Source organism: Anguilla anguilla, chromosome 9, assembly GCF_013347855.1.
Source record: "Anguilla anguilla isolate fAngAng1 chromosome 9, fAngAng1.pri, whole genome shotgun sequence".
Lineage (NCBI taxonomy): Eukaryota > Metazoa > Chordata > Actinopteri > Anguilliformes > Anguillidae > Anguilla > Anguilla anguilla.
Window position 1 is genome coordinate 17,664,300 of NC_049209.1, and position 144,179 is coordinate 17,808,478.

Genomic DNA, 144,179 nt, shown 5'->3' on the forward strand with positions numbered 1-144,179 from the left:
CTGTTTTACTAGTGCCACAAGAGCCTCATTGCCCCTTAGGTGTATCCCAACCCTCTAATGCGACTTCATGTGCTTTTCAACTGAGAAGCGCTGCTTGTAGCATGACGTGAATGAAACTGGACAATAGCTAAGAATGAGCATTAAGCATTATTATGCCATTACTGGTGTTGTGCAAACACCACCAGTTCATCTTAGGTATAATTTGCTAACAGCTGTGGAGAGTTTGTGGCAAAACAGTCAGGGCTCTGCAGATTAATTACAGTTGCAGACAGTACTTCTTGGGACTATGCCAGTGTATGAAGAGGATATTGCCTCCATTTGTAAGGTCTTCACTGTGATTTGAACCAGTTGCCATTCTAAGTAACTAAACAATTCACACAACTTGCAGCTTTCCTTTAATTATGCCAAAAGGATAATTTATGTCCCTTGCTGATACTTTAACCTCTGTGGAGAACTTAGGTTTTTATATATGTTACTATAAATTTGCAATATTTAATTTCTTTGCGACTCTACATAAAAATATTCAATTTCTTCCTGTACAAATGGTGCATAAAAGAAGAGAGTCTGGGGACAATTGCTTGTAAGTGCTGAAACTGTTTCACAAAGGACAGTCATCTGCCCAGAATAGCGAGAGGGCTCCTTTGCACTGTCAGAGTGATATATGGCTGCACATTCATAGCGCCATCTCTGCCATCCTCGGTCTCAAACAGGAGTCATGTTAAGCAGCCGCTATTAAACCAGGCAGGCTGGCGGATTCCATATGGCTGCAGTCATGGAACCGGGTAAAAAAAAAATCCCCATAAATCCCCCTCTTATTTAATATTACCGTCTGAAATCATCTCAGCTGCGAAGCTGGCATTCTGGGCATTATAATCCCTTAAATCAATACCCCCTCTGTTTTATCCCTCACCCTCCCAACCCCAGACTCCACTGCCACCGGTTTTCCCCTCAGGCTCAAAGCAAATAAATTTAAAACAAGCTCATCCAACTCACCTCACTCGCCAAGCTCACTCACCCGCTTAGACTGCTGGCCTCCCTGAAGGACACTAACTTAATCTTCTCATTTAACATGACAGGAGAAACACCACACTCTTTTAATGTCAGGAGTGTTGGGCTAGCCTCTGAAAATCATTAACCCCACCAGAGAATCAGAATCACTGTCTATTTACAACAGTCACAGTATCACTGTATGGATACCCGAAAATGTTTGACTGACCATCACTGTGTGGTTACACAGCCTGTCTATAACACTGACCAGTAGTCACAGTCCAATTTATGGTGAGTAAATGGCAGAGTGAGGAAAGCTTTTTGCCTTAGAATTCCTGTATTTAAAATGAAAATGACTGACCACAAATTAAATCAGAAAAAAATGATTAAATCAGTTATTGTTATCATTATTTTTTATCTTTAAGTTCCTCATGTCACGTACACATGTAGAAATATCATGTGAACTCACATACAAGCACACATACCACTCATAAACTGTAGAACTGACATGCACTGAAACAAACACATAGCGCATACATACGCACATGCACACACACACACACACAAACATGGTTAATGCACCGTACCCTAATTCTTGACTATCTGCAATACCACCATTACACTTTCCTTATAAGTTATAATCCATAGCCATGAGTAAGCTCTCTCTTCACAAAACAATCCTGCATTTACTGCAGTCATTTGACTGTTAGTCAATAAGCATACAAACTGTGAACTGGGGTCAGTTATTTTGTTGGTGCAGTGCCTTGTGTCCCTTGATGCCCACACAAAGAAATAGCAGAGAGCAAGTGCTGAGCTCAGAAGTGAAGGGTCGAGGCCTGACCGGGTGGATTTACATCACCTTGAATCCCTCCTTGAAACATTTACTGAGTTACCAAATCTGATTTTAAATTGATATATACATGTGAAATGTTCCAATTCACCACTGCTCTGATGCTTTCCCCATAGATTCCATTACTCCTCTTACAGCTATTTATTAGGACAAGTGATACTTGGAACAAATTCATATCTAAATGCTGACTGGTGTGATTGTTGCCACAATACTACATGTGACTTTCATGACTGCTTGCAGATAATGTGGATGTGTGGATGGATGTGTTGTTAAGTGTATCAAACCCCCCCCCCTTCAAAAAAAAAACAAAAAAACAGTACAGACCCTCCCTTTTCAGTTCTAGTTGAGTTATGGGTGTAGACATCCCAATAGTATTCACACAGGACTGATTTACAGGGAAGATAATGGGTTTAATTTAACTTTTCATCCTCTGGCAGAATGACAAAGCTGGACTCACAGCGAAAGCTTGCAGAGAGGAGCCAGAGGTTAGAATATGCTCCTATCCAGGACTGTGGCCCTGAGCCATAAGACATAAACTTAACACAATTAGCCCCTCTACCCCGGAGAGCGCAACAGTGCAGTTCTCTGAACCCTGCCTGCCACAGCCACAGAGACAGACTAAATGAACGCCGAGAATAACAGCCATGACTGTAATACCAACCGCCTGTTCCACTTTAAGCTTAACAAAATGGATTCCCTTCCCAGCAGAGGAAGATGTTCTTTCAGCAAGCAGTGTTCATATGACATAATCACAGTTTACAGACAAAGTGAGAGATTAAGGGATAACACCAGTAATTCTCATGTTTTCAATAACGTCAACATATCTCAGACCTTTCAATGGGCCTCATTCACAAAATGTTTCTTAAATTTTTCTTACTTTTGTTCTTTATAATTTTTTTTTTTTTAAATTACCCTCATCAGATTTTTTGTGGTAAATTGTAAAAATGAACTGCTAGCACAGTGCCTGGCTCGGTTAAACAGGACAAGTACATGGGCAGGTGACGTTTATTAGTTGCAAAATCATTCCTCATTGATGTAATCAGTGTTGAATCATAGAAATAAACCTACAAGAAAAAATTGTTGGTGTAATAAAAAGTGAAATAAAATAAAAGCACATCCGTTATGTCCTTCCCCATACTACAAGATTTTATCCTGTTGGCTAACAGAAATCAGGCTAGTGGCCATGTCCAAAGCTATTTATCCTAATTGATTCACAATAAGTGAGCAACTTTTTCTGTTTAGAATTACTAAAATTATGTATCCATGTAAATAACTGGCTTACAAACACCCAATATGCTGGAATTACTTTTTCAGACAGGTATTATGGAGGGCGCAAATGAGATGCGTGGGCTTTTTGCTGTTGTATCAGAGTTTAAAAATTAAAAAAAAAAAGAAAAGTCACATGTTGTTATTTGTATTTTGAAATAAGACTGGCAAGGCTGTACTGTACTAGTGTCCTTCTATCTGTCATCATACAATTTTCAAAGAACTTTCACTAACTAATAAATTATAAAATGCGGTGGGCTACTATGAATGGGGATGCTTCTAATGCCATTATTGCTGCAAGAACAATATACATGCTGTTTATTTGTAGAGATTCACATCATTCATCACAACATCATTCATTCATCATTATGTTCTAGTTCAGTGTCAGGAATGAGACTGATATTAGTATGGACAGTTTGTCACAAAGTGGTAAGAATTTTAATTTCAAAAGTAGAATATGCTGGGCAAAATTCATAAATAACCGATAAGCCAAACTTTTAACTAATGCTAGAATAATAACCCTGATTCTAGTGTAATGGGTCCTATCCTAATATTGGCGTGAATCGCACTAATTGAAAATAAAATTGTTCCATATGATCAGTTGATTGATTGATACCCTACGCAATTGGCTCAGCATACAGCACATTTTGTTTATCGTACAAACAATGGTGTCTATATTTGGGCTGTCACTTTTTTTAGTTCTATAATTGAACTTGTTCTAATCCCTTGGACATTTTAAAATTCTGAACATTAAGTGTTTTAACTTCTCATCCCGTTGCCTAGGCAGTATAAGGAACACAGTTGCTGCACTCTGTGCTGCACTCATGGTGGCGCTCAACATCAAAGAGACCGATAAACAACAAACCATGTTATTTATTTGACTTGAGAGGGTATACGGTTAGGTAGCCTAAAAATTAAGTTCATGTGTGGGTCGTGCTATTCGCGTAGCCTGTAGGTTATAGCCTACATTCCAAATGGAGGAGCCAAGAATAATTGTAGCTCCACTGTACCACAGGAGTGCCGTTCATACATACTCTAGGTTCAATAAGTGGTCATGTTAGTGCTTTTTATTCAGGAAAAAAGCAAAAATGCAGGAAAAATTCACTGGGAAAAAAATGGGGGAGAGTCACCATAAATGTATCAGTTTTTTGGATTTGTCTCAACTTTGACATGTCAGTAGTCACTATCCGTTTCAATTATATTCATAACTTAATCGACTCAAATACAATTAAACCCAATATCTGAACTGGCATAACACATCCTGTTACATCCCTCCCCTAGTCATTCTGCAAAATTTGTCAGTTCCGAGTAAAATCTAACCTGAGAACAATGCTTCTCAGAACAAATTCCATCACTTTTTATCTCAGTACAGTGCAGGTGCACCAAGCATATCCCCAGAAACCACCCCCCCCCCCCCATGCTCACTGCCCAGCTGACCTACCCTGGCAGCTGGCCTCTCTGTGTCACGGTGCCCACCACCCGTGCTCAATTAATTTACAGCGCGATGGCAGGTTACTGTTTAAAACACTTCTCAGAAAGTGCTCGTGACCCCATCAGTAAACGGTCGCTCCCGATATACGGCCTTGCGGCGTGTCACCACGCTAAAGGCAGGGACAAAAACAGCCCGCACAACAGGGGTCGGTAATTGTGTTAATCTGCTGTTCTGCGTGCCAGACAAGCTGCGGCAACACTGAAAGGTGACAGCCGCTCCCCACCCCCGACCAAAACCGCCACCTCTCTCTCCCTACCTCCCTCCCCATAAGGACAAAAACCAGGGAGCTCCCTCAGGAACAGCTGCAGAGGCTCCCTCTTCAGACAGATTGGTTCCACTGGGCTATTCTGCACTCAAACTGTTTCAGTAGCAGGGACGCACTGTTGGCTGAACCATCAAAAGAGCTGCATTCCCTGTAAGAACCAGAGACTGCAGCACTGCCGCCACTTCCCCATGTGTTAAGCGTGGCATAGAATGATCCTGAGTGTTTTCCAGGATGTAGAATTAAAATGAACACTACAGCAGGATCCCTGTAGTGGGCTCTGACGCTAGCAGGGAGGCTATCTTTGATTCCAGGACAGGTGGAGGGACAGGTGATCACAGAACCGATTAAAAAATTAGTGCATCAACTAATTTAGAAATTCTGAGGGTATATTTGAAAATTCGTTGGTCAGTCCATCTCCCGTTTCAGTGCTTTGTTCCAATTCAAGGGCACACCGACAAAACAAATGAGGAATTCACTGATACAACAGAACATACTGCTGTAAGCCTTTGGTGTATTCTTTCAGTAATAAACTAAAAGCACACACACCAAAAACAAATCTATTCAGAGAGGACATACTCAAATAATTTTTTTAAATCAATGCAATAACATGCACTGATAGGAAATACATGCATTCACAAGCACACAGAAATACACACACATCTTAGCTCTCTAAAACGAGTGCCATTCCCTGGCAGCCAATAAAGGGCTGATAGACCGCACTGACCAGAGCCAGGAACCCGTCATCCCCTCTCCAGCCCTGACACGGCCTTTCTGGGATCACACAGTCTGCTCCATGACGGATCCCATTTCCCAGGGGCAATTAGGCTACAAGGTTGCAGGAAACCTGATTCTCCCATAGGATGGAAAACATTATTGTGCTATATTCAGATTTCACATTTCTTCCGAAACGTCCTGTCATCACTCATTTGTTCTTGAACTTGATGTGTTGGGAGGGGACCTGAAAGGGCATGGTCCCGTCAGGATGAGCAGTATTGAAGTCCCACTGGACCCGTCAGGTTGTTAAGTCACTACTCAGTTTGGCCGAACAGGAACACACACTGTAATGATATCATCCAATGTGTTTAACACCCTGATAAATAACAATGATTGGTGTAGGGATTAGTGTGGCTGAAGAGGAAAGTTTGACTCAAATTCAAAAACAGAAGAAGTGTTACGTAATGAAACAGAATAGTTACATATGTAATAACAATAGAACTGTTGACAAAACAAGCTTGTTATAAGATTAGATGAGAAATAAGATACAGTATTTGTTTTACATTGTGGGCAACCACTGTCACTGTCTGAATCTGAAATTTAATTGGACTGCTGTGATGGCTTCATATGCATTCTTTCCAATGAAGGTGACAAAACCTGTTACCAAAGTTCCAAAGGACAACCTTTTAAGAATGCAACCACAAGTGAATGAAATAATAAGCATTCATTTTCATTGAATGCACCATAAAATATTGTTTATTTCATAATACTATAGGTCTAATCATCACAAAAACATCAATTAGACCAATGTGGAAAAACTGGACTACAGTGAATGTGACTCTGGGAGTTCCCCAAGCGGCAGCTGTCAGCTAAAGCGCCGACTACCAACGTCTGTTTGGCTGGCTAATTCAACTTGATGTAACACTGAGTCATGGGAACTACAGTTAAATTATTTAATCGGTCCAGTAAATCCTATTGGAAAAATAAGGGCCTGTAGCCTTCACTCTGCAACTCAGGCTAAGTAGCCCTTGCCCAGTGATCTCAGCTGTCTCTGTGCTAACCCCTTTCACTGTCTGTGCTTATGCTCATAATGGATCTGATAGAAGGGCTACTTAGCACATTATCACACATATAATGGGCCTCGTCTAGGCAGGTGGTATTGTTGAGGTTGACATCAACCCCAAGGCCGAGCTGCCGAACTGGAGTGGCATTCTCATGAGGGGGAGCAAATACTTTGGTACAAAGAGGCAGTCTTTTGTTCTGCAGTTTTCCTAAAACAACCCAACTTGTCATGTTATCCTCTGGCCTTCCGGGATGTTGCCTTAAAAGGCTTTAATGCAAAAATATGTGCAAAATAATATACAGCTCTACTATGTGGAGAGTTGCACACCTAATATGTTTACTAATTCCCACTGAAGAACCATAACAGTTATAAAACTCTGGATCAAATTTTCGGCTCATCCAACAGCGCATGGAGTTAAAAGACTGTGTAGCCCTTGACCATGAGTAATGTAGCAAAGATATTTGAATGTAGTCCTGTACTGCCCTCTACTGGCTAACTGAAACTATTCATCAAACACAAAATGTTGAAATGTACACAAAGCCTTTACAAATGCATCTCAGGGGCATGGCTTCCATTCACATCTTCTTACCTCATCAATCTGAGAGGTACATTTTGCATGTGTGTGTGTGTGCTTTCCGTGTGTGTGCATGTGTGTGCGTGCGTGCATGTGTGTGTGTAGCTTTGGAGAAGGGCCATTATTTAATGTAACAGACCATCCATAATTTTTTTGTAGCAGAACTATCTCTTGATACTTTACATTTTATCTGTTTACATTAATTAAATTTTTATATATAAGTAAATAAACCGAGCATCAACATTAGATCACTGTTCAGTGAGAAGAATATAACGAAGGATAGGGTCTCCAAAAATATTGCTCTTCTGGGAGGGTCAGAGTGGTGGGAGATGCATTTTTGGTAACACTGGAAGTGAATGTATTGCTCATTTATTTAAAAAAAAAAAATCTATACTGATTTTGCAAGATTTTTAAAAACGGACCACTGATGTAGACATTTGAGCTAGTATTTAAAAAACACAATTGGAATATACCTCATGTACATAGTCCCTTTCTTGAATTAAATATTAAATGTAACAATTTAAAGAAAATTTGTTTTTAAAAAATATGTCTGCAATTAATAAATAAATCCTGCATAGTTGGCCTAATGTCTTTAAGCAACCCGCTGCACATTGGAAGAGCCAATTACAATTCACTATTTGCCAATACAGCATGAACTTTACACACTCCCCTCTCTCGTCACCGAGGTCAGTGGACTACATAGTGTGCACGCTGCACTGCTGTAGGCACTGTGGTGGCAGAACGGAGAACAGAGCTACATTATCAGACATGGTGGGCCGGAGACGCAACGGGGGTCGCGGGAATAGCGGTGGACGGGCGCAGTCCCGGAGAATTGCGCCGCGGAAGGTAAATCACTCCACTTTGAACGCGTCATTCAGAGGAAACCGTCATGACCTAATAAAGTGCATTTACTTTTCCATAGTGTTCAACATTTTTCATATATTAGGGTTAGTTGCAATAAGTGCAGCTGAATACTGAATGGAATGTGCAGAACAGATAACAATTTGAACTTAAAGGATTGCATTGTGTTGTGGGGGCTCAGGGAAGTATGTGCGAGTTCACCTTTCTGTTTCCTTTTTATCATAAAAAACATCCATTCAGTATTATTTAAGATTATTTTGTGGCTGCAGACAGATGAATATATTTTATATAAATGCTCAGATAGGCCAGAAATCACATTTCTGTATGGAGTCTGCTTGAAGGAAATGTGTCTGAGCAAAAGTTTATTCAAGTTATACAGACAATAGGTTAAACTCATTATTACAAAACCTAGGTGATTGTCATATTTTATGTAAATAATCTGAGCATTCCAAATTCAGATTACTATATCAATGAAATCGTTTGGGGATAATTCAAGGTCTGAACCCCTGAACATGTTGTCACAATTTGTAAAAAATGTAGTATTCTATTTGGAATGTTGATAACATATTAACACTATCAACTCCTATTAGTACAATGAGTGAGTACTCTGTACATTAGCAGTGCTATTATGTAACCCAACCTCCATCCATCATCTGATAAAGATGTGATACCAGGCACTCACAGCTGATTCCTGCTGTGTTCAGGGTTCATGCACCTGTCAGTGCTGTAATGCTTACATGTACAGTAAGTGATAATTTTATGTAATCCAGGTAATAAATGGCAACAGATGTGTGAGAACAAATACACACAGTTAGATTAATTGGAATATGGATTTGTATTCTGTTGGGATACCATGCTATCACAAGCAGGATTTGCTATCCTTCTGGCAGAAGCACTGTACCCACAGTTGACTCACAGTTGACAAGGTTATATGTAGATAAAATGCCATAAGCTGAGGTGTGGAATCAGGCATGGTTTGTATTTAGTTCTACAACTTGTATTTCAGTGTCAACTTTTCTAATTCTATTTTCCTGTGGAAGTTATATATTCACATGGCTTAATGTACTGGTATTGCAAAGAACTGGTATTGCAAAGAAAACTTAGCCAGTGACCCCATTCAAGACAGTGCAGTTTGGAATCAAAGTTATTATCTTGCTCTTCAAGTGGGAAAAAAGGAAGGCTGGAGCTGTTGCCTCATGCTCCTTGAGTCTATGAAACTGACAAGGGCACTCCTACACCCTGACAGTTGCTTAATTTTCCTCAGAAGCCAGTTTATAGTCCTCCAATCATGGACCAGATTTCAAACAGCCAAGGGTTCAAAGGATACTGACAACATCACTGAGTGACTCCTGATCCCCTGCTAGACACATAGATAAGATAGTGTACACTCTGCCCCCCGTATGCAGTCTGGACAGAACACCAATCTTATCACACACCATTTTCTGGTCAAGACAGCTGTGTATGCTAAAATCATACCCTTTCACTAATCTGTGTTTACCTTTGTCCTTTTGACTTTGTGGAGAATTTTTCTATTTTCATAAAAACAAGTTTTTATGACCATTCCAGGTAGACAATCTACTTAATTCATAAGACTCATGTCTGTGATATTTAACCCTCCTGTTATGTTGCGGGTCAAATTGACCCTTTTTAAAGTTTGAAAATCTAGGAAAAATACTTAAAATTATTTTTTCAGTATGAAACTTCTTCTACTGGCCTTAATTAGTGTAATCAACATTCTAAATGAAAATGGTTCATTTCATGTATTTGCAAACCCCCCCTGTATGTTTATATCACCCGGGAACATTTTGCTGTACCTAAAAAATGAACAGAACAGGAGGGTTAAAAGTAACAGGCTCTCACACACATAAAGGATTTCATTTTGCAGGCATCTTTACTGAAGTTTTAGTGAGACTGTTGGTCACAGTCATTTGCTTGTTTGTTTTGTTCTACTGTGGTTACCCTTAGATTTTTTACTTCCTCTCAGCCAGCTAGTAAGTGATGTTGAACTGAAAAGCACAACACATGCTTTTGAAGCAAGGTATTCAGTTTTCACAGATACTTAAGATAGACTTCTCCCCCTCTTCAACATAACTGGAGGCTGTCTAATATTGCAAAATGTATGTAAGGTTATTATTGAGTGATATGAAAGAACAAGTAAAAAAGCCATTCCTTATCTGAGTACAGTGATACTCAAACAGCCTCAGACATCCCCAAGCTTGGTGGTGCTATGCAGGTCTCAGCCAATCAGCACGTCTTATGCAAAGCACATTTAGAGCTCCCTAGCTGATTGGATATCAACTTGCCAGCATTTTTTTCCCTTTTGTTTCATAGTTGTTATGGTGACTGTTTTTCATTGGTGTCAGTAGATTTTTGCTCATGTTGTGAGTTTACTCTGCTCTCATTCTCAAGGGGAGAGAGAGTGTGTGTGTCTGTGCGTGCGTGTGTTGGCTGAGGGGGGGGGGGGAGGGGGTCTTGTGAAGAGAGGCGAGAAGAGCTGAAGGGAGAAGGGGGGCAAGATGAGAAGAGGAGGGTGGGGGCACGGCCGGGCTGTCTGCAGAAACTCTTGGTCCAGATGAGGAAAGCAGGTCCATGCTGATGCTGAGTCACAGACAGGTGAACAATGAGTGCCCTGCGGGAACCATGGAGGAATTAGAGCACACCTGCCCCCAGCTCCGGACGGTGAGGGGCTATTTCCTGTGCTTTTCCAGAGGAAAGAGAGAGAGAGATAGCGGAAATGAAAAGCAAGCTGGACGTTATTACACAGCAGTTTTATGAGTGATGCTGGTGCCTGCCTAAGCATTTATTTCCCTTCTTCTATATACTGTACGAAGGGGGAAAACAGAGAGAGGGAGAGAAAAGGAAGACTGTTTGTTGTAACACGATTGTGCTCTTGTGTCTGCTCTCGCTGTTTGTCTCTGTGGGTGATGCTAATTCCTGCATTAAAAGGATTGAGGCAGGCAGCTGACAAGAGTACTAAGAGAGAGAGAGAGAGAGAGAGAGAGAGAGGGAGTGTGTGTGTATGTGTATGTGTGTGAGAGACAGAGAGAGAGATTATTAGTTCATTTAACTTTGTCTCCCTTGCTACAGAGTCACACAAAACAACCGAGCAAACACACATATTGTGGTTCTTTGTGTGACTCCTACAGTAATACTTCTGCAGCATATGTGATGTCAATGCATGTGATATCTCAAGTGAACTCCAAACAGGGCGCGCTTGTTTTGACTAGGCAGCTGACCCCACCCTGCCCCGCCCAAATCCGATGGTGCAGACGTTTGTAATCTCCACTGCCCTTCACATGCTACTGCTCCTCTGCGCTCTCCTGTTTTATCCTGGTGAAGGTCTTCACTGCATCATATAGCTACTGTAGTTATCCTGGCAGCTTCCTAAAGTTCTTTCAGAGGGAAGTGCTCAGTTATATGTGGGAAAGGACATCAGGATCCTAAATATGCCGTTTTGTGGGAATTACCAGTGATGGGAGAGTGAGGCTTTGTGAACCCTGGAATGAGCAGAGCCACCATGTGCTGTCATTCTCTGACTCATTTATACGAATCAGTATACCATACCAAGAAAAATACTATGATTGTTTGAAATCAGAGAGCCAATGACAGAATATGATAACTCCATCTACTTTGGACTTCAGGAAGCCAAATTTTTCTATCCCTAGTGATGGGCATACAAAAAAACCAACTGCTGCCTCCACCCTCTCATGTTTTGAATCTGAGATCTGCACATTTGAACAGCAAATCAATACTTTCTCAAGGAAAGTCAGCCAGACTTGCTCTTCTGCAATCAATACTTCTGATAGGTAATAGATATGAGGTTATAAGGAAGTGTAAGGAACAATAATTAGGTTGTAGGCTACAGTGACACCTAATGTCTGACCCACAGAAGAGAAAGCCAAAAAAAAAAACAAATTCAGTTTAGATTTGAACAGAAATCCAAGAAAGTGAATTACATAGAAGAGCTGCACAATCCTGTCTTTCATCCTAATCCCAGCTATTATTTTTACAGTTTTATACATATTTGTATTTTATCTCACATAGGTACTGAGGAACTGAGGAGCACACTCGTGGAGTACAAACCAGCTCGTAATCGAACGTGTTTCTTATACTCTGACCGTGTGTACTGTTCCCAGACTCTGAACGAGCCGGCCATCTTTGCAGATGAGACGAGCTGTGAATGTCGTGCCCCCCATGAGAAACTGACCATAGCGCAGGCCCGCCGTGGCACACCCGGTGAGCCTCTCATCTCGCTCCTCCTCCCTGAAGATATTGCAGTGAGCTGCTTAGGTTCACAGATAAAGAAATCCTGTTTGACTTTGAGTGTTTTTTTTTTCTTTCAGTGGACCGGCCGGTCCGAGTCTATGCTGATGGGATCTTTGACCTCTTCCACTCGGGTCATGCTCGTGCACTAATGCAGGCCAAGAATCTGTTCCCAAATTCGTACCTCATTGTGGGAGGTAGGGTCACAACAGACCAAAAAACACCCACCTGCAAACTCGCACGCACTGCCTTAATCCTTCACCCATGCTCTCACACACCTCCATTATACTCCCATGCACATAGTTAGTGATTATCCTTCAGACTTTCCCAGTGTGGCCAGTGTCAATTTCAGTTGGACTGAGGGAAGTCAGACCCTGTGATTCACAACTCATTGCGCCTCATTCACGTGTACGATAACATTTGATTGTAAACTGATCCAAGAACATTTCGGTATTCATCATTTTTTTCTGATCTGTGTTTGTTCATGGCTGTTTCCTTATGTTAATCACGTGAACAGGACTGCGCATAAAATTTACAGTCAGCATTCATCATCTCATACACATGAGATATGGACAAAAACAAAGGGATGTGGCATGAATCCCATATTGGTTTTTTGTAAGAACATTTTAAAGAACAAAAGTAAGAACAATTTAAGAAAAGTTTTGTGAATTAGGCCAATTGTGTTCTTTAGGAACTCATATTGGAGGACCGGAGGACTAACTCTAAAACTCTGTGTGATTGTGTGTCTGTGTGTATTTGTTTGTCAGTCTGCAGTGATGAGCTCACTCACAGGTACAAGGGCTTCACTGTAATGACAGAGGATGAGCGCTATGAGGCGCTACTGCACTGTCGCTATGTGGATGAGGTGGTGAAAGATGCGCCCTGGAGACTCAGCCCAGAATTTCTGAAGAAACACAAGGTTAGCACTGATCAAGATCAAGATGTAAAGGAACTGGGTCATATTGGGGTCACTGAGAGAGGCAACATATATTACATTATTCTAAATAGTGTGACTGTAGGTCCAGGGTTGTGGTTTCAAAAATGTTGTATAAGACAGGGAGCTTTATTACTGGATGTTAGATTAATGGAAAGCGCAGCTTAGTCATTTAATGTGAAATGAAAATTCATATGCTGCTCAGGTCCCGCTCAAACACCGGCTACTCAGCGTTTCTGCCAATCGATTCATTTAAGTGGATGAGACATAAAAACTGGGACTAAAGCCCCACTCTCCAGTTCTCCACTGAAAAACTCCACTCTGTAAATAAGATTAATTAGCTCATCAATAAAGGAGATGAGCCTCAGTGCCCTGCCAAGCTTAGCCCAAGCATCCAAACAGCCCTTTTACTGTACGCTGAGGCACATCACCTCGTCACAGCCACCTAATCACCACCACCAATGATTTCAATCCAGAATCATTAGTAATACTCTGTTATTCACAAACTTGTGTTCAACCCTCAGATCGACTTTGTTGCACATGACGACATCCCATATTCTTCTGCTGGCTCAGAGGATATTTATAAACACATCAAGGAAGCAGGTGAGAAGACTAACTGTGTGTTTCTCCAAAAATTCTAATCCATCAGGTCATTATGATGGTTTGTATGCTGAGAGACCTGAAATGCATTTACTACAAGTAGTTATTACAAGCTTATCACACACAAATGTGTTTTTCTTTTGTCCAATATGTGCTCTTAGATTTGTGTGTGGTGCATTCCAGGAATGTTTGTTCCCACTCAGCGGACAGAGGGAATCTCCACTTCTGACATCATCACCCGAATCGTGCGGGACTATGACGTCTATGCCCGACGGAACCTGCAGAGGGGCTACACTGCCAGGGAGCTCAATGTCAGCTTCATCAATGTAGGGAAAAGTAATCAGCATCAAGAACAGATCATATTACATTGACTCATACTGTATGGCACTCAGCTAGGACGAAGGTTAAAACATCAAGTGTGGAGATGTATGTGGATCTATATACACATTTCAATGAAGACCTGAGAAACGGAGAAAGAGTGTGGGGAAAGATGGATGTGACCTACACACCTTTTATGCACTGAGATATTTCTGACAGAATATAGGTCATATATTCTAGGTCATATATATTCCCATATATAAAAACGTAGCTTATCTATAATGTAAAAGCCCTACATATTCTATTCTCAGTGGATAGCAAAGAGACAATGTGTCTGTGCCAAAAATGTCTAACCGAAAGGCTTATGATTGATCAAAGAGAATGTGATAATGCCGGTTTTTCTCTGTCACATTTTATCTTCATCTGAAAATTGTCACTTATTAAGTAACCTATCAGCAGACATATTTTCCTTGTTGGTAATCAGTGTCCTGAAGTGTTCAAAGTCCAGTGTGCTCTGCCAGTTCGGTGTTCTCTTAGAAACCAAATCTGGAATTCCAATACTTTATGTTGTTGCTTTTGCTGAATGACTATCCCTTTTAAAATATCAATTGAATTGAATCAGTTGAAACAAGAACAAAGCTAAACAAAAACAACTTTTATAACAAGGACTGATTCCTTATGAATTAACTCCCATTTACCATAAACTTATTTTAAAAACATGTTCAGTCGAAGTTGTTGTTGACACTGTTGTCGAAGTTAGAATCTTTATTATTAATCTTCAAGGGCAATACAGTTATTTTTGGCAGTTTGGCTCTGTTCCAAAAGCCCTCCCACCCATCCGTACAAGCATGCATGGATAAGGCAGGAAGGGCAGCAGTGAAATCCCTGAACCTGTCCTGCGTGTGGAGGGGGAACACGCAGAACTGATTCAGCACAAAACGAGGATAGACTTATGAACACATGAGGGATGGAGCTGGGGTGGAGGAGGGGATTTTAAACATGCAGCAAGCATGCAGGAGGAATCAACCTTCCTTCAAATGAGTAGGGAGGGGCCGTTTAAATAGATTACACTGGTATGTGAATGGACTGTGACAGGTGAGCCATCAACTTATTCGGTTCAAAGTCCTGACCCTTGCCTACACTGCAGCCAACAGGACAGTCCCCATCTACTTGCAGGACATGATTCGATCCTATGTGCCTGCTCGACCACTCCGCTCTGCGGCAGCAGGGCGCCTTGTAACCCCTCCCACCCGACCAAAGGGATCACAGAGCTTCTCCACCCTAGCTCCCCAGTGGTGGAACGAACTCCACGTCCCTCTCCGAACCTCCCCCTCACTACCCATCTTCCGCCGTGGCCTGAAGACTCATCTCTTCAGACTATACCTAGACTAACCACCACCACGCTGTATATTTCACTCTAAATCCCCCCCCTCCTTTTGTCATGACACTTGTTACATGCTGCCCCATCCCAGCACTTCTTGGTAATTTGTATTTGTCCTAATACTGTAGCTTATTCTTCTGCCTAGTTGGCTTTGCAGAGGTTAGGTCTGAATAGTGTTCACTGTGTGAACTAAACAGTGTTCTTGGCTAGAAATAGCTGTACAAAATAAGTATTGTATCTTACTGAACCTGTGTTTAGTAGTTGTCTATGACCATGAAATGCACTTTTTGTACGTCACTTTGGATAAAAGTGTCTGCCAAATAAATGTAATGTAATGTAATGATTCAGTCGAAGCTGGGCTTGACTCTCAGGGCCTGCCTGAACTAATGCAATGCTCGATTTATATTAAATTTATATTTATTCCTTCACTCCTGATAAAAATGGGATTTTAAAAACTTACATATTTTTAAAATTTTACGTATTGAAAGAAATGCTGTATTGTACCCATTAAATAATACAATAGTACAAATTGTACAATATGAAGATAATGAAAAGTTTGCTAAATCTCATCTGAAAATGTGCAATCTACAGTTATTATAAATATTATCTTTCAGCAGGATTTTCACGTGAACAGCAACATTTAATTTCAATATCTTATCTACATATCTGTGTGGGGTACCGAGAGAGTGGGCAAATGACTAGTGTATCACACCTTTCATCATTTATTTGAAACTAATCACAGGTTTTAATGTCTCCAGCCAATGTCTGACCTCTGTTTGGTTTCCCTCAGGCTGTAATGACTCTTGCTAAATGCCTCTCTTTTTTTTGGTGGGGTAGGAGAAGAAGTACAGGCTGCAGAATCAGGTTGACCGGATGAAGGAGAAGGTGAAGACAGTGGAGGAAAAATCCAAGCACTTTGTCTACAAAGTAGAGGAGAAAAGCCATGATCTCATTGTGAAGTGGGAGGAGAAATCACGCGAGTTCATTGGAAACTTCCTGGAGTTATTTGGACCGGACGGGGCCTGGGTATGTGTTTCTCAAGGAGGGAGGCAGGGAGGGAGGGAGGGAGAAAGAGAGAGTGTGTGAGAGAGAAAAATACTTCAGCTTCAGTCTGCAATGCATCAAGAAATATTTACATACAATGGCCTGTCCTCCAATTAGATAAATTACATTAAGTTCCTTTTGGAGTTTTAGGGGGATCTTCAATCTTTCTGATATGCCACTTTATTGTTAATGGATAATTTTTTTTCGGTATTCAAATACATGTTGAAGTCATCTTTGACCATGAAGTAAATAAATAAGAGTAAGGATATAAATAATGAAATTCTTGCTTTAATTTGTTACTTAGAAGGAAAAAAATAGTATAATTAAGTTGAAAAACTTTTGTAAGCTGATAATAACAAAATCTATAAACAGTCAAACTGTTTAAGTCCTGTTCGATCAGCAGTAGTGTTGGTGTACTCAATTGTTCTACAATTTACATCTACAATGTTATTAGAAGGTCCATGTGAAGGTCAGACCATGCTCTAGCAGGAATTTTAGATTTGGAAATAACTCCTTTTTAGAATAGCTGCCATGGAACCAGTACCAATGACAGAAAGCTAGCTCAGCATGAGAAACAAAATAGTGTTGACTGTCATCCCATAAAGAGGAAGCTCAGATGTGGATTATCCTATATGGCACCCTAATTTTGCCTTTTCATGTGAAAGTTGTTTCTCTTGATTTCACACATCATAACCTTTCCCTCTCTGCTTTTCTCCCGGACTTTCTCCCAGAAGCAGATGTTTCAGGAGCGGAGCGGGCGGATGCTCCAGGCCCTCTCGCCCTATCAGTCACCGCAGCAGTCACCCCGCGGGTCTCCGAGCAGCAGCCCCACGCGGGAGCGCTCCCCATCCCTGTCCCCCTCATCCACCCGCCGCTGGCCCTTCAGCAAGCCCTCACCTCCCCCCTCCCCCAAGGGCGCCTCGGCCTCCATAAGCAGTATGAGCGAGTGTGATGAGGACGAGAAGTAGAGATACAGCACACACATGCATTATATGAACAGACACACAAACACACACACACACACACACCTGCCTGGTCTCTCTCCTCCTCCACTTGTACTTGTATACAATCTCACATATTTCATAATGGCAGAAATACACACAAACACACACAAAGATGTACAAACAGCGACACACTCCCTCTCAAACTGGCTGACTCTTAAAACACATAGGAAGCAGATTGGCAAACATACATAATCATGCCCCATACTGACACCAACACTTTGACTATGCCTACTTTGATCACTTACTTTGATCTAGGTGCCCTTCAGAAATCCAGTGTCCCACAGGGAATTATGGGTAGAAGGGAACGTAGAGGATTCATGGGAACTGCTGCAGGATGTTGGAGTGCCTCTCCGCACAACTTGCTAGAGTAGTGATTAGTAAGAAGAAAACTAGAAAGCAATAACATGTATTTTAATGGTTAATGGTGTTATGTGATAACATAAGGACACCTTTCAAGTTTGGGCTATAAATGTTGGCTACATAGTATACAATCCAATCCAATGTTAAATTCCTTGTTATTACCAAAAAAGTTTGTAAAGTATTTTTAATTTTATTTTCACTATTTACACCACGTAGCATCAGCTGTGAATAAGGTTATTAGGTAGCAGTAATAAGATAATGCATACATTAGATTATGCAGCAGAGGTTTGTCCAACTAAAGTTGGATATGACCCGACTTCACCTTTAATGGCTGTGATTAGCTGAATGACAACCTACTGTAAGCTTAAAGACTCTTCCTTTAGTTGGGGCCATAAGGCTATGATTCTAGCCCTCAAAATGAGGGCTGGCAAAAAACATCCCTAGGGCTAGTGGGACTGTGATGTCATTCTCTCAATTGTTCAGGATTGATATATTTAATCACTAAAAAGACTGTTCCTGCAATGAATGTTTCCATACTTTTATTTGTAGTCATTCATGTTTAACTAAATCCCAGTTATAAATATAATATACATGGAAGAGCAGTTTAATTTTACAACAAATGCTAATTCGGTACTTTGTGTTTCTGTAAAAACGTAAACTGAATGTAATTGTACTGTACAGCCAAGCTTGTGGAGGGACCTTTGAGGACAGTCACTCAGAGGAGGGAATACAGGCCCTGATAGGCCACTTGAACTCAATGATTTTATATGTGTGCGTATCTGAGTGTGACCAAGTGAATGAAAACAAACCTAACTTCAATACACATGCTATTGATCCGTCTGCTTTCCACTCAGGAGGAATGAAAGCTCATTCACTGGCGAAGGGCCACAGTACACACCCGGGAACAGAGCCATGCTATGCCTATGCTCTGTTCAACGGTATTGGTTTACTTTTTCCTATGCGACTGAATGAGGGTACTTTGTTTACATGTCCATTCCCACTGTATTCCAGAACAAACCCTGTACTCAGCACTTCCAAAAGTCATGTTCTTATTGAAAGAAACTCTTTTGATCGGTTTTATTTAATTACAATAGACAGTGAAAATAAATGACTGGATATGTAAATAAAAGATACAAAATACTCACTGCAGTGATATTTTTATTGTATTTTACAAGCTCCAGCAGTATATGTTGGACTTTGAGTAAGGGACATAACCTCACCAGACTGCAAAGGAAACAAATATCACCAGGATCTTTTTTGTTTTAATTCCCGTTTTTTCTTATCCTCAATTTGGAACGGCCAATTGCGCCATACAAGATATTGCTGTGAAAAGCACTAGCACTGTATTAATTCTCTTACAACAGACCACACAGTACTATAGTTTGTGCTGTTTGGAAAAGAGTTGTATATCTCATAGCTGACAACAAGCAACACAAAGGTAGCTAGGGCATCACTTTGGGGAACCTACACCACAGTAACCGGAGAAACACAAGCCAACTTATTCTCACCCTACCCACGGCAGACCGAAGACAGTCATGTCCCTTTACTGGACTTCTAGTGACAAATGATAGCCCAGACTTGAACCTAGGGCTATAAAGGCCAAGCATACATGCACTGTGAATGCCTTGACTGGATGAGCCACCGCAGAGTCTAAGACTAAATAAGTACCTTTATTGCTACTCTAGGGGAAAATGAAGTGCTTCTTAAAGAGGGGACGTAGACAGAAAACTTCAGGAACACACAACACACTGTATAAATTGTGCAGAAAGATGTCTTTATTGTCTTGGATACACAGGAAACGAGTACAGGAATTATGAGTACACATCTCACGTCTGTTTAGCAGGAAAGTACTATTGTTCCTTTATAGCCGAGTAAGCTGCATAAATAGATAGTGCTGCGATACAGACAAACAGCATGTGGTATGAAAGCAAAATGAATGTGACCCTAAACTGGTAAAAACCACCCCTCACTCTTCCCTGAGCAACCAATACCAAGAGAAAGTTGAGGAAGAAGCATTTTGACCAGCGGTTATAGAAAGTGGTTTTAGTGTCCTTTCCAACCACAAAACAAAATAAAGACATTTATAGACTGTATATAGTATAGAATACAGTAGTCCCTTAGGTAAACATATTTAAAGTATTTTTTTGGAGGGGTAATAACATGCAGCGGCTAATGTGGTAGACGGCTACACAGGTAAAAATAAAGTTCCAATTTTTGAAGTCTGTTGTGTTCAATGACTGCATGCATAGCACTGAATGCATTATAGAACATATCTGTACAGTGCAATGCCTATATGCACAAATCATACAATAGATTATGGCATAGGAAAACAATTACTACTTAACTCTCCCGCATAAGCGATCAACCAGATTATATGACACTCTTTTAAATGTCAATTTGAAGTGGATACTGACATCAGTCAGTGTCAACACTTACGTGGTTGCAGGACATTAACGTTATGTCCTTGCACCCTTGATTCAACCTAGGACTACTGGATCTGCCTGGCATTTGATTGCCTGTCTATGTTCACCATAATACGAAAACAGGAAAAAATAAATGGGTTCATTTTGTTGGACAAAAGATGCTATAGGAGAAGCATGGCAGTATAATCATGAATCGATGCTACAGTGAAAATGTCAGGGCAAAAAGACATGGGCAATTACCCAATCAAGAGCTACACAGCAACCACAGTAGATGCCAGCTGAACCTCTACAGCATGAAGTCAGCTCAATAAAGATACCAAAAGATACCAAAACACACTTTATATATATTTGCACAAACACCAGGAGAAAGCATAGGTCACAAGGTCTGAGATGTGGGTGATGAGACCACAAGGCCCCAATCGACTGGTCGCACATTTTTTCAATGCCTGTTCTTACAGGTCTTCTGCACATGGCACTTGAATTCTAGTCAGCCATCTAATGATAAATCACTTTGGTTCACAATCTGCTTTTACGTTGCTAGGTGTTTTCTAACTAAGGTGCATGGTATAGTTTTGTCTTTGAATTCCCAGCATGCCCATTCACCTCCCAGGAAGAAGGGTACAACCTAAATAACTTTAGCTTAGCGGTTTCACAAATTACCCCCAGAAATCACACGGAGTGCACATAACTCAAAAATGAACCACATATTCTATTTTTGGTTAGAAAAAAAGAAAGGAAAAGAAAAATACAATAAATTAGAAAAATGATCATATTTTAACCAATAGAGTACAGAACTTGTGCAGAGGGTGCATGGATTAGAAATGTGTTGAAGAGTCACCTAAAGAGTCATTTAAAATATCTTACTTAAACCCAATCTTTGAGAACAGGCACATTGGCGGTTTCTCTCAGACCTCAGTTTACAGAAGGGCTCCTCCACCACCTTCATATTCAATCATGACAAAATATGTATGTGCTGAATGTAGTTATATCTCAAAAAAATGCATATGCATCACCATAAAGTGCAGACAGGAGACATTCATATGAGGAATGGATAGTATAAAATATAATTTTGTCCCTGATTACCAAAATCAAAGGAGGGCTGTGCTCAGCCAAAATGTGCGAAATAATCTGAGAAAATTCACAACTTCCACCCAACCACCAAACATGAGAATGTGAAACTGAGCTTCATTGACAGTAGAAAAACATAAATATGACTTAAAGGAAGACTTAATGATGAAAAGATATCTGTCTACATCAACTGCACTTTACCATTCAGAATGTTATATTGTATTTTTATGAATACATTAATTTTAATAAATATAAATTAAAAATATATTAAATATCTATCTGTCTCATTAAGAGAAATAATAATGCTTGAGTTGCAAAAAAAAATGCAACCAACTGCAGTTTTTCCAAACTCAAACTAAATAATATTGATGATCCAAGGCCCTTTATCAAAAATATACATTTTTATTTATCAATCAAATACATCATTCCTAATCAATTAAAAAATGATTTTGGAATTCCTTATAATTTTTTGGGGGGGGGAGGAATTATTTATTTCAGGTGATTTCTTAGATTGCCAAGGTAAACAGTTTTAACCTTTTGGATGTGAATGTCCCAATTACACACATCTATCCTCCAATTATAACTCAAACATCTTTTTTTGCATCATGCACTCACACATATATTTAGTGGAGCTATTGACAAAAATAGCTTTCTCTAGGGTACAACAACAATGTCCAACACAGAATTTTAATTTGCAAGCTTCAGGTCACATGTTCATATTCCCTCATCACAACTACACACTGCTCAGCTAAGCATTTCATGCTCAGCATTTCCTGTCGACTTCATTTACTGTACAGTCTACCAGAAATCTGGTCACCCTGGCTGAATGAATGGATCACAACAGAGTTAACTAAGAACTCACACAATGAGCACAAGCTAGCCATCTTTTAAAGGAGGAGGCCAGATTGGAAAGCCATCATCTAATGTTGTCAGATCCCCCTGATTCAAATGACTTGATTGGACAGGTACAAACTTTCCCACAGTGGACAAAAAAGGGGGGGAAACCATATTAGATAGGCCTGACATTCCAATCAAGTTTGTGGCCTTTTGGAATGTGAACACAGAGTGCAAAGAATATAAACATTTTATGTTCTTGTATAATTCAAAATATATATGTTCAAACATTCCATTCATTTGAAAATAGTATACCAGCTATGTAGGGCAGTGGACCTATATCGGCTAATGGGACAAGTAACAAGTGAAAAGACAGCTTGCTCAAGGGCACAACATCAATGTTCAACACAGAATTGAACTTTGCAAGCTTCAAGTTGCACGTTCATATTCCCTCATCACAATTCAGCACTGCTCAGCAAAACATTTCATGCTTAGCATTTAATGTCGACTTAATTTACTGTACAGTCTTCCAGAAGTTTGGTCACCCTGTCTGAAAGAATGGATCACAAAGGAGTTAACTAAGAACTCACACAATGATCACAATCTAGCCATCCTTTAAAGGAGGAGGCCAGATTGGAAAGCCATCATCTAATGATGTCAAATCCCCCTGATTCAAATGACTTGATTGGACAGGTACAAACTTTCCCACAGTGGACAAAAAAGGGGGGGAAACCATATTAGATAGGCCTGACATTCCAATCAAGTTTGTGGTCAAATTTCAAAAGTATTTCCACAAGATGTAAATTATTGAGGCTGGCTGGAATGCGAACACAGAGTGCAAAAAATCTAAACATTTTATGTTCTTGTACAATTCAAAATATTTATGTTCAAGCATTCCATTTATTTTAAAAGAGTATACCAGCTACGTAGGGCAGTGGACCTGTATGGGCAAATGGGACAAGTGAAAAGACACTACTCCTAAAGCATGTATCCCCATTGCCAAGCATTCCTGAGCTCTGAATCCCCGTATTCTCTTGATTGAATATAAATACCTATTGGTGTGGAAAGTCTCTGCTAAGCACAACTGATATGGTTTATTGTGACCTCATTTCGGTCACTTCTAAAACCTTCCCTCATGTGAGATTCCCAAAACCATTTCATTTAAAAATCAGTTTGACTAACACTGATGTCATCGGGCCTTCAACCACACATCATAATTGTAAATGAACATATAGCTATATTAATATATGCTTCTATATTTTTGTATATATCCACCATTGTTCAAAACGTCTTTTCTATATCTGTACAGACCTTACATTGCACAAGAGAAAACTCTATGTTTTCATTCCATGTGGCGTGAACCCGACAAGTAAACAACCTAATTATACACATACCTAGGGAAAAGTCCTATTTTTTACGCTTGGGAAACAATAATATTTTTTCATCATTTATCAGTGGCTATAATAATACCACAGACTGGATCTCCCTTCCCCTCCCCTCCCCTCAGGAGGTCACATTGTATGATGCTAATTGTTGATGTGTGAGGGCAGGAGACTGTCACAAATGATGCAACCAACATGCAGGCTCCTGTTAGTTACAGAGGAGTCACTGCCAGCTGCAGTGTTTACAGGAAATTAGAAAATGGGTGAAGCTGGGGGGGAAGGTAAGTTATCGGTTGGCCTTGTACTTGGAAGCATCTCGTGGTTCACTGCTGGGGATGCTCCAGTCGTCTGCCTCAGGACCTGTCTGGTAGTGTCGCCAGGCAGACTTGTTGAAGACAGGGAGGCGCTCAAAAGACTCACTGGAAAGAGCCTGAAGGCAGAGACCAATAAGAATCAAGCATATGCTCAAACTAGTCCCACACACACACACACTAAAGGCAACCCCAAACTAATAATTCTCTATTCATTATTGGTTAAAAGTGATGTCACACCCCAGATGTGCCACTGTGCGCGGTCTCAATGTGAGGCCCCTGGAAATAAACTATCCATATGTGTAATTTAATATTTAATATAACTCACCAGCTAGCTCATCCATTTTTCTGCTTACTAGCGATACTTTTAGCAATAAATACACCAAATGGAATCTCAAGCTCAAATAGCCAACAAAACGTGGATTAGTCAGAGGCAGGCTTAAGCTGCTCAGTCCAAACTAACCAAACACATTCCTAAATTACATGATAAGCCGATCAAACACAGGCCTCAACTATGAATGAATCAGATACAGGCAAGAGCAACTATAAGGAGGTCACACCCACCTTCAAGTAAATGACAGCATCTGTCCCCACCCCCTCCATAGAATACAGGTTCAGGTCTCCCTGGAAGTACCGGGCATAGAGTCTAGAAATAGGCAGGCCATATCCAAAACCGGCCTAGAGATAAGAGACCACAAGTAAGAACCTACTGCAAACCTCCACACACAAACACACAAACATACATGCGCTCATGCTCCATGCACACACATCATATGTGCAGACCCACCCACCCACCCACCCACCCACACGCACACTCATACACACACAGCCAATAATTAAAAGTATTCAACTGGTACATCACCCTCCATGGACCCATGAATATAAAGGCTAGAGGGGGGAGTTACCAGTGGAGCAGCGTGGGAGGGCTCAAGGCTGGGAGTGGGTGCAGTGGAGTACATGTAGTTAAACAGACGGTCTATTTTCCTCAGTGGGACCCCTCCACCCTTGTCACTGATCTGTGGAACAAAGTCAGTTAAGTGAGGTTCCCTCTGACCCCCAGTGTCACCACAAGGCATTCTGCAGCAGTCATAGGGACACACAGAAAATAGCACCACCTGCAGGTGAATTACTGGAATGTATGACGCAATGCATTAGACTGTACTGCTTGGGCTACAGCTGCAGAACCCTAGTCCTGGTAGAAGCTGATAGAAACTGTTAAGAGTCTGTCTTGCCATTTAAAGGAGACAGTATTTACAGAACTCAGAAACAAAGTGTCCTTACACTGTAAAGGCCAACACTTATTACAACAGTGTCTTTGTACTTGTCTGTATGTACAGAACACTTCCTAACAAACACAGAAAATCTATTTATGTATATCTCTGAGCATGAGGCAACAGTGCACACTCCACAAGGGTTAAAGGCAAGTATTCAGTGATAAATTACCTGGTGTGGCTAAAATATGAAAAATATGCAGCACAACCAACTACTGACTAAATTTGATTTAATTTTACCTGGCCACATCAATGTAAAACATTAGCCTTCTTCGAACTGAAAAATGCCTTGCAGTCAATTTTGTGTAGCAATGATATCTTGAGCCAAATAAATATTACAGCTGACAGAGTACTGTAGCTCACTAAGACTCATCCTGCCTAATCCAGTGATGGTGCCATTTCTTTACTGCTCGAACGAAAAAACCTTTTTCTTCTATCTAGCAACAAAATAATTATTATTTATTCACTACTGCAGGCAGTGATTACACAGTTCAAACATAGACAAAGGCCAATTCCTAATGGGACACAATGACCACTGATCAGTGCGAGTTTAAGTGTGATTAGAGTGCGGCGCACAGAACAGAGCCACATCCTAAAGTATAACACTGTCTGGCAACTGACCTTTATAGAGAGATCTTCCTTCCCTAGGGTCACCAATGCAGTTACTGGAGGAACATCCCCTGGCTTGCCCTCATGTAGCTCTACAGTGGCCCGCATTGAGTTCTACAAACACACGCACACACACAAATTAAAAAATTTGATCAGCAAACATAGTTAACATACAATACTGTGCAGTCAAATTCCACCAAGAACACAGTGAAGACAGCACTTAATGTCTTAGGTTTGACAATTGCTCACTTGGCCCAAGACATTCATGAATCACACATTTGCGGCCCTATTTTCCAGAACCAATGGCATACAGCGCATTAACACAGTGAATGTCGCAGCACATGGGCCCAGTGGACGTGGATACAGAATTTTGGTATTTTCGTGACATGGAGGAAGAGCGCACAACACACTATTAATGTTTTCAGATCTTCAGACAAATACTTTTTCACAGCACTGTATATTGTCAGTGAGTGTGTTGCAGCAGGATTCAATCATAGCCAATCAAATGTCCTCTTTTCATTCCCTTTAAGAGCTGTGCGATTTGCATCCTTGCATACTACCAATTTCCATGGTCTTCCACTGCAAACTGACATTCTTGAGCAGTAGGTAAGAGTAGGGCTGTCACACATTTTCCAAAAATTGAGTTCAAGCGAATCTCATAAATAAGAGAAATTTGTTCGAATTTGTTCAAATTTCCTACTGTCAAAATTGCAATAAAATGTTGCTTAAATGTATAATTATTATGGCCCAGTTTTAATTTCCCATTAAACCTGTGACTAGATGGCTTAAATGTGCTACACTATAACTAAGAAATAATGACAACAATGCCAATGATACTGTTCACAGCAGGAAAATGACTTGGTAGATCAACCGTTGCTCAAATTAAAAAAAATATTTATAATGCAGGAGTCCATCATTAATTCACAAAAATGGCATGGCTTCACTGAAATAAACTGGACTGCAATCTCCTTTGGAGGGGAAAGTGTCAGCCTTTGGAGGGCTGGTAGGGCAATTTCCACCTGTATACCTTACAGGCCACTTTACCCTTAGTTATTATTTCGTCTCCAATGGCATAGAACCTGTAACATTTCCAAACTGCACTCCTGAGGTGTGGGGGAGTTACAATTTTTCTTGGCTCCTCCATTTGGAATGTATAGCCTACATGCTATGCCGATAACATGACCCAGACATGATTTTTTGTCGATACAATGGTGCACCCTCCAGACAAAACAATAACATGGCATGTTGTTTATTGGTCTCTTTGATGTTGAGCGCTACTATGAGGAACAAAGATGAGTGCAGAGCGCGTCCTCATTTCACCTGAGCAACAGCATTACAAGTTTGAACCCTTAATTACATATGTACATTTTCCAGAGATTCAAAATGTATTTTTATTATCGAACAAAAGAGTGACAGCCATAGTGCAGTCGCCGTGGAAAAATCAATGGCACCTCAAGTCACCACCAAGAGCAGCGGGTATTAATTTAGCTTGGGAGGAGATAACAAACGCAGTTAATGCATGCAGCTTGCATGTAGCCACTATTTTAACTACAGTCACATGATTAAAATGAAAAAAATGTAAAGTATGCATTTCTCCTGCTTGAGAGATTTATATCAAGTCGAATTGAACAGCGTATGATCCACAATAATGGTTGACTGGACCTTGAATAGGTTATAAACATTACTAGGGAATAGCGCCCATTGCTAGGGAAAGCCCTGAAATTAGCCATAAACTTCAAATATGCTGGGAAGTGACTTGCCCCATACACCTGGTCTGAGCAGGCAGGCATCGCAGGCGCGAATCACTGATTTCTCTGACACCAAATTTGCCATGCATTGCTCAAAAATTGCAGTGCGCTGTTTGATCTTCACAGACACACCTGCAACAGTGCCTCTTTTACCACTTCAGTGCATGGGGAGTCACCAAATTATCAAACGTGCTCAGGCGCTTCACAATCCATGATATATATGCCACTTCCCAAGTGCAACTGCTCACCACACGCCATGCACCAGCCGCGAAACAGAGCCCTCAGACTTCAATAAAACTGGATTTTGTGCCTCTATATCAAGAAAGAGTTCAAATTCATGTGGAACAAGGCTCACCTTAAAGAGCTCAAACAGCATGTGAAACAGGTGGGAAGGCACATACACTGCCTGGATAGGCTTCTTAGGTGCTTTCCCTAGAAAACAGGGGGAAAAAAATACTGAAGACTGAAAACTATCATTAACCCTCTAGCACAACTGCGTTAAAGTTTCTGTGATGCGCATAACATGGCTCATCTTCACATTACGCTTTAATAAAACAAATAATCTCTCACTTTTTACGTTGGTATCTCTGTATTTACAATGTCTTTTTAATTATTTCACTTGGATGTTAACATGACATTTACTTTGGATAATTTAATGTGGTCCCCTAGTTCTGTTCATAGAACAAAATTAATATTAATAATAAGTATAATTGTGTAACTTTAAATACTTCAGTCAAATTCTCCCTCAGCCACTTGAAAATAAAGTATGTACTCTTCGTGTGTCTGTGTGTTGTAGCTCAGACATTTAAAAAAAAATTACAGATTATAAATAAATAAATAACTGTAACCAAATGCTTTAGAGGGAATAGTAAGCACCACATGGTTAGCTTCTGTCTGACCCCTGAGGCATGGACAGGACATTCCCAGGACAGTCATCACTGAGTGGAATCTCTGACACAACATCTCCCTTAAGAGACTGAAACATGAGGAGACTATTTCCAATCGGAGCAAACAAATACATGCAATGGACCCTCCTGCCTGGGACAGTCCTTGGACGTCTCTCTGCTCTAAAAAGAGCCCAGGCAGACACAGCATGCACAGATGCAATGAACCCAAGAAAGCCAGAATGAACCTTGTTCCTATCGGCAAATGGACAGGACACTAAATAAAGCCCATTTCTGAGTTGTTATTCAGCTGATTACTACAAAGAACCCTCACCCTGCAGAAGGTAGGTGCTCCTGGCCTGATCTGCATCAAAAAAGTTCACTTACCATTGAACTCCTGGACCTTCAGCTCTGGTGCAATCAAGTAATACTGTTCACAGAGCATCTTTGCTGTCTCATAGGCATCTGTGGGAGGAAACAGTCACATTACATGAAAAACAGTTCAATGCTATTCAGTATGGAGAACAACAGGAAGTGGCTCAACAGATTTCAGACACTGGACTATCTCAAGAACATAAAGACCTACACAAGTACCACTCAATAAGGGACCAACACTATACTCAATGAATGTGTCATTACAGAAAAAATTATGATCAGTCATCCAAATTGCTGTGTGTCATCTGAAGCATAAAACTGAAAAAATGCAAATAAAAGTGAAGGTATGTCCTACCGCAATGATTTTTTTGATTTTTCAGTTCCATATATTGACATAATTGAACTAATAATACACTGAAGAAGAGAAGTACATGATTTGCTAAATATGCAAATATAAACATTTCACAAAACTGCTTTTATTGTGTTATTTTACTGTTCAGTTTAAATGTTTTGGTAATGGAAATGACATACATATTTTTGACTGGGACTCAGTTTTACAGCCTTTTGAGTCCTGGGTTTCACAGACCTAAATTTTCAGATGAATCACTTTCATATGCAAGCATCTTTGGCTGAACGCTGCAGGACATGAGGTCGTAAGGACTCTTTCAAAATTCTGAAGATACTATAGCACAGACCAGACCAGAAAATGACCACCAGCTCATTCCAGCAAGGACAGAAGGTTGCTGCAAGGTTGCTGTTTTTTTGAAGGTTTACTGCTCTGTGGGTTATGACTGAGGAACAATATCTTGAGAAACCCAGTCCAATATTTATTATTTACTAGGCACATGAAAAGATATATCTGTGTTTACTGTACCTTTTAAACAGTTTTCATACAGTAGTCAAATATTTCCATGTAGTGTAATGAACACATCTGTAGTGGTTTCACTTCTTTCAAATTTAGCAAAACATTTAAATGCATTTGTTCCCTAATGTATCCTGTCAGACTAACTTGAGGTCCCACACCATACAAACCACTGCTAAAAGGAGAGGAACATCAACCATACTCACCAGTCACCACCTCTACCACATTGCAGTTGGGGTCAATGCTGCCAATGTGTTTGGGATGTGCAGGGTTTGTGTCATTACCAAACAGGAGGGCTGCAATACAAAGTGTCTCATTAGAGAACCCCTTTACAGGAAGACTGAGCTCTCATCAGATTATTCCAGACAGGTATGCAGAAATAAGTGATTGCAGGTTAAAAACAGAAGCTGGATGAATTAATTAACTTTTCAAGACATGACTTCAGAAAACTTATGAAAGTATTAATGACATCCACAATACATAATGCTTGTGCAGGCTAATTTGAGTGACAATGATGAAAAATGGAAGGCAAAGGAAAAAAAAGAAAAGAAAAGAAGATTTAGTTTGAAGTCAAACGGTCTCATTTCAAAAAACCCACAAAATTCAAATCCGTTTTATTTGTATTGTGGTATTGTCCTTTTTACAGAGAACTGTCACAAATATGCTTTACAGAGAAACAGAAGGAAATTAGATTTTATTTTTTAGTGTTTACCTTCACTCAAAGACAGACACATTTAAAATGTAACTATTGCAAAAGCCTTATAATATTTTCACTAAAAATATTTTTTATAACTTAGCTGTCATTTTCTCTTTAACCTTAAGTTCAAATAAACAAAGAATTAGGTGTTTCTTGAAAATACTTTTCAAGTACCCAGACCCAGGTGAGCTACTACAGTTACCATCAATGAGTACTGAGAAATTACTTCTTGTATGGAAATGTTATAAACAGATACATTTGGAAATTGAAATAATAAGCTAGCTACTTTCACAACTGGAAAAGGTGGACATCACCTTATGTAGGAGCAAACCCAGCCTCTGAGGTCATGTTCCAGGTCATATAATGTTTTGAGGAAGATTATAAGACATATATAAACATAAAAAATGTTACGTGTCACTCTTCATTTACAATGACATCTATATTACTGCTGGTACTGGCCGTGACATCACTGTTGATGACCTACTGTGCTGGTTGATGAGCATCCTAAAAGAAATCCGGCTTGTGTAGAACCGGTCCAGAAAGTACTGGATGTTGCTGCTGATGAATGGGTCAAAGCCAAATTTCTCCTTGTACTCGAGCAGGCCCTGGGCTATGGTTGGAACCACATCATTGTGCCGGTTACGAATCTTGATCAAAATATCCAGGAAACTGAAACAAAAAAAGGTGCTGAAAAATTGGGCTTTCACTTATTGCAATATTCAAAACAGAACCACAACCAGCACGAGGCAGAAGGTGAGCCAATCTATTATTGGTTATTAATTAATCCATTAATACTTAAAATTTTCATTGTCCCTGATAGGTAATTCATTGTTGTTATCAAACACAACAAAAAACTATAAAAAACACAGTGCCATTAATAACATTGTAACACCAAAGAGTGCCAAGAGATTACTTCTCTCACTCTGGGAATTCCTAATAAAAAATATGTATTGTAGATTGACCTAAATCAATAATTATATAAGGAAAGTACTTATAAACTCAGTACTCCTTGGATCCTCTCTGATCATTAATTAAATATGCACAAGCCAGGTCCATCCCCCACCCCCACCTCTCTTTCACTAGATAAAATGCAGCTTTCTTTTTCTAGCAGTCAGTTTTTGAGCAACTTGGCAAGAAGTCCGTTTGTAACAGTTTGTTGGAAGTGGGCATTTGAGTCTTGCATCTAGGCCTGGTATTCTACAGTCAGGTCCATAAATATTTGGACATTGACAAAGTTATTGTTATTTTAGGTGCCTACCACAGATATTGGAGTTGAAATTAAATAATGAATATGAGCTCAAGTGCAGACCTTCAGCTTTAATTTGAAGGTGTTTATATCCAAATCGGGTGAACAGCGTAAGAATTACAACACTTTTTATATGTGGTCCCCCCCTTTTTAAGGGACCAAAGGTAATTGGACAATTGGCTGCTCAGCTGTTCCATGGCCAGGTGTGTGTTATTCCCTCATTATTTCATTTACAAGTAAGCAGATAAAAGGTCTAAAATTGATTTCAAGTGTGGCATTTGCATTTGGAATCTGTTGCGGTTAACTCTCAATATGAAGTCCAAAGAGCTGTCACTGTCGGTGAAGCAAGCCATCATTAGGCTGAAAAAAAAAACAAAAAACCCATCAGAGAGATAGCAAAAAGGTGTGGCCAAATCAACTTTTTGGTACATTCTTAAAAATAAAGAATGCACTGGTGAGCTCAGGAACACCAAAAGGCCTGGAAGACCACGGAAAACAACTGTGGTGGATGACAGAAGAATACTTTCCCTGGTGATGAAAAACCCCTTCACAACAGTTAGCCAGATCAAGAACACCCTCCATGAGGTAGGCATATCTGTGTCAAAGTCAACAATCAAGAGAAGACACCATACAGAGGGTTTACCACAAGATGTAAACCATTGGTAAGCCTCAAAAACAGGAAGACCAGATTAGAGTTTAGAGTTTTCCAAAAAACATCTAAAAAAGCCTGTACAGTTCTGGAACAACATCCTATGGGCAGATGAGACAAAGATCAACTTATTCCAGAAGGATGGGAAGAATACAGTATGGAGAAGGGAAGGAACTGCTTATTATCCAAAGCATACCACCTCATCTGTGAAGCATGGTGGGGGTAGTGTTATGGTGTGGGCATGTATGGCTGCCACTGGAACTGGTTCTCTTGTATTTATTGATGATGTGACTGCTGACAAAAGCAGGAGGATGAATTCTGAAGCGTATAGGGCTATATTATCTGCTCAGATTCAGCCAAATGCTTCAAAACTCATTAGACGGCGCTTCACAGTGCAGATGGACAATGACCCGAAGTATACTGCGAATGCAACCCAAGACTTTTTTAAGGCAAAGAAGTGGAATTTTCTGCAATGGCCAAGTCAATCACTCGATCTGAATCCAATTGAGCAAGTATTTCACTTGCTGAAGGCAAAACTGAAGGCAAAACGCCCCAAGAACAAGCAGGAACGGAAGACAGCTGCAGTAGAGGCCTGGCAGAGCATCACCAGAGAAGAAACCCAGCATCTGGTGATGAGTATTGGTTCAAGACTTCAGGCAGTCATTGACTGCAAAAGATTTACAACCAAGTATTAAAAATGACTATTTAATTTATGATTATGTTAGTTTGTCCAATTACTTTTGAGCCCCTAAAATGGGGGGGGGGGGGGGGGGGGGGGGGGGGCTATGTATAAAAATGGTTCTAATTCCTACATTGTTCATACAATACTTTTGACAAAACCCTTAAATTAAAGCTGAAAGTTGACACTTAAATCACATCTTGATTGTTTCATTTCAAATCCATTGTGGTGGCGTACAGAGCCAAAATGATGAAAATTGTGTCACTGTCCAAATACTTATGGACCTGACTGTACATTTAACAAATATAATTGATAATAATTACCAAATTCAATCAAATAAATATATTTTACATGGATAAGTAACTGTTTTAACTGTTGATTGATGCACCTGTGTTTGGTATTCAGAGTGCCAAACATCAAATGAGGGTGTTAACTGTTAAAAGCTGGGTTTGTAAAATTAAACATATTTTACTTAGTCCTCCCTTCACTGACACTCTGTCACACAAACAGATATACAATCTGGACAAACAGTTAAATGAACATGCAATAACAAATCTGTAAAAAAAGATCTTTTGTTACCACAAGAACATGTGAAAAGCAAACATGAAAGGACATGAACAGCACACCCACTTACTCATTCAGGGTACGGGGATCCTCTGGACGTCTGTTCTCATATTCCAGCAGTTCCACAAAGCTCTGCATGTACCTGAAGCACAAAACACAGTACACAGCCTAATGTACACATATCCAGCTGCTTGTTCAAAGCCCGTTCAACGTAACAACATAACGTCAAGGACAGACCATTCAGCCCAACAATGCTTTCATTTGTCCTACCACTAAAGGGTGCACACCATTCACCTACAAACTAGTCCATATCAAGCACGGTCTTTAAAACCCCCAGAGTTTCTGCCTCTACTACATGACCTGGCAAGTTATTCATCACAACATGCCTTACTGACAGAACTCAACCTGAAGAATCTCTTGTAGTTCACTTTGTTAATCCCTCAATCAAATTGTGCCTGTCTTCTTTTACTAAGTTTGAAGAGATTAAGCATTTTCAGTCTTTCCTCATAACATATCTTTCATACCAGGAACCAATTTACTTGCTCTTCTTCAAACCTTTTCCAGAGCCTCTATATCTTTCTTGTAGTACAGTCCCCACAACTGCACAAAAGTGTGGTCTGACAAAGTTATTGTACAAGTACAACTTCCTTGGATTTATACTTAGTACATTTGCCTATATATCCTAGCATCCTGCTAGCCTTTTTCACTGCTACAGCACAATTCCTAGAACCTGAAAGGCTTTGATCAACTATTACTCCCTTGTGTAAAACTGCCTTCTATATACAACCCTTCTGTATGTACATGGAAGGTAAAACATGTATAAGAAAAAGGCAAGGTATGCACACATATATAAAGCATTTTTATAATGACACATAATTGTAGTTTTGTGAGGCAAAAATAAAAAGACAAGGAGATGCAATATACGTACACAACTGCTGCTCCCAAAGGTGAATTTGTGGGACAAAAAAAGAACAGCTTTTCTACTCATCTGTTCTTTGTTTTCACTGTATTTCATCTATTTGCTTTCACAATAAATCATGTTAGGAAATAATAACAGTGTGTAGACACCACTTCTCATTAACAGGTGAAACATCCTTTGCAGCCAAACTGCTAATATACCATTGCCTTTTTATTACGAATAGAGGAAACAACCAGTTAAATCTACAACTACCACTTCCATCCCTTTATCTCACTCTTAAGCCACTTCAAACTCCATCGCCTCCCTGCATGCCCTCACCATGTCTGTACCAGTTTGACAGATGGCTGGCTGAGCAGGTTATCAGGAAGTAGATTGACCTCGCGCATGGTGTTGGCCAATCTCACGGCAAGTTCCTTTCGCAGGAACATGTAGGAAGTCTTTTCACATGCATTTTCTTGACCTGGGGAACAAGGAGTGAAGGGGAAGAGAGAATAAGTCAGAGAAAGCAAGGAGACAGGAAGAGAGGGGGGAAACAAAATGGAGAGAAAAAATAGAGAAGACAGGGATTAGAGGGGCTAGGGCCTCTCTACACATGGAAAAGATTTTCTGCCTGTGATGTGCTGCGGAGATACCAGTCCATCACAGATCACACCCCCTTTGGAATTACTATGTTTAGCACCAGAAAGAAAGGTTGACTATTTATTTGTGTCAGACATTAAAGTAATAATCTCGAAGATTTGCATTAAAATAAATGTCTGTTAAGTCACTATCTATCGCTGAATTAGGTAACACAATGGTGATTGAGCCTTTTATTATATGAATTTATATTATTATTATTACAATAATTTATGATTTAAGAACTGGGTGTCTGTGGCGACATTCCTTGGAAAAAATCAAAAGTGGCGCATAGTTAGTAACGCGTTTTCCATCACCCATCAGTGGTTGGTACGCCAGAGAGGATAGGCGGAGCTAACGCAACAGGCTCGCTCTTCAACTCACTTGTGTGTGAGCAGCGTACTGCTAGCGTTACAATAACAGAGAAGGGGGCGGGGGGGGGGGGTTATGGAGCCCTAAAAAGTTTTTGTGTAACATAAGAGGTCATATTATTTGTTGATGTAGATTTCGTATTACATTTGATGACAATGTAACGTTACTAAATTATATAGCTATTTGCACAGCTAACACTAGTTACCCATGTCAAGAAAAGCAACATTAGTTTAGACAATGTTGCACACAGTATCCATCTCTCATAGCAGGTAACATTGCGTTAGCTAGCTAGCTAATGTAATTAACACAATCTAATGTCAGCTAACAATTTGAAAAAACGCTAGCTAACGCTACTGACCGGTACCGACCTCGCAAACAGTCTTTCGAATGCAATGCTACCTTGTTGCAACATTGTAATGTAGCTAACTAAATGCCAGTTCAGATCAATGATTCGCAACGAGATTGGATGCAACTTGCAAAATTCCAAGATGTCTGATTGTAAACGTTCTAAAACTGCACATGGCGATTTGACAAGGTGGGTCTTTTGAGACCCCAGGCAACGGCTTCAGACGCTCTGCAACTAACCAGTTCACACCGCTGCAATTTTCTCGGCAACATTCTAAAACAGTTTAGTCTCGTTGTGAATCATTGATCTGAACTGGCCTTAACATTACCGTTATTTACATAAAATACCCTTTAATAATAGGTGAGAATCTGCATTTTAACCACATGTGAATTGTTGATTACAAATCTAGAGTTGTGGAGTGCAGAGCCAAATCAAGAAAAAAAAGTCTTTGTACCAAACATTATGGAGCTCACGTTATATTCTTGTATATGTCTATTTACATGAGACAATATACAAAATAGCATTACCAAGAAACAAGCATTTAATTTTAAAGTCCAGTAACTGCACCAAATGCAACACTGTGTCCTACCCACCAAGTTGGGAGTCTATTGTTGAGTGTGGGAAAACTACAAAAACTGAAGTCACTAAATCGGCTCTAGCAAGAATGTTTCTGCTCTTGACCTTGTCTTCAATGAGGAAAATCTGTCGACAGCATGTACAGAAAATTAAACAAGTGCAGCTAATCACATAACTGTGCAGTGAAACAGCATGTGATAGAAATCTGAAGCCCACTGTCTGGATCCCAACATAAGGTGACCGACCACATCTGAACTTAAAGCTCAGTTACAGAGACCGGCATTTCCTAGAAGACACAACCTTATCATCAGGTCACGGTCTTCAAGCTCATTGGCTGAAAGGATGGAAAACAGCTTGACAGTTTGCCTACGCGAATGCTTCCATTTTGCAATCGTGATTGGTTGTGGAAGGTCACACCCACACCCATAAATTTTCTCGTGTAAACTTATGAAACACTTTTCAGAATTCACAACAGGTCGTCTGCAGATTAAGTTACAACACCCAGCAGTGGCAGTGCCAGAAAATTTTCAGTGGTATGGACAGGATGGCAGCAGTCGTCACTTGGGGTGGCACAGAAATATGAACATAGAAATGTTTCTAAAATGTAAAAAAAAAAAAAAAAAAAAAAAGGCTGTTTTAGGCACCTACAACACATAACTACAGTATTTCACACATTAAGGACCAGGCAGTACCACCCATCCATTCAAACATATATAAACACATCCTTATAAATCCAGTTCATCAATTCAGTCCCCATTAAATAGAAGGTCAACCTTCTATCAATAAGTACAGTCAGGCTGTGAGTCAGAAAAAAAACATTGGAATGTGAATCACAATAGCAAAAGCCCTTAAAAACATTTACTACAAATAACAGACCACTGTGCACATATTAAATATAGATAGTATTTTTTATTTATTTATATATTTTATTTTTGAAAAATTAACACCACTACAATGAGCTCACAACAAAATAACAATTGCCCTTAAAAAGATGTACTGTACCACAACGGACAGACTTGTTGTTTGTATATTGCATTCATTTGGATTTGGTTCATTTAGGATTTAGATTTTACATATAAAATTCATTTGGATTTGGATTAATTTTGAATGAATGAATTTGAATGGTCCAAGCAATGGTTCTATCCTGCCTGGACTACTGCAACTCTCTTCTGGCTGGACTACCGGCATCTGCCACCAGACCCCTGCAACTCATTCAGAATGCTGCAGCTCATCTGATCTTCAACCTCCCCAGACACTCCCACGTCACTCCCCTGCTCACTACCCTCCACTGGCTGCCTGTTATAGCTCGCATCAAATTTAAAACATTGGTCCTAGCATACCAGGCAGTCAAGGGATCAGCCCCAGCATACCTCCACAAGATATTCAAACCCTACATGCCAGCCAGATCCCTCCGTTCTGCTACCTCAGGACGCCTGGCACCTCCCCCTCTTCGCACCTGCACTTCCAGAACACGTCTCCTGTCTGTTCTGGCCCCACGATGGTGGAATGACCTCCCCGTGGAGGTCAGAACAGCTGAGACACTGACCCATTTCAAGCGACGACTGAAGACTCACCTCTTCAGGCTGCACCTCTCCCCATCCCTCCCTACCCCCCTGTAAATGACTGTAAGCTTAGGGTTGTAACTAAGCAGCTGTTTCGTAGGTGACTTAGGTGCATTAACTGTCTTAACTACTGCTTGTATTTTTTCCATAGACTGCGTTGTTGCCGTTCTCGTTGTGTTAGTGTTAATCAGTTTAACCTTCAGGGTCCAAGTTGAACTATGCAGTTGTTCCCTGCACTTGGACCGGTACTTCTCTCTAGGGTTTTCGTCATACTTGTTCCTGGTTATGGTTATACACTTTGTTGTACGTCGCTCTGGATAAGAGTGTCTGCCAAATGCCTGTAATGTAATGTAATGAATGAATCAATGCTGTCAAATGAATCTAATGAGGTAGTTTCTAGTTGTGTTTAAACATGTTTTAAACAGGCCACAAATGGCTGCCAGTCCGTCGTGAGGTTAAGTAATCAAAACATGTACATACTACCTATTCCTGCTAAGTGACTTAGTATGTAGTAAATAGTACGCAGTATTAATAAACGTAGTATGTAAATATGCGATTTCGAATACAGAAAAAGTGTACGGCAAGAGGGGATCATACTCATATACAGCATTCATTAATTTTCGCGCAACAGCCCCAACCCCCTCCCCACCGATTCTACGCCACATTCAAATCAGACATTTTTACAGATCCACAATTACCCCAGTACTTCTTCGATCGTGGACAAAACGGAATACTGTTAACGAATTCGTAATGAGGTGTAAGAACAGAAAGCAATAGGCTACTGTATGCCTATGTTGAACCTTGACGGCCAGTTTCAAGATCGGTTGCATTCAGAATTATTCTCGCAGCGTATTCTTTCAAGAACAAATGACAGCTGACTGAAAATGCTGACATTGCGGAACCAAGAACTACTTCGATAACAGCACATAAGCAAATGCGTCATCCACTTCCATGGACAAGACATAATTGGCTCCGTAGGCTACAGTAGTGTACACGATGTCCACAACTTGAAAGATGTGTTGTCGGCGAAAGCGTGATAACTTCCGTTTTCTTTGATACAACCACCGCTCGCCGCACGTTAGTTTGGCACGTACGCTACCCTCTAGTATGATGGAAACTTTTGTGCAGTTTTGACCAATACAAAATTACAGACTAAATAAAGTCTGTAATTGTCAACATAATCGTAGTAGCATATGCTAACTAAAAGGAATGCCTGTCGTTTAAATGGACAGATAAGACAACAACATATTTCAATAAAAAACAAAAATATAACTGGATCGTTGAAATATGAGCAGATCACAACTTTCACAGAGTACATGTCTATATTAATATTCTGAATATTCATGCAAGTTAAACCATTAATCTTCATAATCAAAGTGCGTTGGAAAAACAGCAACCACCATATCCAGCTGTAGCACTTCAACTGTAATGTGACTTACCGAAATCCAAAAATTGCTTGATAGACAGCGGCGATGGAGAAAATCGAGAATAATACTCTATCTTCGGAGTAGCATTTGTAAGTAGAAACCTAAATAACCGCATAATGGAAATTAAATAGTAACGAGTCTCACGTACACAAGTCGCAAGCGATTAATTATCCTGCGGAGTAAAGTAGCCTAGCTATAATTTTACTTGGCTATATAGATTCATGGCTCCGTTCCAGGAAACATCCTCCCGTGGCGACCATAGTAAATAATTCGAAGATATTTAGAATATATATTGTATTGCTTGTTGAGAGGAATAAGAATATTACGCTTGCCATAAGCCAGCTCAAGTCAACCGCACTGAAACTGATACCGCTGTGGAGCGCTGTACGCTATTGGTCTCTTGAAACCCGGAAGAAGGCCAACCATTTTTCGTTGGATATTTAACCTGTCTTTTTGAGAATCCCTGTGCGTAGACCGTAGGTGTCCACCAATCGGTTTTCGATTCTTAGGCTGAATTCAGTTCAACAAAAGCAGAAAGGCTTCGCTGGAGCTATAGATGGGTTAGACGTAAGGTTAGATAATAAGTACGCAGAGATGACACTTAACGTCAGAGACCATTTTGTTGGGAAATAACGTTGCTTAAGACTTTATGAAAAAGTTGTCATAACACTGTTGGTTTGGAAGACCATCGGCTGGGGACATCTTTCACTAGCTTACGCCAAATTCTGGGGAAGCTGCTGTTATATGTTTGTGTTTTGGATACAGTTGGTCATGAAATAAATAGCCTACTTTACAGCAATACTTGACTTTCTGTGTTTAAACAGTGTATGTTTTCGATTGGCCCAAATATATTTTATGTGAGATTTAATTATTTATTATATTATATTATTTAATTCATTTTAATCATTGTAAAGGGGGTCGTAGTCTAAGGAAAGTAAGCTTGATGTAACTCAACTTGTTTACCCTAGTGAAGTTATCCAGACGTTACACGTAGCCTAGTCTTTGTGGCCATATTACCCGATAATAAAATAAAAAAATAAAAAAAATAACGGTTATGAACTATTTCTTAATACCGCACGATATAAAACTGATATTTATATTAATAGTCGTGAATTAACGAATGTAGGCTATCTGGTCCTTGGTACAACCCCTGAGAAAATCACAGGTCAAAACTCCACATTGGAAGGCGCTGTAAAACCGCGCTTGAGTTAATAGCCTACTCAAGCGGTTAGTCAGAATTTTAGGCAAGTATAAACCTTTGATCTTTAGAACTTAGGAAACATGAGCGTCATCCACATTCTCGTCTTTTCAGGTAGGCTATGATTTGTATGGGGTAAAAAATACAGCCGCTGAAAATATTTTATTGTTAGCCTACTCTTATTTTGTATAGCCTATTTTAAAAATCATGATTCGTAATCAGCAAAGTCAAGAGAATAATTATTGTACTAGAATTATAATAATGCATATTGAAAATGTCATGACAAATTGTATTAAAATACAATGAAAACGCTAAAAACAGTAAAAAAATCAAGTTCTTCTGATCCTCTTCTTCACATCAGATGCAGCTGAACTGTCTAGTAATGTTTGATCTGCAACTCCAAGTATATTTCCATTGCCTTCAAGGTCCATTTTTTTCAAGCTTGTGATTAAATGCATAATATTTTATAGGGCTATGTAAGTGGAATTTATGGCTTTTGGCATAATGAGAAAGGAGAGGTTTTTACAAGTGTGATGAGACATCATTATACCTTCCCAGATTGGAGTGCTGATCTTTGTGCTCTGCTCTTTTTTCTCCTTCCTGGAAAGAGCATTATGTACTCATTAGTTTCCTCATTTTCTGAGGGTCATCTGCAGGAAGGCTTTTACATGTGATTTTTTAAACTTACCCAGGTTAATTAGATGGACAGGGTACACATTTTTAACAATTTTTTTGTTTGACATCAGAGATGAATAATCTGATGAGATGTGTCTATATGAAAGTATTCTTACTGTGACTACCTAAATTTGAGCATCTACACCTGAATCATATCTATACCATTAATAATTATGCATCTCTAGCTGATATATCCAACGTTGTACTTATAAAGTTGTCGTATAAAGTTTCAGATCTGTCATGTGGAGGAACATGTCATTGTCTTTTTAATAACACCAAATAAGATGAAACGGCGCTATACATGAAGCCAAATTTATAAATGTAACCACAAGCAGCAATTAACAGGATCTAAGCAGTATGCGGCTATGGTTCAATATGAATAAATGAAAGAAAACAGAACTATTGTAATGAATTAAACCACATTCAGCTTGATAAAGGTATAATAAACATATGGAGTTGAAAGGTTAGTAAGACTGACATTAGTAGAACAGCTAAATTGGCTCAATTTGGCCTTAAATGGGTAGATTTGTATGAAATCTGGAAGGAATGTTCCCAACAGAGTGTATGGTGAGCTCAGCATGTTTCATTATGGGTTGTCCAATCACAAGCTGAGTTTTAAGGGAACATATCTCATGCCATGCCTACTGGCAGTAATTGTAACCAAATTTGGTATTTTGAATAATACTTGGCCCCATAGCACGTGGAACCAATTTCATGACATTTGGTCCATCCAATTATGAGATATACAATTTTGCATTTGTCTATGGGTTTAGGTTGGACTGCTGTTGCACACATGCTTAATTTAATACTTATTGATAGCAATCAAGCAGATTTTCATGGAGTTATAGCCATTTTTTCTTTTAGGCCATGCCTCTTTTCAACTTTATTGGCAAATATCTTCAAACTGACAAGAAATTTCTAAAAATCTGAGAAGAGGAACTCAAGAGCTAGGTCCATAATTGCTTCTTGGTGGAAATTGATCAAACTAAGCAGAAGTAAGGTGGAAGTTGACAGTCCATGTTGTAGAGAATGCATGCCAGAAACTGTGTACCAATTTTAGCCTAAATTGGAGTTAGAGAAATTGGAGAAAAAATAGAAAATGAGGATTGTTAATTATAGCACCATCTTATGGCCAATTGGGAAAATATTCCTTTTGTTGTATTTGTACATCATAACTGTTATTGATGAAAATTTCATGTCTCTAGCATTTACCATCTTACAGGAATTTATAAAAAGCTGGAGGAAGAACCTGAAGAAAATAAACAAAAACCAGAACTAAAGAAAATGGTTCCAGCCCTATGAACTTGGACCCCTAATGATGAGAGGAAGCTTGCTTTAAAATGTTTTAATGTGAATTCACTAAATGGTGGTTTAGAATTTATAAACACATGCATTCTGACACATTTTTAAAACTGTAGTTTACAGGCATTTAGCAGATATTCTTATCCAGAATATACTTATCCAAGGGCGACATAGCTCAGGAGGTAAGAGTGGTTGTCTGGCAGTCAGAGGGTTGCTGGTTTGAACCCAGCCCTGGGCGTGTCAAAGTGTCCCTGAGCAAGACACCTAACCCCTAACTGCCCTGGTGAATGAGAGGCGCTCATTCATGAGATGCAGACCATTTACAGCTGGATATATACTGAAGCAATAAAAGTTAAGCACCTAGCTCAAGGATACAACGGCAGTGTCCTACCGGCGAATTGAACCTACAACCTTTTAGGTTACAAGACCAACTCCTTAGCCATTATACTACACTGCCACCTAAAACTTTGCGAGTGTGCTTTTTTCACAATGACATCTGCAGGTCTCTCTCTCTACTACCAGTTATATAAGGTTTGCATGTGGTTTTAAACACACAAACATGCAGAATCTTTGCAACTGTGAACCATCTGAAACATCAGTGCAGTGGTCTGTACTGTGACAGTTTGCTCAAAATTGCACAGAACTACATGGCAGAAAAGTACAGTACAGTACTAAAACATCATCCAGGGAGTTCACTGTTCTGTTTGTTGGAGGACAGAGTGAAGCTCTCACTGACTGTATTACCTCTCCTACAGGAGGAATCCCCCATAAACCCCCAATCTGAGGGAAATGTCCATAATTTACCACAGTCTTCTTACCACAGCTGCATAGTGAGAAGAACAGTTTTATATAAAGACAGAAAAGTTTCAGTCCTCACCTGAATTAAACATCATTCTATTTACAGCTTGTTTGTACTTTCAACTTAAATGAACTCAACTCTCTATTTCTGTTCTTTAACATAAGATCTGTGAAGATGACAACAAAACACAGTTGAAACAAAATAGACACACTCACACATTTTTACACAAAAATATATGTTAAAAATAAATAAAACATTGCCTATATAGCTTTGCTCTAATATTTTTACAGCTCTGAGCAGGTGCACTGGAACATATTTTTTTCAGTGGGAGTGCTGGCAGTAGTGATAAGTGTATATAAAGTACTACTAATAAGGCTAACCAAAGGATCTGATACAATATTTTAAACATTGTGATTGTTTAACTTTTTAACAATTAATTTGACACAATTTCATTCTGCAGGAAAATTCCTTCATACATGCCAAGTTGGTTGTATTTGAAATATTTATTTTACTTTGAATACTTTTTTTAAAGAGATCTACCTTCCAGAATCAGAGGGGATGTTCTCCAAGTAGTATCCTATAATTGCAATAGGCTAATACAGATGAAAACCAAAGTTGAACCCAAGATGAGATACCATTGCAAAACACTTTCTTTCTCATTAAAGTCTCTAAGATTAGGCTGCACATTTTCAGACTTAGGTAAGCACAGAACCTTATGTAAAAATAATGTAAATTGCTGGATATACAATAATGTGGGAAAATCATCCCACAAAGTTTACAATAAGCTATTCTATGAAATTATTACAAACGCAGTCATTAAAACACATAGGCAACATCAAAGGCAGGTGCATCAAGTGGTTCTAAATGAAATACCAATTCTACACCACTTCAAGGGCATCCTCTATTAGTGGACAAAATATATTGAAAATAGCAACACAATAGATTTTGGCATTGACACAATAAACAAAGGTTTACACATTATATTTAAATCTGACATTTTTCTTTGGGGAAGCTATTGCTTTTGGTGTTCTCCACTGCACTGTCCGTGCACTGCAAAGCACTGGTCCCTTTTCCAGACTGGGGTGCTGCTGCACCTGCAGCATCCCTTGTTCTCTGTGTATGGTTCTGAGATCCAAACCTACCTGTGCATACTGGGACACACTCAAACATAAATTCACACACGCACACTCTCTGACAGCTTTTCACATTCACGCCATGTTGTCCCCATTCTTGCTGTGCAAGATGATTGTGGCATTATCAGCATTGTCCTTTTCGTGCTGGTCGGCAGCAGGGAGATTGTCATAGTGCCGTCGGTACAGCGCGCGATTCACTAACGTTATGATGAACATCTCCAAAATCAACAGCTGCTGGCTCATCACTGCACAGAAAGGATTCACAAAGGTCAGAGGTCACAAACAGAGAAAGAAAGCACAGGGTCAGAGGTTAAAACATTCCAATTAGATGCAGGGCCACATACAGACTCAAAAGACCAGGGTCATTTCAATTCACAGATCAATATTTATATCCATACAATCATATACACAAGCCCCAGTTTCATCGTGAATAGGTAAGCTCCCTTGAAGAACTAATCTGTCCATTACAGTATGAAAATCTGTAGTAGATCCTAAGAAATGTATATTTGTGTTCTATTAAGTAATGTATTATGTATTTTAAGGCGTACTATGCAGAATTTCCCCCTTGAAAATATTATAAAATAACCATGCTCAGTCATTACTATAATGCACTGGCAATCTGTGTCTGTGTGAACTTCTGGCCAGCCCTTGCTTGTCTGCTTGTATTTGTTATTCTAAATAGTGTTTAAAATATTTCTGGGCATGACCCTTTTTCTTTGCGTGCTGTATCTGAAAAGCATGTGGTCAGTAGAAGAAGGAGAAGAGGAAACATGCATGGTTTGGGTACAGTGGTTTTCAGCTGGGTTAGTGCTGGAGAGATAACACTACCCAAGCAGCAACATTAGCTAGCTGATGTTCTCAGATAAGTAAATTCAGTTATGTGCATCAAGTGGTTCTAAATGAAATACCAATTCTACACCACTTCAAGGGCATCCTCTATTAGTGGACAAAAATATATTGACAATAGCCGCACAAAGAGGCATACGCACTTTGCTGCAATAGATACACAAAGCTAGACTATGTAAAGATGCAAAAAAATTAATAGAAATAAAAGCGACAATGAATTTTGTGTTGGTGAATATGTGTGGTTATGTTACAGAATTTTCCTGTGCTTCCAGGCAGGCTACAGCAGACTGAAACCTGCTGGTGCTGCTCCGATCCATCACCACTAAGCAAAAGGTAGCCACCCCATGACTTTGCTGCAGCGAAGTGGGAATTTTTTCTATTGGATATTTGGCATACTGTACATGTAACTGTCTGACTGGTATGAATGCAACTACTGCTACATTTCTGAAAGAGTGATTCCAGAAGTCTGCAACAGAATGTTATAAAGCTACCAACATAGCCAGCCAGAGCAAAACATTTAGTTTTATTTGTGGGTGAGCTTCTTCATCTTGGGGGTGTAGATCGGGCTCAGAATGAAGGAAGAGATGTTTTTGATGTAAACACAGGACCAAAGCAAGGAAAGAAATCATGCATAGTATGCCTTTAAATAAAACAACAAGGGGATCAGAGAGAAAGAGAGGGTGGGAGGGACCCAAAGAATGCAATTAGGACATTCCACACAGGATTACAGAATTTACACATTTGTGCATAACACAGAGCACCAATCACTGAGAAAAGTCACTACACAATCAATTGTCAGTTACTAAATTTTCTGTACACAAACTGTGACAGTATACAAACTATCCTGTCAATGAAGGACTACACAACTTTGTGTCCGATTTAATTCAAAACAGTGACTTGGTTCCACAGGTGATACTGTTGTTCAATCAGAACCTAAAATTAACTGGCCTTTAACTGAGGCTCTCTCACAAATATACTTCTAGCACATCGAAAACATTGCGTCTCTCACACCAGGAGAGTTGAAAGAAAACACTACACTACAATATTCTTATGAAAAATACCAGTGCCTTGCTGCGACAAAAAACTATTATATCAACTTGACAATAATTCCTGCGTTAATGTGCTTCAATTCTCCTTTTTTTCTTTTTTTTGCTGTGATTAGTCTCTCCTGCCATGCTCCATCTCCCATCATTAGCAATTTCTGTTTCACATCTTGTCATCAACCTTCTTCTACCATCTCCTATTCTTCTGGTCATTTCCTGTCCAGCACTACCACGTGACTGAGTATCTGCTCTGTAAAGACAACTCTGCTATTAGCTTCATCTATAACTCTCTAAAGTGATGATAATGAACGGGGCTGCACTTACAGTATCCACGAACTTGGGAGGAGAAGGGTGGTGCACAGGCAATAGCTCCATTCAGGGCCAAGATGTTAATAATGGCCGTCTGTAGCTGACTTAGGACTAGAACCAGCTGGGGTAAAATAAAGCATAGTATACTGAAATGTTTCTGAATGACAAGTGGTTTTTTCCCACATTCTGAATGTATGGGTAAATATATGTGAATACATACTTTACTTTTCAGATCACCAAGTAAAAAGAAACATTGTTTATAAGGCCCATATGGTTTGTTTGATTTTCTATTGTAGCTGAGCTTGTCTGAGAATAGTTTTAGAATGGGGCCATATGGAGAGGTGTAAAATCATGTAACGGAGAATGAATGTTGAATGACTAGTTATAAAGGACAGTCAGAGCTAGGTTTACATGTTTACAAATTAATATTAATCACAATCTCACTAAGCATTAAGTTACTAACAAGTTATATAAGTGCCATTAACCAGCCTGAAACACACTATTGTTGCACGTCATGTTCCACATCATAATTGCACGTGCTAATGAAGAAATATGGGCTAATTAGAAAAAAGTACAAAAGCAAAATATTAATATAGGAAATGTTTCAGTAAGATAATGCATAAATACAATTGAGTTTTTAGGGAGACCAACAAATCCAGGAAGAGGGCCAGATTTGGCATCATGAATAAAAGGCTAACATGTTAACAGAAGTTGTTTGGTAAATTTATTGTGGTATGCACTACTTACATTTAATGCACTAATATTTATAGACTATTCATAAGGAATCTGAAGAAGCTCCTAATTCCCATACATTTTCACACTGATCCTTGAATGTGTTCTGATCAGCTATGGCCACAGTTGGACTCACCTGGTACATGGCATATTTGGGAATGATCTTCTGGCTTCTCAAGGTGTTGCGGAGATTCATAAACATGATGGCAACAGGCCAGAGTGCGATGATGGTGAGAACCCCCACAAATGGGTTGATCCAGATTGCAGTTCCAGTTATCGTCAGCTGCAAGCATAGATATTGTTCATTTATTGTTACCAGATTTTAGTTTCTGTATGTTCAAACATACAGACACTAAGTCCATTGTTTTTGTTTATAGAATGCCTTTATTGCAGCCCTGGAATTCACCTCCCATGAACATCGCTGTACATTTCACAAAGAGTTGCATTTCGTATGTTAAACTCAGCTCTGAAATGAATTATATAATCTACATGCACTCTGCAAAAGTGTTTTTGCATTCAGCTGAAAAAGTTCTGCTTTTCTATGGAATTGCTATACAGATTTTTTTAAAATTTGGTGAATTTTGTCATGCGTAATGATGATATAGATCTTACTGGTGTGTGTCATGGGTTTTCATCCACAGGCCCACAGAGAGGTACTCATAGTGGGGACAGAGATACGCATAGTGGAGAGGATGAGAGAGAACAGAACAGTACTCACATCAGAGAGATCATAGTTCCCATTAGTCCAGAGCACTATGGATAAGATCGTGAAGACAGTTTTTAGCAGAGCAAACTGGAGTGATCCAAACTTCAATATGGTCAGTGTCCGCCTGGGGAAGAGTCAGACATTACACTGTAAAGAAGGCCCTTCCACCAACCAGGGAGCACTTGGTACCTGGGCCCCAACAGCCAGGAAGGAGGTGTAGTCATCTTGGGAGGGGACCAGGCAGCAGAGAGAAGGGGTGGAGTTACAGTGATATGGATGGTGTTGTGCATTGCACTACAAATCTTACTGACTACAGATGACAAGCCACAACTACCATTAATTGTAACAGTCATCTAATCATACTCGTAACTAAACAGCTTTTTTCTGAACAAACTATGGAACACAAGTTGCATGAGACTGCATAGGAGGAATGCAGTAAACACTATGAGAGCAGTTTTCTCTCTCTGATTTCAGCAATGCAGGGTAAAGTAAAAGCCTTTACCATTACACATGTACCACACATGAACAGAAGTACAGGCAGTAGTAATCACTATAGAAATCAAAGTGGTGCTGCTGCTATGTTTAGTTCATCTGGAATTATTTTAACAGTATAATTTAAACACATTTAAATTCATGAAATAAGAATATTGTTTCAAACCATTGGTTCCTGTTTGCATGCTAACTGCAAATTCACTTCCACTGATTTTTTGAGAAGTACATATGTGCTGTTCATTTTTGGATAATGTATGCCAAAAGTACAGCCTCCACCTTTACTTTAAAACTTTGATTATGAGCAGAAACTGACCAGGATTCTATATTGCGCCTCAGCATATGTCCCTCCCCTGCCAACTAACATTGCACACCTGGGAAGTCTTAACGGTGCACAGACCAGTCATAAAGGTGAGTTCAACAAAGTAGTTAATTCTGTTAAACAATGGCTCTGCTCACTTGAACCGTAGAACATTGACCTCTCTTATCAGCACCACTATACTGCACCAATTAACAGCACAGACACTCACCCCTACAGCAGTGACAAAGTGTTTACCACAGAACAGACACTCAACCTGACTGCACAGAGATGGGATCCCTACCACAGGATAGACATATAGCCTACAACCAACAGTGATGTCAGGGAACTAGCTGACTGGGCTGTTGTTTCATGCATCCAGGCATGATTCAACTATGGCTCCAGTACCCTTTTATAACAACCAATGCGTGACCTTCCACATCCTGCTGTGACCCAACATACCGTGTGACTGGCACATGCGGCAGACAGGGACAGCAGCAACAGCAGGGCCCTGTGCTAATCCGAAACCGGTCCTGCGCACAACGTCTCAGAAACTCCTCCTCTCCTCCACACTCCTCCAACATCAGGATCAAGAACTTGTAAACAACAATTGCAAAGTACCTGCAGAGAGAGAGAGAAAACATTATATTAATGTAAAAAGACATACATAGTCAGTACTGGAGGGCCACAGCCTCTGCTGGTTTTTAATTTCCTTTCAATCAGCAGCCAATTTCGGCCTTGAAAACAAGGCATGCTGACTCTTCTGCCAATCAATGACTTTAAGCACTTAAGTACAGGAACACCTGAACACCCAGCAGACATAGTGACCCTTCAATATTTGAGTTTGAGATCCCTGGGCTACCCATTCAATTCAACACAACTTTACTGAATTGAAAGGTAAGAGACTATCAATGGATAGAGGCTGTATGTGCACAGTATGATAGTATGAATCAATAGTATGAATTACTGGCAGACTGAGACGTATTTATGACAGTGTTGTGACAATGAAGTATGCACCCGTTTTTAATGCCTGCTGAATTAATACCTGTTTAAATAACTGTCTCATCCCTGCATTATGGCAATTTTGATTGTTTAATTTGCAACTTTGTTCCATGTCAGGTCCTCCTTGTAAGAGATTTAGATTTCAGTGGGCCCTTTGAAGTAAAACAAAAGGTAAATAAAGTTTTAATTAGCTTGGGGCTTAGTAATTCCTCAGCGTTCTATGTGGGTTTAGTGCTTCCTATGGGTTCTCCATCTCTAATTCATGCAGCACAGAAGTGAGCATGACTTTTTCATATGTGGAAAAAAAAAAAAAAAAAAAAACTAGTCAAGGAGTGAGTAATCTAGGACCATGTGAAGCTTCTAAACAAATTCTCTGCATATTCAGAGGAAATTCATTGCTGGATTTTCTGCACTGGCAGTTAGGCTGACGAACCCAACATTCGTGCACACACTAATTTATTAGATACTCATGAAACTAACTACAGCTTAGGATGGTGCGCATTTAAATTATCACTGTTAAAAGTATTGTTTTAATAAACGACAGTATTGCATATGGATGTACACTTAATGTTTTTCACCTAAACTGGAAAAATGTTTACTTTTCTGAAAGATGTGCCCTCAAGAAAATGTGCACACTTGTGTATGTCCTGTTAATGACACTTTAAACATACATTTAAAACAAGTTCTTGTCACTTTAACCAACATATGCCAGAGAAGCTGAGCTTTGTGTACAAGTCAGTGATGCAGCTAATCTTTTTAAACATTGCTAGACTTTATAGAACTGTCAGAGTACGGGGTTTAGGACCCAGGCGCAGAGTAAGGAAGACAAACTCAAAAGGGAAAATTAACAAAGACTTTACTAACAAAAGGGCAAACACAAATGGGGAACAGAAAAGGCCAAGATGGGCAAAAACACAAACTCCAAAAATATCTAACAGAAAACAAGAGGAACTCAAAAACACGGGCAGGGCAGAACACAGGCAGGCAGAGTACAAGGGTAGGTACATATGGTCAGAAACAAACACAAGTAGGAAACAAACACAAGGAACCAGCACCCGAGTCAAGCGGACCAAGAATTTAAATAGACAGGGGGTAACAAGACACAGGTGAACTCAAAAAACAATCAAACCAGAAAAGGAGGGGATAACAAGACACAGGTGGGAACAATGATAGAATAACGAGACAATAATGTAAAACAATACAATTAACAGGGGAACGAGCAGGACACAAAACGGCCCAACAAGGAAACAGAAACAGTAAAACAGAACCATGACAAGAACAGTAAATGATATCAAGTTCATGAATAACCGAGAAAGAGATCGATTTCAATTACGCTTTCAATTACGCTCAAAGAGACAAGTTCATACTTGTCAATGAATTTCATATTTTTAAATCCAGGCAGACTTACGAGGCAGAGGTCATATCGGTGAACATTATCGCTTTTGGAATCCAGAGCCCTAGACAGGACATGGTAGCAATGACCTAAGAAAAGAAGAATTCCATTTACATTGTAGTTGTTATCATTTCCACTGAAATACTACAGTGGGTAGTACTGGTGTAGATCTCATGAAGAGCCAAATTTACAAACCAAGACAAGAAACAAGATGAACTAGATGGCACTCAAGAGTGCATATCGCCACCAACACTATGCAATTGTCAAGGTATGCCAGTTTCACATGTTGTATATTCACAAAAAGTCAATCTCTCAAATCAGGCATGATATATTATGCCCATTTAAATTCTAGCCACTCTTAGGCCTATGCATTTTAGTTAGCCTTTGCAACACCACATGGACAATCCATGCCCCCTTTGGCCAATTGGTCTGAAAAGTAAATCTGTTCTTCCTTGACACCAATCAACCTTTACACATTTTGTGCCGTTATGTGAATCGATTCAGAAGTGATATGCTGTTTTGGCATGCCCACTGGCATGGCATGCCTCCTTTGGCCAATTGATGGGAAAAGTTAATCAATTCTTTCTTCCTGGCCCCTAACCAAGTTACCAAGTTTGCCCACAATGTTTCATGCAAATCTTCAGAAACTTTTGAGATATACTGCTGACAAACAAACAGACAGAATGGGGTGAAAACATAACACCCGCCAACTCTATTGGCCAAGGTAAAGAACAAACAATTGACTCCAGGGAACTGAATGGCACCCAAAATGTCCGATTCACACCCTCATTTGGAAAGTCCAATTAACTATTTCCTATTTGCTGCTGTGTTCATGTTCACAATTTTAGACTTGCAATCAAACAATTCACATGTGGATGAAATGCACATTTTCGGCTTTTACTTAAGAGTATTTTAAACACTTTGGTTTCACCATGTAGAAATGACAGCACTTTTTATACTCAACCCCCCTCCATTTCAGGGCACCTGAATGTTTGGGACATATTAATGTTATGTAAATGAAAGTAGTCATGTCACCTCTTTTAGATACTTCAAAGCAAACTGTAACCTGGCCATCCTGTTTTTGCAGCTAACTGATGGTTTGCATCTTGCACTGTAGCCCGTGTTGTTCGGTTTGTGATTTATTCTGCAAACAGTAGTCACTTACACATCCACACCTGCCTCCTGAAGAGTTTCTGATCTGTCAGACAGGGGTTTTTCCTCAGTATGGTGTGAGAATTATTCGGTCATCAACTGTAGAGGTCTTCCTTGGCTTACCAGGCCCTTGTGATTACCGAGCTCACCAGTGCTCTTCCTTCTTAATGATGTTCCAAACAGTTAATTTGGGTAAGCTTAAGCTTTGCCCAATGTCTCTGACGGTTTTATTTTTTTATTTCTCAGCCTCATAATGGTTTCCTTGACTTTCATTGGTACAATGCTGGTCCTCACATTTACACACACCAATAAGACTCCAATGGGAATAAAATGCCTAAAATCAAGAAAGATACTGAAAGCTCTCTTACACCTGCACTAAGGAAGCAACTGAGTGTACCTGACTAATCAGAAACATCTGTGAATGCAAATTATGATGCCCTGAAAAGGAGGGATAATGTATAAAAAGTACAGTACTTTTTGCATGGTCAAAAATGTATACAAAAATACCCATTACTAAAAGTTGAAAATCTGCACTTGTGAAAAACACATGTGAATTTCTTGATTACAAATCTAATATGAAGTACAGAGCCAAATGAAGAAAAAAATATGCCTGTGTCCAAAACATTATGTATCTCACTGTTCATGCCACTTTACACTTTCGTATGATTTCTATGTACTTACTGGTGCTGCGCCGCTCACCCATATGATGGTGGTTTTCTTGGGAGATGGGACTTTTCTGTAGACGTACACAGATTCTTCCAGGTAAACCAGCAGAGACACAGCAGCCATAAGGGTCAAGATGGAGTACAGAATGATCCCAAAAACATCCAGTTCTGCAGAGAGACAATTTTGGCAACTTTCAATTGGGCCAGGCAATACTACTAAGCCAAATTATATTCCAGTTCAGGACTGGTTATGCCACATTTTGGGAAAGTAGGCTGGTTAAAAATGTCCTGATTTGTAAAATATGTTTTAAAAAGTATTCACGGTACATCAGTATACATCCTAGCAATTATCTACTTTTTCTGAAACAAAATGTCGTTTTTAAAACCGCAGAGGTGAAAAGTCCAGGGGTCAGAAAGTAAAAGTCCTATAATGCTTTTCTTCCATTCATCAACTCAGTCAGCTGATTTCATAAATTAGTTCTACCTCCTGGCTGGAGAATTGTGCCAATTGGCAAATTTAGAGCAGGTCCTTGCCCGGCTCGAAGGGCTGCAACAAACAAATCCAAATGTATCAAAAACAATCCAAAAACTGAACTAAAAACAAACCCAGGCATTTATTAATCTAAATTACAAACTAAGGCACAAACTAAATCAAACGAAAACACACAAAGTTCACAAAATAAAAGGATCTTCACAAACACCAAAAACATAAAGCAAACCACACGCAAAAGAAACTCACTCCAGAGAAGATCTCTCCAGCCTCATACTGCAGGGCTTATATTGGGCCACAGGCAGTTGGAGGCAATTAAGCAATTAAGCAAGTAGGTATTACCTCCACCTGCACTACCCAGGCAAGCAGAGGCTGGGACGTAACAGAGACATATTCTTAATCTTTAAATATTTTCCCATTCACCAAATATTTTTATTTAAAACACATGGCTTATTACAATGTTCATGAACTAACATGACCTCTTGTATGACTGATTAGTCCCATGCACAACACAGCATCATTCATACAAAGACACACGTTTTCATTATATGAGCATCACAAAATCGGGTCCATCCTACCTGCTACACAGAACTAATTCTCTTCTGAATGAAGTAAATTGTAGATGGTACTACACATCCTGCGGTAATGGTTGTTTTAAAATACTACATAAAACCCAAGCTGCTTTTTCTATGTTATGCACTTTCTTAAATATAGCCTACCATGTCACACGTTTTTTCCACGATTCCATCTAATATAATGCTGATGAACAAACTGAATTGAACAAAATGAATTCCCAGAAAAACCCATCCATTCCCGTAAAAGTCCTTGGAAGGTTTCCAGGGTTTTCCCATTCCACTTCCAGGAAATCTTGCAACACAGTGAGTACCATATGTTGTGCCAGTATCTAAAAATGTAGTAGGTCACAACAGTGCAGAACTATTTCTCCTTTAACTTGTCAACATGGTCAGTGGGATGGCACTGAATGCAAACTAAACAGGGAAGGTTTGGGAAATCCACAGGGGAAGTAATTTAATAGAGTTCTTTACAAGCAAGACTTCTCTTATGAACCACAGTTCACAAGCCACAAATTCATTGATAAATTAAATGCTGTAATGAAATTCCAATTTAAATACATGAAATAAATAAACTCAGTTAAATTTAGAATTAAAATATAAAGAAAAATGGAAATCATATTTGCTATGTATTTACTTGGTGCTTCCTGCATACTTTACCAACTTATTTTGTTGTTAAAAAGCCAAGCTTATTTAAGAAGTAAGACAACATTTATTAAATATATTATATCCAAATATACATATTTAAAGCTGCCTTGCAATGTACATGCACTCAATTGCCTGACAAAGCAATTTGTCTATTTTGGAGAAAATGAGGTTGAGGTTATTTACGAGACATAATAAAGATGCTACATGAAGAACGATATGGCACTCAAACCGGTTTGAGTTTGGCCAAGTAACGGTCCTTTCTTTGACTGGTAACCCCAAATAATACTGGCTTGCCATAGTTTTAACTAGCTAGCTAACATAATTTACTTGTTATTTATTTTGCTTGTTATCAGAAATAGTCTAAAGGGACTCTGTTGTTATTGATTGTTTGCGGAAGTTAAGTTAGGGCCAGAACAATGCACATGCGCAGTAACGTTTGTTTATGTTGTTACCGTTGAAAGCGTCTATACAACGACTTGGTTGAATACTCGATTCTGATTGGGCATTATTTCTCAGTAAAGGGACACCTTGGCCTTTTAACAGTTCTAAAATCAATGTGCTACAAAATCCAGCATTCTAAAGCAGTTTAAACAGCAACTTTCGCTTTTGAATTGTTGTTACATCCCCTCCCGTTTTCAATGTCCAATTTCACAATTGATGGCAACGTTTAATCACATTTCTAGTTACTGTTGCTAGCTTTACCAATCGGAATCATCCCTTATTTGGACAGTAGAATAGGCATTACGCATTTAACTCATGGCTACGGACACATTTTCATCCGTATGTTTGTGAACGATTGAGTTTATAGTAACCGCTGTTTTGAATACAATTCAATAGTTAGCTAGCTAGCTAGCCGGGACAACAAGCACGCCGTGAGACAATTCTGACCTAAAATCAAGAATTTTAATATTGGCTAGGTGACAAGTGACGGCGAACCTGTCATAAAGCTAGCTGGCATTCAAAACCCGTTTCAGAGGGTCTTAGAAAGACGTTATGTAGGCTATAGGCTACAATGCGCGACCACACCATTTAAAGAGCAAGACAGTGCTAGGGAGATTAATTTGATTGACTTGTGGTTTCATGCAGCTTTATTAAATAATGTAATGAGAAAAATGACCAAAATTGGTGCTAATTGTATGGTATAAAACGAGAAGGAACTATTTTTTCTTGATAGCATCATTGTTTTCATAGAATTAACGACCAGAGGTTTTTGCTTAACAATGGTGCAAATAGAACTACCAACCAGAGTTTTTGCATAACAATGGTCCAAATAGAACTACCAACCGGAGTTTCGCTTGACAACGGTAAAGCCGCTACACTCTCATTCATGGGCTGTCATTATGTTCCACTCGGGAGCGGCTGAGTCATGTGCGACGTCTAGTGGTAAAATTTGGTAGGCTATTACCGGTCCGGTCCGGTATTTGGCTTAATATCAAACCGGTTTGAAAATTTTTACATCAGCCCAACTCTATAGTAAAAGATTTGGTAGTGTACAGCGCAGTCTCATTGGTCTTTTCAGTCGATTTGTCTATGCTGTTATAATGAATGTGCTGTCCAGGTGATTTAAGAAATTAATTGAGCTAAAACTTCATTCTTGATTTTCTTTTCTCTACATGAGGAATAATAACTGTAGTTTTACGTTAAATCATGTTATATTTCAACTTTCACATTCTCTCATTCTTTATATTCTAATTATTTTAGAAAAAGACCGGATGTTGCCATGAAACACAGAAAAAACATTTAAAAACTGCTTTTATTACTAGAGATCCTGACAACTTGTAACAAAAAAATAGTTTTACCAAATTACCCCTTGAAGAGATTGTACATAAAATCAGGGGGACACCAAGCAGGACCACTACATTTCAGCACTTCTTGATCTGTACTGTGGCAGTGTTTCTCTTATACACAGCTTTTAAAAATAATATTGGTATTATTGCATACTCTTAGTTAACACGGAAAAATAGTAACTCTCTGCCTGACAAGTGAGGTCATGCGTTGCCATGGATAGAATTGCATGTGCAACACTTTTCTGCAAATAGCCATTTATGTTGATTGTAAGAACATTAGAACCCTTGCCAACCCAATCCACTGATCGGTCCAATTGCAACATTGTTGTTTTAAATAGAATCTGCACCTCACAAGTTTAAACCAGGGGACTCTATTTTTTGAGGATAATGAATTTGGTATTCTATGTAATTTCCTTTTTTTTAACTTGAAGTTATTCAACAAAATGCATTTTTGACAAAAGTACACTTGTTGCCAATACCTATTTACTACAATGTTGCTGTTGCATTTTGACAAGAAATAACAACTGCACTTGGATTTGTAGCGATGTGAAAAGTCTGAAAATTTGGCAATGCTTAGCACTGGTCCTATAGGCATGTGGAATATTACAGCTCTTCAAAACGAACTATGCAATCTGCCACAAAAGCTTCCAATTGTTAGTGTAGGCTAGCCCAGTACCAATATAGGCAGGAATAAATATGTTTCACTTACGCTTTATGACATCAACAGCCAAAGGAGCTTCCTGTAGACAGCTTGGATCGATGGTGAAATTGAAGTCGTCCATCAGGATCCTGATATGTGGATTTTAAAACTCTGTAGACCACTTAAGAAGTGTAAGAACCCCACAAAAACACAACGGCTTGTGGTCGTATTTGCTGACTGGAGATTATGAGGTGCTGAACAGCAGTTCTCTAACTTCGCGCCTAAATAGTTGTTTACTGCAGTAGCTACTGAAGTTATGAACAGATGTAGAACCATGTATGCAGCACAGATTGCAATTTATTTGAATACCTGTAATACAGTCCCACCCCATCCGCCCTATTGTTTAGTAGTCCCTCCCAACTATAAATCGAAAGTTTACCAGAACGAACTTGTGCAAGGGTAGACTAGTAGTACCTGAAAATACGACTGTAGTGTAGTGTAGCCTAATCCGTGAATGACACGCAATATTCGTTATCTCAGTAGGCGCCTGGCATAAAAAGGTTTTCACTGAAAATACATGCTTTGTGATTCAGATGCACCAAACGTTTAAATGTGTATGCATTTGTAACCTACTGTTTTCAGTTTGACTACTACACTGGGATAAAATGTAGCTACTGAACATATTAAAAGGAGTCTTTAGAGATTAAGAGCCATGAAGACTGCGTTGCTCCAGGGTACACCGGCCGAAACAAGACTACCCGAAGAATTTCTACCACATGATTGCGCGTTGCCATGACTAGCAGTTCGGCGGTCGTGTGATTCAAGCATAGAAATACACATTCAAGTTTAACTCTTGGTCAGCTCAATCAAACTTTGAACGAAAATCATTCTGTCTCCTTTCAAACCAAACGTATTGTAAAAGATGGGATAATTTAACCACCTCATTTTTAAACGACGATTTATTATAAAAGAGTTCTGATAATTTGAAGCAATATAAGGAAAGAATTAGGCGAGATGGATTTAGTGTATACTTTGCTGATAATAACATTGACTGATACGTAGTATTAAGTTAGTAGGCTACTATATTATAAACTATAGAGACAGGACACAATTACTATGGAAGCAATTACAGTGCCAATTTCATATTTTACAACTTCCGGCTACTTCTCCAATTCAATTCTTTGGAATAGCGCTAGGAAACTGCGTGTAGGTCAAGACAGACACGTGAAATAGGCAAAGTACAACATTTTATTATACAACACAGATTAAAAATTCATAAAAACGCATCATGCAGTAGGAGGAGCATCAGAACCAGCCTACCCTGCACAATTGCCACTAGTATTAATTTACAGGTTCAACTGGGATGCAAGGTATGCCATCCTGCCAAGTTACACCTATGCACTGAGCACTTTTCTGGGTTTCCTACAGAAATAACCACAATGACCACAGTCTCTCAGCCCCAAATTTAGGGGATTTTCCTCCTCCTCCTCCTCCTCCTCCTCCTCCTCCTCCTTCTTCTTCTTCTTCTTCTTCTTCTTCTTCTTCTTCTTCTTCTTCTTCTTCTTCTTCTTCTTCTTCTTCTTCTTCTCTACCAGATTAAATCATCACAAATGCTCCAAGCCCACAAACAATGTGTTTCCCCATTGGACATTTAGCTCCGCCAGCCAATCAAAACATCATATGCACACGTAGATCGTGCACGTAGATCATCAGATGCACCTGCTTCGTAGGTGGCACACTGGTAATAACGCCCTTGCATTGGGACCGTTGAGGCTCAGGATTGAATCCCACCTAAGGCTCAGGCAAATCTTTAGTTTATTATACACGCTTATTTGCTTACTAATAATTGTATATTACTTTAAAAATATTGTTTTTGCAACTGTACAATACAATGTACATAACCAGCAGTAATTTACGCAAAAAAAGGAGAGTCTTTATTACATTTGAGACACTTGTTGATCATCACAAAATGTCTACATGTCACAGCTGTTACCTATATAGTTCTGCCTCTCAAATTGTAATAAAGTCAGGAAGCTGGCTGAGGAAGACAGCAAAGACAAGTCCTGCCTACAGCTAAGCTTATCTTATAGCCTAAACCTTATTAACACAGAAAACAGAGCAGGAGAGAAGGCTAAGTTGCGAGCTTGGGAGCTGAAATTGAAGGAGATTGCTGATAATTTTGTGCACGCAGGATCGTTGGATGCCTGTCAAATCAGTGAGTACATAAAGTGCTTTTTGAAGGACATTTCTGTTAGGTTTCTAATGCTGCCAGCCTGTTGTAGTTTCAATAGTGCCACCACACCGTTTGTCTCAGCGATTGTTTTATATATATAGCAAAGCGCAAGTGCTAACCACATTGTCTGGCCCTATTCATTGATTTCTTTCCCATAGATCTAAATTCTCACTTTAGTCACTGTTCCTATTGAAACACTAACCAGTTGAGCAGCCTTTGTGACTGAAGCTCCTGCCATCCCTGCCCCGATAATGAAGCCTCTTTCAAAGTCACTGAGAGCTTTTCCTTTTGTTGTCTTGATCCAAAATCAAGTTCAACTGGACCTGCTCAGCAGTTGTGTACATGTCACAGAGTATGATAGGATGTTAATAATGTATCGTGCAATACACCTGTATAGAAGCCTCTGCATTTATGTTTTGTCCACTCATTTATTTGGGTTTTTCCTTTGTCACTTGTCTGTACATTTAGCACCATACAACCATTGAATGAATTATAGTGATCATAATATTATCAATGGCATATAAAAAGGCTTAGGAAATAGAGAAATATACATAACATATTTTTAAATGAAAGGTATTTTTATATTTTATTAAGACCATTCTGATTATTTCTTGCACTCCCAGGAGTCAATGCAAACACAGAAAAGAGGAAGAAGCTACCAGCCACAGTGAAAAATCTCTACCTTGCACAACAGACCTGTAGTTTACTGTTCAAATGTGTGGCACAGAGGTCATTCATCCTGAAACTTAACCAAATGCCCTTCAGGTATACTCATTCAACACATAAGTATCATTCAACACAGGTGTAAGTCATTCAACAAATCTCTGTCCCGGGGGTCATTGAAGTCATCCTGAGACAGCAAGATAACCATTATTGTCACAGCCAGGATTTGTCACCTCAAAGCAATTTGTCATAAGCAAATATCTTTATTGACAACGTGTGACAAAGGTGAAGGCCACAACATTTCCAGTTAGCTTCAGACACTCCGTTCCTTGACCTGGGTGGATTTATGAATGAATAGCATTCATTTCCACAAGTCTTTGTATCATAAACATGCAAGCCCCTAAGCTCGCATTTTCATGAACTCTAGCATTAATTTACCAACTCCAGCAACTCAGATGCTCACCTTGCGAATTTAGCTGTTAATATATTAGTCAATGCATACTTTAAGGAAAATAAGTAGTTTTGCATTTTGTAGGTTTGCGAAACTATTCTATTTCCATTTTGCCCCACGCTATCCATCTAATGTATCCCAATGAATTATAAAACAATAAAAAACAAAAGAAAATATTTCTTGTTCATAAATTTATTTATTAATTATTTATTATTTTTTATTATTAATTGACATTAATGTCGACAAACACAGACGCCTAATGGCTACAGAAAATAGGCACTGTAGCATTAAACAATGTCATTTGTAAACAAAATATTCTGTTTGAGACTTTGACGTTATTTCAAAAGAACAGTGTCTCCCAAAGCTTTCCGATTTGGAGAAATCTATATGTGGGTCTCCAGTGTCACGCGCTTTATAAATAAAATAAAAATGAACGAAAATGAAAAACACTGGAGGTGCAGTTTGCTAACACTAACCTTTGTTCTTTTCCATGTTTAACAAAAGCTACATTAGCAAGACAAGGGTTCGACTGCAACAAAAATGTTTCTGCATCATCAAATATATTTATATGTTTACAAAACAGAAGTTGTTTGCTCTCAACGTTAATACAAGCAAGGTGCAGGAATTTGTGCGTAGGATCCACGGATAGAGGGCTCCATAGCCTACATAGATTTTCTTTTCCCCCTAGTAATATTGTAGGGTTGGATCCACCAGATACTGATACCAACAAGTAACTAATTTAATACAACACTACAATGAAACAATTTAACCTAACATTTGTGGTACCAATACAGTGGCCTAAATTAACAGTCATGACTCATATCGCTCTTCTAATCTGCACTTCTCAGCCTACTTTGCTGGCACATCCATCTTATCTCTGAAAATGAAAAGATGAAGGCAAAGGTCTCTCATAAGCATGCACACATACACACCCTGGTGTAGGTCTGCCTGCCTTTGTACACTTGTGCTAGGCAGGCAATTTAAACAGAGCTGCTCACGTGAATTACAACAGTCTAGGCGTTCAAAGAATCAAACACAGTCGCTCCATCAAAATTCAAATCAAATGTATTTATATAGCGCACAAACAATTGTCACCATACACTTCACCAATAACCCTGGCCTAAACCCCCACAGGAGCAAGCCTGGGGAAAATCTCCCTGGTAACAGAGAGGAAGTAACCTTGGAAGAAACCAGACTGAAGGGGGGAACCTGTCCTCCTCTGGTCAGGGTGCAGGTTTAAATGACCAACACGGTCAGTGAGTGAGTGGTCATGTTAATCAAATTAGTGGCACCTTGGTGACAATCTTGAGGTGGCAGCTCAGATGATGGGCGGGGCCGGGTGGCGATGCTGAAGGGGAGGCCGGACCACAGAAGTGGGTTCGTCCAGATGACAACATTCTTGGAATTCGGGGGAAGGGCCTTGCTGGCAGCACGTGGAAGGAAATTGGCCAAAAAGGCCATTAGGAATGTGCAGTAGAATAACGGAGAATATAATAGTTACAAGTTACAGGGGCACAAATTGGGGATTACAAAGGGGCCCTGCCAGGAGTAATCAAAAGCTGCATAGCTACTAGGACAGGGATTGAGAATCCTAGCAGTCAGGAGAGGGAGACAACCATACCCACCTATCTAGAACCAGCCCATATAAAGTGGGGGTTGCAACTGATTAACAGATGGCAGTAAGGAAAGGAAAGAAAATTAACTGAAAATGAACGAGAGATTCTCTCAAAGCAATAGTCCTATCGGACCCTCATTGAACTAGCTCTGCCTAAAAATTAAACTTTTTAAATACACTTTTCCCCCTTTGCAGTAGATGGCAGCAAAATACAATTTAAATTTAACTACATTTGTTTTTACATATTCTCAAGGCCCTTGATTTTGCAGGGGATATAGCACTTACATGCATTAGACTGCTGTGTGCTTGCATCTATAGGGTATTGAATGCTGGGCTTATGAGAAGTTCAAGTCATGTTATGGGCATCAAATTCTTGTGATAATGATTTTGGCAGTATTTCGGACAGACTTGTAATGGAAATATCTTAATCTCACACAAAACTGTCTGGACAAGCCAAAAACAATAAAGCCCAGTAAGTGAAATAGTAGCACAATAAGTACAGCTAAATCTATAGGCTGATAATGTCAGAACAAAACATTTTTCTACTGGAATAGTGTATTTCAGGCATCTTTAACTCTGGCACTGAATGGCTGCAGGGTCTGTGAATTCTCGTTGTTATTCAACACCTAACTGATGAAGTAAAGGGGATGGTTACACGTACAGTTTGTTCACCTCACCCTGCGCTTCTTGGGTTTAAAACTGGTAAAACAGAATGGGTATTGCAACTGATTTTCAGGTGAAAATACTACCAGGGTAGCCTGTGGCTCCTTAGGACCATAGCTTAGGACCCCTGGTCCATATAATAAATATGCTGATAAGGCTGACAGTTTCCCTGCTGTTCCGTATGGTTATATTAGAGCTGCAGAATGACAGATACTACCTTTTAATGCTAGGTTGAATTTACATTACAGAATTTCCACAGTGGGCTGCTGTGGGTCAGTATGCACCAGCTGAGTTTGTAAAACAAAGTACAAAACGCTAAATAATCAAGTGTACTCCGCAGTGCTGGTAGCGGTTCATAAACTCCACTTCCATTTTTGTGTAAAAATTTCCTCTTGAAAATTTTTATGTGCATCCATTCAATTAAGGAAGCTCTCTGTATGGCTGATAATGGTTAAGCCAGACTTGTAAGTATGCAAGATAACTCACTGAAACACTTTTACCTCTGAACTTTCATTATGTAGTGTGTTGTCAGAATAGCAAAGTCAGACTAGAGAATGAAAATCAATATTTATTGTTATGTCTCAACATTCATATGTATACTTTACCTACAAAATATGAACATTAAAATTAATTAGACAAAATATGTGCAAACCTTAATTTCCTTTTTAACTTTTTTTTTAAACAAAAAGCAAACTGCGTTGCAGTATGAGCAGAGTACAAAGACTTTCATGGTAAACCGTTCATGCAAAAATGAGTTCATTTAAAAAAAGCTTTCACAAAGATTACAAAAACATAGTAAAATGGTCCAAGATTTTCTTTCTTGACATATGCTTTATGGCTGGAGTTACATTTTGATGGAAAATTTTCAATGACACTAAAATTAGAAAAATCCTTGGAGGTTATGATGGTGTTAGGAGTGCAGTTACTTTGGAGAGATAAGGCCATTTTGTTTTTTTTTGATTTTTGTTTTTAACAACAGGACAAGATCCCAATCATCAAAGGATGGTTACAGTCTCTCCACCTTTAGGCATCAGTGCCACAGAGGAGTACAGAATGCGCAGGACAGATCCCCATGTCCATCAGAAACAGCAACTCTCCCAAACTGACACAGTGGATTAATGAGACTTGTATCGTACAAGAGTCAAAGCAGAAATAAAAGCTCAAAAGGTCACTAGGTCCACTTTTATACACACTAACAAATTATGATAACGGAACCTAACTAAATGTCATGGTTTGGAGGTGGTGGTTCTAGACCTGACTGAAATCCTTCTTCAATGTTTCCCTCTCAGCTTCTTGTCCAATCTCATGTAGGAGGAAGCAACCGTTGCAACGAGAGATTTTGTGCTCTTTCACAAAATTTTATCAAAAAATAAAATAAAAAACAAATTCACAAAAGCGGAGCTTGAGGGGCATTTCCCTCCATTACATTGCATTCAGTCACAGATACTTTGTCGACAAATCTGTACGACACACAAATGTTCAATAATGCTGAAAAAGGACACAAACTTCAAAAATACCTTGATCAATCACAGATAAAGATACATCAATACATCTTTCCCTTTCCCAGGAGATTGCAATCTAATTTTGAACTTTTAGTTGGGTTGAGTGACATTTAGCTGCAGTTTCTGCTTTGCAAATAATCAAATGCAGCTGTGGGCTAACAAAAATGCTCCTGTGATACTGCAGCATTGCCGAATACGCCATCTGCAGCAAATTATTTTTTGACCTTGGCCAGGTTTGTATGTGGATACACTCCAGATAGAATCAGATATTAACTGTTAACTGAACTGAAATATCCAGATATTAACTGAACATCTCGGCTATTTTCAGCGGAAAAAGAAAATGTAGCAACTTACACTGCAGCATGTTTCCGTGGGATAGGGGGCAATACATACCATAAGTCAGATTTATACAGCAAACTTGGCACTATACACACTTATGTGGGAGAATACATGTAAACAGATCCAGTCATTTTGAGTGTTTTTGAATATAGACGTTTTCCAGACCCAAGAAATTCTCTGGATGGATTACTCAGCCAGATCTTTACAGATCAAAAAAAGTGATGCATTGCCTGAGGTAATCAATACGAATAAGATAAAAACAAAATAAAGGAAAAAAACCATGTATTTGTATCCAGTGATAATGAGGGCAAAGCCAGAATTGGGCAACCAAATAGCATAGCTGTCCACCAGCTGTCCATGTCTGTATAGGGTTGTGTGTGGACGAACCCTGTCTGTCAGTGAGGTGGCCAAGCAGAGCCCCAAGAACTCCCAAATGCCAATGCCCACCACCACTTCAGTTACAGTCCTGCTGACATACCATGTAAAATCTATTCCAGATCAACACTGAAGCGAGGGGCAGTAAAAGCTTGTACAGATCCACACAAGCGTGGTAAAGCGCACTGTGCAACATGTACTATGAAACCGCACTGTGCGCAGTGAACCCAGTACCAGTCTGCACAGAAGGCACAAAGCAGGACAAAAACGCTGACTGTTCAATGATTGGACTGTCCAGTGCTGGATTATGGGAGTAGGGCAGGAATCAACCTTTACGCGTGTTAAAAACAGGATGAAGAGCCCAAGCCAAATGCACCAAAGATTTAGCGGACAGTTAGTGACTTTTAAGCAACTAGAGTGCTCCGGCTATAGTTCAGAACCGAGACGTACATGAAGTGTCTCTCACGGTATTAAAGTGCAAAAATCTGAAACGTCTGCAGTCTGCTTGTGCTCCAACATTCAGCCCATGCTCCCCACTCTATGTGAGCACAAGATTCCCTTAGGCTATAAAACCGATCATGCATCCCTTTACTCATCCTGTCCAAAACCATTCACTACAATCTGATTAGGGCTGTGCACTTCGAACTAGAGAAAATAGTCATTTTTGTACTCCCTACATCCCATTGTTGAAGGTTTCAAATTCTATGCAGCTTTTACAATACAGTAATTAAAGTCTTTAACGGTTCCCATTATTTTCATTACTGTGCAAGATAAAATTGGCACAAAGAACTGTTGATGGGTTCATGTTAATAATAGATGTGCTGCATGTAACTAGCAATGGATGATTGCATTTGCACAAATAAAATTAATGCGCATGTTAGCTTTTACAACACCAGTGAAACTACACAGCACAATACCAATGCTTATCAAATGTCACCCTCTGTTTGTGGGAAATGCCTTGTGGGAATTGCCCACAACTGTGTAGGCACAAACACTTTTATGAAACTCATATGTCTTAACTAAACCATGTGATGTGACATGTAATTTCACTTATGTTGGAAACAAATTATGGGGTTCACCATTGCCAATGTGTCTCAACAGTAGCTAATCTGAAATGCGACTAAAATTCAATAACCGTAGGCATTCAAGATCTTTAAATATTCAGGTGTTTACAGATAAATATTTAAACTGAAAGTACACAGCCCTAAATGTGATTAAAATGAGGATTAAAAGTTTCCGTTAGAGTTGTAGTAGTGCATCCCCCTAATATTGTAAAAAAACAGGTCATAAAAAAACCACTGATGTTTGTCTGATCCGTGAAGAAGCAAAAAGCTGTGAAGCCTGCCTTTCCCCCGAGCCACCAGAGCACCAGAAACACACCCTGCCCTCCAGTACTTTAGCACGACAGCAAGTCCTAATGAGTGATGACCTGATTCATTCTATTTTTCTCCAGAACACATTATGTAGTGTAACCAATCAACCCTTCAGTGTTTCTGACAAATACTGACAATGTGTTCAAGTTTTGGAAAGAAAAAGAATACAAATCTAATAATTTGGCCTAGAGCAGTTGTGTCTTTTTTGGTTTGAAAACAATGCAGAGACAAGGCGGTCCCAGAGAAAATCTGCTGTGTAATCATTAAAAATCATTGGTGTGTCTTTTTGGCAAGCTGTTAAGACAGGGTGTGTACGCCCATGTGTGTTATATGCATGTATGCCAAATAGGGTGCCGGCACAGACATTGGGGAAGGCTGACCGCTGCACTGTTGACCAAAGACAGGTTGTCCGTAATGATACAAAAGCCGTTCTGCGGAGATCAGGTCCATGGCGAAAGGGATGGTGTCCATGGCAAACACAGAGATGCTACTGTGCGGAGTTTAAGGCATCAGATTTGATGGCTCAGTCATCTCTGGGCTGGGGGTCTCCACTGAGTATGTGCAGGTAGTCCAGGCATTTCAAAGGAACAGTCTGACAACCCACCACCTCACTCCCCTGCCGGACAAGGAAGAGAAGGTAAATCAGAACATCTGTGCACGCAAGCACAAACTCTAGGCTAAAGAGTGTCAAATGAAACTGTAGTCAGAAAATATCAGAAACAAACATTTTTCTGTTGGAATAGTGCGTTTCAGGGATCTTTAACCCTGGCACTGAATGACCGCAGGGTCTGCAGATTTTCATTGTTCTTCAACACTACAAAACCTGGGTAAATGGTAAATGGCGATTCTAAATGATTTTAAAGGTAAAAACATAACCAGAGCAGTCTTGCAGCTGAGGACCCCTGGTCTATATGATAAACATGCTGATAAGGGACATTTATGGTGAAATAAATGGATAGAAACAGACATTCAAGCTGCTCACCTTGTTATGACTCGCTTTCCATGGTAACTGTGACTGTCTGGGCTTCTTCTAAAATGGAGGTCAGAGGTTAGTCATGGCACTGTCAAATAAATGCATATTCCATTTTACTGCAGTGTGTAGTTTCTCTCATTTCAATCCCAGATTTGATTTGCTCTTTTTACGTGCATAAGCTGGTTACAAGCAAACTTTCACAACAGTGCAGAGCTTGCAGTAAGCAGGATATGACTGTATGTCTTAAAAGGATCAGGGTGTTTCAAGTACCAAAGACAGTACCTCAGCCTCAAACGGTCACTGACCCTGTCTGCAACATTCTACATGTTTGTCCATCAGACACAGCCAAAACACCAGAATCAGAGCTTTATATCTGATTTGCATCTCCGTTACCACAGTTACAAATAGGCTGCCTGTTGAGCCAAGATATCTTCTCTGTGCCTTTTACCGTTGGCAGAAAAAACAAGCAGAAGGGAAGGTTTATTGGTAAAATCCATCCTTCCCCAGAGAAGCACTGCTTTAGTGGGTTGTGTGATATTACAGGGGACAGTACCTGTCTTGGTGACATCTCTGTCCGGGTGGTCCTCAGCATAGTGCTGGTCGTTGCCAAGAAGGCGGTTCTGTGATTCACTCAGGGGTCTAGGGTTGACCTGCCCGTCTATCACATTGCTGGGGTGGATGCAAAGGGTAGAGGGTTAATCACACTACATTTAGAATAATATCACTGATCTGTGGCATGTGCAAACATATACCTTATGTACAGTCCTTTATTAGGTTGGGTAACGAAACTCGGTAGGACTATGACGCCAGTTCCCATACGACCTTTACCTATAGAACCGAATCGCAATGCGGATCTCGCTGCCATTCTAAAATACACTGCCTGAGCTGCCAATTGAAATAGCAAGTTTTTTTTCTTTCTGATGCTCCAAAATTACAGGCAACGGAACCATTGCTCATCCATACCCTCTCTGCACGCCTTCACAAGGTAACATTACACTCGCTGAGTCACTGACAGAAGGTAACGTTAGCAAGCTAGCCAAAGTTAAACTCGACCAAAATGCCAAAAGCTAAACTGTCTAATAACAGTACTTTGCATGTATTTATAAGTATAATTTAACCAAATGAAAGTAAATATATTGTTCAATTTCTTCGGACTCTGTGTTCCCATTGATTTGGACTCTGCCTAGCACCTGCAGCTATGGTATATTAGAGGTGTGTGTTCGAACACATGAGCAGAACAAAGCATAATGGGTGAGGGGGCAGGGCTTCACAGTGCAGTCGATTCGATTGCATGCATGACTACAAGATTGAATTGTGTGAAAAAGAATGCTTTACTTTGACCCTTTAAAGGTCTTGTTTTTAATTGCCCCTGGATACAGAAAACAAATAACACAAGAAACGCATGCTGGCTGTTTGCACAGTGTTATAACAGATGCACATAGCTATAGGAACTATAGCTTAATTTTTTGGTGGCATCTCTTACACTGCCACACTCATTTCTCCTACTTGCTGCCAGCCAGTTCCTCGTGGTTACATTAGTGCAGAAGATTGACATATAATACCTTTTAATGCTGGGCTGAAGGTCCACGGTTGGCTGTTCTGGATCAATATTCACCAGTCGAGTCGGGAATGTGTGTCCATCGCCCAGACTAAATAAAAACAGAAGAGCTGCCATTTCAAGCAATGAGGAGGAGGAGGATTATGATAATTATGATGGGGAAATGGATGAGAGTCCAGATGTAAAGGAGGATGAAACATTAGCTAAAAAAAGTGGAGGGACAGATGATACATAAATAGGTAGGAGGAGGAATAAAGGATGAAGACAGGGTGTCTGCAGTCATCATCAAGTTAAATTTAATATTTTTTTTACTACCTTTTTAATGCTGCTTCAAATGGAATTAAATGCCAAATTTGCAGCGAAGACATACCCAAAGCAAAAATCTAAGCCAAAGAAATGCAAACTTTATATAATTAAGCTAATGTCGGCTAATTAACCTCAAAGGAATGCGACCCATGCATAAAAAGTGAGATATACAAACCACGTGGCATGTTTCATGAAATAGTCAGATAGTTTGGAAACAATGCACACAAAATGTTTACCAGTGAATCAAATTTAAACTGGAATCTAACATTTGTCAACAATTATTTATTAGCTTAGAATATAGACATATGTGGCCAAAAATATTTTAAAATCTAATTTCATACATTTTAATATATTAAGTTGAATTTAAGACAAATTAAGACTTAAGGACCTGCAGACACCCTGGAAGAAGAGATTTAGTACAGATGACTAAAGGGGAGGAAGATGATGGGAGAAAGTTATGAAGAATGCACACCCTCCAGCAAACCCAGCTTCTCACCTTGTGTAAACAGGCAGCAACCAGAACTTCTTTTGATCCCCAAACACCTGTGCAATGTTTTTACTGAACCCCAGAGAGAAGCCATTTTTATCAGGACCGTTTCTAAAGACTGGTGCCCTGAAGGCCTCTGTGACACGGAGGACGAAAGAACACTGATTAGCTGCATGAAATTGTACAATTTTCCAATCAGGTTATTTATTTATTTGCTGACAACTTCAGGAATGACTTCAAATTCATAATGTTAAAATCAAGACATCCCCACCATCACAGGTCAGATAAACTAGGCTTGTTATAAACAAAAAGACAGGTAGGACAGATGAACTTGTGATTGTTACCTATGGTGGATCTGTTCTTTCCTACAAGCCACAGGTGATAGCTGAAGAGGGACAGAATGCTGATGAAGAACATGGCCGCCACAAAAAAGAGAAATAAGACATGGAATTTGGCGTGAGTGTCGGGCAGCTGATTCTGAGAGGGAAAAGAAAGAAGAGAGTCACAAACAACACGGGAAGGACGCATTCAGTCATTTTCACACCACATAACGCAAACTCAGCCCGGCCTTGGCAGGCTTGTGTGGGCCAAATGGCCCAGATTAAAGCAAGGAAATATCTCCATTAACCACTCAGCTGATAAATTTACTTTATTACATTTTACAGTTTCCAGAAGGAAGTAACACAGCTGAAATTTATTTGACACCTGACTCATGCACAGGGGGGTGTGCTGCAGAGATTCTGCACGTTTGCTTCCTTGTCTACAGAGGGATTTCAGTCACACAACATCGGTGCAATATCTGCACAGCAGGTGAGAGAATTAGACCAGAGCAGACTCACACGAGGGCCACTGCAATAATCCCTGTACTGCACATTCTATATCCTGCAACCAAGGGATAGCTAAATATCACAGCCTGACTAGCCCTTCAAATGCGATGCAATTAAAATATAGCTCACTGAGAGGGGGTTATTTACAAATAAGAAAGAAACCCCAAAGCAGACCAACCGAACACAACCGCAGTTTACCTTCGGACAATTCTCTGCAGATTTCCTCCGGCAAAGCTTTAGTGCAAACAGAGACAGACTGTTAGGCACAGGGAGAGGAAGGAGGACAGGACAAGAGAGGGCCACAGAGCAGGGTCATGAGGAGAGGGTATGTAACACAGAGTGATTCGTACAGTAAGGAAGGACTGCAATATCAACAGTGAAAGAGAAGTGAGAGCAGAAGAGAGAGCGTGAGAAAGAAAGAGAGAGAGAGATGATGACGATGTTAATGATGAAAAGCACATTACTGGTGAAAGCAGAGATTAGCAACAGACACAAAAGGAAGGATTGGTCACACTGATAGGAAAAGCAAGTTAGTACTCGCTCTCACTCTCTCTTTCTCTCTCTCGCTCACACGCACGCAGCCGCGCACGCACGCACACACACAACAATCATAAAGACCCCTTTGAAACCCCATAGAAAACAGCTAAAGTACCAGATGTGCTAATTAGGTAGCTTGGGTTTTTAGATGATACTTGATGCTTACTCTTATGACTCTGGAGTTTTCCTGAATCCATAAAAGTACTCACAATCATCTGCATGCAAGAACACATGCACAGGCCCAAAGGATGCAAGCTGAAAGAATCTCTGTTTGAAGCACAAAGCAGCAGTGTCCACATCTGGATCTCTTCTCTCCCCTCCCACAATCCAATGCAGAGCCACTCACCGCTGTCTCCTGAATAAAGAGTAGCCCATCGCCTACTCTGACCTCACATACCCTAAAGAGGACTACAAATCTAACCCCAGACACTCACAAAGACTACAACTATGACCCAGACAATTACAACTCCCAGGGAATGGCTTAAAACCAAAATCCTCAAACCATAACAAGTCTAACTACAAAAACTAACTAAACTTTGACCTTACATCACACCTATACCTACTCTACCTTGACCCCACTCTGAACTATAACTGTGACATCACCCAGGCACACCCAACCTTAGTGAAATCAGAGTAAATGGACTGAAGAACAGAATTGGATTTTAAAAGAATTGCTGCTTTGGAATGGAAAACTGACTTTGAATCTAGGACATTCAGGAGTTTTTCCTCATGAAAGAAACTCAAATATGGCCCTGGCAGTCTGACTGTATGACACTAAATGCATTAAGAGCTGAATGAAATGACAGATGGGCTTTCCACACAGCTCAGCTGAACCCTACAACTGCATACTAATCACCCTGCACCTCACCAGCCAGAGAGAGAGAGGCCTCCATAATAGTTTTTATTTTCCCAAATACGATTCTTTGACATTCTAGTGATAACCCAACTCCCCCCCACCCCCATCCCACCATCACTACGTTCCACCGAGCCTCAAAACTTGGCGCCGCCCAATATCTATCCCTCGCACACGACAGTGGGGGGTCACACTGTGGCTTTGCGATGGAGCATGAACGCGTTGCACGTCGTCTCGGCGTGTACTCACTGTCCAGAACTTGATGAAATACTGCAACACGGTGGCGGCGATGAACACACAGTACACCATGGAGTAGGCCAGGAACAGGATGAAGTATTTATAATTGGAGAAGCCCACACAGTTGTTTACCCTGAAAGTGTGAAGGCAGAGCAAAATGCATAGTTTAAATCCCGCAAAGAACACAGAGGCGGGCTGAAAGCCTGTGTCCTTCGCAATCGAGCGCATTTGCGTACAGACATATTCCTAACCTAAACCAGCATGAAGGAAGAAAGAACATGCAAGCGTTTGGGTTTCTGATGGAATATCAGCCTGGTTTTTCTTGGCAATGTTTCAGTTTAAGTGCCAAAAAAAAAAAAAAAAGACTACTAGATCAAACTAGATTAATTCAACCAGTCAAAGATCAAGCTAAGGAGAAGCACCCCCTTCTTAAATGGCCTAATTTACTTGAACTAGAAAATCTCCAAATTTAATTCTAAAATTAGCCCAAAATACTGATACAGCACTGTGTAAATCAAAAACCACTAAGGACGGACATGCAGCTCCGATATAATTCTTGGCAGTGTGATGTGGAGACCTCTTATGGAGCCTTTCCTCACATCGCTCACACTGGCACACATGGACATGACAGGATCCCTCAGAGCTGCCAGGCTCAAAGTAACATGGCCGCAAACTAAATCACGTGTTTGCCTTGGACAGTATAAACTTTATTATCTTTATTACAGCAGACCGACAACATCCTCTTACCAGGGACAATGATGATCCATCTTCAACACACACCTGACAGAGAGAGGAGGTCATAAAGAAGGGGGGTGAGTTGGCACAGGAAAAAATGGGTTGCCAGAGGTCTCTACACTTGAGAATTGTGAACTGAAATAGAAACTGCATTTATTACAAACATTAGCACACACAATTTACATATCAACAGATGAATTCTAAGAAAAAACAGATGCACCCCAGCACACACAACTAAATAACAGAAACATGGCTCACTATACTGTCTAGAGTCTGATTTCGCATTCTGTAACACAAATTCAGAGGACCGTGAAGTATGAAAATATCACGATAGACGTTTATAATCTCGTGTCGGACACAAATTGATACATAGAAAGTAGATGCATAAAATACTAACAAATCTGAGATGAAACTGAAATAATTATAATCCCAGAAAAGGTTGAAGACAGGAAATAGCTATACTCACATATCACAGGCAGAACAGTGATGGCAACGGTCTGGTTTGATCACCTGGCAACGATCACAATACCGGATGGCTGCATAAGAGAGATCAACAAACCGGATGAGCACCCATTTTCTGGAGTTCATATTAAAAATGGAGGGTATAAATGTACAGGGTGAGGTAAATTAAGGTGGGAGGGTAAACACTCACCCCCTGTCCCAGTGTGTCTAGATAGGTCAGGTAAATTATGGTAGGGAATGGATACACTAACCCCTGGTCCTGCTGCGTGTATACAATGGAAGCTAAATGTGAGGGTATACAGTCACTCCCCAGATCCAGTGTGTGTGTGCAGGACCAGGTACATTAGAGGCTCACTCACCTCCAGTCCCAGTGTGTGTGTACATGGGCAGGTACATTAGAGGCTCACTCACCCCCAGTCCCAGTGTGTGTGTACAGGGGCAGGTACATTAGAGGCTCACTCACCCCCAGTCCCAGTGCGTGTGTACAGGGGCAGGTACATTAGAGGCTCACTCACCCCCAGTCCCAGTGCGTGTGTACAGGGGCAGGTCCTTGGCCACCCTTTTCAGAATCTCCTGCTGCGTTTCGGGCCGCTCCTCTTTCTCATACTGCTCCTTATCTGCTTTGGGCAGACAGAACTGCACAAAGGGTGAAGAAAGAGAGGACACAATAAGTCTGTCTCTGTCTCTCTCACACCCCCACAGTCTGACAACAGTATCCCAAACCTCAAACACGGAAGCTATACGTTTAAAAAAGACAAACCACAGCCTGCTCTGTCATTACACACTGTGGTGACATAATTATAGGACACAGGGGGCACACCCTTGGGCAAAAGAATCAAAGCTGAGAAGCAGTGCTGTAGTCACTCTCAGTACAGCCCCAAAATGAACCACAAGAATAAGGAGAAATTCATGTAGAGACAGAAAGCAGCACAGAGCAGCAGGCGGTTGGTACCTCTTTGGAGGGGTTGGCAGGCGTGGAGAAGATAGTCTTCCAGTAGGACCAAACAAACATGATGAATGACAGATGGAAAATGATCAGGTAGACGACTGGAGGAGGCAAATAGACAGGGGTCAACATTCAGGAGCAGCTGGGACTTTGAAGTAATGTAGCATAAATCACAACCACAACAAACCTATAATTTCACAGTTAGAACCATTTTCTAAATCAATCCTTTTCAGGAAGAAGAGATCCTAACCAAAACCACAAACAGTTATATGCTTATACAACTGCAATTACCATGGGACCTTTTTTCCCTACAATTCCTAAATATACAACAATGGTGGAACAACAATGAAGTCTACAGTTTGAGGTCATATTCATTTAAAGATTCACACAAATGTTAATGAACTTTATTTATTTATTTTTTTTTTTTTTAAAGAAGTAACAAATATTTTTTTCACAGAAAAAGCAACCAAACTACTTGGGTTTTCTGTATCATAATTTCAAAATATAATTTTAATTATATCCCATAAAATTAGTGTAAATGACAGCTGACTGCATTCTTACGGCGCCAGTATACTCCAAACAATATCAAACGTTTTGTTCAAAAGACCCTTTTCGAACTAGAGATGAACAAAAAGAGGCAGTGTTTTTCGTTTGTGCAGGCCCCCTGTGAAAACTGTTCACAAGCAGTGTGTAAGTGGCAGACCTCCCTCTGTCTGCAATTGGTCCATCCAAATATCACATGGTTGGTTGCGTCACAGTTGACCGGCCGGAGGCAAAGTTCAGCTTTCTTATCTGGTTCACTTCATCACTGTACTGTGAGAGAATAGTCCTGGTTCTGGGAGCATTGTCTTGGTTGGTTGAGCGAATGTGTCACTCTCTCCTCTGCCACACTATTGCTCAGTGGCAAGTGAATGACCAAAGCTTTGATACAAATTGCTCGAAACTAAGCATATTGAAACTAATTTTGCATATACAATCACACAAAATAAATGTGTTGCAATTGTGTGATGAAGCTGTTAAATACTTTAGGGTGGGGATGAATAATTGTGGGTGCTGTAGTTACAGCAATTGTGGGTGCTGTAGTTGAATAAACTGAATAGACTACATGACAACTGGGTGAAATGTAACCAGTTTGTGTGTGGTCCATGACTGAAGAACTAACTTGTTTAAAAAGAAGAAAAAAAAAACTGCAGTATTTAAGTACTTTTTTCCATTTTGTGTTCGAAAATGCCTTGATACACTTTTCCCTTAGCCTATATAACAAAACCACAAAAATGTAGAAATACAACTGTTGAAATTGATTCAGTAGTGTCCTTTATTTCAACAAAATAGTTTAGCAACATATGGTTTCAAAATATTTATGAAATTATGTCGCAATGGGTGCATAAATCGATGCTGTAATGCTAGGAAGTAAGCAGCTTGGAGTGTCATAAAAAAGTACATGTTCCTTTTGTTCCTTTTGCATGAATTGACCACGATGTTCGCTGACGCGTTCGTTGATGGTTCTTTTTCTAAAAGATTGCACGTCGTTTAGAGTATACTGCCTACTTTATGGGTTACTTTTAATGTTCCTCAGTGTGCACACAATCCAATAATGCCAATTAAAGCAGTGCACAGGCGTTTCCCAGTTGATTTAATTAAATCACACCGTGTACATTCAATGAAATAATGGCTCAAAACTATCAATGTTTCAATGTCTATGTTGTACAGTGCGTTCAAATGTAAAAGAATTTTGGGTTCAAATGTTGAATAGGAGTAATTTCACAAACGGCAAACAGAAAATGCACTTACTTTGTTCTCCAGTGTTTGGGATTGTGACTGCAGAGGATGAAGAGGAGAGGAGATAAATTAGAAGAGAAGAGGGTAGGACATGAGAGGGGGGAGAGAGAGAGAAAAAAAATGTTAGTGATACATCTCTTCACATTCATCAACACTGATGGTGTGGTGATCATCACCACAGCCTCCTGTAGCACGCAGCTGCCAGGCTGATATTCACAGCGGGAGCTTTGACTGCAAAAAAGCCACACCACCTCCAGCATATGAGTGAGAGGGAGAGACAGTGCAATGCCTGTGGTGCCAAAAGTGGTGAGACACCAAGTGTGACAACAATTGCAGACACTCTGTATGAAGATGGAAGCTTTCCACTTCATCTTCTGGGGCCAAGAACTACACATTTTCACAAATATGTCATCACAAGGTGTCCCACTTTGGATTTCACAATCACACATTATAAATATTCTTATGCATCCCTTATGAACTTCTTGCTTTTCAGCCTTTGAAGCATTTGTTTGCATGCATCAGTCAGACTGGATACATCATTCCAGTTTATAACAATGGCATTTCTTTACGTTGGTCCTGTGGTTGTCCTAAATGCTTTCTTGGGAACTTATTTTTCCCTCTTCTACTGTACAAATATAGACAGCAGCGATGACCCAATCACTAAACGTTAAACACACACACAGTGATTGGCGAGCTCTGAGAAGGGCCAACTTCTTACAAACAGGACATTCAGTGCAAGCTATTTGGTCATCTTTGTTTAGCTGGTAGGGTTCAAAAAGTAGAAACGAATGTTAGTGTATGTCATGAACAGCACAATGGACAGGAGGACTGCTTCCACAAATTAAATCTGGCCCATATAAACCTCTGTTGCTTTCTTCATTGGAGTAGGAAAGCAACTTAAATGATCACTCTCCATTTGTATGTTGCACTTAAAACCAGAATAGCTTTTTACAGTCATCAACCAGATGCACATAAAACTGCGGCGGAATTTCGCATTGATTAATACCACATATCATGTAGCTACACTGTCGCGATATTAACGTATACATATGGCTTCCATTATGAAGCAAACAGGCTGAAATCTATCGGCTCAGTGGGTAGCTAGGACTAGCGTGGCACACGGACTGTCGATGCAAATGCTCCACCTGAATCCCGATGACAAAGAGCTTTAGGGATTATTCAATTAAGCGTTCTATCATTTATGCTCTAAGTCCATTGCATACCGTACATCATTGAATGTGTGCCAACACATCGAATTACCTTTAAATTAAAAACACTTGGCTATCGGCATTAAGAAATATCTGGCTATTCGAATATGTTACAGTTGTTAACAGCGTTGCATACCCGTTCAAACCGCTGCTGTCATCTCGTTAATGTGTTAACGCCGCACGTCTTATTGAGTACTATGAGCAGGAGAAAAGTAACTGCTGGCCACCAGTAAGCTGGTAAACAGCTATGCTAATTAACCACCTAAGAATGCGGGACTATATAATGTGCCATGTTATTGTTAACATCCAGTATTGAAGAACACTAACAGAGTTTGGTGGCCAGATAACTAACATCAATATGCTTTTAATAAATCGCAAACACAAAAGTGACAGGTAGCTAACACCACGGTGCTGGGTTAGGGCGGATCCACATGACACAGCTGACATAACTTAGCTGGCTGGTCATTAAACCGTATATGCTTCGGAGACTCACTCACGAGACTAGATGTACATTTTGCCAAACAAACTTCTGTATGGTTGGCAAGCTAAATAACTAGCTTCGAATCAGCAAAAATAGACAAGGGGTGACCACGTAAGCTAGGTAAGAAACGGGTTCACGTTGGGTGAGCAGTCAGCGTTGCAAACCAGCGTTTGAACAGTTACATACTGGCTACAATCTGTTGAACTGATTAATAATAACAACAATAGACTATATACTGCAGTTTTAAATAAACCTTATATCATCCGGTTAGCCGACCAAAAACTACTACGTCTCTTTATTAAACGTTATATGTATTCGCGAATGACTGTGTTGACCAACCCGTGAAAACAGTTAGGATTAGCTAGCGGCAAGCTATCTTATCCAGTTCTTAGGAGCTAAAAGTGTCGCTAACATTATGAACAGTTCGTTAGCTAGCTGCCCATATCAGACGAAGTAACAGAAAAGCTACAACAAAGAGACATGTCTATCTAGATTATAATCATACAGTCTGTCACAGATCTTTCTCTCAAAGCTTCTCTCTCATTTTATAATGTTAAGAGCGAGTTCTTGTGTTACCGAGAAGCTAGCTAACCAGCCTGCTCGGCTTCAATCACTTCCTGCTCGCAGGCTAGCTTCCTCATTGCTTTTTTAACAAGCAAATATGAATCCACCACTACAAAAGTAATTTGATACTTACAAATACACAGCTCGACAACATAAGCATAGTAAGACCAGCATACGACCAGAGCGATAAAAATAACAGGTATCCAAGCTAAAACCCGTTGACAGCATCTTAACACATGAGACGGCGCCATCTTTAATCAGCCTACAGGATGGTGGTAGTATGACGTCAAGGCGTCCACTCCTATGTTGAACAAAGAGCGCTTCTTCACCATCCGCCTGGTACAAGGCACATCTGCATGAGTTACAGTGGAAATTCAACCATAGTGTTACAGTGAGCTACACTTCAAGCTGGAACATTTGTAGTTTCTTTAGGATGCAGCCATACCTTTTAAATAAGGCATTTCAAACGGGAGCTTCATTCATCATATTATTAAGAAGATAATAATAATAATAATAATAATAATAATAATAATAATAAAGATACCAAACCAAGATGCTTGGAATGAATGCATAGCTTACCAAATATATTACATAGAATAATACACAATTTGCTATACAGAATTTTTACATTACATTACAGGCATTTGGCAGACGTACAACAAAGTGTATAACCATAACCAGAATTTGGTATTCCAGGAACACAAAACCTTTCAAATGAGCTTATTACTAATAGAAATCATCCCTGTCTTTTCATTAAATGAAGAGAGCAAAGTCAGTGGGTAGCGAATGCAATGGGAAGAAATACTAACAGTGGGATAGCATAGAGAAAATCCAGTCTGCTACTCTGTACGAATCAAAAACACAGACACACTGTGGTATGTCGCACTGCACAGCACGAGTAAATGTATGAGGACAATAAACCTATTCTCTCTCCCAGTAAATGAAAACTGAATTACATTCACCTGATACAATCTTATGCACAATGTGCAGCACCTGCATGAGCAGGCCTCTGCTCAGAAAATATAAGTTTATATTATACGTTATCTGAAAGTCTTCTTCTTGAACAAATGCTTAAAGGCAAGCTCATTCTCCACTTTAAAATAAAGAAAGCTTGTTAATGTTGCATGGCACAAAATACCCTGAGATGTGTAGCCATGCATGCCTTTTCCCTTAAGCTCTGCTGATTTGTATCAGCAAAATATTCTTGTATACAATCATATAAAATTATTTAATTCTAGCTTCACATTCTTAGCCAGGCATGAATCATCTCACATCTGGAGCCCTGCAAGTTTTTCCGTGCTGGCCACCCTGCCTCTGCCATCAGACCTCTGCAGCTCATCCAGAATGCTATTGCTCATCTGATCTACAACCTCCCCAGGGTCAGCCATGCCACTCCACTTTTCATCTCCCTCTACTGGCTACCTATATCAGATTCAAAATCTTGGTGCTGGTCTATTAAGCAACTAAAGGGACAACTCTGTTATATCTTCAAAGTATCATCAGACCATACACACCTAACAGACCACTCCTTTCTGCTACCACCTCCACATACCTGCATGTTCATTCTATCCAGTTTATTCTTTCTCTTTCTTTCTATGGATTTCCTTTAGGATAAAGATAGGCTAGCTGTCCAGTGGCAGCTTCTTTTGTTGCAATGAAAATTCTTGTTTATTAGGTTAACATTACAATTATTGATTATAAATGGGCCTTGGTGTCTTCTTGGTGAACATCTTTGCATTCCTGAAAGTAACAATGATGTTCTTCGATACTGTGCAGTGCTCTGGATAAGAGCATGTGCCAAGTGATTGCAATGTAATGCAATGTAATGTAATGTAAAAGGGAATATAAAATGCAATAATATATTATAATATATTACATTACATTACAGGCATTTAGCAGACGCTCTTATCCAGAGCGACTTACACAAGTTCCCAGTTCCTTACCCACTGTGCTACACTCCGTCCTATATATGTTATGTTGTTCCATGTGACATGAATTGTTCAAATTCCTGCACAATGTTGAAACAGGCATAAAATTAATGTCACATTCTAAATATCATAGGTTTATGCAGAAGTAATTGGGTCATTGGTCTCACTTGCCCACAGGCTAAGAGGTTGCTCTATACGCTGAAATAGGTCACATCTGAAGTGAGCTGTCACTGCCTTGTTAGGGTCACAACCACGGTAACAGCTGCTACATTTGAACACTGGTGAAGTGTATGGGATTTGTTCTGAGTCACTGGCCACTCATGCCTTGTCTCATTAGTCAAACCATTGGACTCAGGTTCATCTGTAGTGCTCTTTCACCTCAAGAAAAAAATTATTCTTGTGTATTTTTGAGTATTTGGAAAGAGACAAATGGATCAGAGCATTGTGAATGTACTTTCACATCATGAATTAAAATACATAAAAAAGAAAGCACCTGACTGTGGTGCACAGATGCAGCTTTACTCTTATCCAGTGAAGAATTTTTTCAATGTCTTCAATGATAAATACATTTATTTTATGTGGACAATCGTGGATTTACAAGTTGAGCTGTCAGAGACATTTCATGTGTAGTTTGTATGGGCAGACTGTGGGAGGAGGACCAGAGAGAGTCGCTGGCTCAAGATGAGACAAAAGAAAGTCCCACCAGCTGAAATCTCTTTCTCCACGGGAAACACTATGGCATGTTGTGCACCACCCAGCGGGCAGATGCACAATCTACATCCAGTAGTGCAGCATGGAGTCCAGCCGTGTACTGGAACAGAGTCTGAACAGGACAAGCCACCCAACAGCCCCATTTTTATTTATAAGGCATGAGCACACACCCACACAAAGAAAACAAGGGTCTGTAAAATAAGTACTGCACAAAGTTGATTGTGAAGTGTACAGCACTTGATTAATTGTTCAGTGATCACTCTCCATGTGCAATTGCATCATCAACCTCTTCATAACTACATAACAACCTCATCATAGGGAACAAGCAAACTTTAAAACCGTGAACCCAAGGCAACTAGATACAATTTCAGATAGATACCTCACTCTAGAGATAGGATTTTTGTGTTGCCGTGAGGCATAGGGTTACATTTCATTACATTACAAGCATTTAGCAGACACTATTATCCAGAGTGACTTATACGGCTTTTACGTAGCATTTATATTGCATCCATTTATACAGCTGGATGTATACTGAAGCAATGCAGGTTAAGTACCTTGCTGAAGGGTACAATGGAAGTGTCCTACCTGGGAATTGAACCTGTGACTGGTTACAAGACCAGTCCCTTATCCATTGTACTACATTGCCACCCCATTACAGAAACTGAACAATTGATAGTTGCATTGTGTTTTACTGTAGGAAAACCAGCAAGAGGTTGGTAGTACATTTGTTGAATTCTATGGTGAATAACTGAGTTATTAAAGTGGATAACTGCAGGTTTAAAGCACAGAACAATTTTAGTTGTTCTCTCCACAGACAGCACATTCCCATTGGGTTCTGGGCTGCTATAACAACAAGTAGACAACAGAGGGCAGCAGAACCACAAAGAACACACGCAGTGGCGTGGGGCTCTAAAAGCTCAAAACATGTCAGTTTGGAAAAGCCTGGCTGATTTGCTAAGCACCATGGGTATATTGTTTATTGGAGGCAAAGTGAAGAGAAGGTGCTGAACACAGAGTGCTTAAATTAAATATCCTGTTATATAAAGTGCATTATATAAAGGCAAGGCAAGGCAAGTTCATTTGTATAGCACCTTTCATACACAAAGGCAATTCAAAGTGCTTCACATAGATACAGAATAAGACACAGAATAAGAATGTAAAAAAAGGAAAAGAAGCTCTTTCAAATGAGGAACAGGAAGTGGGGGTTATGTACTCAAAGGGGAAATATAAACATGCCATGAAAGTGTGCTGAGCAGCTGTATAAGCAAGGAGACATTTACTAGAGTTACTGTGTTCTCACTAAGGATCATTCTTTTCAGTATAATTTAAATAGCATGCCACAAGAAAACTACACTGAAACACGTTTGCATGCTTTCTTGCACAGATTTGCGATGAAGTTTGCTTTGCTGTTTAATTTCTTCTGAAAACTGGTGCATCACATTTGAACTTGCATACATACCTACAATTGTAATAAATTTCTTGTGTTTACTTGCACACCAGCTCTTCACTTTGCGAAAGCTCTGTCAAGCAGTTTGTCTTGAAAGCAGTTTGTTTTCAAAGGAAAATAATGACAAATAAAATGAATGAGCACATATATGTTGTGACAAAGGGATTGTGCAATCAATGGACAGCTTGGAGAGTGACTATTCCAAATCAATCCTGTGTAAACAGTCAGTGACAGAACTCTGAGTGACTATCCCAAATCAATTTTGATCAGGCCTTTGGATTAGAGACCGCCAGATGGCAGGCACCATCGAGGAGGGTTGTCCCTCTAATTGGCTGACTGGAGAAGTTCCTTAATTACAGAGGTACATAAAAAGTTCAAGAAAGTAGATAAAGAAGTGAAGGGGAGGTACATTTTTTTACCAACTGAAGAAGGACTAAGTTAGTCTGTGGAAGCGAGAGAGAAAGAGAGTAAATGGTAAATGGACTGCATTTATATAGCGCTTTAATCCAAAGCGCTTTACAATTGATGCCTCTCATTCGCCAGAGCAGTTAGGGGTTAGGTGTCTTGCTCAAGGACACTTCGACACGCCCAGGGCGGGGTTTGAACCGGCAACCCTCCGACTGCTAGACAATCGGTCTTACCTCCTGAGCTAGGTCGCCCCGAGGGAGGGAGTGAGGGAGAGAGGGAGAGAACCTTATTCTCCTCTTCTTTTTCATGCTTTTTCTACAGCTACTGATTTGCAGGCCTTTTTTGTCTTCGCTGAAGCAGATTTTCTTTTTTGTTCCTGAATACTGAGGGAAATTTTCAGATGAAAAGGCAATAAGGAGATCTTGTGCTAACCCTAAAATTAGAACTGTACACTGTAGGGCCTGAAGAAACACAAAGGGTTTTAAAGAGACCAGAGCAGCAGTGTCAGATGATCGCTTTGTGACTATGAATCGGTAGTTTATGTAACATCTTCACGAATACAACTATACCACAATAACAACCCCCCCATATTCCCATCTTTCTATCTCCCCATCCTCACTAGGCTTGCAGTGTGATCATGGCTGAGATTACAGTTCCTGAGGGGTGGGTTTAATTGGAAAAACACCAGACCTTGGCTGTAATCCCTGCGGCAGGAGGAAATCTGCTCACCCTTCATTAGTGAGCAAAGGGGCGTTGGTCAGTAATCCTACGCATCTTTAATTCACACCCCACCTGCTGGCTCAGGCTTATCCTAGACTTATGCTTTGACTAAACCTTCATGAGGTCTGAAGGTAACACATAGGTGACAAGTTAGGCCTCATTAATTTTATTATACAAAGTTAATTTTGAAGTCCTACTCTGGCTAGACTGAATGTTCCAAGACAGCATAGATTACTGAGCTGCGGGTAGGTGACAGAGAATAGTTAGACAGATGAGTCTGGAATATTCTCCCATATTCCCTCATTAGTTAAATCTACATTGAAAGAAAAAATATAATAATGTACAGAGAGATTAAGTGGTAATATAGACTATTATAGTCTGTCTGTTTATTGCACTGCCTGAAGTTGTCTTCACTTTCCCAAGGTACTACCTATAGGTCTCTGTGTACTTAGCAGGTCTTGTTTTCTGATACTTGGCCTATACTCCAGTCTGTGGCCCCGTCTGTTGCTTTGTCTGCAATGGGTGACTTCTCTGAACAGGATAACTCAGAGAGAAGAAAGTTGCTCCTGCACAATGAACACTAATCAAAGCAGCACTTGAGGGTGTGAATGCATGCATTGTCTGGATGCAGTGAGATGGAAGAAGAGGCAAGAGCAGAGCCTAGAGCCAGGGCTTGGAAAAGACTGCTTGGAAAAGAGCAAGGGGGAGAGACAGAGGGATGAAGGAAGGAAGAAAGAGATCATGGGCTGGAGGGAGAATGAGAGGTACTGTAGGTAGACAGAGAACAAATGAGAGATATTTAATCCTTTCCATAAAGAACCTGATACCTTTGAACAATGGTTACCTGAGGGAGAAGTGTTGTTTAGTGTTGCTCCACAGCCAAAGCATCTCTCTTGAGTTCCTATTCCTAATAATTCCTATTAATCAGACACAGTCCCTTGTCTCTCCCATCCCTGCCTTAGCCCCTACAACCCCACTTCCCACCCCCTCCTAGCTGTTCAACTCCCACGTTCAGCCACGCAATGGCTTAGGCCCTGGAACACATGTTGTTTTTGCTTACTGTCTTAAACCTACTCTGTGCCCATATGCTCATGCCTCAGACCATCTGAGCACTAGTCCAGACCTGTCACTATAATGCAGCTTTACTAGCATGTGGGGCGTGGCACTCCACTGTTGTTATGAGAACACATACTACTCACAGGCAGAGATGAAATACACGAACACATATTTTGCTCAAAAATGCAACATAAATAACAAAAAATTATCTCTAAGCTATAATCAAAATGGTAGAGGCATAGCTTGCTTTGCAGGAGGTATAGAGGTATAAATTACACAACAAAAAGGTGGGAAGCCTGTAATACATAACTACATATTTGCAAATGCATATTTCAAATACGTGTATTTGAAATTCTGATCGCCCTTTTTAGTGGGACATCCCCAGCCAGGGATCCATGTGTGTGAGAACACACTACAGCAAATTTTGTTCAACAGATAAAGAGGTGTTTCATCTTAGCTCTTATACGAGTCTTGCATATGGACACAGTTTCCTTTAAAAATAGCTCCAGGGCTTTAATCTTCTCATGTTTCACTTTGCATCGCCCATTTTGGATTATTTTTAATATGATGCTCAAAAGTTGAGGGCTACAATTACATTTCTGGATAAATTCAATCTGAATATGATTTTGAGATGGAAATTTTGTTATCTCTGGATCTCTGGGCCCATACAAAAGGAGAACACGAGCTGGAACACACAGGAAGAGCAATGGCACAAACAGTTCAGTTCCAGAATGGAGGGAGTAAATATGGAATGTGAAGAATAAAGAGAGAGAGAGAGCGGTGGAGCAGCCCTGGTTGCTGCTGCTTGGCTGGGTAGGGAAGAGATGATGACAGACGCTGGCACGGCTCCACTGCTGACGAAAGCTGCTTAGCACTCCAGTTGCCATGGAGACCAGCAGGAGCAGGCAGAGGGAGAGGGAGAGGGTGGGAGAGGGGAGAGATAGAGAGAGAGAGAGAGAGAGGGAGAGAGAGAGAAAGAAGACAGCAAGAGATACGCCGTGCAAACGAGTGATTGAGAGCCAAAGAGTGTGTGTGTGTGTGTAAAAGAGAGAGAGAGAGAGAGAAAGAGAGAAAGCGAGAGCGGAGGTAGAACAGAAAGAGAGCAGAAATAATTTGCAGATAGAGAGAGCAGCTGCAGCTGAAATGGACCTGCAGTCGGAGAGCGACCCACAACCGTCTGGAAAAATCAACAAGGCTGCCTTCAAGCTGTTTGGAAAACGCAAGCCTGGCAGCCCCGTGTCCAGCATCTTCTCCATCAGGAGCAAAGGGGAGGGGGGCAAGGGGGCAGCCAAAGCCCCGCTCGTCAGGAGCAATACTCATGATGGAATAATGGAGACACCGACGGAGCTGGAGGGAGGAAAGAAGGAGGAGTTGATGGGGGGAAACCTGCCCTACACAGACAATGAAGCCATCCCAGCGGTATCCCCGCGCACCTCTTTCTCCTCTATCACCTCGCTGAAGTCCCTGAGTTTCTTCACGGTTCTGCGGCGGAGAAGCAGAGCTGGTGATGGGGGTCGCTCAGCCTTCACGGAGCCTCGGCCCGGGGGCCGGAGGAGGAAGGGGTTGAAAGGGCTGTTCAGTAGCGTCCGCTGGCACCGTAAGGATCAGGGAACACGGGAAGAGCAGGAGGAGCCTCCCCCACCAGCGTTACTCCTAGCCTCCCGCTCCAACAGTGTGGAGATTGTCAAGGAGCACATGACTCTCACTCCCAGACCCCCACCACGGGCCATGGATGATGCCCAGACACCCACTACACCTGAACCAGATGAAGACGCCTCCATTCCAGTCACTATGGATGATGGGAGCCCTCTAATGGAGATGGCAGGAGACCAGTGGAACAAGATATTCTTCCCATACTCTGCTCTTGCTCCTAAGGAGACGCCAGCCCTGGCAAAGGCTGACACCACAGAAGCAGGGGACAAGGTGAACAGTACTAGCAGCAGAATAGAAGAAAGCAAGGAGGAACAGGAGAGGAGTGGGAGACAGGGAACAGACAGGGCACTTTATGGGGATGGGCTACAAGGAAAGAGCAAAATCATGGCTGAAGAGAAGGCCTGCCCTGCTCTTGCTTCTATTCCTAAGGGTACTCCTGCTTCTGCCCCAATGCTTAAACCTGCCTTTGTTTCTAGCTCCAGCTTTTCTGCTACATCTGCTTCTTCTTCTGGCACTTTTCCAGTACTTTCCCCAGCCTCCCTACCTGCCCCAACCCTCTCCCCTGCCTCAATCCCTAAACCTACCCCACCTATTGCTATCCCTACCTCTACCCCTGACCCTGCCCATGCAATCCTCAGCACCCCTACCCTTGCACATACCTCATCCCCTGTCCTTGCCCCTGATCACAAAACTACCCCTGCCCCTGCCTGCATGGCTGTTTCCGTCTCTGCCTATACTCCTACCCCTCCACCTGCCCAACGACCTAGCCTGCCCCCAACTAGTCCTCCTATCACTACCTTCACCCCTATACCTACTCCTGCCCCTCCCCACAGACCTAGTCAGCCCCCAACCCAAACTTCTATTCCTGCCCATACCACTACCCCCACTTCTGCCCCTTCTCTCACCCCTAGCCCTCCCCCTGCCCTCACCCCTACCCTCTCCCCAGCCCACACTCCTTCATCTACCCCCACCCCTGCCATGTCTCCTGTCCTTACCCACATGCCCTCCCCTGTACCATCCCCTGCCCCCACTCCTGTTTCTGGCCATGTTCCGGTCTTAAATGCTACCCATCCTCCAGGCTTTAAGCCTACAGCAGCCTCCTCAAAGGCTATGGTCAGCATGGACACAGCAGAGGATATATCTGGTCAAGACAAGGTTTGTGGTGATGCTATGACTTGCAGAAACAGAGTGGAGGAGTTGTCCAGTGGAGAACATGTTCTGGGTAAGGCTATGACCAGCTTAGAAAAAGGGAAAGAGTTTGTCAGACAAGATGGAGTTGTGGGTGGGGCAGATGGAGGAAAGAAGCTTTCCAGCCAAGATGAAGATATCAAAGACCAAAGTCAGGGTCTTCAACATGTTGTGCTTCAAAGAGAGGAGGGTTCTCCTGCCTCACCCCCCTCATCTCAACCTGGTCCCCGTCGGCCAGAGAAGAGGCCTCCCCCGGTGAAAGCTCTTGGACTCAGCAAGATCCCTGTGAGTGGCTGCACTAGGGCAGGGAAGCAGCCTCGTGAAGCTCCATCTGAGGACGGACGGAGCAAGGACCCACAGGACATCCCACCCAACTACGATGAGGGGTACTGGGACTCACCCACGCCTGGGCTGGAGGAAGAGGGTGCTAGCTTCCTAGCCCAGGAAGGAGAGGAGAGCCCAGGAACTTTGGCTGCTGGTGAAAAGACAACCCCAGTCTCCACACATGAGCCTAAACTGACCCCATCCAACCTGGGATCTGGGCGCCCTCTGAAGGGCAACTCCAGCTTGCCCCGTGACTCCAAGATCCCCATCAAGCAACCCACTGCTCAAGCTGCCAGTCATGTGTTGGCGACGTCAGCAACCACACCCACCACCCACGCACATGGAACAAAGACTGAGGCCCTACGCACCAAGATCCCTGTGTCCAAGGTACCAGTCCGTCGGACCAGTGCACGCTCAGCCCCCGTCTATGATCATCCTAGGAAATAAAGCCAGTGACCAATCTGGATGTCCCGTCAAAGCATCAGAATAAAAATGACTGACTATTAAGAGCTTCAGTCCAAAATGCCCTTTTGATTTTATACAACAGGCATTTTTTTTGCTTCATTTGTTTAAGATTTCTTGACAAACAAGAACCGTATACATCTATTTTTTTGTAAATTTGTCGATGTATGGGATGTTATGTGAAATATGCTTATAACATACCTATGCTGGTCAGGAAAATCAATTTTACCTTTGGACTCTTATCCGGAATCGTCTGATTTTATTCTGATATCTCACAATACAAAACAAAAATGCAAATAGAAACTTTCAACCTGGTCAAGAACTATTGCAAAAAAATAAAATAAAAGCAACAAGATCGCTCTTAAGTGCAGCACTACCACTCTACTGGAAAATGCCAAGACAGTGCTGAGAAAGACCCAAGGCCACCCTGGATAAAATGCGAGAACTAGGCTGACCTCTTGGAGAGAACAGGGGGACAGGATCTATTTACCAAATGGAACACAAACTCATGACCGCAGCCACAACATCCCCAGACAATGAAAATGGATTTTTTAAAACAAATTATTTTAAACTCCCTTTGTTACTCCCTCTTTTTGGTAGACTACTATCTCATTCTTTCCCCAATGCTACAGGCTGTTTCGCCTGACTTTTGACTGTTGATCCTGGAGACCCCTGGGACTGCATTCGTCCTTCACACTATTCACACTCAGGAGGTTGGACATACAGTATCTCTAAATGTATGCTGCAGTGGGAATTTCTATTTAACCATTCACAGGTCGCCAGCGTGATATGTTCTGTGGGTGTTGTTGACACGTTGCAGCTCCTGCATCAATAGGGGTTCATGGTAAGACTGTCCTTATGATCACTTTCACTTTTAGGACTGAAGTTTTTTTAGAGTGCACCCGTTTGTCACTTTGAATTGTCAATCATATTTGTTTTTCTGTAAATTTAAATGTTGTTTTGTTTCCTATCTAATCAATAAAATGACACATGTACATTTAGGCAGAAGCTCTACCTTTGTGCTATGAAACTAGGTATCCATTTCACACACACCATTTTCATGTGGGCATGTGTGCAATAGACCCTTCCTGTCGCTGTAGTGTAATTCTATGTAGGTAGTCAATGGCATTATCCTCGCTCATTCTCTGTCAGCAGTCTTTTGCAGGAGGAGGGTAGTAATAGGGAGGGGTAGTTTTCTGAACACTGGTGAATAAAAGCCAGGTTTTGCAATGTAATTGTTTAGATGGTATATTTACTGTCTCCCGTGTGTCAAATTGTTTTGGAAATGGATGAGAATCTGCTTTTCTTATGATGTGGTTATTGATGCAAAACAATTTTATGAAAGGGGGGGAGGTATCTGTGCAGATGAGAGTGTGTGCGCACGTGAGTGAGTCAATGACAGAGAGAGAGGGAGAAAGAGAGAGACAAGGGAGCAAGGCAGCAAGGGGGGGGGGGGGGTGACTATGTGCAGGTGTGTGTGCGTGTATGTGTGTGTGTGTAAGCGTGCCTGTCTGTGCGTATGTTTGGAGGGCACAAGAGACCTACTCCACAAAGAGACAAAAGAATGGAAACACACATGGAATTTAGAGTCAATCGTAGGAGAGGGAACAGTAAGCCAAAATGACTGCATGTAATGAATACAGTATAATAAATCAGATTTCATTTATTATAGGGTAGCTTTATGTAAAATATACACCCGAATGTTTTGCTCTTTGACATTGTCACGTGTGCAAGACAAAGAGCCAGATTTGCAGTGGGGAAATCTGCTTTTACACAAGAATGCCATGCTATTATGCAAGCATGTGACATCTTCTTTCTTTAATGCATGAGATACAAGCTAACATTAGATTTGTAGTTTCCACAAAGCTAGTTTCATTCCTTTAAGATATTAACACATGGCTTGTAATTTGCTAATTATTTATATTATTTGCTAAAATATATAATATAATTACTATTCTAGACACAAACAAGTATAATGCATAAAGCATAGACTGTAATTAGTTCAGCTAAGCATTTGGAAAATACATTTATACATTTCACATGAAGAAGAAGCAACAAAACAATTTGAAAAGGAATTGCACAATACTAACTAAAAACACAATAATTGACACACATACTGAAGAAAAATGCTTTATTGAATAAACCAAAAAGGTTTTCCCAATTGAAAATATTTTGGTTCATTCAAATGGTGTAGATTTATCCCATGAAACATTTTTTCAGTGTAGAGTTCTGTTCTATTAATTTGTATTCTGATTAACAAGCTCTAGGTAGTAATTTTGTACTAATGCTGAAGGCTCTTTACCCAAATAGCTTCAGTAAAATATGTACAGTAAAATGTGTACTTGTAAATCATGTATATTACTCTCGATACAGCACCTGCCAAGCAAATGAAGATGGACAGGAATAGCAAAAGCACAAATATAAGGACTTATAAGTCTCTTATAAGCTAACAGCCAATCAAATCTGCCCAGAAACCTTAATTATCTATTTACAAACAAATACAATAATGTGGGGTACTTGATGTCGGCAGTAACAAAAAGCTAAACTGTAAACATACTGTATTAGCAGCATTTGAGCAGTAGACAAGATCCATTCAGCTGCAAGGCAAACATCAGGCTTGTATCAGAACATCACGCTTCTTTTAAGGGGATAGGGGTCGAAGAAACAGAGTGGGGAGAGATTTTTAGTAGAATGACCCTGTCTGTTTGTATGCATGTGTATTGTATTTATGTGTATTTTATATGTGTATGGCTACGTGTGTATGAGAGAAATGGATGAAGATCCTGACAGGTGACTGAATCCAGCTGTATGGCTGAGACTGTCAGAAATGAAGATCACTGTGAGGGGAAATATAACGAGCTGAGCTTCTACACAGCCCTTCCAGTGAACAAAAGGTTCCCTAAATTTTGCCGTAACAATAAGACAATCATTGCTAAAATGTGACCTTGAATGATCCTTACGTGTCAGCTGCATTTACTAGAAAGAACAAGATGAGGACGGATAGCGTGTTTGGGGGGAAAGGCTTGGTGAAACCTTTCCCTTGGGGTGCCTCACTGAAAGATAAAGGTTGCTGGCACAATAAATCAGTGCTTTTAATGAGGGCTAAAAGATATTCAGCGAGAACAAAGCACCAATGAGGACAAAATCATATTCAGAGAGAACAAAGCACCAATGAGGGCAAAATTATACTCAGAGAGAACAAAGCCTTGTGTTCAAATGATCAACTTCTATTCAGAAAAATCTAAATCATTTCAGAAATTTGAGTATTAAACTTGGAGCCCCAAACCTCATTGTAAATCTAAGACTTAACCCAGGGCATTCACCGCTATTCCCTGATTAGCTTGCCTGGACCATAGGTCTCGTAAAGATACAGTGACAAATGATCACGATGAGCACGTGGTCACAATATTAAGATGGATGGCCTTTGGCTGGACAGCAAGACAATCTGGGCACGACAGAGACCAGGACTGGATTAGAACTGGTTGCAGGAAAACAGGAACCATGTACACACATTAGTATAACTTAACTTGCAAACAAAACTCATCCCCTAGATTTCATTATGTCACAACCAGTGTAATTGATCTAAAATTCAGTAGATATGAATCCAAATTCATACATCTTATTTCTCGCAATTTGTACAGTAATGTAATTCCTCTGAATCATGTTGGTCAGCTGATTTCTCAACGTCCTTGTTGTCATTTTCATGTTGTTGCTTTCACTAGTTTGCACCTGTCAGGACTATAAAAAGCTAAAGCACTGTATGTCTGCTTTTTCATCTGTGTGGTTTACATTTTGTGTGAATTCGTGGCTTGATATGGCTTATCCTTCTATTTTATTACTACTGTATTATAGTATGCTAGCAGGTACTACTGTATTACAGGTATGCTAACTTCTAATAAAGTCAGAACATTATACTATGATCATGTAGAATGAAATTCCGTGGTGTTTCATAAAGAATACAGTTTGAGTGAAATGCTTTTGAATTTTTATTGTGAAGTAACTTGGTGTAACATGACTGAGGAAAACTGGTAGAGAATCAATCTTTCCTTTATGTGGAGTTTTGGTTTCCAATATGCTGTGAAATCCAGTGCTACATGGGACAGCAAATAATCTCTTGAAAAATAAGTGTAGTCCTAAATTATAATTGCCTCAGCTATATTTTTGAACAGATGAATATCTCATCAATTTGAGGAGAGCAAGGAGATCAGAGACCACTGAAAAGAGATACTGCTGTACTTGAGTACATTAGTCCAGATGAGCATTGGTACAGCAGAGAATGTGAAATCCATGTTAGTTAATGGAATGCAATAAAAAATTTAATTGAATCGCACAATGTAGAGCATGCACTTGCGGGGGAGGGGGCGGGGGTTATTTGTAATAAGGTGAAGACTGGAGATATTCAGATGAATTGAAAGCAAAATTGTGTGTAATGTGGTCCTGCTCAGTGCTGTGTGTGATCTGGGATGGGATGTCAGTACGCAAGGCCGACCCTCCCTCCCTCTGTCTATAAAAATCACGTCTGGTTTTTGTTCCCCCTCAATGCCCTCGTTCTGTGGCTGTAAACACAGGGAGTGCCCCCCCCCCCCATTCTCTCTGTGCACACAGCATGCTAGGCTGGCTTATATAAACAAGGAGACTCTGATTTGGCTGTGATATGATGAGTACTGGGAAAAAGAGGGTAGCATGTGACAGATCAGAAAGAAGTAGAGGTGGGGATGAGGTGCATAAAAAATTGTATGTGCTGTCCCATCTCATTTCTCCTGGGCATCAGGACCGAAACAATTCTTCAGGGACAAACATGCTCCACTCACTGCTGTCATGGTTACCCAACAGATAACATACACAGGTCATGTGTCCCATCCACATGATTTTCATGGTCCATAGGATGCTGGGTGCAGAGATACCCATAAGGAAAACATCAATCTTGCTCTTCTGTCTGTTCTACATGGTTTTTATCATGTGTTTCCAGCATCCCTTACCTCTTCTCTTTTACCAATAGAAAGAGCAGTTTTCCCTTAGGGATAGCTTGCATTTTCCAGAAATAGAACTCAATAACACATTACATAAAAAAATATGTGCTGTCAGAAAATAAAAATGACAGAAGAGGGCAGCAAGGCTGGTTTCAATTATAAAATTGAATTGAGAGATAAGGACGTAATCTTTTTAGTTTCAGCAAGGATGCAGATTACATAACCAATTTAATGTGGCGCTCTATCAGCAGAACAAGGCAGCATGGCTGGAAATTGGTTTAAAGGTCCACTTTGACCTGAAAATCTGGTTCAAAACTATTCAAGACAGTCAGTTACTATACAGGCAGTTATCATTACTAGGTATCATTTACCATAGTTGAGGCTGAGCCCTTTGGTGTGTTCATGGCCAGACATGACATAATGCTAGATGAACATGCTGAGCCAATACGAGCAGCCTGTTTCATCCTTATCATGCGCAGTGTGGAAGCAGAGCTAAGGTATGGTGACGAGCAGTAGGATGACATGTTTACATGAAAGGCATTACATTGTACTGATATAAAGCACTGATTCGACTGGAGTTTACATGTCTGGGTCTTCTGAATCTGTAATCCTATAAAGCCTGAAAGTGCTTGGTATGTCAGAATGCGAAAGGCAAGAATCATCAAGAAAAAATTAAACCAGACACACAATCCCAAATTAATATATTAACGTATGCACATATAAACACCTATTTGGTAAACTGACATTCTAAATAAAATTCACACCAACGTTCAGATGTGAAAGCAGTAATAAGTGACATATTATACATACTCTTTCATGTATACATTTATGTTGATACCTCAGATTGTTTTCAGAATCTGTCCATTGCTATCAATAAGGTAATTTGTGATTACCTCATTGATGCATAGAACATAATTTTTTACAATAACAAGAAGATATAGAATGAAAATCAGGCGAGAGAAAGGGAGAGAGGAGAGAGAGGGTGAGAGAGAGTGAGAGAGAGCAAGGGAGGGAGGGGGAGAGATGATCTCATGGTGCATAGAACTGAGAGCAGTGATGTCACTGCAGCATCTCCTGCCTATCTTCTGGTGTTCTGTGCCGTGCATCCCCTCCCTAGTGAAGGAGGCGTGTTCAGTGTTGTTGGAGCATGCTCAGTGGTGCCTAATACAGAGTAGGGAGAGAGACAAGAGGCTTAAGCTCTTCAGCATTGATGGTTCATCTGAGGGAAACAAACGGCTCTGCTGAGCATGTTCTTCTCACATCCTTCTCACGACAAGGGCTTGAAGCAACAACAAAATTAATTAAGGTTTAAAACAAGTTGGTGTAATATGGCCAATATTCTGTATGAGGGTAAGTGCATTAACCCTATGTGAACGATTAACTGGCTGCGTTATTGCATGTGATTGCATCTCCAGTGTGGGTATTTATACAATTCAGATTTTAATGTAGGCACAGTGGATATACAATCCTCAGCTCAATACACTAAAACCAAAGAGAAATGTCCCCATAAACACCCAATAGGCCCATAATTTGTCAGCTGATCTAAAGATGAAAACGAAATAAAAATATCAAAACTAAAAATAAATTCAAACAGGTTATACAATACACACTTGCTTAATTTTGCCTCTGAATGATGGCTCTCTCACTTCTATACAACTAGATTTCAAAAGGAACCTGTAGGTTTGAATTGCTCCAATTACATTCCGCCCATATTGGGCACCTTATTAAACCTGGCATCAAAACAACAGACCCCTTCATTGAATATAGCAGTTTATACCCTCACTTAGTGCTATTATCCAACCGTTGACAAGAGCAACTCAATGTATAAACATTAGCTAAATGCTCCACAATCAGGCTACAGCCGGGTAACTGATTAACAGAGACATTTAAGGGGAAAACAAAGTCACCTGAGAAAGTAAAAACAACGCAGAAAATCATCGTATCCAAGGCACCAAGACATCCGCACAAATTGGCTGTGACCGCAAGATGGTCATTACTTGAGGTTACTTTAATGGGATGCTGTTGTTGGAAAGCACACCCACACAACGGTTAATGCATACCCAACATTAACTATTCATTTCAGTGTGTCTTGCCATTTGAGCTCATGGGACAGTCTTTACATTTTGCTGTCGTGCGGTTGAGATCTCAGCGCAGATAGAAACCGATATGCACAAAAGGTCAGGATCTAATTTAATGGGAAAACCAGTGCAATATGAATGTTTTCTTTTTCTAAAGAAAGAAATTATCTTCATACCTAGCTACATGGGCCAGGTCTTTAAAAAGGCAAAGTAGCTGCAAAATATAACAGTAGAAACAGTCATTGCAGTTGTAGAAAAAATGGGGGTTGATGTGTTTGCTGGATTGCTGCTCTGTAAAACACAAACATGGGCTGCAGATGAAGGATTATGGACTTGAGAGGTTTAAAGAGCAGCTAAAGGGATTCCTGATTTACCACATCTACCTGAGAGAGAGTTTTGATGGTTAATGCATCTTTTGACAAAGGAAGTGCATATGGGGAAGGGAAAGGAAAGTCACACTGTAAAATTATACCTCATTTATTGATGTATTACTGTATTACAAACATTTTAACACCTTAGTGCCTTCATATGGGGGTTATTGAGGACATAAAACAGAATAACCCACTGAAAGGCACACGTAAATTTTGCTGCGCTGGTGAATTTTTAGTGTATAATCAACTCTATCAGAGTGAAATCAACAATAGGGACAATATGTTTTTTAGTCTTCAGTCTATGTGTGTTGATTTTACACCATTGAAGTTGATTTTGCTGTGTGAAAATGTTCTGTATCAAATTATAAAAAAATAATTACAAAAACATGCAAGATAAACAGAGCATAAATACAGTAATAAAAGCCAATAATTTCATTTTAAAAGGTTTTCAAATAGTAAAATAACATTTTCAATACTGATGATATGAAAGAGACATGTGCAGCCAGAACCATCTTCACAGACCATATTCAGGGGCAGGAGCAGGAGCAAAATATGATCTCTCTCCAGCACACAGCTGCTTAGGCAGAGAGATTAGCCCTGTGCTGCCTGGTTACAAGCATACACAATGCAACCTTATTCTTATCATCATCCTTATCCTTATCATCACCATCATCATCAAACTGGAAACTCTGTTGGTGGCTATTAGCAAGTTTTCAACAGAGCACATTAAGACTGAATGAATACAATCACAGGGCAATGGACAGAGATTTTAAAATGAGCTGGATGAGGGGTGGACCAAGAGGGCCATACCAGCTTCTGGATTTCATGCAAAAAGTATTATAAAAAGCCCAGACATTTACATGGTCTGACAATTTAAATGAGCATTTGTAAGCTCAGGGATTGACAGTTGAAGACTGTGTCTTCTACAAGTGAACCAGAGTTGGTACCTGTGCCTAATTTGGTAAACAAAAACCAGCATACACACTGGCCCTCCAGGTTATCCACCCCTGAGCAAGAATGAAGATAGCAATGACAGTGTGTAATTCTCGTATTAAGATGACACTGAGATGGAACAAACCACCAATCGCTGGTCAGACTGTAGTGTATACACTAGCTTGACGTACCATTGAACCCACAGTCAGAATTTTCCTAACCAAACATCCCTTCCACCATTGTGTTTAAACTCACTCTGGGATAACAGGGAGGAATGTCTATATATCAGACATTTAAGGCAAGATTTAAGAAAATTTAAATATTTTCCATTTCATTATGTCAATATATAAAACTGACATTTACAAATATTCTACTAACATTACCTGGTTATTATAGAGGTATATGAAATTATATGGTTTATATATAAAAATATGGAGAATCCTAAGACATGGTAAAAGTACAGGAGACAATTCCTGTGTATAGATATGTCAGGTTAGGTATACTCCTGCTATTACCCTCGATCAAGGCACTGGTTTCAGAACTGGAGTTGGTCCCTGGGCACTGCGGCGGCCCACTGCTCCTAAGTAACTAGGATGGGTCAAATGCAGAGGACAAATTATCCCACAGGGTTCAATAAAAGGTAACTTAGATGTATAGACACACAAACACACCTCTCTCTCTCTCTCTCTTTCTCTCTCTTGCACGCACAAACACACACACACACGCATGCACATGCACAAACACACACACACACGCATGCGCGCGCACAAACACACACACATACGCATGCGCGCGCACAAACACACACACACACACCCCCACAGGGTTCAATAATAGGTATCTTAGATGTAAAGACACACAAACACACCTCTCTCTCTCTCTCGCTCGCTCTCTCTCGCATGCACAAGCACACACACATGCATGCACACACACACACACACACACACACGCGCTTTCCCTCTTGGCAGGTAGTTCATTATTCCTGCCAGCAGCTCATGGGAGAGCCTTCAGTTACTATTGAAATTGATAAGAGTAGAATCTATTGTCAAAAAACTATTGTGTACAAAAATACAACAGCATTACACTGCAGAAAAGTTGTACGAGAGATATTCATAGATGAAAACAGCATTCAATACTACTGTCAACACTGTTCTGTTCAGTAATGCAAACAGTGCGACATATTGAGCAAAAAGGAAAAGATATGGCCACTGGTACCCAAAGCACTGATAGAGGGACTGTTAAAACAATGTGCAATGGGCATCTTTTTCTGTGCAAGTCTAGTCCTCAAAATGCTATTATTGTGCTTGTGAAAAACATTTACTGTGGCATACACAATCCACCACAAACACACAACTCAGTTATCACTTACAGGAAGATAAAGCACTTTTATAAAGAGCGTTCTACTGCGATGATGACTCATTCCTCACTTCCTGTTAAACATGAAATGAGTCACATCAACAAAAAGGACCGGTTCATGTCACAGTGGTGACGCTCCTGTCCGTACACACACATTAATAATCATCATCACTGCGGCTATACAAAATTAACCAACATGTGTGATCAAACACATCCAGGGTGTGCAATAATCCTTCTTTAAACCCAGTGGCATCACAGTCTGTCGCTGGCACCATTCTTTTTCACTGAGGGCATAGCACATGACAACATGATTCAGTCTCTTTGTTCTGAGGTGAAAATGTTCTGAAAGTTTCAGAACACCCCATCTGCTTTGGCACGGATCCTCAAAGCACATAATAATTCTAATAAAGGAGATAAGGCACTAGAATAACATCATGGATAACATCAAAGAAAAAAAAAAAATCAAAAAGAGGTCACAAGCAAAGGTTGTGCCCAGTATTGAGATGGTCATCCATTACTTTTGGGGCACTGCGAAACTTCCTCTCTGGTGAGTGGCGGTCCAGAGAGTAAACAGCGACTAGGAAAGCTTACACCAGAAAATGGGTGTACCCCTCGGCCCCAGTCACAATCACGTCCATCCAGATGCGCATGGCTTCAGGAGACGGGGCCACCATGTAATAAACACGGTCGTGCGTCTTCACGCTGAATGTCAGGGATGGGTTGGGGCTCTGGAGAGAGTGAGAATACACAGTGAAGCCACAGGGGGGCGGCAGCAGTACTAAATTAACGCACAGCAAAACACAGCAATGCCACTCAGTTTTCTCTGGTTTATTTCCTTTCATCTGTAAGGTCTATAGTATCATTTCTATAAAGATGGTTCTGCAGTGTAATATCTGTAGGGTTCAGTACATATTTGCTTCAATATGACATGACTTGAAAATCCAAATGATTTTAAGATGCAATTTTAACATTATTTTATAAACCCAGATTTGTCTGATATACTATTCAGGTTGAGAGACTAAGACAGAAGCATGGTTTCACAGTCAATGTGGTGATATTCATTAAGCAGACCAAATATTAAAGCATTTCTAATACAAGCAGCTCAATTAAATTACCGTATTCTTAATGTAACATCTATAAATGTTATAGGTAGGCTGACTAAATTAATATCAGTAAAGGTGTAATAAGTTTTGTGTTTACATTTACATCTGCTGCATGTGTGAGTGTCCGATTTCCTTCCGTTTCGTCATCAGATTGGACTCCTTTAGCAAGTGTTTGTGCCCATTTTCATATTTTTTGCAATACAATAAAATAGAGAAATACTGGCTGCCACCTCCAAAGACAGGACAGCCATTTTTAGCAGACGAAAACACTTCACAGAAAGCATCAGAAGGCCAATTTAACCCTGTACATCTGACCGAGTATCTCACTATCCTCACTGAAATGGAACATACTGCCCTTATACTGAAGTATAACACTACAGAGATATTATCAACATTCATTTAGCAGATAACCTAAATACTTCAAAATATACAATAAATATCCAAATTCTTGCTGATATTTTAATATATTCCATCTCCAGTTAATCTCTGTATAGAAAAGTTTGCCATTCACCAGAGGAGACTCACTCTTCCTCTGTGCTTCTGGACTGTAGATTACTCAGTATATTTTGCATGTTTGACCTTATTATGCTCGACTTCGTTCATGCCTTGTCATTTACATGCAAAAATAAGGGACGATTCTTGTTATGCAGGTAAAAAGGTGGTATGTACTAGCATACAGGTAGTTCGAGGTTACCCTGTCATGCAGTTTAAAATGTAAAAATTGCTGGCTTCATGCTTAAATGCTGCAGCTTGCTTCAAATACATAGACTTGTAAACCAAGAATGTGAATAGAATATTGAACTGCGTACACTCGACACATTTGAAATTCACAGATTCTGAACTGTCTTCTCACAGAAAATGTAGTCAGTGTGACAATGCAGAGGTTCTTCCCCAGCACTGCCCCAGTGGACTGATGCATGAGACAGGGGTGCGCATCCACATCTTACCTTGTGAGCGTTCTTTAAGTGGTCGTAATACACTTCTTCGATAGCTTGGAAGTAGATGACTCCCTTCATCTTGGCCTCATGCTTATCTGCAGAAAAACATATAGATCCAGTGATGTCATAATGGAACACCTGTCGACAAGGCCTCACCACACTCATTGCTATGACTCATTGCTTATCTTTTATAACTTGACCAGCTCGTTATGCATTTCTGTTCCATTATTCACTTCCTTTTGATTTAACTGGGAAATGTTGCATTGCTGAGATACAGCTGGGGTGTCCGCAGTTACATCACCATATATGGACTTCAGCGGTCCATCTCATATATAAGGTCTTTAAAAAAGATTTTCCTCCACCAAAATGGGTAGATCTGAATTTTGGATCAAATAATCAGAGGCGGAAATGGCATTCTTTGCCTTTTGGTAGTATGTTAGACCAGGTTAAAGACCATAATAGTACCTGAGTAATAAGACAGGGTCCGGCGGTTGCGATCAAAGACAAACCAACGCTTCTTCCAGGTCTTGATCTTGCCACCCATCTTGACTAGGAAACCACGGCAGGTCTTCTCAGTCAGTGAAACGTGGTAGCACGTGTCTGTATTGTGTCCGGCAGACTCGATGTGAGCGCGAAGGTCAAAGTCGTCCTTCCTGACCGGGAGGTACCGGGTCAGCGGCCGGGACTGAGATGTGAGAGGAGGGGTCCAAAATCAGACAGCAGGTACAGATATAGCTCATCGTTCCACAGACATAATGTTGCATTTCTCTGCCCTCTTTTGCCCTTTCCTGTACCTCTCAGCGGTCTTTTTAAGGATGCTGGGAGGCTCATCCTTCTAAGGCACTGTTCTAAGTGCATGGATGGGCCCCAGGGGCTGGTATCAAATCCTGATCATGCCAATGCTGACCATGGCCAGCAGTTATTTTATAATTTACACTTGTTTACTAGCTTATAAAAGATACATTAAAGTACATTTTGCAATTCTGTAAAATATTGTTTAAACTTGTGGAATTGTACTATTTTTATTTAAAGTTGTGTCAAATGCTTGTTAAATAATTTAACATCTGTAATTTATTTTCTTGTATCACAAGAACTATGTAGCTAGGTAGACCCCATGTCATTAAAGCAATGATACGGAGAGTGAAACGTGAACAACTATTTTTCTTTCTATTTTGTTCCCATCTCACTTAATGAATTCAGTGTTTCAAAACTAGTGATCTTCAAACCCTACATGCCAGCCAGACCCCTCCGTTCCGCTACTTCAGGACGCCTGGCACCTCCCGCTCGCACTTCGCACTTGCGCTTCCCGATCACGTCTCCTGCCTGTTCTGGCCCCACAATGGTGGAATGACCTTCCCGTGGAGGACAGAACAGCTGAGACCCTGACGACCTTCAAGCGACAACTGAAGACTCACCTCTTCAGGCTGCACCTCTCCCCATCCCTCCCTACCTCCCTGCAATCTCTAAATTGACTGTAAGCTTAGGGTTGTAAATAGGTAGTTGTTTCTTAGTTGACTTAGTTAATGCACTCCTGTCTTAAATACTGCTTGTATTTTTTGCATAGACTGCGTTGTTGCTGTTCTTGTTTGTGTTAGTGCTAATCAGATTAACCTACAGGGTCCAAGTTAAACTATGCGGTTGTTCCCTGAACTTGGAACGGTACTTCTCTCTAGGGTTGTCGACACACTTGTTCCTGGTTATGGTTATACACTTTGTTATACGTCGCTCTGGATAAGAGCGTCTGCCAAATGCCTGTAATGTAATGTAATGTAAAGACGTCAACTTTCTGTACTTCCCAGTTACAGAGTACTAAAAGTGTGTTCTGGAACATATATCACTGTTTCCCAAAAGCAGACAATATATTCTAATATTAATATACTCTAATAGCCTTTCTTACTTTAAGCGAAGTGAATGGGACTCCACTTACCTGAGCTCTCTGTTTCTCGCGAAGCTTCACTTCTCTCTCGATGAGTTTCTGCCTCCTGCTGGTCTCCTCCTGCAGACGTTTCTCCAAGTCCTCCCTGCGCCTCCGCTCCTCCTCCAGCGCCTGCCTGCGCACTTCCATCTCACGCTCCTGTAGGGGGCGCCACACAGAGGGGAGTCAGGGACTGGAACACTCTCATACAAATATGCGCACAAATACATGGGACACGCTACATACACACATGAATATACTCTCACAACCAAACCCACATGCAAATAAACACACTGTAAACATATAGATCATACAGAAAAATATTCCAACAACCACCATACATTTACATGACACTTACACACAGTACATGGCACGTACACAGGCATAAAAATACAGACACGACTGCCCACACAAAAATACAAACAACAAAAAAACATGCATACACATACACAAAAACACACACCCAACAAATATAAATTATGTACACATGTTGATAAGTGTGGTCATGTTCAGATGAGCCTGTTCTGAAAAAAAAAAAAAAAAAAAAAAAAAAACTGGACACACGAGAGATTTCAGCAAGAACCACGCCTATGATAGGTTAAAAAGCTGATCATATGTTATTGAATACTCTCTGTCATTAGGTACCATGTGAGACATGCGTGCTAGGTGACTGAGTTCAAACACAGGTCACACACACATCTCCTCTGTTCTCCTGCTATTTTTATTCTCAGTAGTGAGAGAGAAATCAATCATGCTTAAATAACAATAAAGACTAAAAAACATTAAACATACATCTATAAAAACAGATGTAATAATCAGATTTGTGTTTTGAGACTTGAAGTTACTCAGAGACCCTCCATGTAAGTTGTGGTGTTAATAAGAAGGCTCATAATCGAGCCACATTTAAAAAGGAATTTAGCAATCCACCTTGAAGTGAAATTGAATGATTCCTGTTGTACACAGACTTATGCAGGCACGGTTCTGATATGATAGTGTGAGATGATGAGTGTGTGAGATCTGGCTTGGTACCCGGTGCTCGAGGAGCCGGTGCTTCTCGGCCTGGGCTTCCCTCAGCAGCCTCTCCATCTCCTCCATCTTGATCATGTTGGACATGCTGGCACTGATCGGGCCCAAAGAGACAGGAAAGACGCAGCATTTGTCAGAGGGCAGGTTTTTATTATCCTCCAGCACACGGTGCACTGGGTGGGCAAGCCCTCTGAGCTACTCTGAGCTCCTCGACACAGACCAAACAGACATCTCCCCTGTATTTCCCCTGCACGGTTATCCCAAAACCATCCTCAGAGTGGAGAAAAAAAATGAAAAACTGTGATCCTTGTCGAGTTCTGTACAAGATAGCACACCAACAAACAATGAAACTCCGGCAGAGCCCAAGCATAGAGCTAAGAACGGAATCGGGATTTTATTTCAACTTCAAATGAAACATGAAGCCTTTTTCCGTCCACCTCTCTACATCCAAACAGGATGCTTCCAATTACCCCTCCCCCACTGTCCACATACATTCTTATGTCCCCTCGCAGTGGAAAGACCCACGCTTTTCTATCTGAATCTCAAATCTGTGTGTCCAGCTGTAAACACAATGATAGAATAGTACGTAATATGCGAGTGTGTGTGCGTGCCTGCATGAACTCGTTTGTCAACGATGTGAGGGAACTATTCATGCGTGCGTGTGTGTGTGGGCATTTGTAGGTCTGTATCACACATACATACATACTGTAGAACATCACACCTTGGGTGATGGGTATCTGTGGTGGCTACTGGGGTGAAAGAGAGAATGCATTAACAGCACTAAAGTACCTAGAACTAACAGTTTAGAGGCCCACATTGAAAAGGAAGCCAACTGCTGCTCACTCCAGTCCTCCCTCTACCTGAAACCTGATCTCCCCCTCCAAACTGCAAACCTATCCCATGGTGTTAGCTCCCACAAAAATCACTGCTCATACTGGACGCAAACATTCTGCTGTCTAGCCTCTCAGGCAAATCCTACATGCTCCATCACTTAATAATCAAACACCAAATTGCGGCACTTTTTACTCTTTGTGAAATAATTTTAAAAACCTAAAACGGATTTTAATGAGAATTTCATTCAATGGTGGCACCTGGTGGACAGACAGCAGGTGGCAGTGTAAGAACTTCAGAACACTGGGAACTTTTTACAGACCCATTTATGGTAAGAAATGAGACTTATAAATCCAGCTTTATTGCCAGGAAAAACCTACAGTGATGTTTGTGTGAAATAACTGTTCCCCCCCTAAATTCTGAAAGTTGGCCCTGAGCTTAAAAATTGGCTGACTAACGCTGTCTGCCAGAATTTCTCAGTCTACACAATTCATGTAACACTGGAAAAGAAAGAATTCAGTGCTACACCCACTATGGTGAGTTAGCTAGAACAGGAGCTTGTTGCTGTAGCTGTTGAATGGAACTGTTAGAATACGTAAGTAAAGCAAGGGCTGACCGGTTCCTGGTGAAACACATTAACCCCCCTTCCCCCCTCCACAACTGGGCCAAAGGAACCTCCTCGCCCCGAGGTCACTGGTGTCACCTTTCCCTCTTCTGACAATCCGCATGGCTCAACTTTCCTGTGAGCTACGATATCCTACTGTGAGGCCCAGAACAGCTCTATCCCTCCACAAACAAACAGAACTGGAACAGGAACCCTGTCTCTCACAAGAATATCTTCACAACAGACAGCAAGTCCTTTTCTTGCACAATAATATAATTACAATGAACAGGCATAGTGCACTGAACTTCTAAATTAAATTCAATACAATTTAGCGGAGAACTCTCATTAGAATACCACCACTGTAGTTGGAACTACAATTCCTAAGACAATATATAATTATCACAGACAGGAAAGCCTCTCTCACCCAAGAATACAATTACCCAGGCAGATCATTGTTCTTACTGCTAGTGTTTTCAGCACATTTAGTGAGTAAACATTGCTCTCTTACTAGAAGACAAAGATAACCAGCACACCATTATCAAAGACAAGGATATGCTCTCTCACAACCACAAAAAGTTCAAAGTGATAGCTGATGATAAACTGATAAGACCATTTAAAGATTCACCCCATTGCAATGCAGAGGGAGTGGATGAAACAGAGGAATATAATTACCAGCAGTATAACAAGGCAACCTGAGCTCTTAGACATTCTTATACCAAAATATCTGAGCATTGAACAAAGATATGTTAACTTAATTCAATTTTAAGATCAATCCCAGTCACAGTGGTTAGACATCACAGATATAGGCTTTTGAATGACAGCTTGGCTCATCCAAACAAACTATTCTTGGCTCAAATTCTTAAAAACAGCATTACCAAGCTGTCCTCTTTTGAATGATAGCTTGGTTCATCCAAACAAAGTATTCTTGGCAAACTGAACTCTCTTTTCTACATAGTACATGACATAATGCACTGAACATTTTACAGTGAGCCATACTCATACGTTACATGACATTATAATTAACAGGCAGACACACTTGTCCAGAGTGATGTAAAGTAGTAGAGAACAGAGAACATCAATGTTAGTCTCAGTAATATAATATAGTGCAATATCACCAAGAAGGCACAGAAGCCCATTTATAATCAGTAAGTGTAATGTTAACCGAACAGTTTGTATGTTCAGAAATATTTATATTATAAAGCATGGGATTGGTATAGTAATCCCCAAAATAAAAACCGAGGGCCCAGTACTCACCTGGACACATTGTCAGGAGAGCAGGCAGAGATGCTGGTCTCCATGCTGTCAGAGCTATCCATGCTCAGGGTGTCAAAGGCATGTCCATTGTCCCGGCAGTGCAGTGAATCCAGGTAAACATTGGATTCGGAGACAGTCCTGCTGCTCAGATCGCTTAGTCTCTGCCTCTGCCTGAGCTCCTCATTCAGGTAGAGCTGTGTATAGCCTGAAGGACCAAGAAAAGGTGTGAGACAAGAGAATGAGAAAGAGAGACAAAAAGAGAGAGTTCAGGAGAAAGGAGAGTGGATACAAAAGATCCCCGGATAGACGTCACCCTTGCTACCAGACATCTCGGTCAACCGCCAGAACCAGCTGAGAGCTTTACCTGACTGTGCAGCTATGTGATCAGCTTCTCAGTCTCCATACCACACCTCCTCTCAAATACGAAAACCAAGAGACCAGGTCCCGTTCATTCCATTCCAAACCCTGCCACTGTCATGCACTGTTATAAAGAGCAGTCTCAATCACCAGTCAAAGTGTTTCAATTAGAGCCCCATTACTGGTCAGAAAGTCCCAGAATGAGAACCCTATCCCTGCTCAGAATGTTCCAGAATTAGATCCCTCTAACAGGCCAGAATAATCCAAAATGAGAGTCCTATTCCTGGAAAGTGTAGTTCTATGTCCCAAAATGGGTGAGGGTGAGGGAGAGGATGCTTGAGACAGGAACTCAGATACTATCAGACTATGTGGGCCAGAGAGTACCCGCCCCTCTGATGATCCCCTCCAGAGACTTCCAGAATGAAAAACTACTACAGCATTTCACACAATCATACAATAAGACAACTAACACATTACAAATTACATATCAGCTACAAAACTACTAAATCTCAAAGTAATCACCCGATACCTTTGCCTGCAACTCATATATTCACACCGCCACTGGAGTAATTACACACGGTCGCCGGACCTTCAAAAGTCAGAGGAATGATACTATTCCCCTCGCCTCCACACAATTAGAGAGGAATGCTGAACTCCTACAGTCTCAGGGGGAATCATTATCTGTTCCGACCGCTCTCACACAGACGGGCTCTGACCATTCTAACCACAGGAGAGCCAAACTCCTACTCCCTTCAAAGGGGACAGATGTTGTGCTCAATCACGTATCATCTATCCAGATTTTTCAGAAGACATAGGGCAGCTCTTAGGTGTCTCGTCTTATTCAGCTCTGTAGTTACCGTACAAATGCAGCCACTCCCATATGCTCGAAGCACCACTCCTTTAACTACTGGGGTAGCTAAAGGAGATCAAAGATTCTGATGGCAGAATCATTGATTGCACTTCCCGTCTTCTGATGTAATTACACTCCAAGCTAGGATCAACGGTCGTCTGAATCGGTTGAGTGATTCAAACACACACACAAACACGGAGATACACACGTACGCGCACACACATACACATGGACACACTCACACACAGACATACACACACACACACACACACGTACGTAATGCAGCACAATTAAGGGACACATTGTGTTGTGAAGAACAGAAAGATCAGCCTTTGTTTGACTGATCTCTCAGTATAAGCTCATAAAAAAAGCTTTTAACATCAAACCCCACGGGTCCATACTCAACAAAGGACGCTGCACCAAGCCGGCTAGATGTCGAGCAAAATGACAAGCTTTGATGGACCGAATGCCGCCTGTCACCTGTAACCTAATTACTGAAGACTCAAGCAGAGGCGTGATACTGTATACAAACTTGTCATTTCCAGACAGTAAATGTGGCTTCTAGCAAAGCTGGGGGTAAATTATTTTTAAGCTTTTGGTATCAGTGCAGGCCACGCCCAATTTCTGTCTCAGCTGGAATCAGGAACTGTACTACGCCTGTGTTGTCGCCACAGCAACCACACCTAAAGAGGAAGCACTACAAAAGGAGCATGTGCATTCCCCAGATACACTCTCCTGCAAATTAGTGCTATAGGGGCGCTAGCTCTGTATGCAGGAAGGGTACACCAATTACTGGAAGGGCACTGATGCAGTCATAACCTCAAAAACCTTGGCTACCTCAAATCCACCAATGGTGTCCTGTTGATCCTGACTGACCATATTCAGATAATGACCTAGACTCCAGCTAGCCAGTTCTAGGCTACAGGGCCTTGTCTGTGCTTCTGGCTATAACTACCGAGTTACCCAGAAGCTTCCAATATTTCAAGTCACTTGATATTCTTGCTGTGCTTTAATAATTCTTGGACATTTCTCACAATAAATTAGAACAGGAGGACATGCTGTTTACATGTAGACAAACCGGAAACTGAGAAAAGAAAACTTTTCCAGTGAAATGTGATGGTGTGATGAACAACCCAGAAGATAATGTGAAAAACATTCTGGTAATTGCCAAAAACAAAACATACCTTTAGATGTGCAGAGAGCAAAATGTACAAAATAGCTTAGAAACAAAAATGACAACACAAGAAAGACTGAACACAAGAACACACTGACTGTGGATGCCTCAGCTTACAGCTCATGTTGAAAAAGTATGAAACTATGTGAATTAATTTTGAATGCGAATGATTAAAATAGCATTCATTTTGCTGTAGTTGTCGTGGTTGCTAAAAAAGTGCACTGTTTTATTTGCCTCAGTACATAGTTTAGCTCAGGTCACTTTATTCTGAAAATATGTCTAAATGAAATGTGCATCGAATAGGCTTAGCATTAATTGAAAATGCAGAGAAAAAAGTACTTTCAAGACTAAGGGCTGATGAATTACAGAGAAAGCAAGGAAAAACAGAAAGGCAACTGATTTGGGGGAAAAAAAAGATTAACATTGGTTCAAGTCAGTTGGACTCTTAATTCAGGTAAGATGGGAAACAATAATCAGGCTTGTGTTGGGTCAAGCATAATTTGCTAGCTGGATGAAAACACAGAATTCAGACTACATCCAACAATCTTCTAGACAGAACGAGTATCCGAATATGCCATAATTTAAACATAGATTGCTTTGAGAATGTGTTAAATATGAGTTATAAAATGAATGACACTAGATTAAAATGCGAATGTCCTATCAATTAACTAACCGATTCCCTGTTTAAAAAGAACGGGACAACCCAAAAGGATGGAATGATTAAGCAGTCTATGTCACTGCGGTGGCTCACCCTTGTGCATGTGTCGGTGGTCCAGATCCTTGGGGGATATAGTGAGGGCACGGGGCAGGACGCTTCCACAGCTTGAGCTCTGAGATAGGGGCATGTGGACCTGCGTGAGGAACAGACCCAACCACAGTCAATCAGAACAGACACACTGGCATACAACCGTGCACAATACTATTTCAAGTGGGCTTGTGTGCAAGAGAAACAGACATACTTCCTGTCCGTGTGCAAAAAAAAAAACAAAAAAAACATATGCAAGACAGACAAGCAAAAGCTTGAGGATTCCAGCATGTGGTATTGTGAAATACCCCTGTGTTAAAACCAGATCACATGTATTCTTCTTGGAAATGTTTTTGGAAGTGAAATCGCTTTATTTATTAATTACTGGTCTGGCTCTTCATTCTCATTTGCAAGATTCTAGAACATATTTATGTGATCAGACTCCAAAACTAAGGCTAGGTTGCCACCCTCTACAAGCAGCACATTTAATGCAATTCAGTTTGTCTCATGATCCCTGGTTGCTTATGAGCTGTGACTACCAAAGGGGGTGGGGCTGCCTTTTCTTCCAGCTTGGAAGAGGGCTATTCCAAACTGTGACTGCATGATAAAAGACATCTGACTAAAAATGGCTGCTAGCCTGAAGCACTGTAACTGGACAGATTTCTGCTGTACACTGCACAGAAATGACTAAGCACTATTGCTGCGTGAACTTCATATAGTATTATGAATTGTTTATACTCAAATCAAAACAATAGCCATCATAGTTCAGTTTGGTTGCAACTAGATTTTTTCATTTTTTATTGAACTACTTTATTAAAAGCTAATGCCTAATAGTGCTTTACTGGGATAAACTGGTTGAAAGGGGTGAAAAGTGAGACATTAGCATAATTTTTTATATATAAATGGAGATCTACTTGCCAGTAGTGTAATGTTTGAAACCTGAGATGTCAACAGCAACCTCTCCATTTTATTCTGTAGGTGGAATATTTAACCATAAAGGTTCTCTCTACTGGCTGTACTGGAATTGAATATGTATGTTTGTACACTGACTGAGCTGAAATGTGGCAAATTGAAATGGCTGAGTCTTTGTGCCTCTGTTTTAGGGCCTCCTCTGTTGAGGCCTGGTCTTCTGCTTCCCTTACTTTGGGGGTGATGCTGCGCCCCAGAGTGGCGTTGCTGAAATGGGGCGAGGCAGATGGCTGGATCTTCTTGCGAGGCAGCGTGTCACTCATCTGGGACCCCTCCTCCTTCCCTGACCTCTTCCTTTCCTCCAGGGTTCGGAAGTGCTGCAGGAACAATGAAGGGGGGTGACCAAATCAAAATTAAAATCATTCTCTAGCTCTCTTTTTCATCCTTTCCCCTCCCTCCTCCACACGTGTGAACACACACACGGCGAAACACACAAAGAGATCTCATCCTCACTCACACACTCATGCAACTAATATGGCAACTCCTAAACTGTTATGTGGACCTGAGGTGACGATCATACCTCTTTCATGCTGATGGGGTTGTTTGGGAAGCTTTGCCCCCCGGTGAGGTCTGTGTACTTCTTTTCCAGAGCCTCCAGGTTCTCTTTCTCCTGCAAGGCAGAGACCGGCCCAGTTAGGCCACATAGACACATGGCCCTTGTGAGCTATAAAGCCCTGGGGATAGGCTTAGAATACAGGTCCCAGAGGGCCGCAGTGTCAGCTGGTTTTTGGTGTGTTTCAGCACCAGTGATTCTTTTTAGCTGTTTATTGGCTAAAGAGTCCACACACTTCATTCTTAAGATGTTAACTGGCTTGAAAGGAAAACACAATAACCTAAAGACACTGCGGCCTACCAGGACAGGTTTTTGACACCACTAATTTAGAGGATAAAAAAATGTGAAGTCATACTTTTAGAGACCACTTTGCACAAACTTCATTTCCCAGCAGCACCTCTGAAAGTGCAATGTTTTTCTCTCATACCCGCTGCAGCATCATCAGCAGGTTGCTCCTCTCCTTCAGGAAGCTGTCTTTCTCCCTTTGAGATTGCTGGCTAATCTGGGTGGATTGTTTCTTAAGGGTCATAAGTCTCTCCTAAGGGAGGGGACAAAAGTTCTATGAGACACACATACATACAAACACACAGGCTCAGATGCATGCATGAAGAAAGTTTAAATGAGCTATTTAGTGCTGATGCTTTTGCGAATCCTTGTTCTCTGTCTCTCTCTCTCATACATACACACACACCCGATACAGAAAAAAAACACAAATGCAAACACTATAAATTGCGTGACAAGCTTCTGTGTCACAAGTGCAGTGTAACTTGTATGCAGTACCCTCCATGTGATAGGCATGTGGTGGGCAATGTTACGGTGTGCACTTACTTGGCATGAGACGAATCATGTGGTGGGCTGGCGTGTAATGGCGTTACCTTGCGTGTGACGGTGCTGCGCTGGTACTCCGCGATCTCTTTGAGCAGCTGCTGTGTCATCGTCTCCTTCTCCTCGTCCTGATGGCTCTCCTGCTCCAGCTTTTGGAATTCCAGATCCTCAAACCGTTTCTTCTCCACCTCCAGGGTGTCTGTATCCTGGGGGGACATGCTCATGTCAGACCAGGCCCAGTCCAGGTTTGATCTGGCCACAGAAAACTTGCCACATCATGCCGCTATGTTTGAAAGAGCTCTATACGGATCACTGTCTAGACATGGACGTGCCTCTGGCTTGTGTAACCCACAAGCATACTATGTGTATCCTGCAATGGCACTGGTGTATAGACCAATGATGCTGGGGTGCAGATATCCTGAGTTCAATGTGTTAGGACCTAAAAACCACTAGGTGGGTAGTGGTTTAGAGTCAAAGAGGAATGGCAGGTTAAAGGGAATGCAATTTATTATACAGTATGTTCAATAATGGCAATATACAATGGTGCATAATGTAAGTCTAGTGGAATGGCTATACGCGAATGGCGTGCAGGAGATCATTTATATAACCAGGGATCAAAGAAAACCCCAAATCATCAAAGAAAGACAATCACAACAAAACAGCAGTAACATCAATGACTCTGCTTGCACTATCACTGTAAACCTATCAAGGCAGGTTAATCTTTGTAGCACAACTAGCTACTGACTCATCCGTTACCTGCATCACTTTTTGCAGGTTACAGATGAGTTTACTTTTGAATGGTGTTCCAAGATTTTTTCCTCGGCGCCCACAGTACTATGCCATGAATGACACCAACTTACTCCCCATGATATTGGCTTTCCAATAACTCCAAACATGATTACACTGTATGTGGAAAACCTAAGGTTTACATAATGCTATTTCAACTCAGTAAATGATTGCAACTGTGCAGTATTAGGCCAATAGCACCGTCTCTTTATCAAACCTTTCTGACTCCCTGTCAGCACCGTAAACACAGTTGGTTTGCTTTTGGGGGTCTGATAAGGGGCATTCTACAGTTATATATTGCCTGATTATGAAGAATGTACATGAGTATAGTATATTGTCATCGGCAATTAGTCATTTTACCTATAATTAACCAATCATTTCAAAAAAAAAAGTTTAAACATCAACCAGGAAGAGTTTTGACCAGTTAACCACGATGATATTGGTTCACACAAAAATACAACAAAACACATTGCAACTTAAAAGCAAGGGTAGAGTACACAAAACCAATAAGTACTGACATGCTGGCTGTCAGCAACTGCAACTACAATGAAAAACTACACATACAGAATCCAGAACTCCCACCGTGAGCCAATCAGAGATGGGAGGCATTTGTTGGGTAGGGGATACAGTAGGTGGGGCCTGAGGGTGAGGTGTGGTGTACCACTCCATACTGGGAAGTTGATGTACAGAAACTGAACACAAAACAATACTTTGGTTACTCATTTGCTTCATCTTTATGTTGATCTTCAGTCTTTATGTTGTTTCATATTTTTGTTTATTTTGTGAAAAGATTTTCAAAAAATATTTGGATGGATAGATGATAAGGTAGAGGGTTTGAGAGGCACAATCTTGCTGAGAAAAACAATGTTAGAAAAGATAACATAAAATAAAAGTGAATCAAAAATATCAAACCTTCAACCAAGAAAGATTTCATGGAAATTTTCACTCCCATTTAAGGATAACCCAAAAATCACTATTTCTGTTCCTGAGATCCAAATGGACCCTCTAGGACCATGCGCGTAGATAAAATGTGTCACAGAATCATTGGCTTGGTGTACACTGGGCCTAACAAAGCTCACAAAATCAAAAAGAAAAAAGACCACAAAGCAACACAACACCAGGCCATCAGCGTGCTACTTCACAAACACAACAGCAATAACCTTCAAACCCAACTGTTTGTTTGTTTCAATCAGCAGTATATCATTCCCAGGTCATGTGTGATATACCTGAAACAGGACAATAGTGAATCATCATTTTCAAGAGCCTTAGTGTAGCAAAACAAAGCTACGGATATGAAAATACAGAAAGGTCATCAGCATAAAGTGTCATGTACAGTAAACAAGAGCAAGGAGGCTCACTAGTATACTATGTAAGTGGACAATAGTGCTACAGTTTCTTCACTATAAAGTGTTTAAAATGTACAGCCCTTATTTTGGGGACCTGCTGACCCACTTTTTAAGTGAGGACCTCTGCCATATCTAGGGTTAGCTAACTACAATCAAATACAAAGATAGAAGCTTCAGACCTACTACACACTCTGATTTAACAAAATTAGTCCACTAAAGGCAGCTTGGAGCTTCTGACCCTTGGAGGATGGATTCATGGGCAGTGAAAAACAGAGGAGGCTGGAGGGACGACAGTATGAGTATAGAGGAATGATAACTACAGAAAGAGGCAGAAAAGAGCCACTGACAGGGTAAGTACACAGGTAAGACAGCACCAGAGCCAGAGTACAATGGTAGGACAGCAAGAGGAGATTAAAGGCACTCACAGTATGAGCAGACAGGTATGACAGCTAAAGGAAGAGGAGGAGGGGCCTGGAGCCACTGACCCTGGACAGTTGCTGCTGGAGCTGCTCCTTGAGTGCCTCGGGACAGGTGTCCAGCTGGGTCTTCTGTTCAGAGACCTGCTCTGCCAGCCTCTCTACCTTTTCTCTTTCAGCATCGAGCTGTGCTTTCTCCTATACAGCATTTCGGACACACAGAGAACACACACACAGGAGAGCGGACTGTTTAGTGCTAGAGCAAGCCTGGGGCAAGCGTTAGTGAGGAAGCGCGATGAGGGGCATGACAAGGAAGAGGAAGAAAGCAGAGAAACTCCTGACCCTTAAATCCTCCAGCACATACCCAGCCTTCCCAATGCATTATGACATGTTTCATATAATCTCACACTCAATGACCTGTAATGGCACCCATGCCTCATCAAAATACAGCAAAAAGCAAACCCATGCTTCACCAAAAGCACAGCAAAACAATAGTGCAAAGGTCTCTTTTAGAATTCACCAGAAAAAGCCAGACTAAAATACAGAGACAAACAAAAGGAAATCTAATCTTCCAAACCAAGGAAAATGGCTTCTCCTTTCTCTCACAGCCTGGAGAGATAAAGCTTAGCCCAGCAAACAGCTGTTGTTGTGATATTGCTGTATATTGGCCTCTGTGTGGGAGGAAGAATTGGCAATGGTGGTGCAGCTATAGTGACCTGGGACTTTTTCTCCTGTACATTCTTCTCCATTTCTGTCATCTTCTCCTTCAGCTGATCAAGGACCTCCTTCTCCTGCTGCAACTGGGCCACCTCAGCATCCTGCTCTCCTTCTAGAAGGGCACGCTCAACCTCCATCTGGACGGGGGGGAAGGTTAGATCAATATGACAGCAATGGCACAACACGATTCCATAAAATAACGCTGTAAGCAGGTGGAATCAGAATGCATTTATGTCAATTGTACTATTCTACAAATTGTTGAGCTGACTGACAACCTCAGCTTCAGGCCCATAAGTCAGAGCAGCTACAGCAGTACGGTGCCCAGCAGGTCTGTGTGGAACCGCACTGAGGTGATGTCTGCAGATGTGCGGTGTAAACAGTAACTGAAAGATGTCACCCTGAGTCTGGCCAGCTGGACAGCATGATCAAAAAGGGCTGGCCGGGAGCAATTACGAAAGTTCACAAAAGGCTAGGCGCTTACCCTCAACATAAACAATCAGTGCTGTGTTTGCCTTGCTCCAGCTGTAGCAGTTCTCACCACCATACTGGGGATAACAACGGCCAATCAATTGTTGGAGATAATTGGAGAAAATTACACAAAATAAATTTCGTCCCGATGGAGGAGGTCTACAGGATGTCTTTTCTAAATTGTTTTTCTGAGACCTGCAGAAAAACTTGGGACTGAAAAGTACTTTAAAAATGGGCACATAGCAAGAGAGAGACAGGGACGGGGACAGAGAGGCCAATGTGGAAATTAAGAAACGGAAGCGGTGACTACATCGATGATGGCTCATACTCTGGTCACTCTGGCCATAATTTAATCTTATATTTAGTCCCATTACAGCCATCTAAACGATGGGATTTGATTCCCTCCCATTACACCCAACGATGTACACACACACACACCTCACGGATGGACTCTTCCATCTGGTTATCCAAGTCTTTGATCTTCTGTTCCAGCTCCTCCATGTTGTTTAGCACCTGGATCCTCTCTTCCTCAATACGGGTGACCTCCTGCTTCAGCTGCCCATCCTCTGATACTTCTGACACCTGCTGATGACATCAGTATCATCACTCTGCAAGCATCTCTAGTGGGACAGGGCAAATGTATGGACTTGTTCATCTGTAACCTGAAACTGGGCACCCAACTGTGCAGTACAGTATATACTCATGATGGTCTAACATTTTCATGCATTTTCACTCAGCACATATCTATTACATATTATGTCCACACAGCACAAAACTGTATATATCTAACATGTATCCAGTTCACACTGAACATATCTAATTCTTCAATGTGCATATCTAATGTACATGCACACTCTACATTCACCATGTACAAATCAAATGTACATCCACACAGCACATGCACACTGCACATATCTAATAAAATTACACACTGCAGACATATAATGTATGTCAGCACAACAAATTCACACTGAAAGAAATAGCAGCTTTGACTCGGTATCAGCAAGACAAATAAGCAGCTGATTTATGAGGCTTTTAATGGCAGATGGCTGGTTACTCTTCAGGCAACAGTGGTGAACTCATTGATGCATTAGCGTCAGGTCCTAGGAATGCAGACACTGTGTGTGGGGGAGGGGTTGCTTGGACCTTGCTACAGATCTTATAAACACTGTGGGAGGAGACTGATAAAAATGGAGGCTTACAATGACTCCTCTTTACAGACAGCACAAGTGAGGGAAGTTTATGACCCACTCACTGTGAAACATCGATTTAATCTACAATAACTAGCATGAATCATTCTCAAAGCCCAGTGAAGGACAGCAAACCTCAGACAACCCCAGCAGAGAGAGGTCTGTAAACTACTGCCCAGCACACGCGCACACACACACACAAACACACACACACACACACACACACACACACACACACACACACACACACACAACACAACACAACACACACACACACACACACAGAGCTAAGGGTGTCCCTGATGGGAATTGAATCATTTCCTGCCCATTATGAAGTCGCACACTCTTCTGTTTTCTTGTAAATTCCAGGTGTAGCTTTATTTCAGGCTGTTTCTCCAGGCGACACACCACTGTAAGAATGAGCCCAAAATCTGAGCCAATCAGATCAGTTTTTACTGTAACTGAGAGGGGACTGACTTGAAAGGAAGACCAGAGTAAAGCTATTTATATGTCTGTATGCGTTGCCTGACAGACAATGGAGTGTAAACAACAAGATCTACCACAGGGGAAAAAAAGATAAACAACTCCTTGAAAGGCAAAAGATCTCAGACCTCATGTGCCCCCTGGCCCTCAATCACAGGGGTTTGACAATGAGAGTAACAGCACTCCGTAGTATGGGTGTGTCGAACAGGGAGAGCAACAGCACCCTTCTGGGGGTGGGGACAGAGGGGCTGCGTGTGTGGTCACCCCCCCTCCAAACCTTCCCCCTTCAACTAGCCCTGCTGGTAACCTCATCATATTTAAACAGATGTTTTAGGATGTTTATTGCTTACATGGCAGGCCTTCACTTGGCCTCTTCCGGCTTACATAGACACTAAGTACACACCAAGGCAGGGAGACTGCACTGTCCAACACAGTGATGTGGAAACCACAGTCAAACCAACATGTTTTAAATAAACTGCACCGCAACACCCAAAGCACTACACCATCTCCTTTCCCCTCACACCTGCCAGGAAGTAGGATACTAGCTACTCTTGGTTCTAAGAAGAAATCTCTCAAGGCCGGATGGTGTTGAATGAGACAAGGGGGCTGAGAGGCCAGCACACCCTCCACAAGGACGGAGGAGAGTGAATCATACAGCTCAGGTTGCATTTGGACACTAAAACATAATGACAAGCTTGATCATAATCACAACTGAGAGATTTAATCATTCAACACACCTGTCTTTTAGTTTCCTTGTGTTGAGCGCTCCAGAAGTAGCCAGCAGAGCGCCACAGAGGGCCGTGAGGAAGAGGAGAATGGAGGAAGAGGATGAACTGTCTATGCTACGCATACAGAAATACGGCGGTCACCTGCGTTCTGATGAGGCGCGGGGAGGGGGACGGGGCGGAGGCCCGGAGGCTGACGGAGGGCGACGGGGCCCTGGCCTCCCGGTGGCCGCTGTGCCTGCGCTGGCGGAACTGCCGCTTGGCCTCGTAGCCGTTCTCCGGCGAGGTGCCCGGCACTTCGGAGAACACAGACTCGTCGTCGGACACCTGCAGCTTCTCCAGCTCCTTGTTGATGTGCTGCAGGTCCGCCACGGTGGACCCGGCCTGCTCCCTCTCCGGGCGGCCCAGCTCCGAGCACAGGCTGAGGATCGTCTCCAAACGCTGACGCTCCTGAAACACGGAAACAGACCAATAGCACCCCATCCAATATTACAGAACATCAAGAGGAGCCCCATGGGTCCAGATAAACAATAGGATAGGATACTGTATCCAATAAGATAGAGGGTCTATCCAGGTGCCAAAAGTGGAGGGATTGAATAAAAATAATGCTAAGTCACTGGTGAATACATAAGATTTATTTGTATATAGCCCCATGGATAAGAGGGACTAGCCTTGGTATAGATCCCGAAGTCTGATTGTCAGATAGAAAAACAAACCCCGTAAAAAGCACACTTTGTTTAGTTTGTGAAATAATCCACAAGAATCAGATTTTAGAGAACCAATAAAAAAGCTCCATAATAAAATTAGTTTATTCTAGCCTTGCTGCACCAGTCTTACTCAAAGATCCTGAAAGCTGACTGTAGGACAGGAAACAAACACAACAAATGCACATTTGGTTCAGTTATGATCAAAAATTATCAAAAAGACCACGATTTCAGACTCAATAACAACACCACTCAAATGCAAACTGGAAAAAGACAGAGTAAGCATCTCCTTTCAAACTGATGCAAATTGACCAGCACACAAGACTCACAAAAGTCTGCAAGTCAGATGTTCTAGGCTGCCATTTCAAATGAATGTTTCCACTGCATAAATCGTCTATGGTTAAATAATCCACAGCACGTTACACAACCACAGTAAAATTTTAATTAACTTCAGTTAATTAAAATATTGTTGCAGTTCGACACATTGAACCATTTCACATTTTTTTTACAGCTTGGCAGTTTCTAATAAAGTCCTTAAAGTTGCAGAACTGCTGCAGAGATGAGGGTTGAGATGGATAGATGGAAGGATTCAAGTGTAGAGATGAAGGGATTAGGGTCCGAAGAAATGGATGGATGGGGAGGAGAGAAACTAGACAACAGTGACTGAGGGACTGCAATGTAGTGATGGAAGGATTTGAGTGAAGAAAATGAAGGATTGTGGCCCAGAGCCAAAACAAAGTTATGGGTAAAAACACTAAAGGAGTCCAGCTGGCCTAGGAATGCGCTGGATCGACATGCGGCATAAATGTTATGATAATAAATAAAGAGCTATACACATATTTACAGCTCGCTGAAAAAGCAACATTTACCAACATTTTTCAGACAAAAAACAGAACGTTTAAAAACCAAGAGTCAGCCATCCACTTTCAGCCAGCAAACTTAGCCACTCAAGAGCTCATCTAAGAAAAGAAGGAATTCCAACCCAGTACCACATCGCAGAAGGTGGGAGCGTTTTGGAGGAAACAAACGGCTGGTGGCCACCCACGTGGAATGAAGTCACTGTGTCTCCTTACTCCAATGGAAACGTAAGACCAGGGCCAGTATTTGTGGTGAAGGGACACTGAACCCAGATCATTAACAGAGAGGGAACATAGACTGGAGTGCTCTCAATCAATTCTTTCATTTTGCCTGTACATGGATGCTCCCTTAAATAGTAAGTTTTATTTGCAGGGGACAGCCTTCCCAACATTAATACTGCCAGCCACATGCTATTGCCTACCTGCGAATGTAGCTGAGAGCAAGGGTTTACATACCAGCTAACCCAAAGCATGTGCCTATATTCTATCCTGATGGGAGTGGTCTCTTCCAGGATGACAATGCTCCCATCCACAGGACATGAGGGGTCACTGAATGGTTTGATGAGCATGAAAATGATCTGAATCATATTCTATGGCCTTTGCTGTCACCAGATTTCCGCCTAATTGAACACTTATGGGAGATTTTGGACCTGTGTGTTAGACAGCGCTCTCCACCACCATCATCAAAACACCAAATGAGGGAATATCGTTTGGAAGAATGGTGTTCCATCCCTCCAGTAGAGTTCCAGAGACGTGTAGAATCTATGCCAAGGTGCACTGAAGCTGTTCTGGTTACTCATACTGGTCCAACACCTTAGTAAGGTTGGTTTCCTTTAATTTGGCACCAGTCTGTATATACCCGTTACTGCACCATAAAACATGCGATTACAAACTTGCAACTGTAGCCACGAGTCTTAGCTCAGAACATGGTATTATAGACCTGATGACCCAGAGCAAGTAATTATTAACCGGCATACTTGACATGCTTGATTGTATACCAGTGGTCAGTGAGTGTGTATTTTGACTGGGTGGCTACAAGGATTCTCAGGACTTCTGCCAGGCTGTAAAGGGCACTGAATGGGTGGTTCCTGGTTTAGGTCTGGACTCAATCCAAAAGAACAGGTTTGTGTTAAGTGTAACAGCTGATGAAGGCCTTGAAAGCCATCAGTCCCACAGCTTTATAGACATCAAAAGAGCAACTTAACTACCGCTTTGGTAAACAAAGTCATGGAGCAACCCTTCTCCCACAGGGGGCAGACAGTGCAGTGCAGGACAGATACCTGCCTCTACGGCCCTCTCCGCAGATGTGGCACGCTTAGGCGATTCCCACTGACGCAGCTTACACTAATTTTCAAACTGCCAAAGATTGGCACTGGCTACGGTCCACTAGGCCTTCCAGGTGGCCTCAGATCTCATAGAGTTTCATTCATTCACTACTCCTTGGGCCTGTGACTGGTAAATGTTTCAAGGGTGGTTCTGTCACCACTAATGACTGGTTGTGAGACACAAATCCACCTCACCACAAGTCAACAACTACAATACAGGGCCACAGGGGGGAGCCATACAGATGCAGTACAGATGGATCAGCTTCATCCCGGAGGAGGTACGCGCAATCGCTGGATTAAGGAGAAAGTGAAAAAGGGGAGGGGACTGAGAGGAATAGGCAGAGAAAATGAGGAAGAGAAGAAGCCTCACCAGCTTCTCGACCTCCTGCTCACGCAGCCTCTCATCTCTCTGACGCTGGTGGTAGTCTCTCAGCTCCTCCTTCCCGCTGAGAGAGCTGATGCTGCCCCGCCGTTCCCTGAGGCCGCCCAGCCCCACCCCCGCCTTGCCGAAGGACAGCCTCCGCTCCCCCAGGCCCAGGTCCAGGGAAGGCGAGGGGCTGCGCAGGCCGCTGCGCTCCAGGTCCGAGTGGGACCCCGAGGAGAAGAGGCCGGCCTTGGCGGCGGCGCGGGGGCTGGTGGGGACGCTGGCGGGGACCGTGACATCCGGCGGGTGCTCCAGGGAGGGCAGGCTTCGCCTGGATTTTGAGGACAGCGGGACAGAGGCCGTGTCCCCGTTGTGGGTGCCCAGGGAGCGGCGGGGGGGCAGGGAGAGGGGCTGGCTGTCGGCCGATTTGTAGAGGCGGGGCAGCGAGCGGCTGTAGGCTCCCATGCCGGTGAGGGACCCCGCCGAGTACTTCCTCTGCCTGGGCCCCGGGTCCAGGGCTTCGTCCCCGTCCCGCACCCCACGCCCGGATTCCTGGAAAAGGAGCCTCCGTGCCAGCCGGGGGCTGGAGGGCATGCTGGCCGGCCCGGTGTTGCCCCTGGGTGTCGGGGGGAGGGTGTCGGTCATGGAGGAGCCGTTCCACATGGAGAGCAGGGACCCGCCTCCCGGAAGGCGCCGCCCATCAGCTGACGCTGACAGGAACAGGCTGTCCTGGGACCAGTTCCGGGAGCCGGAGCGGGGATAGGGGAGCAGGTGGGTGGGGCTGAGGGGGCGGTCCCTGTCCCTCTGTCGGGCATCAGTGGCACTGTGCCGGGGCGATGGGGGCAGATAGGAGGACACCTTGAGGGAAATAGGCGGGCGGTCGCTGCTGCAGTGCCTCCAGCTCTGCTCCTGGTAACCAAGTGTGGAGGACAGGGGGTTGGGGCTGATAGGCGGGGACTGGGACATGCTGAGGTAGGAGGGGCCACAACTGCCATTGGCTCGTAGGGTCGACTCCAACGCCAACTTCCTGCGCTGCAACGTGTCCATCAACTCCTGGAGTTCTGCCCCCGACCGTACCCCCCGCGCTGACTGTGTACTGGACACACCTGCTCTCTCGCGGTAGTCAAACTTCAGACTGTCTAGAATAAGAGAGGAAATAAGGACTGTAAACACAGGAGTCCACTCAAATGCTCCGGAATTCTATGATCAGTTACCATTTACTTACATTGCAGCTACAATAAAACATTTTAATTTTTTTTTTAAACATAACTGGACAAAACATGGATTTTACAGTCAAACAGTTTTTTCTTGCAAACCCATATAAATACAGAGCCAACAAAGATCAGAAATTTTAGGGGTCTGTAGAACATACTAACTTCATCCATGCCTGCAATGTATTCCTGCTGTGGTTTGCTACCTAGTCCGCTGACTAAAAAAAAAAAGGTTATCCCAGAATTTTATACCTAACATAAACATGGATAATGTGGTTAAGTATTCTTCTATAAATGGAAAACGTTCAGTGCAGAAGCAGATTGAAGTTCTGTAGTTTTTTGTTTTTGTAGTTCTTGGCATTACAGAAATGGCAAGGCCATGAGAAACAGGCACTGTCAGCGCACCCCTGCCCGACTTCTGGACGGGGGGCGGGGGGGGGGTGCTCTGGCTGGCAGCTCCCATATTCCACAGTATCGTATAAGTGTGGACAGCCAACCAGGACAGACCACCACTACGGCGACCCGCTGACCTGCCCACAGGCTTGGGCTGGAAGACTTTTTATTTATTCTGTTTATTTGCTTTGCAGGTTTCCTGGGTGATATACTGATAACCTCACTCTACAAGTTACACAACCCTGTTTAAACTTGTAAAGCACTGAGCAGTTAGGAAACATGTGTTGCAGCAGAGTGCATTAGTTTCCATTTGGAATTCAGGCTGAAAACCTTCTGGACCTAAGCCACCATGGACCACATACGTTTTCAAAACATCTCAGTAAGTTCATCTACGAGCCGCACACGTGCTTGACCGCACACTCACTGGATTTCTGGGACATATACGTGATTTTGCAGCAGCCCATTTCCACCGGCGTACTGGAGCCACCCGTAAAACACAGCAAGCTGAGAGCTGGGGTTTGAAAAGTGCGTAATGGGACCGCCAAGCAGAAAAAAACCGGAGCTTTTGGTTTGCACTCTTGAGAGTAGTTTATAAAAACTGCACCACTGCAAAACCATTCATACAAAATATTGCAAATTTTGGCTAGCCAGCAAATAGAAAAAGTAGAGTGTACATTCAGTTTCCAAAATAATGCTGATGACAGAACACAAGAATGTGAGATTGTGCGTTTGCTGAACTATGTTTTTGTGTGGGACTACAACGAGTGCTAGTGGTCTGCAACCCGACCCGAGCCTGATGGGACACGACAAAGTTTCTGGTTTTGGGCCACTTAAAATTTTTCTGGATGAAACCAAACTGAACCAACGGTTATGTAACAAAGCCAACCAAAGCAAAACGCCAATAGGTCTGCAAGCGCCCGGAGGGAAACCGAACCAAACAGTTTAAAGAGTCTGAAACGGTCTTAGACTGAGCAGGAGGGGAATTCACACAACCACAGTCCGAATCCCCTCCTGCCACATGAATAATTGTCTGACAAGAAGTTCCTAACACAAGATATTATTGCAGCCATTAATAATAATGCATGCACAAATAAAAAAAAAACATGCACATAGTATTCCAGTCATTTATTTGCAGAAGAGTTTACAGTCCAATGTATATATTTATTTAACATGCATTTTTGGAATGACTGTGGCATTATATTTGTAGTTATATAATTTACACAAACATCTACATTCTTAACTAAAAACTGTGGTAGGAGAGGGGGGGGTGGTTCATCCTAGTGAGTGTCTGAAAATGAATTAATGCATCTTAACAATGCTAAAGTAACGCTCAGAAACAATGTAAAAAAAGCAATGCTAAAACTGTAAGTGAAAGTGGAACTGAAAATTGTGCAAGACTGTGACCACGCCAAACTCAAGCGTCTTAAACTGTGTAAAACTGAGTGTGTTGGACGGGAAGGAAAGTAAAAGTTGGAGAGTGAAAGAACATTCCTGAGGTCACATGGGAAAGAAAAGTTGATATACAGTGCACAGACTGGCCTCGGTCAAACACATCAATCACACAGAAACACCTAACTACGCTTAGAGGAACACATTCCACATGGGTGACAAACGACCTGCCAACACAGTCATCTCCTCCATCTCTGTGTACGTGCAGGACATTATGCCCCCTAACCAAGAAAAGCAGTTTAGTGAACCCTCCCATACCAAAAAACTGAATCTACTCTGAAAAAAAAAAAATCAAAACCAGAGTTCTGGCCCTGAAACCATCTGGATCATATGAAATGACACACAAATAAGGAGCAGGTTTTACATGATACTGACTGGAAGGAACCTAAGCAAAGGACGAGGGGATGGTGCAGTGTGGATGGATAGGGGCCGTGGGTCATGTGACGTGGGCCTACCTGATCCATATCCGATGGACGACACAGGGCTCTTCTGCGGCAGCATGCTCTTCATTCGTCTGGCCTCCTCAGGATGGTTGAAGCGGAAGAAGTAGGATTTACCCAGACAGACTGTGTAACCTACAGGAGACACACACACAGGGTCAGAGACAGAGACACACACAGGGTGTGAGAGACAAACATGGCAGGAGACAGGCTCACATGTGCACACTCACACTCTTACAGGGTAAGGCAAACAAACTATAATACTCTAAGCACATTCTTATTCTGGTGTTATTTCAGAAGGTCTTTGTGGTTGAATCTTTACTTGAAATTAAATTCACTACTTGAGGGAGCTAACAAAGGCATTTTTAATTAATTTTTCTGAAACCATGTAAAGCACCATTACCGCACAGGTGGAGGTGGAGGCCATGAAACAAATAAAGTATCCGTAACCATTAAAATTCAAACAACTTGTTGGCACAACTTGTGTTTAATCATAAAAGAAACTTAGAAATGTTTAAAATTACATTAGGCTAATATTGTTATCAAGAAGTTTGCAATGCATATCAGCCTCAAAGTGTTAATCCCATAAATTGCACCAGGCATTTTGCATTTATTCTGGTTTTGTGGTGAAATGTTCAATAAACCTGGTCACACAATATACAATTTGAAAGTTTTAAAACTCATGGTTCTATCTCTATAAACTATTTTACATTGCCAATGTTTTACCAACAAACATGTCTATCGATTACTTAGGAAAAATGTGCATATAGAACTCTTAATTTTATTTCATACATTCAAAAATGCATCCATGAACTATTCAAACCACAATACCCATGAATCACTTCTGCATTACACTTGATCATGAATTTGATCATTCAGAAAAACTTAAATCTGTTTTACTGAAATGTTTATAACTCCTCTAACCGCAAAGCTAACAGCAACATTGAGATTTGATTTATATGGAAATCTGTGTGATAATGGTGGCACTGTGGATTACCAGAGACACAGATGGGGACAGAGGGAATACAAACAGACAGTCATGAATAACAGAGATTAAGGACTATGTCTGAATGAGAGATTACACTCCTCCAGACCCAGTTAGGCCCCGGATGCCCTTCATTACGATCTCTCAGCTTGTCTTTAACTCAAGTGCAGAAATACAACTTTGAGGCATCAGAGTCAATGCAAATGAAAAGAGAAGTGTTTAGACTGGCCTGTGTTCATTTGGGATAAAAGTTGAAGAGAAAAACAAACAGAATCAACCCCAGAGTGGGCCTGTGCTGTGTCAGGCCTGTTGTCAGACCAGCAGAGTAACAGTAAATCCTATGGTGCTCCAAAGTATCCAAAGGGGGCAAGACCCCTGCAGAGCTCAGGACAAACTGGAGCTGAGATCACTGGTCCACACAAAAGAAACAACCCACTGCTCGTCTCATTTCCTGACTGCATGCTGACAGCACACTGACTGCTTGCTGACTGCACGCTTCAAGCATAACAGAATCACAGCAGCTGGAGGGGGATGGAGGTGGAGTTGGACAGAGTCATATGAATCTTGCCTGGGTGTGGATGCAAGCCTCTTGGGCCTTAACCCATTATTGAGATTCTAAACTCAAAAAGCCAGCACCAAATTCTGACTTCTTCCTTTGCACAAACAGCACACAAAAACTTCTAAAGCATGGTAAGACTAACTAAATGATAACAGATGTTCTGAAAAGCAACCCTTTCTCTGTGGTCAGGATTAGGGGGCACAAGACTGTCCTACCCCCCTGACCCCAGTCTTATCAAAGCCTCTAAATGTCTCAGCTTACCTGCTAGACTGGACGTCTGAATGGCTCGGGTTACATATCCAGGGTCAGTATGTTGCCTGACCCCCAATATCATGTGAAAAATTTAAACTGATTCTGACTGAGTGCTTAGGGGGAGTATCACCGAACAGTGTAAAAAAAAAAAAAAAACCTCAGCCGAGCACTCTGAAGTGCATCTCTACTTTCCAAACGGCCGAAATGCCCTGAAATCCCACAGAAATTAAGAACTGCACTCATACCACAACATAATCTGCCTTTGTGTCGTTAAATGTTGACTTCAACTATCATAGCTTTACTGGAGAGGTGGACTGATGAAGGACTAAGGGGAGTTGATGGCTAATTAGAGGACAAAAGTTGTCACATATATTAGGTTGCCTGCTACAGTACCTGATTAGTGGATAGGTACCAACATTTTTGTCAAAATTCTACTTGAGGCAGTATGTTTGCCTGCTGCCTGATTGGTGGGCAGGAACCAGAATGTCATGTCAGGGATAGGGCATAAAACCACTACGCATTCTAATAAACACGTCTTTGTTTTGCTCTGCAAGTCTCAAACATTAAAAGATAATATTTTTTTCTTTGCTAACTAATTGTTATTGACCTAAACTTTACAACTACAACTCTTACTTTTCAGAATGGGAAATTCTGAAAAGTATTTCACAGAACCAGCACACACAGAACCTATTACACGAAGGAGCGTATGCTACACTAGAGCACTTTGAGCACTGCAGAATACACTGTTCACTGAACAGAATATCAATTTCATAGTAATCCTTCCTATGAAAGATGATCACGTTTATCATATAGTATGCAATGCTTCATAAAGCAGCTATTGCACCACAGCTCCCTTCACACTATAAAGAACTACATAACATCTCGAGAACTAGAGAGCATCCAGTGCACTACAAACCATCTAATGCACTAGATTAACTTTTACATTCAAAATAAGCAGTGCATGAAAGAATGCCCCTTGGACTACAAGTCACCCAGCACATTGCAGCCAACTGAGAAAAAAAACATCCAGATGTTCTTGAGTACAAAAGCAAGCATGGAAAATGTCCAGGTCCCAATATAGCCTAATAATTAGTTCTGTTAATGCAACTATCTCTGAAAATGTTTATTTTTTCATTTGTAGCAATGTCAAGTACCTAAAATTAGCTTTAAGAAAACATAAGTTTTACAATACAATAAGTTTACATCAGCTGGGACCGCTTTGCTCCAAATTCATGCCACTTCTCCAAGCTACGAATTCAGCCATGGTGTTTACTGCATCATGCACATTAATGGCATTTGTTAATGACCCCTGACGTGTTCAGCCTGAGACTCAGCACCCTGCTGGAAACAGGGGAGAGCCATGCATACTCAGACCCAGTTTGTGGGCCATTTGTGAAAGGGTGGTGGACTGTCTGCATGACAGAGGCTTCCTGCCCAGCTGTGCAAAGAGGCAGAGCCTCAGCCGGGTTCAGAAAGTAACCCGATCTTCTGCACAAGCGCAGGGATGCAGACATTTTTCCACTGGGGCCCCTTCTGGCCACGTTAGCCAAAGACTTCCTGCTCCGTCGGTCTGTGGCAGAATGGGATGGGAGGTGGGCACAGAAGCCTGCTATCCGGAAACCCGGAGAAAGATCATAGCCCTCACAAAGCCAGAGCTCCTCCCTTTGCCTGAAGCTCAAGGTAATTACCTTTTCCCAACTAGAGGGAGGGGCTATAGAGAAAAGGGGACAACTGACTCCAATGACGAATAAAAGATGACCAGGGGAATGCATGGTATTTTGCTATAGAGATCTTTTGGATAAGCTTCCTTATCTGGCCTCTGCCAGCTACATCTATAATATGTTAACAGAAACTACGCAAAAAAAACTTTACTTGCATATTTTAAAGCACTGCACATTTTCAGGTAAGTGGCACCGCAGAAGTTTTATTTATTAGCGAAAGTTAACGAAAAAGGCTTGTGTGAGAAGAGATGAAGAGAAGGTACAACGCGGACCCTGGAGTACAGTCAAAGCTTAGTCCAGCATGTCCTGCATACTCATCCAGACAGGAGGGCCACTCTAGCTTGAATCCTGACTAGATATGCTGACTAGACTGCCCAGCTGTGAGTGAGCAGCTAAACAAAACCAAAGAGAAAGGAGGGAAAGATATCAGATGGCATTTACCTCCAAATGAGGCATCCATATGCACAGTAATGTGTGGGTTTCCACTTAGTGCAGAGTGAGCTGGGGGTGGGGGTGGTTGGTGGGCTGAGGCCACTTCTGGGGGAGTCGCGTTTCCTTATAACCACTGCAAGCATGTGTGTGTATGTACCTACACCCATGTGTGTAAGAGAATGAGTGGGTTTGAGCTCACAGCAGTTTCATTGCTGCGGAGGGACCATATAAACAGCACTCACAGCTTTGTCTAATGATTTGCAGCTCCACTCACTACATAATATTGGGGCCATTTTGACAGAAAATTACCTGAGCAATTATTTTTACTTTCAGCCCACTCCTAATCATGCTCTGTGTTATAGGACATATTTAGTCACAGAGGACAGAGACATGTTAAAGCCTTATTTGCTGTTGCTTGTTCATTACTAACATTGCTGGCTATCATAGCTCCACTCCGCCCTAAAGCAATCACACAAGCAGATACATGGCAGTTTGAGGCCTAGATGCCCACACTAAAAGCCCACCAGAATGCAGGCATTTCCATTTGACTTTCCAAGGCAACCTAATTGCACCCCTTGTCCCCAAAGGCCACAGTCTTAAAACCACATATTAACCCGAGCAGTCACAGTTCACCACTATACACGCAAAGATGACATAATGGAAACACAATGTGGAGCTCTGCGAGGCTCCGCAGCCAGAGGGCATAGGCAATTAATTTTTACCAACGCACCAAACTCTCCACAATCACGTGAACCGCATTCAACACTTCACAGAGACAATAACACCCAATTGTCCAATAACTGGACGCGTGGCTAATTCCCGGCCATTGCTAGTGTCTTTTCGATAAACAAATCCTTCTCGATAAACCGGTCTTATTTTCTAACAAGCGAAGACAAACTGTAGCAGAAGGTAGCAAACTATTTTTACTTTCTCCAAGACATGCAGAGATGACCGTTGTTCATTGGATGATGCACCCAAAATAAAAAACCAAAACGTTAATATAACCAAGTTTAATTTAAGCAGTTTTTGTTCTATTATTATTTATTTATTTTGAATCAATAATCAACTCTATAAAGCAACTCCATGAATGGAGCGTCTGAGAAGGACTGAATGGAAATTAGTTTCCAGAAATTACTCCTGTCTCAATCAATTATAAATCCGACAATATAAAAACACTTTCAAATAACTTTTCAAGAAACTTTTTTGCAGCCAAGATTGGAGAAAACGATACGATTATGGACAGCACGGTTAATAGCCTACAATTGACAATGAAGTGCCCAAATAATAAGAAGCACAATCAAAGCGGAAAATACGACGCGAGCATCACAGCTTCAACAATAAGACGCCGAAGTTAAGTAAGTTCTGTGAACTTGTCCGATTATGTTTGTTCAGAGGCAACCGACCTTTTATTGTGCTCCATTCAGCGCGCTCGACGAAAGGACACACTGTTTTGCCTGTGGATGATTAGCATGACAAAGGGATCCGTACTCAAGGAAAGACACCCACGACCACCTTAAACTCCGTCCCTCCAGCCCAGACAGTTTCCTGCTCCCACTGCTACCCTGGGTCCGCAATGGTTTCAATAGGATGGTTTGGGTGGTCGGGAGGAACGCACTACTAAACTCTTTAAGGGGGTGGTAAAGAATTAACTCAGAGTGGATCAACTGGAGCCTACAACACAACAACACATTACTATAATGTGTTGTTATTTTAATTTTATTAGCAGGCAGTGTTCGACAACGTGTAACAATATTATCAACTCTAAATAAGACTGCATTTGGTCAACGAGCAGCACCTATGTTAATCCCCCTCTTTTGTGTTGGTACGTGCACAATAGACTTAAAGACACAGCAAAATTAACTTTTCCCAGTCTTCACATTTCAGCAATAGAACTCGAAGAAACGTAGGCTATCTGTTTCTCTTGTTTTAGAAATCCCTGCGAAGTTCCCCTCAGTAAATATAGGTCATGAAAAATACAGATTAAAGAACTAAACAGAGGCCATATAAAATAACACTGTAACCAAATATGAATACATAGTTCAAAAATGATACAAATAAGCCATTTTAATGGTGGAATAAAATAAAATGAGTTGAAGAAATTCTACATTAAAATATGTAAATATTACTTAGACCACATTCAAAACATAACATTACCTGACATGGTAATTTATAGATTTGATTCTACCAGTGGGCTCCTGTGGTAACCTGCATGCTACTGAATGTCGCTTATGTGACATGATCAAATAGTAAATAATGGAAGAAATATCCAGACTCATTTGGTGAAAGTTAAAGGGACTCCATGAGGGGATATACTGCTATAATGTTTCTATCCCATTTAACTTTCTGTCCAAAGATTAATCGTATGAAACAGGTATAACTGAGAAAACAGCACAAAAATAAATAAAATGAAATGATCCTCCTCCTGCACTAAGAATGGTGACATTGTGGAAAACTTTGTTTTATAATATGACACAAACAAGACAAAATAAGAGAAGAGATGTTTTCATCTCATTCAGTCCAGAGAGTTGCTGAGGTTCTGTTGAGCACACTGTAAAGTGTAAGGGTGACTACAGAATGGCGTCTGTCTGGGTGTCATAGGTAAAAATGTCTTCACCAGAAGAATGACATCATACAAATAATCTAACCCTCATAAAAACAGCTTTACATAAACCCGAGCTCAACTAGACTCAAATTATTCTCATGTCTATACAGTACAGAATTAGAGAGACTAAAGAAACTGGTCTTTCCTGCAGGCAGTGTGATGTTTTCTCAGTCTGTTGGTAATTTTGTATGTTCTGTGCTTTGGTCAAAAGAGGGTGCTAGGTATACATTGTGACAATTCAGCTGCAGATGCCCACTTTGGATCTTCAGGCAGTATCAGAGCATACGCCATTACAGCATCACAGACAGGACTCCAGCATGCATTGCATCATGGGAGTTCTACTTAAACATTTTCTGTAAACTCCCACAGACAGGGAAGCAGCTCTTATTGCATCATGGGGAGGGGTTCACTGGAGCTAGTCCCAGATCTAGCTGATTGTTTCCAGACTTCAGCTCTGGAGTCAGTCTTTCTATTGATTCTCCAAAACGGTTAATCTCTGAGTCTGTGGTGTGGAATTGGTTCATAGATCAGTGCAAACAAAATGGTCAACACGGCACCCTGCACTTTGGAACTGTTGTTGTTTGGCTAAAGGGACTTGAGGAAGTCTCCGCCTAGATAGAGTGAAAAAACTCAGTTATATGCATATATTTGGAATGAAGCAGAGAATTCTGTCTGGTCATAAGTGATAGGGGGAGAGGGCAGTATTACATCAGTCATGGTGTAATACACTACATTAGTCACCCCTCTATCTTTTCAGTAAACAAGTAACACAAATGCAAAGAAAAGATTTACGTATACTTTATAATGTAACACAATTACCAATGGCAGCACAATACATGCATTAACTTGGGGATGGGAATGGATGAGAAGGAATCAGGGGTAGGAGGAGAAGGCAGAATTGGTGTCTCCTGTAGTTCTAGAGCACTGTGAGTCACAGCCTGGTTAAGAGGAGAGGCGTGTGATCCAAAACTTCAGCAATCACACAATGTTTCTGCATCCAGAATTCCACAAATTACATAGATTTCCTACATCTAAACTTGAATGAATATCTATAAAGGATGTAATCCTTCATAAATGTAAATGAGCAGTTTTAGCAAGTCCTCACTGTTAATTCTATCAAGTAATGTTACAAAAAATGCTACCACTACAGCTAGTTAGTCAATAGATTTCCCTGTAAGTTCCTAGTAATGATGATGTCCTTCCATTTTGTCAAGAGGCTCTTGCTGCAAATATAATTATTTCCTCGTTCACTCTGTCCATTTTCATGTTATGGATTTCTGATGATACATTTTACCAGCAATCAAGGACCTGGCATGTCAGCAAACATACTGCTGAATTGAGAGGATGAGCATGTCTCCAAGAGAATGCTGGGTCTGTTAATAATTAACCATCTCTGACTTGTTGCTGCTCAAGATATCTTTTAAGGTCTATTTTTGCATGTATGACAGATACTAACTAAATGATAAGAGGTCATTTCGATGGCACTCCGAATTGCAATACCTCAAGCAAAAAGAAAATAAGCAGCCTGCAGGTGATGGCATGACCTGTCGCTGCTCCTGAGGGCTAACAAGCCTCTACAGCAGCGTTTCCCAACCTTTTTCCTTCCACGGCACACTTTTACAGAATCTCATGGCACACCACCCTCAAAAGCATAAAAAATAAACACCCTGCAGGCCCCCTCCACACGACGTACTGACGTTGATGTGACGTGCCAACAGTAGGCATAAAAATGTTCTTTTGGAGTTTTAATTAAGCGATATGCATTTTAATGACATTCATTTTGGCTTTTGTGAATGGGATTTGTTCATTTAAGTTTTTTAAATTCATTTGAACAATAAAAATTTTTTTTAAGGATTTTTCACATGGCGCACCTGACCTCGCCTGACGGCACACCAGAGTGCCGCGGCACACCGGTTGGGAAACGCTGCTCTACAGTACATTCAGTGCTCGGCAACACTGTGGCATACAAATAGTTTGCATCACAGCTTTGTAAACTGGCTTTCTTGAAAATCAGAAAATAAGAAAAAGTTAAAACTGTTAAACCTTTTACAGCAATAGTAATAGCAATTTTCAATACACAATAGGTCATTGCATGTACTGTTTATTTTATATATCCATCTTTGCTCATCTGTATAAAAGGTATGAATAATTTTGGAGGGTCCTGCTAGAGCTGAGTTAGAGCTGAGTAACAATGATCAGCAGAGCAGACTATGGTGCTCTCCAGGGCAAGGGTTGAGTACAACTCGGTAGCAGCCTTGATTGGGCACAACTTTCTTTTGCATTACCCACCTTTTACCACTGTACCACTGTGGGTATAGGAGACATTCTGTGAAGTTACTAATGGAAGACATTTATCAACATTTATAAGCTCTATCTGCGAGCTATGAGAAGAATGGGTTCAATCTCCTCAACCACAAAACATGCATGCGCGCACACACACAGGCATGTGCTCACACACACTTCCTCCTGACCATATATACACCTTTATATAAGGTGTATTTTTTGGTGACTATGCGTGACAGTGTTTGTGTGGCATGATATATCCTTTACATTGTATTTACACGTCTGTATATTTAAATTAGTTTATATTAGTGCTTACCTTGGGTCAGCAGGGTGGCTTTAGTGATTGGAACACCATCAAGGGCACACAGGTTTCCACAGGGGTCCAGGGTGATGACTCCTCCATGGTTCTCAATTCGGCAATGCTCTGCCTCAATCCCAGGACCTTCTATGGTTATGTCCTGGGGTATTGGTGCATCCTCTCTCCCAATTCGGGTTGTCCCTGAAAAAGTTATATAAGTGAAGGGCATGCAGGCGCTTAAATCTCTTGTTTTGGACACTTTCAGCCAACCTGGGTAGCTGTCTATATCTGTAGTGCACCCCCCCCCCACCCACCCCCCCACCCATATACAGTACAGGTCAAAAGTATTAGGCCACCTGTGGTTTAAAAAAATAATCTTAGGTAGATAATAATTCAGTTAATGTGTATATGCACATTTATTGAACAACAAACCAAACTATAAACATTTTTTTCAATTTCTACCTACAACACAAAAAGATGAGTTTGATCATAGTTGGCATTTCACTGTAGTCAGTGGAACTGAGTTCTTCCTGTACTTGTGGCGCAGTTTTATGACTCTTGCTAGACACACTAGACAACACAACATACTTGTCTACTGCCTCTTGATCTTCCTGGTCTTCTACTGTTAAAATGACTTCCTATCAGCTGGAATCTTCTGAGTGTGTACAGAACACTGCACCTGGAAATATTAAGCTTTTTTTTTGCTATTTCTCACTGGGAATAACCTTGCCCGCGACTTGGATCTAGGCACCTTCGTGTACAGTCTCGTGGTGAACACCTGATTGGTATCACTTATCAAATAAAGGGTGCAAGGGAGTTGAAGGAGACTGTGCAAACTGAGTATGTCGACTGAAATTCTGTCTGGGGAAGGCTGTTTAGCAGAACCCTTAGGGTATTTCTTTCCTGTGGAGGGTGACTGACTAAGGAAGACAACAGATTATATTTTTGTTGAATGTTCCATCTTTATTTTTTAGTTGTAGTTTGTTCAGCCACTGTTGAGACCGCTTAGCAAGCAGCTTAGCAGGCTGGGATTTACAGTGGAGCAAATGTACTGGTCAATGTGTAGTAAAAGAGGCTCGCTGCTTGCTTTTTTCTTAATGATGTTCCAAACAGTTGATTTTGGTAAGCCTAAGGTTTGGTCTATGTCTCAGACTACTTTTTTCTTAGTTCTCTGCCTCACAATGGCTTCCTTGACTTACATTAGCACAATTCAGACTAGATACTGAAAGCTCACCAATACCTGCCCTAAAGACACAAGTGCACACACTAATGTAATACACCTGTGAAGCCTAAAATTGTGGAGTACAAAGCCAAATAAAAAAAACATATATTGAACATCATGGAGCTCACATATATATTTACCCGTAAGCATGTGTGTGTGTGTGTGTGTGTGTGTGTGTGTGTGTGCCTGTGCCTTGCAACCCTTACACCATTTGCTTCCCTTTGGCTGTGCTTTGAGAATGATGGTCATCTGTGTGAAATTCTCCAGCAGTATTTGCACATATTCCCACTGAAAGTATTCTGATGGCACACTTTATTTTTCTAACCAGCACTGAAATACACACCCCCTCCCCTTTGTCTGGGTACAGCACCAGAAAAGCATGAAGTGCAGACAAAGTCAATCCTACACCTGTACACATAATAAGATCCAAGGTGGGGTTCCCAAAGAGAGATTTGCACTGTTCTGTTAGAGGGAAAAACCATATCCTGCCCGTTACACTAAATTTTGCCTCCTCCCTCTACATGACCTCACTCCCCTTTTCACTGTCGTTTCACTGTAGTGCGCTGTACCCTGGCAAGTCCAAAGGCTGAGTGTCACAGCTACCCATAGCAGCCCTACACTGAGGCATTAACACTACCTGGATATTTTATTCAAACAGATCTTCTCCCTGGCTACACACCATTTATTCTTTTCCATCACATCATCTAGTTCCGGTCTACATACCACCTACAGCCGGAATACACTCCAGTCAGCTTATACAATATATACTCGCTGCCTATAAACCGTCTACCCCTTTCCTACATTTCAAAAAAAGTCTAAAGCCATCTATGGCTAAACACCATGCCCCGTCTCCCCAAACACTACCAAGCTACTGGGTATCATAAAACCCCATACAGTACCTATACCTGGACTGGACAGACAGGACTGGACCTGGCAGGCTCACAGGGAACATTTCATTCACTTCCTGTAGCTATGATGTACAGAGACCGACATCCCTAATGGGACAAGACTCCTTAAAATACAATTGAAGGGAGAGAGTGAGAGATGACTGTGATCACCGTAGGTCATACAAATTTGAATGCAGAAAAGCATGTGTGTATGACAACTTCCTAGGAGTGACACACCAATGCACGCTAACATCTGTGAAGACTGGTGTGAGATACCTTCATTGAGTGGCAGCAGGGTGATTGCCACACTGAGACGGCCACTTCCCAGGCTGACCAAATGGGGTGTGGCTGGCTGTACCTTCAGACCTTTCCCAGTATCAATCAAGTCCAAGGATGAGCTCTGCACAGGGGTTCCAGGCTACAGAGGTCACAATGTTGAGTCATGTCAGACAAATGGTCAAATGGTTCAATATATAGATAAACAGACTAATCATCTGTGAAAACACATTTCACAAAGTCTCCAAATCTATTCTGTTTACTTACTGTGGGAGGGACAGGGCTGTGCTGGTCAGACTCTATTTGGATCTGGCTCTCTAGTCTGATGCCTGCTTCGATGTCCTGCGGTTTTGAAGCAAAATGGGTTAGCCTAGACAAATCCACACATATAGACACACACAGAGGATCGTACCCATGATGTAGGGTCCTGTCAGACATTCCTACGGCCTCCTAAAAGCCTGGCCTTCAGGACCTTGGACAGTAGCAGCCTCACCTACTGTACGGGCTTGCACAGTTGGGGTTGATTAGTGATCATCCCAGGTGCTGTCCGTCACCTGAATTATGTTTGCAACGAAAGCCATCAGCGAATGAATTGCTGTTTAGGTGTCATGTGTTCAAATCCCAAACTTGCACAGTAGTCACACTGCAATTAAGTACATTTTTTACACATTTCACTGCTCTTACAGCAGAAGTCAAAGAAACTGAACTGGCAACTCAACTATACGAGAGATTGTGGTAGAGGTAAACACATACAGTACATTTACAGAGCTCTCAGTTCTCAGTCATTTCATCACGATTACATGGGTGATAACAGAAGATAATGGGTGTTTGCACACTTGTGACTGATAGGGAGGAGATAAGCACCTTTTTCTTCAAAATAACCTGCCTACAGTTGTTATATGCATACACTATATAAGTATAAGAAGAAATACTTGGAGCTCTCTTAAAAGCAAACATGTATGTGAAGACAACCTAAGAGATGTTTTTTCAAAGTTGAAACAATAGGGTTTTATATTTCAGCTGAGAAGGTTGCAGAAAGGATATGAGTCCTTAAAAGCCATACAGCCACATGTCCGGGCTGTGATTCCTGCTGCTGGACAGAAAACAAAGCATGAATCACAGGCAGCTCTGAGCTCCCACGTTCCTCAGCCTTGGCACACTTCCTGCGTGAGGTCACTGCAGTCACCGTATTAGTTTAATCCTCTCCCCTCAATTTAGAATCAAAACTGGAAGAACAATTGGTTTACACTATATTCATGCGTCTGGATTGACATGACAGAGACACGAACACAAACGGTCAGCCGTCAGCCCGTGGTGTGGCACAGCACTCTTGACTTGAGGAGCTTTCGTTTGAATTCTAGATGAAACATGGTCTTTTCATTACTTAGCCTTATTTGTTAAAGAGTTTGTTGTTTTGTCAGAAGATATTTAAAGGAAGGAACTGAGGGTGTGGTTTCGCAATGACAGAATGCCTTATGATTTATGTTATGATTATCATAAAATATGCTTGTAGGTACAGGACGAGAGCTCACTTCTAGGCCCGTCTCTGTGCCAAAAGCACATAGGTATGAGGCCCTGGCAAAAGTAATGAGCCACTAGGCATGTTTCTGTCAGCAGGAGGTTATAAACATAGAAAGAGAGATGGAAAGTAAAGAAGAAACAGGATTGACATTCGCAAGGCAGAATGATACAGAATGACTGGATTTGGTTAAAACTGAGGAAATGGGAATGAAATAAGACAAAAAATTGCAATATCCAGGATACATAGACAGTGCCCTTTAAAAGCATGGTAATGGTAGAGTGAAATTTGTTATTTTTGCTATATACTTAACTCATTTTTTAAATCAGAAGATGAATATGAGGCAAAAATACAAAGCTTTTATTTAATTGGATTTACATGCACATGTTTTACTATTTTACAGAAACTGCAGTTTTTGTGTTGACTCCCCCCATTTTCAGCTGTGCAACAGTAAGTAACAGATGACTAACGGTTTCCTTCTGAATTAATTGTTCACATAAAAAGAGCAGTGAGTATCTAGTATTGGTCTTAGCCTTTGGTTTAATCTGTGGAGACTGCATTTAAACTCATGGCCATACACCATCATGAAGATCAGATGACTGACTATTGCGGAAAAACAACTCATCTCTAAGCTGAGAGGACAGATGAGATGAAAATAAGCCTTTACCAAAGTGATGGGAAGCTGAAAGTGTGGAGGAAGGAAAGTACAGCCCATAATCCAAGGCACCTCCCCATATCTGTGAAATATGAAGGAGGTGTCATAGCTTGGGCATGTATGGGTGCTTCTGGAACAGAAGCTTACAGGCTTTATTAATGATGCAATGGAGGATGGGAGCAGCAGGATGAATCTGGAAGTGTACAGACAGATTTTGTCTGGCCAGTATGTAAGTAAAGAATTTCCTCCAACCTCATTACCTTCATTGTGCAGCAAGACAGTGACCCCATATACATGCCCTACATAACCAAACCATTCATAAATGGGAAAAAGTGAAAAGTTTTGGACTGGCAAAGTCACTCACTTGCCTTAAATTCAATTGAGAATTCATTTAATTTCCTGAAGAATAGACTGAAGACAGAAACCCCCAAAAACAAAGATAAACTGAAAGCAGCTCCATTGAAAGCCTGGAATGGCATTTCCAAAGAAGATGCCAAACAACTGCTGATGTCAATGAGTTGCAGATTTGATTATTATTGCCTTTAATGGTTATGCAACCAAATTTTAGACTTCACTGCTTTACTTTAGTTAATCTGTTAAGTTAATTTTGCACAGCTAAAAATAGGGGACACAAAAACTTTGGGGAATGGGAAAAAAGTTCACTGTATAGGACATCAACAGGAAACTTCAACAGCCAATCACCATGATCTGTTCCCCAAACACCAAAGACAAGTGGTGACCAATACCCCTCCTCAATAACCATAAACCAAGACCTTAGACCATATGTAATTCAAAGTTGGTAGCTTCCTTGGAGAAATTGGGGACTTTATACGAAATTCAGATGTATGCTAAACATGATACATTTCCTGTTCTTTTTCTGGCTCTTAGCTAGAAGAATGTAAAGCCTCTGAATTAAGCAAAATTATTGACTCATTCTGCACAGATCTGGTAAAAAGAGTGGATGTTTATAAATACCTCAAACATTTGTGATAGTTTCTTATGACCAACATTTGAGTTTTCAGAAATAACTAGTTCTGTAAACGGCAGAATGGACATCTGTTGCTGAGATTGTTATCTATAGAGTGTCAGTAAAGCTCCTACAAGCGTTCTCTCGTGTCGCTTCCTGCCATATCATTCCTGACATTACATTACATTACATTTATTTGGCAGACGCTTTTATCCAAAGCGACGTACAAAAAGTACTGACAATATTCTCTTTGAGGTGCAGGCATATGTTCCAATATATTTCCTTCAAAAATACCATATTTAGGAGGGCACAGGGGTAAGTTAAGCCTCCCAGGATGTTCCGACCTCAAAATCCAAAACTATGGAGACAGACCCCTTGTGTCCATCTTCAGAGATGAGACTGTCCCCAACAAACATACCACGCAGAAAAACATTCCTCTTTCTAACAGTGTACACTCATCTCTCATTTACTGTTGCAGGAGAGACCTCAGAAATAGAAAATGTCTCCCATGGTCATAGGGAGTGAAGCCATCTATGGTTTAATAAAGAGGAAAATGTTGCACAATGCAACAGCTCAAGTCCCCCTCCTGAAACTGCCTGCACAGGAAACATCAAGAGGAGACAGATTTATAACTATGATAGGCTTCCTTTTGGTTTACAGGAACATACTAAATTTATTAGCTTTACAATGTAAAACAGTAAAAACTCTAGGATGACCAGGAAAAGGAACCCAGAGGATGTTGTTTCAGCCAAATATATTCAGTACAGCACAAAATGTCTGCTATAACTTATGATCAGGAGTGTGACTTCATATAGCTAAAATAAGGTAAATGTTTAAATGATAGATCAGAAATCAGAAATGTTCACTTTGCCTCAGTCACATTTTCAATTGAAAATGTCACCTTTTGAGTGGTGTATATCCTCACTCCAACACACACACACACACCCACACACACTACCCATCTCTATAAATAGGGGTATCATTTTTTTAGTTATAACCTATTGATAAGGTATATCAATCTGCTACCTACAATTACACTAAAGTCTTAATTTGCGCGGCCACCTGACATTTATAGGAGCATAAATAGCCTACACTGATGCGGGCACGGGTAGCCCACTCTTTTACATTATTGTCTTTTCAAATATTCAACAACAAAAACTCAGATTAGCCTACATTCAGCGTTATGATGGAAAGCCGCATAGTATTCACAGTATACACGTTTCCTATTATTGTACAACAGTCGATAGTCTACACATTAAGTAGGTGAACTTACCATCGTTTAAATGTGTTCGTTTAAGTTGGGTATTATTTTTTACAGAAATCAGTAAAAGTGTAAATCCGATAGTTGTCAAAAAGCAAGCACCGAAGAATCCGATACGTTCCCTCCCGTTAGTATCCAAGTTGTCAGCAGTGCTGAACAGTCTTCCATAGGTACCGGTCCGCAGTTAGCACGTTGCGACCTGCCAGTTCATCTCCAATACTTCGAAGCCGATCAACGTCGCCGCCTCTTCGTCTGCGTCGACATACAATAACTGGAGCAATTTATTGGGAGGTATGTGTTGGCAGAGAATTGGGAGTGTTCCACCGGCCGTAATGGCTGTCCTAAAACAAACATAATTACTGGCACCAGAAACTTGTTATAATCGGTAGTCTAGTTTCTGGCACATTACCAATTGACTGAAGCCTAAGTACTGAAATTAAACCACATTTATTTTTTTTAGTAGACAACAGAAGAAACTTGCATTCCTTTCACGATACGTCCATTTACATGTCAGAGGTTAACTGCATGGTTCAGCGCCTCAGCAATTTACCGTTGAGCTGATCGTACAGCAATTTTGCGCCGCGATTGGATACATTGTGGCACAACATTCCACTGTATTTGTGTAACTTCTGGAATGCATTTAAAAAACTATTTTTGGGGGAACCCCAGTAAAGTTTAACTCAACACGAATCACGCAGACATGACTTCAGTAGCGAAGCGAATCAATGCGAATAATTTAAATGAAGAACAATCATGCGCGTTGAAAATATAGCTGCGAGGCAACATATTCTCACAACAAATACAGCCAGTATGGCGTCGATTAAGCACTATTGCATCCGCTACCGTGTCAAATTGAGAAGCCTACCCTGAGTATTGTCATCCACGCTGTCAAGAGCCGCAGTGGGACCGCGTAGCAGGCGCGATTCTGTGTAATAATCGCTAGACCGTCTTCAGTTTAAGTAGTTACGCGTGCATCGAGCAAGAGCTTGGATACATTGGGTTTCTTCCACTTGGAAAGAGGGACCTTTTCCAGGGTAAACAGGAAGCCATATCCTCGGGATAAGTGCCCGGCCCTGCGTTTTCAGAAATGTCTCAGGAAGTTTCCTTTCTGTCTCTGACAAAGGCGAGGATATGCCTTCCTTTGTTTTTGCTGCAAATAAAAAAATATTTTTTTATTTTCGAATAAAAAACCTAAAATGTTGGTACTGAATGAACGTGTACCTACATTGAACACGTCACTAGTTAATGCACATTACTGTTGCGAACATTTCACTTTCAGTAGGCTATTAAAGCACTGAAAGACTAAGCATTTTCCTATTACCTTTGTTAACTTTGGGACACCGGACTTCTGTACTGTTGGCTCTATATGGAGCCTGAGGGCACTGCCAATTTTAAGTGCAATGCACTTTGTGTCAGGTTAAGTCATCAACAGGACCCAACAGGAGAGGGGACAACAAAAGCTTTGTAGGAATGCCCTCAAAAAATTGTTTCAGGCCCTGTTTACAGTTTTATTATTATTATTATTATTATTATTATTATTATTATTATTATTATTATTATTATACACACACACACACACTCAATGTACTGTTTTCCACAAGAATCTGAGAGAGAGATATATATTAATACAAGACCAGAGTTTGTGAGGCTCTTATTGTATGACTTATTATCAATTTCACTCCACCTCTCATTCACATCCACTGCATCATTGCCCCTTCACACACATTAACCCACAGGGGGACCAAGTTGTGGCTCAGCTGTGAACCAGTGAAATACCATACAGTCAGTTAATATTAGTAGCTACAACCTGGTGCAGCCTCTTTGGGAGGAAATGCATATTTGTCAAGGAACAATTCTCTCATAATCAACTGCAAATGAGGGACAAACTGAATGTTCTTAAAGTGTCTCCATCTCCACATTGTACTGCCATCTCAAAAATACACTCTGAGCATAAAGCATAATCACTAAATGTACAAAAGTGTCCCTGTTATTTACCATACAATCACAACACAATCATGGTCACAATAAATCCTTCTCCCCTGGCTCAGCTGAAACACTGAATGGGAAACAGAACAGACAGGGAGGGATTTTGGATCAGACTTCACAATAAGGGCTAGTTGTGCTGCAGGAACTATCTTCCTGTTATAGAAAAGCAACAATCGAATGTGACACTGTTCATGCAATTATTTTCAGAAGTACTTCCTAAGCCATTAACAAAGACATCATAACCTCTGTGTTTCTATGGTCCTCCATTTCAGCCTCTAGTCTCATTGATGGGATCTGTTATACGTGAATATCCATACCAAATCAAAATTTCTCCATGTTCCCTCCATGCACACGTCAGTGTTTCCACTGTAACTTCTGTCCACTGGTTTTTGCATGAGTGTTACCATTGTCATTTATCATGGATACAAATCTCCATATATCCTGTGATAATGAGGCATACTGGTGTGAACCATGGGAAAAGGTCCCAAAATCTTTCATCTGACATAAATAATTCAGACTGGATTTGGGGGCATCTGTAAAAGGAGCTTAAATCCAATGAGACTCAGGCTGTTGTAATGCTGGTCAGCGGGAGGGTGGTGTGGAATGTGCTTGCAGCTAGGAGTGCACATTTGGAGAGTTCAGTGGAAGTGTCAGCGACATATAAGGCAGATTTGATAGAGACCTGGCTGGCCAAACTTGGTCCTCCCAGCAGCCTGTGTGTGTCAGTAAGCACAGGGAATTTAGATGCCATCAAGACCCATGTGCTGAGGAATGCATCGTTCTCTCTTCAGTGTAGAGGATCTGAGCTGCTCCCCTGCCTTTATTTGAAGAGAAAAGGGAAAATGAAATATAACTGAAAAATGCAGACTGGAAAAAATGTGAACAAAAACAGTCCTGGTTCCCACAGAGCAGGTTTACTTACAGCAGCTTTACACAACTGTTCCCTCCAATATTTCTCTTTCCCTTCCTGTTCTTTTAACTCCCTCTGGATCTCTGCCCCTTTAAACACTGTTTTACTCTTACTTTCCCCCCTCCCTCAAATGCACATATCTATGTATCTCCCTGTCTTTCTCTCTCATCTGGCTGCCTTAATGTTGTCTGTCATCCTCTCTTTCCACTGTGAACATCTGGTGACTGATGTCTATGCCCAGAGAGCCATATCTAATGAGAGTGCCATTTGTATGTGCAATGGGACTTCTGACCCAATCATCATAGATAATTTCATCTATGACTCTGAGCTAATGTTAGCTATTGGATACCAATAGCTAATAACTGTAGGGCTTATACGCTGCACAGACAGGTTGTGAGAACAACAAAGAAGACCAGGTCAAAACCGAGTATATGGCTGGACCGGCCGACCAATGGTGTGACTTCATAACTCGGCCGACCAATGGTGTAACTTCATCACTCACTCAGTCACTCAGTCACAGACATTCGCATTTTTCATGAAGTTATCCGTAGCCTTTTCAAGGTTGCTAGCAAGTTTGATTGCTTTGTTAGTGAAGTTGGTTACACGTACTGTTAGCTAGTTAGCATGCATTCTGTATCAAATTTTTCTCCTGATTGGAATAAATACAGGTGAATTACAGAGATAGATAAGTTGCAACAATAAACAGTAACAGCAGTTCCCATGGGGGGAAGACATCTTGATGGAAGAACAGAATTCGATACAAAAGCTACCCATCCTGCATCTAACACGTTAGAATAACCAGGTAAAAGGTGCACGAATTTAGCTAAAGTGTGGTAATACTGACATTGCCAGTGCATATGCCTTAGCATAGTTATTTTGTAATATTTTCAAATAAAAACTCCTGCATAGTATGCCTTTAACATGGGGGATGGCTTTTTCACTTTCAGTTAACAAGGGGAATAGCGCTCCCCCATGTTCAACAACCACACTATTATTTAAATCGTTGCTGAAATCAGGAGCAGCACCTGGCCAGTTTTGGTGTGAGTTGGTATTTGTGGGAGAAATTGTGTTTGCTTGAACTGGGACCAGGCATGGGATCCAATACTGAGACTGAAGCCTGAATGAGCCTGTTAATCTGAACTATGAGCAACTGCAACCGAACATGTGGTTCTTTGATTAGGTATAGGAATTAAAAATTTGATGGATGATGATTTCGTTTAGTTTAGAACAGTAAGGTTAGCTAGCTGTGTAATGATAACTAAATTACAAAAGGAAGGTCCAAATTCACAGGTACTCATTG

At 41.1% G+C, this 144,179-nt stretch overlaps 6 protein-coding genes across 18 annotated transcripts; 2 read left to right on the plus strand and 4 right to left on the minus strand.

Annotated features, from left to right (window-relative positions):
* The first annotated feature begins 7,927 nt into the window (after nucleotides 1-7,927).
* Nucleotides 7,928-19,120, plus strand: LOC118235251 (choline-phosphate cytidylyltransferase B-like). 3 transcript variants are annotated; one of them, XM_035432404.1, is made up of 8 exons: nucleotides 7,928-8,057; nucleotides 12,209-12,308; nucleotides 12,416-12,532; nucleotides 13,103-13,254; nucleotides 13,794-13,872; nucleotides 14,053-14,195; nucleotides 16,406-16,594; nucleotides 17,344-19,120. In XM_035432404.1, exons 1-8 carry the CDS (start codon nucleotides 7,980-7,982, stop codon nucleotides 17,578-17,580), a joined length of 1,095 nt encoding a protein of 364 aa, XP_035288295.1. In that variant the 5' UTR covers nucleotides 7,928-7,979; the 3' UTR covers nucleotides 17,581-19,120. The 3 variants fall into 3 exon arrangements, with proteins under 3 accessions (XP_035288295.1, XP_035288293.1, XP_035288294.1); XM_035432402.1 differs by lacking the exon at nucleotides 7,928-8,057 and adding an exon at nucleotides 10,519-10,751; XM_035432403.1 differs by lacking the exon at nucleotides 7,928-8,057 and adding an exon at nucleotides 10,521-10,751 and having other exon boundaries at nucleotides 17,347-19,120.
* A 609-nt stretch (nucleotides 19,121-19,729) lies between these two features.
* On the minus strand, nucleotides 19,730-39,786 carry LOC118235250 (pyruvate dehydrogenase (acetyl-transferring) kinase isozyme 3, mitochondrial). Its single transcript, XM_035432400.1, has 11 exons — nucleotides 39,408-39,786; nucleotides 34,816-34,957; nucleotides 33,649-33,720; nucleotides 30,925-31,109; nucleotides 29,950-30,039; nucleotides 28,894-28,971; nucleotides 27,978-28,054; nucleotides 25,887-25,988; nucleotides 24,900-25,010; nucleotides 24,559-24,672; nucleotides 19,730-24,113 (listed from the first exon to the last, which is right to left on the minus strand). The coding sequence occupies exons 1-11, from the start codon at nucleotides 39,508-39,510 to the stop codon at nucleotides 23,970-23,972; spliced, it is 1,218 nt and encodes a 405-aa protein (XP_035288291.1). The 5' UTR covers nucleotides 39,511-39,786; the 3' UTR covers nucleotides 19,730-23,969.
* A 2,481-nt stretch (nucleotides 39,787-42,267) lies between these two features.
* On the minus strand, nucleotides 42,268-58,005 carry LOC118235252 (organic solute transporter subunit alpha-like). 2 transcript variants are annotated; one of them, XM_035432406.1, is made up of 8 exons: nucleotides 57,344-58,005; nucleotides 53,154-53,305; nucleotides 51,336-51,409; nucleotides 49,388-49,546; nucleotides 48,151-48,262; nucleotides 47,569-47,715; nucleotides 46,716-46,821; nucleotides 42,268-44,747 (listed from the first exon to the last, which is right to left on the minus strand). In XM_035432406.1, the coding sequence occupies exons 1-8, from the start codon at nucleotides 57,414-57,416 to the stop codon at nucleotides 44,578-44,580; spliced, it is 993 nt and encodes a 330-aa protein (XP_035288297.1). In that variant the 5' UTR covers nucleotides 57,417-58,005; the 3' UTR covers nucleotides 42,268-44,577. The 2 variants fall into 2 exon arrangements, with proteins under 2 accessions (XP_035288297.1, XP_035288296.1); XM_035432405.1 differs by lacking the exon at nucleotides 57,344-58,005 and adding an exon at nucleotides 53,622-53,837.
* Nucleotides 58,006-63,447: 5,442 nt separating this feature from the next.
* On the minus strand, nucleotides 63,448-78,714 carry LOC118235751 (palmitoyltransferase ZDHHC20-like). Of its 3 annotated transcripts, none has more exons than XM_035433505.1 (14): nucleotides 78,575-78,714; nucleotides 76,201-76,227; nucleotides 74,416-74,510; nucleotides 73,979-74,099; nucleotides 73,468-73,537; nucleotides 73,014-73,046; nucleotides 72,279-72,399; nucleotides 70,838-70,873; nucleotides 70,157-70,289; nucleotides 69,822-69,948; nucleotides 69,024-69,110; nucleotides 68,015-68,130; nucleotides 67,471-67,515; nucleotides 63,448-67,104 (listed from the first exon to the last, which is right to left on the minus strand). In XM_035433505.1, exons 1-13 carry the CDS (start codon nucleotides 78,690-78,692, stop codon nucleotides 67,475-67,477), a joined length of 1,125 nt encoding a protein of 374 aa, XP_035289396.1. In that variant the 5' UTR covers nucleotides 78,693-78,714; the 3' UTR covers nucleotides 63,448-67,104; nucleotides 67,471-67,474. The 3 variants fall into 3 exon arrangements, with proteins under 3 accessions (XP_035289396.1, XP_035289395.1, XP_035289398.1); XM_035433504.1 differs by having other exon boundaries at nucleotides 67,471-67,518; XM_035433507.1 differs by lacking the exon at nucleotides 70,838-70,873 and having other exon boundaries at nucleotides 67,471-67,518.
* A 6,915-nt stretch (nucleotides 78,715-85,629) lies between these two features.
* Nucleotides 85,630-92,311, plus strand: si:ch211-244c8.4 (APC membrane recruitment protein 2). Its single transcript, XM_035434492.1, has one exon. It carries the CDS (start codon nucleotides 85,855-85,857, stop codon nucleotides 88,321-88,323), a length of 2,469 nt encoding a protein of 822 aa, XP_035290383.1. The 5' UTR covers nucleotides 85,630-85,854; the 3' UTR covers nucleotides 88,324-92,311.
* A 5,256-nt stretch (nucleotides 92,312-97,567) lies between these two features.
* On the minus strand, nucleotides 97,568-141,319 carry phldb2a (pleckstrin homology-like domain, family B, member 2a). 8 transcript variants are annotated; one of them, XM_035433951.1, is made up of 23 exons: nucleotides 141,305-141,319; nucleotides 140,849-141,133; nucleotides 139,996-140,324; nucleotides 135,849-135,923; nucleotides 135,582-135,723; nucleotides 133,215-133,397; nucleotides 124,080-124,199; nucleotides 120,578-121,710; nucleotides 117,466-117,771; nucleotides 115,362-115,508; nucleotides 114,455-114,592; nucleotides 113,808-113,936; nucleotides 111,241-111,396; nucleotides 110,793-110,903; nucleotides 110,333-110,422; nucleotides 109,986-110,129; nucleotides 108,850-108,952; nucleotides 105,718-105,922; nucleotides 103,032-103,122; nucleotides 102,015-102,161; nucleotides 100,553-100,772; nucleotides 100,097-100,182; nucleotides 97,568-98,774 (listed from the first exon to the last, which is right to left on the minus strand). In XM_035433951.1, the coding sequence occupies exons 3-23, from the start codon at nucleotides 139,996-139,998 to the stop codon at nucleotides 98,634-98,636; spliced, it is 3,870 nt and encodes a 1,289-aa protein (XP_035289842.1). In that variant the 5' UTR covers nucleotides 139,999-140,324; nucleotides 140,849-141,133; nucleotides 141,305-141,319; the 3' UTR covers nucleotides 97,568-98,633. The 8 variants fall into 8 exon arrangements, with proteins under 8 accessions (XP_035289842.1, XP_035289846.1, XP_035289845.1 ...); XM_035433955.1 differs by lacking the exon at nucleotides 141,305-141,319 and having other exon boundaries at nucleotides 115,362-115,505; nucleotides 117,466-117,501; nucleotides 117,535-117,771; nucleotides 140,849-141,298; XM_035433954.1 differs by lacking the exon at nucleotides 141,305-141,319 and having other exon boundaries at nucleotides 117,466-117,501; nucleotides 117,535-117,771; nucleotides 140,849-141,298.
* Nucleotides 141,320-144,179: the final 2,860 nt, after the last annotated feature.

Excerpts from the sequence above, each read along its gene's own strand:
- LOC118235252 (XM_035432405.1), bottom strand. The coding sequence starts at position 53,751 with ATGCCTGGGTTTGTTTTTAGTTCAGTTTTTGGATTGTTTTTGATACAT. Across the intron at positions 51,410-53,153 it reads GGGTGAGCGGCGCAGCACCA|GTCATTGCTACCATGTCCTG; the intron begins GTAAGTACATAG and ends TTCTTTTCTTAG. Across the intron at positions 46,822-47,568 it reads CCAAATATGCCATGTACCAG|CTGGTTCTAGTCCTAAGTCA; the intron begins GTGAGTCCAACT and ends ATTTTACCCCAG.
- LOC118235751 (XM_035433504.1), bottom strand. The coding sequence starts at position 78,692 with ATGGCGCCGTCTCATGTGTTAAGATGCTGTCAACGGGTTTTAGCTTGG. Across the intron at positions 74,511-76,200 it reads CCCAAACACTGGAGAACAAA|TCGTCTACCTGATCATTTTC; the intron begins GTAAGTGCATTT and ends TGCCTCCTCCAG. Across the intron at positions 69,111-69,821 it reads TTGCTGCCTGTTTACACAAG|TCTGGGCGATGGACACACAT; the intron begins GTGAGAAGCTGG and ends GTTTTTATTTAG.
- phldb2a (XM_035433951.1), bottom strand. Across the intron at positions 108,953-109,985 it reads GGCGCAGCATCACCCCCAAA|CAGGTCCACATGCCCCTATC; the intron begins GTAAGGGAAGCA and ends CTGTTCCTCACG. Across the intron at positions 102,162-103,031 it reads ACCGGCTCCTCGAGCACCGG|GAGCGTGAGATGGAAGTGCG; the intron begins GTACCAAGCCAG and ends CGCCCCCTACAG.
- LOC118235250 (XM_035432400.1), bottom strand. The coding sequence starts at position 39,510 with ATGCGGTTATTTAGGTTTCTACTTACAAATGCTACTCCGAAGATAGAG. Across the intron at positions 25,011-25,886 it reads AGGAAGATCTCTCTATAAAG|ATCAGTGACAAGGGTGGAGG; the intron begins GTCAGTTGCCAG and ends TTTGTTCCACAG. Across the intron at positions 24,114-24,558 it reads ATGCTGTCATTTACTTGAAG|GCTCTTTCCAGTGAGTCTTT; the intron begins GTGGGTGTGACC and ends CTCTGCCTTCAG.
- si:ch211-244c8.4 (XM_035434492.1), top strand. The coding sequence starts at position 85,855 with ATGGACCTGCAGTCGGAGAGCGACCCACAACCGTCTGGAAAAATCAAC.
- LOC118235251 (XM_035432402.1), top strand. The coding sequence starts at position 10,662 with ATGCTGATGCTGAGTCACAGACAGGTGAACAATGAGTGCCCTGCGGGA. Across the intron at positions 12,533-13,102 it reads TTCGTACCTCATTGTGGGAG|TCTGCAGTGATGAGCTCACT; the intron begins GTAGGGTCACAA and ends TTTGTTTGTCAG. Across the intron at positions 13,255-13,793 it reads AATTTCTGAAGAAACACAAG|ATCGACTTTGTTGCACATGA; the intron begins GTTAGCACTGAT and ends TTCAACCCTCAG.